The sequence below is a fragment of the Hyla sarda genome, chromosome 11, assembly GCF_029499605.1.
Source record: "Hyla sarda isolate aHylSar1 chromosome 11, aHylSar1.hap1, whole genome shotgun sequence".
NCBI classification, from domain to species: Eukaryota; Metazoa; Chordata; class Amphibia; order Anura; family Hylidae; genus Hyla; species Hyla sarda.
The window spans coordinates 15,717,326-15,859,743 of NC_079199.1; the positions used below are offsets into that span (position 1 = coordinate 15,717,326).

The 142,418-nt window shown below is 44.1% G+C and overlaps 6 protein-coding genes across 9 annotated transcripts in view; all 6 read left to right on the forward strand.

Moving 5' to 3' along the window:
- The first annotated feature begins 16,667 nt into the window (after positions 1-16,667).
- Positions 16,668-18,608, forward strand: LOC130295749 (B2 bradykinin receptor-like). Its single transcript, XM_056546813.1, has 3 exons — positions 16,668-16,816; positions 17,564-17,968; positions 18,474-18,608. The coding sequence occupies exons 2-3, from the start codon at positions 17,591-17,593 to the stop codon at positions 18,606-18,608; spliced, it is 513 nt and encodes a 170-aa protein (XP_056402788.1). The 5' UTR covers positions 16,668-16,816; positions 17,564-17,590.
- A 17,427-nt stretch (positions 18,609-36,035) lies between these two features.
- On the forward strand, positions 36,036-42,065 carry LOC130295750 (B2 bradykinin receptor-like). Its single transcript, XM_056546814.1, has 2 exons — positions 36,036-36,097; positions 41,022-42,065. The coding sequence occupies exon 2, from the start codon at positions 41,046-41,048 to the stop codon at positions 42,063-42,065; it is 1,020 nt and encodes a 339-aa protein (XP_056402789.1). The 5' UTR covers positions 36,036-36,097; positions 41,022-41,045.
- A 4,453-nt stretch (positions 42,066-46,518) lies between these two features.
- Positions 46,519-51,026, forward strand: LOC130295751 (B2 bradykinin receptor-like). The gene is made up of 2 exons (XM_056546816.1): positions 46,519-46,576; positions 49,999-51,026. The coding sequence occupies exon 2, from the start codon at positions 50,022-50,024 to the stop codon at positions 51,024-51,026; it is 1,005 nt and encodes a 334-aa protein (XP_056402791.1). The 5' UTR covers positions 46,519-46,576; positions 49,999-50,021.
- Positions 51,027-54,323: 3,297 nt separating this feature from the next.
- LOC130295295 (B2 bradykinin receptor-like) lies at positions 54,324-75,192 on the forward strand. Of its 3 annotated transcripts, XM_056545921.1 has the most exons (3): positions 54,324-54,591; positions 61,399-61,485; positions 72,520-75,192. In XM_056545921.1, exon 3 carries the CDS (start codon positions 72,544-72,546, stop codon positions 73,633-73,635), a length of 1,092 nt encoding a protein of 363 aa, XP_056401896.1. In that variant the 5' UTR covers positions 54,324-54,591; positions 61,399-61,485; positions 72,520-72,543; the 3' UTR covers positions 73,636-75,192. The 3 variants fall into 3 exon arrangements, with proteins under 3 accessions (XP_056401896.1, XP_056401897.1, XP_056401898.1); XM_056545922.1 differs by lacking the exon at positions 61,399-61,485; XM_056545923.1 differs by lacking the exons at positions 54,324-54,591; positions 61,399-61,485 and adding an exon at positions 64,706-64,813.
- A 14,882-nt stretch (positions 75,193-90,074) lies between these two features.
- On the forward strand, positions 90,075-98,276 carry LOC130295579 (B2 bradykinin receptor-like). Of its 2 annotated transcripts, none has more exons than XM_056546427.1 (2): positions 90,075-90,200; positions 97,171-98,276. In XM_056546427.1, the coding sequence occupies exon 2, from the start codon at positions 97,195-97,197 to the stop codon at positions 98,212-98,214; it is 1,020 nt and encodes a 339-aa protein (XP_056402402.1). In that variant the 5' UTR covers positions 90,075-90,200; positions 97,171-97,194; the 3' UTR covers positions 98,215-98,276. The 2 variants fall into 2 exon arrangements, with proteins under 2 accessions (XP_056402402.1, XP_056402401.1); XM_056546426.1 differs by lacking the exon at positions 90,075-90,200 and adding an exon at positions 95,400-95,794.
- Positions 98,277-134,259: 35,983 nt separating this feature from the next.
- The window catches only part of LOC130295752 (B2 bradykinin receptor-like), an 8,788-nt gene continuing 629 nt past the window's right edge, over positions 134,260-142,418 (forward strand). The window contains exons 1-2 of the mRNA XM_056546817.1: positions 134,260-134,461; positions 141,989-142,418. The exon at positions 141,989-142,418 is cut by the window's right edge and continues 629 nt beyond it. Of these exons, the coding sequence (XP_056402792.1) occupies positions 142,001-142,418 (418 nt within the window). The 5' untranslated portion in view covers positions 134,260-134,461; positions 141,989-142,000. The remainder of the gene's footprint in view (positions 134,462-141,988) is intronic.

Here is a 142,418-nt window from a genome sequence, read left to right on the forward strand (position 1 = left end):
TGGGGAGCTTTGAGGCAACAGCCACCCGAACAGTGTTCATGGTAGCAATAGGTGACCCCACTCCGGGACACCACAGTTGTAATGATGGTGTTGTTGTCAGTCTGTCACTATAGGAGGTCCTCCGAAACTCAGGTGACAGGCGGACAACATTATTGCTGTTATAAAGAACCTGTCACAGGCAGCATAAAAGTGGTGCAAGTATTACCAGTCTGGGACACTATGAATTACTCTGCTTGGGCGATTCTGAGTAATCATAGTTTAAAGCTAGTAGCTAGTCCTCGGGGGTGGGTCCTGGGGGCTGCTACCTTCCAGGTCAGCTTGAATGACGAGTCTCTCCCTAGCAGTGTATAGTACAGTGGTCCCTCAAGTTACAATATTAATTGGTTCCAGGACAACCATTGTATGTTGAAACCATTGTATGTTGAGACCAGAACTCTATGGAAATCTGGTAATTGGTTCTAAAGGCACCAAAATGTTATCCAAAAATAGGAAAAAGTGAGAATAAAAGAAAAATAAGTAGATAACTAATATAGATAAAGCAAATTCTTAAATATAAAAGTAAGAAAGATCTGCTGGGAGCTGTAAATCACTGTCTATGTCAGTGTTTTCCAAGCAGGGAGCCTCCAGCTGTTGCAAAACTACAACTCCCAGCATGCCCGGACAGCCTTTGGCTGTCCGGGCATGCTGGGAGTTGTAGTTTTGCAACAGCTGGGGGCACCCTGCTTGCGAAACACTGGTCTATATAGAGGACAGGAGCTTCTTCAGGGTTCTGTACAGAATACACAATGTCCTAAAAAAGTAACATGGAGCCGCCCTCACTTGGTGTCCAAAGGAGCAGCTAACCCTGGTACAGGTAAAGAGTACAGAACATGTAATACCTCCTTGTACTGTAGGGGGCGCTACCAGACACCAGTCAGTGCATACACTTCAGTAATACAGGTAAAGAGTACAGAACATGTAATACCTCCTTGTACTGTAGGGGGTGCTACCAGACAACAGTCAGTGCATACACTTCAGTAATACAGGTAAAGAGTACAGAACATGTAATACCTCCCGGTACTGTAGGGGGCGCTACCAGGCACCAGTCAGTGCATGCACTTCAGTAATACAGGTAAAGAGTACAGAACATGTTGTACCTCCCTGTACTGTAGGGGGCGCTACCAGACACCAGTCAGTACATACACTTCAGTAATACAGGTAAAGAGTACAGAACATTTAATACCTCCCTGTACTGTAGGGGGCGCTACCAGACATCTGTCAGTGCATACACTTCTGTAATACAGGTAAAGAGTACAGAACATGTAATACCTCCTTGTACTGTAGGGGGCGCTACCAGACACCAGTCAGTGCATACACTTCAGTAATACAGGTAAAGAGTACAGAACATTTAATACCTCCCTGTACTGTAGGGGGCGCTACCAGACACCTGTCAGTGCATACACTTCTGTAATACAGGTAAAGAGTACAGAACATGTAATACCTCCCTGTACTGTAGGGGGCGCTACGAGGCACCAGTCAGTGCATGCACTTCAGTAATACAGGTAAAGAGTAGTACAGAACATGTAATACCTTCCTGTACTGTAGGGGGCGCTACCAGACACCAGTCAGTGCATACACTTCAGTAATACAGGTAAAGAGTACAGAACATTTTGTACCTCCCTGTACTGTAGGGGGCGCTACCAGACACCAGTCAGTACATACACTTCAGTAATACAGGTAAAGAGTACAGAACATGTTGTACCTCCCTGTACCGTAGGGGGTGCTACCAGACGTCAGTGCATACGCTTCAGTAATACAGCTGCCTTACCAGTAAATTGCCGATTCTGATTGGTCGGTTCTTCCGGCCATTGACAGGTATCACAGATCTGGACTGTCTGTGCATTGTATGTTGAGTCTGGTTTCAACTTACAATGGTCCAGAAAATATCATTGTATGTTAAAACTATTGTATGTTGAGGCCATTGTAAGTTGAGGGATCACTGTATATATGTGTATAGGGAGAGATGCATCACTCAACTCCGCCGGGTAGCGGGCGCCAGGAGCCACCCTAAGGACTAGTTACCCAGATCCCATTGGCATTTTGAAACTTTCATTACTCAGAATCGCCCGAGAGTATCAGAGTAATTCCTTGTGTCCTGGTCTGGCGATGTCTACATCAGTTTTATGCTGTTCGTGGTTTGATCACAGAAGAATTATGAAACCACCAGGAAAACGAGTATAGACACTATATTCTAACCTACAAATAGAAAAAAGAACAGACATGGTCGCACATCTATAACACTTCTCAGCAAAATGTATTGAAGGGTACCTCTCATCAAATAAACTTTTGATATATTTTAGATTAATGAATGTTGAATAACTTTCCAATAGCATGTTAATGAAAAATATGCTTCTTTCTATTGTATTTTTCCCGATTAGTCCTGTCAGCAAGCATTTCTGACTCATGCTGGAGTCCTAAACACTCAGAGCTGCCAGCCTGCTTTGTTCACAGCCAAACAGGCTGTGAACAAAGCAGGCTGGCAGCCCTGAGTGTTCTCCTTTGTGAACAAAGCAGACTGGCAGCTCGTAGTGTTTAGGACTCCAGCATGAGTCTGAAATGCTTGCTGCCAGGACTGGTAGGGAGACCCCTAGTGGTCATTTCTTCAAAGTGGAAAATTAAATAGAAAGAAGCATATTTTTTATAACATGCAATTGTGAAGTTATTCTGCATACATTAATCTATAATATATCAAAAGTTTTTTTGATGAGAGGTACCCTTTAAACCTACAGGTGGTTAAAATACTTGATGAAGTGCAAGCCCACTAGCCAGGCCACGGCCACCTGCAAGTAGCGGGTTCCTAACATCCCTAGCGTAAAATGGTGCTGAATTAGTGTACGACACTAACTTTACAGCCCCTGTAGAATAGTCAAACGAAAAAAAAAATCCCATAATACCCCTTTAAAGGGGTAATCCACTGGCCAGAGTTTGGAACTAAATGTTCCGAATGCTGTTTTCGTGCTGCGGGGTCGGTCACGCCCCAAAATAAACGATTGCATCAAATGTTTAATTTGTTGTTTACTGCTTAGTGTGTTCGGTCTGTAATTCGTGCTATGTAGGGAACACACACGTGTCAGAAGTCAAAATACCATTTTGTTCAGAACTCAAATTTAGAATATTTTTCTTTTCACTAGAAACATATTTTTGTATTACCCAGGGGAAGAGTCAGAGAGGCACCGCTCCGCAACAGAGAAGTCTACTGGATTGTTACTCTGGGAACTACCATGGGGTTAAATTTTAGAAATGACCTTTTGTATAGATAGATATGAGATAGATAGATATGAGAGAGATAGATAGATAGATAGATAGATAGATAGATAGATAAATAGATAGATAGATAGATATGAGATAGATAGATATGAGATAGATAGATAGATAGATAGATAGATAGATATGAGATAGATAGATAGATAAATAGATAGATAGATATGAGATAGATAGATAAATAGATAGATAGATATGAGATAGATAGATAGATAAATAAATAGATAGATAGATAGATATGAGATAGATAGATAGATAGATATGAGATAGATAGATAAATAGATAGATAGATAGATAGATAGATATGAGATAGATAGATAAATAGATAGATAGATATGAGATAGATATGAGATAGATAGATAGATATGAGATAGATAGATAGATATGAGATAGATAGATAAATAGATAGATAGATATGAGATAGATAGATAGATAGATATGAGATAGATAGATATAAGATAAATAGATAGATATGATACATATATAAGATAGATAGATTCCGTGATTTTGTTGCTCTGTCGTGCCTGCCTCCTTAACCAGTTTTTCCCAACCACAGTGCCTCCAGCTGTTGCAAAACTTCAATTCCCAGCATGCTGGGAGTTATATTTTTCCCTCAGCTGAAGGCACTGTGGTTGGGAACACCACCATTTCTAATGCACTCGCAACGCTGAGAAATTATCATTACAATTTTGTGTCTAGACATGTGACCAGACACATGGGGTTCTTCATAAGTTTGCAGTTTAGTGTTTGTTTCTTTCTGCACAGTTAAAGGGGTACTCTGGTGGAAAACAATTTTTTTCAAATCAACTAGTGCTAGAACGTTATACAGATTTGTAAATTACTTCTATTAAAAAATCGTAATCCTTCCAGTACTTATCAGCTGCTGTATTTTCCAGAGGAAGTTGTGTAGTTCTTTTCAGTCTGACCACAGTGCTCTCTGCTGTCAGGAACTGTCCAGAGCAGGAGCAAATCCCCATAGCAGACCTCTCCTGCTCCAGACAGTTCCTGACATGGACAGAGGTGTCAGCAGAGAGCACTGTAGTCAGACTGGAAATAACTACACAACTTCCTCTGGAGCATACATCAGCTGATAAGTACTGGAAGGATTAATTATTTACATAGAAGTAATTTACAAATCTGCATAACTTTCTAGCACCAGTTGATTTGAAAAAAAAATTTTCAATGTGCTCCAGGACCTTCCACCTCCTTGATCGGTCTGCCTAGGCAGATAAAAAGAGGACACGCTCTCTATCATACCATCGGCACCCCTATGACATGATAATGGGGTGCTGATTGGTTGCTTTGGCCTAAAAATGATGGCTAGATCTGGCATATGAATACCCCCATTAGGAGGTGCTGCTAGATGTAGGACCTAATAGGATCCCTGTCAGCTTTACATTATGAGGTACAATAGTCTGCAGCATAGAACTATTGCAGTATATAATACCATTGATAAGTGATAACATCTTCACTTACGCTAGAAGGACAAAAAAAAATAATGAAGACAAAAAAAAAAGTTAAAAAAAGAAGTTTTAAAAAGTAAAAAAAAAAAAAAAAAGGAAATAAACCCAACCCTCCTCCTGTAAGGACCTGAGCTATTAAATGATCACACAACGAAATAAAAAACAAAAAATTAAAAAGATATTTAATATTTAAAGCTTCAAATCCTACAGTAAGTACACCATTAAACTACAAATCCCATCATTACTTGTTTGTAAGTGTGAGGTCATTTTTCTCTCTCCCATACATCCACTACCCCACCCATACCTGTGCTCCCTTCAATGCAATAGACCAGTGTTTTCTGACCAGGGTGCCTCCACCTGTTGCAAAAACATAATTATTTTCCTCCCACCCTGCAGTCGCTCCACCCATTAAAGTAAAGATAGGCTCCCTCTAATCACCTGAGTAGTGAAGTAATGTCTCGGGCTGCACTTCAACCTGGGAAACCTGAGACAACACTCATTTTTTATGCTGTTGAAAATAAACCTTGGGGCAAAAATCACAGTAGACCATCATGAAACACAGGTACAGACACTATATTACGAATTTCACTAACTTTACAGCCCCTGTAGCATAGGCAAATAAAAAAAAACACCGTAATACCCCTTTAAGGTTTGGTCCATTTAGCTTACACCAGCATCTCAATTGTTAACCTTTCGGACTACATGACAGCTCCATATAAAAGCCTCCTCCTGCCCAGATCTCATCTTCACAATCACTCAGAACACAGAGGAATCGGTCAGCGACTAATCTCTGGAGCCGACTCTGCACATCTCACTATATCCAAGGTAAAAGAGCAAAATATTGGACTAATTCACAGCAGTAAAGATGGAAAGAAAACTCTAAGACATAGAGCCGCGCGCTGTTTATAGCCGTAGATAAGTTATCTAGATGCAGCAGAGCTGAAGATATTTGTCCTTTTAGGGAGCCCCGATGTTGCTGGCATAATCAGATGCAGTCCTATGTAAAACCAGGTTTTGGTCTTATTATGTGATGTACTGTATGACTTACTCTGCACTGCTACATCTGTTTGTGTTCTTTGTAGTTGGGGGGGGGGGTAAAAAAAATCTTAAATCTTGAAGCATGTTTTTATTTATTTTTTATTTTTTTTCAAATTGGATGTTAGTTTCCCACTGTGTGTATTGATCCTATTTCTCTCTCAATAATATTGATTTTATTTTAAACAATTACCAAAAAAATAAGAAACAACAAAACAGCATATAAAAATGAAGCCATATATAGAACAATATGTATAATATATACAGTACAGCGAGGATGAGCCATACATAGAACAATATGTATAATATATACAGTACAGCGAGGAAGAGCCATACATAGAACAATATGTATAATATATATATATATATATATATCTATATATATATATATATATATATATGGTACAATAAAACAAGCCATATATAGAACAATATGTATAATATATACAGTACAGCGAGGAAGAGCCATACATAGAACAATATGTATAATATATATATATATATATATATATATATATATATATATATCTATATATATATATGGTACAATAAAACAAGCCATTTATAGTACAATATTATCAGCGGTCTTCAAACTGTGGCCCTCCAGATGTTGCAAAACTACAACTCCCAGCTGTTCTGAGCAGGAGAGGTTTGCTATGGGGGTTTGCTCCCACTCTGGACAGTTTCTAAAATAAACAGAGGTGTCAGCAGAGAGCACTGTGGTCAGGCAGAAAGGAAATTCAAAAAGAAAAGCGTTAATTTTTAACGTAAATTTGTTTTCCCTTAGTCCTAAGAGCAGCACAAGTGGGGTGTTCTGCCCCTGTGAAGCTGGCAGGACGGTGGAATTTTTAATTCCGCCCAAGCAATTTAAATTAATTAGCCCCCCCATAAAAGGCCTCCTCCCCTAGGCCATCTCGCTTAATAACAAGTAACAAAAAAGTTTAGGGCGGGAAATTTGTGTGCTGCTGTTAGGACTAAGGGAAAACAAATTTACGTTAAAAATTAACGCTTCCCTTACGTCCTAACCAGCAGCACAAGTGGGGACTTAGCGAGTAACAACACAAATAGGGAGGGACTACGGCAGAGTGGCACTTAGGATTGACTGCCCAAAGGCCAACTCTTCCGATCGTTTGGCATTAACCCTGTAATGACTCAAAAAAGTATTGTGGGTGCTCCAAGAAGCAGCAGCACAAATCTGTTCCAGAGGAACAGACCTTTTCTCAGCAAAGGAAGTAGAGACTGCCCTAGTGGAATGGGCAGTGACAAAGGCAGGAGGAGTTAGCTCCTGGACTATGAAGGTCTCTCGGATTGCCTCCTTAATCCACCTACTCAGGGTAGGTTTAGAGGCTTTCAAGCCCTTGTTCTTTCCAGAAAAAGAGACAAGGAGGTGTTCCGACTTCCTGAATTCTCCAGTTCTTGAGATATAGACTCTGAGAGCTCTAGAGATGTCCAGAGTGTGGTCAACCGCTTCTTCAGGAGAGGATGGATTAGGCAGTAGAACTGGAAGAGAAATGACCTGGTTGGTATTGGAGAAAGTCGGAACCTTAGGAAGGAAGGTAGGTAAAAACCTCAACAGGACTCTGTCCTGTAGAAAAACAGTGTAAGGCTCGAAAGCCGAAAGGGCCTGAAGCTCACCCACTCTCTTGGCTGAGGTTATGGCCAATAAAAAAGTGACTTTAAGGGATAAATACCTAAAGTCTACTTCTTCCAGAGGTTCAAAGGGGGGAGCGCATAACCCCCTGAGAACAGTGGTTAAATCCCAACTGGGAATAGGTCTGAGAACTGTAGGTTTAAGTCTTTCAGCCCCTTTGAGGAATCTTCTAACCAGGGATTCTTGTGATAGAGACCTGCCTAGGAAGGCAGAGAGTGCTGCGACCTGAACCTTTAAGGTGGATGGGCTAAGACCCTTGTCAAGGCCATCCTGGAGAAAACGCAGTATTGCAGAAAGAGGAGGATCTGAGGTAACTACCTCTTTCGTTGCACACCATTGAAGGAAAATCTTCTTTATCCTGGAGTAAACCTTGTTTGTAGACTCTGCTCTCGAGTGTGCAATAGTTCTCAAGACCTCCGCAGGAAGCCCACTCCTTAGTAGGGTCCTGTCAACCTCCAGGCTGTCAGATTGAGTCTCCTCAGATCTAGGCAGGAGCCTGTGTTGTGAGACACAAGGTTCTGCACGTGGGGAAGCCTCCAATAACACCCCTGACTCATCCTCATGAGTTGGGTGAACCAGGACCTCTTCGGCCAGAATGGGATGATGGCAATTACTGAGGTCTGGTCTTGCCTGACTTTCATCAATACCCTGGGTATCATGGAAAGTGGAGGGAATATGTAGGCCAGCCTGAACCTCCATGCGATGGACAGAGCGTCTATCGCCACCGGATTGTCCTCCTTGTAAAGGGAACAAAACTTGCTCACTTTGGCATTCAGCCGGGTTGCCATGAGGTCTATTTCTGGTGTACCCCACTTCAGGGTTATCCTCCTGAAGATCTTCTCGTTGAGAGACCATTCTCCCTGGACTGCAAGCCCGCGACTTAGACGATCTGCCACTACGTTGAGATCCCCCTTGATGTGGACTGCAACAAGGTGGGATAGGTTGAGCTCTGCCCATGATAGAATAAGTCCGGTCTCCCTGAGGAGCACTTGGGACTTTGTGCCACCCTGTCTGTTGATATAAGCCACTACAGTGGTGTTGTCTGACCGGACTCTTATTGCTTTCCCTAAGATATGGGGAGCAAAGTGGAGGAGCGCAAGACGAACTGCTCTCAGTTCTCTCATGTTGGATGAGAGTAACCTTTCCTGAGGGGTCCAGGTACCCTGAACCGGATGGTCGTCCAGATGGGCTCCCCACCCTAGAAGGGAGGCGTCTGTGGTCAGAGTGATCCACAGAGGTTGAATCAAGGACTTCCCATCTGTCAGGTTCGTCCACCACCTGAGAGAGGCACGGACTTCGGACGACAGGGTGCACTTTTTGTCCAACCCACTGGGGTTGCGATTCCAGGCAGTCAAGACCTGATCTTGGAGAGGTCGGAGGTGCCACAGGGCCCAGGGGACTGCTTCTGCAGACGCTGACATGTGGCCCAACATCTTCATTAGAGTTCTGATGGGCACTCTGCGTGGTACCGACAAAAACTCTGCGGCTCTTATGACGCGCTCTCTCCTTTCTGGGGTGAGAGACAGCGTCATCCGAGAGGAGTCTAGGACAAACCCCAGAAACCTTCTTGAGGTAGATGGGATGATCTCGGATTTTTCCCAATTTATGAGCCACCCTAGGTGTTGAAGAAAATCCAGGGTCAGTTGAAGATGAGCTTGAAGAATGTCTAGAGTCGCGGCTTTTAAAAGCCAGTCGTCTAGATAAGGAACAATCTCTAGGCCTTTTAGTCTTAGAGCAGAGACAACTGGAGCCACCACCTTTGTGAAGGTGTGGGGAGCGGAGGTAATGCCGAACGGTAGAACAGCAAATTGGAAATGCCTTACCATACCTTTTATGGTGACGGCGATTCTTAAGAACTTCCTGTGGGCAGGAAATATAGGGACATGAAGGTATGCATCCTTCAAGTCTATAGTGACCATGAGATCTTGTGGGTTCAGGATACTGACCACCGAGCGAATGGTTTCCATTCTGAACCGCCTTTTCCTTATAAATCGGTTTAGGTAGCGCAGGTCTATTATCATGCGCCAGTCGCCATTTGGTTTGGGAACCAAAAATATCGGGGAGTAGACGCCAGATCCTCTTTGATCTGGGGGGACTTCTTCCAAAGCTTGCTTTCCCAAGTATTGGAGAACTGAGGTTTCTATGACAGCCTGTTTTGGCTGAGGAAGTAACTTTGTTAAGACAAACTTCCTTGGGGGAGGGGAGGTAAATTCTATCCTGTACCCCGACTGAATAACCTTCAGAACCCAGGGATCCTGGATTTCTTGCATCCAGGTTGTAAGGAATAAACTTAAACGTCCTCCTACTGGAGGAGGATGGGCAGATAGATTCTCTGCAACAAACACTTGAGGGGAAGGGAGAGGGAAAACGTTGGTGGATGTCAGTGGAGAGTCATAGCTCGGCCTTCCGGTCTTTACCGCGGCCGCGACCTCCACCACGTTTTTGAAAGGACTGACGTCTCTGGGATCTAGGAGGGCCCTGGGACTTCCCCCCTCTTGCTCTACCTTTACCCCGAAAGGCCTGAACAGGAAGGCACCTGCCTTTTTTGTCAGCATAACCTTCCATTATGCGATCCAGCTCAGAACCAAATAGCCAAGTAGGCTCGAAAGGCATCCCACACAAGTTAAACTTGGAGGTGTTGTCCGCTACCCAAGGGCGTAACCACAAGGGACGTCTGCTAGCAGAAGCGAGTGCCATGGACTTGGCAGCTAGCTTAAGGTGTTGCTGGGAGGCCTCGCAGAGGAAGTCTATACCAAGGAGGAGTGTCTTGAAGCTGTCCAAGATGTCTTCCCTAGGGACATTGTTGTCAATCTCAGTCTGTATGCGCTCCACACGCTCCTTCACGAAGTCAGACACTTCTCCCGAGGCAATAGCCACAGAGGCAGACGCTGATGCTGCTGAATATGTGCGTCTGAGAAGGGAATCCACCTTCCTATCAAGCGGGTCCTGGAGGTTGCTTCCATCATCCGCGGGAACCAAGACTCTCTTGGACAGTTTATTTACTGCCATATCAACCTTAGGAGGTGGCATCCAGGAATCAGATTCCGCGTCCGAGAGAGGGTACATCAATTTGAAGGTACGAGTGACAAGCGCAGGTTTATCTGGGTGCTTCCACTCAGCCTTCATCATCTTTTTGCGTGCATCATTCACCTTGAAAACCCAAGGTTCTCTAGAGGTGGATGCAGAGGCTTCCCCTTGGTCAACATCCTGGTCCCTTGACCGGATGGACCTAAGTAATCTCTGCGTCTTTTCCGCAGGGAAAAGAGGCGGACACATCTTCACCTCAACAGGCTGTTCAGACTGTACAGATGACCTCTGGTCCAATACATCGATCGACATAACGGATTCTTCCGCCACAGAAGGAGGAGTGGATTCAGTTCTAGCTCTTTTTGGGAACAAGAGCACTCTTAATTTCAGATATGGAATTTCCCATAAACTCCTTCATCCAGATGAACATGTCCTGGACAGTAGGTTCAGCTGGATTAGGGGGTGGACGGCAACCGGGACACCTGTTATATTCGTAAGCGTCCGGAAGCGGAGTGCCGCAATTGGCGCAAGCTAGATGGCGTTTTTTGGCGCTAGCCTTACGACCACCAGAGTGTGGGTCACTAGAGGAAGGAGTAGACATGACTCTGGAAAGAAAGAAAATAAGTTAGGGATAATAAACAAAATTATTATCGCCCTAACGCCAAATAGAGAGGGAGAGATACCTATAATGCAGATAGGAGCTCTAACCACTAATGCTAGGCTTGTAAATAGGACTAGCTATGATGGCAGCAGAGACTGAATGAAGGTCTCAGCTGTCTTTATATGGGAAAGGGCCCGGAAGCCCCGCCCCCTTCAGAGAAGACCAGCCTGCAATAGGCTGAAACACCCGGAAGGGAATTTTAATAAAAATTATCCACTGAGCCCTTCCCTAACTAGGAAAGGGCTCACGCCTGACTTTTCACCTAAGTATAAAACTTAAAAGGCAGCGCAAAGCGCTGAAGAAAGTGAGGCCGGGACCGGAAGTCGTCAGATGACGTACTTCCGGTCCACGGCTCGCACAGTGTAATGGAGGCGAGAGTGCGCCGAGACACGTGGGACGCCAGGCGGGTAAGAAAAAAACCCGCAGCGGCATCCCTAATGCTATGAGGGATCACCGGATCCTTGTAGCAATAAAATAGTCAAAACAAATAGTTTTAAGATAAACCAGGCCGGAGGCCCAGATAATATAAAGAGAAAAAAACAGGGGGCAGTTGAAAAAAGGTACTGCGCCCCAAAAATATCTCCCCAATACAGGGGAGACATCCAGGCAGGCTCCAAAGGAGCCTGCACCGTCCTGCTGTCCTTGCACAGGACAGAAAAAAAGCGAGATGGCCTAGGGGAGGAGGCCTTTTATGGGGGGGCTAATTAATTTAAATTGCTTGGGCGGAATTAAAAATTCCACCGTCCTGCCAGCTTCACAGGGGCAGAACACCCCACTTGTGCTGCTGGTTAGGACGTAAGGGAAGAACTTGTTCTGGAGAATACAGCAGATGATAGGTACTGGAAGGATTAAGATTTTTAAATAGAAGTAATTTACAAATCTGTTTAACTTTCTGGCACCAATTGATTTAAAGAAAAATGTTCTCCAGCGGAGTACCCCTTTAAACGTAAGGCGGCACTATAGTAAATCCCCCTTTCTCTCGCCTCTTAACCGTTGCTGGTTTTCTTCCTAGTTTTACATCCCCTCTGCATTGAGCTTTGCTGTTATTACAGATTATGCAGAATGCAGAATTTCATATGTAGCAGAGCTGAGTATGTGACTATGCATACCTGAGAGGGACACTCCCACTCCCCCTAGCCCCGCCCATAGTCACGCACCTAACCCCTCACTCAGCCACGCCTGCACATGCAGAATGAGAATACCTCTTTAACAGCAATAATATTGTCAGTCTGTCACCAGGGCTGGTGCAAGGATTTTTGCTAGCCTAGGCAAAAGCTGATTTTGCCTCCCCTTGACTCCGCCCATTGGCATGCCCTTTGACATGCCCCCCCCCTTACTACTGGGGTGACACACTGTAACAAACCTCCTCCTCATGTAATCACCTACTACTGTGGTGACACACGACGGTGGTTCTGGCTGGGCAGGCTCTTCAGATGCTGGCTGGTTACTAACTTTCTTGCAGCAAGCAGGTGCCCTCATTAAGGAGGCGCTCTAGGCAGCTACCTATTTTGTCTAGAGGCAGAACCGTCCCTGTCTGTCACCTAAGTTAAGAAGGACCTCCTACAGTGACAGAATGACAACAACGGCTTGCATTACCATGATTGACCATATAAGTGATTACAGTGCAGTTACACATGGTGACTCACAGGTGATCAGAGTCGTTCACTTTTTGTTTTACTTCTCCTGATAGCCCCCTGAAAGTCTGCTACAACTCATATCTGCAAGAAAAAAAAATTGTAGGCTCATTTTAGGCTCTTTTCCAAGAACTACAGTACCCCACACTGTACTAATGCCCCCCTTGGTGTCCCACCCAGTAGAGTGGCTAGATAAGAGTTATGAGGACCACCGCCTCTCTCCTTTAGATAAGTTGCAAAAGTAGGTAGCGAGGTCCCTTCTCATAGTTTCCTAGTTTCCTGTCACCTGTAGGTAGAGCCCCTAGAGAGAATAACCCCTTGTAGGCAGAAGCCTCTTAATAGTTTCCCCTATATATATATATAGTTCCCCTTTATAGGTAGTTTCCCATCTGTATATCGTTGCCCTTTTGAAGATAGTTGACCAGCTGTTTACAGTTGTCCCCCTCTTCTGTAGGTACCTGCCCCCTCAAGATGAATTATAAGAAAGCACACAAAAAAACATACTTACCTGGTTGCAGGGCCCACATAGTCCTGGTTGCAGGGCCCGCATAGTCCACAGCATGACCGTCTCTTTTCTCATTCCTCTACTCACGCTCTGGGGCATGATAACGTCACTCATGGGGTAGAGCTCTGTCAAAGCTTGGCGCTGAAAAAGCGAGACAGCAGCAGCCAAAAGCGGGACAGCATGGGGGTCCCAAAAGTGTCTCACCTAAATTGGAACAGTTGGGGGGGGGGGGGGGCAAGCTATTTGCACAACTCGCCCCTATATCTCTAAAAGTTGCTTTACATAGGACTTAAAGGGGTACTCCATCCCTAAGACATCTTATCCCCTATCCAAAGGATAGGGGATAAGATGTCTGACCACCAGGGTCCTGCCGCTGGGGACCCCCGCAATCTTGCATTTGGTACCCACCTCTTTGAGCTGCACGCCACACTGCCAGCTCACAAACTGCCGGGTGCCGACCACGGTGCCGGAGTATCATGACGTCACGACTTCGCCCCCGTGTGACGTCACTGCCCCCCCGCCCCCGCTATGCAAGTCTATGGGAGGGGGCGTGCCGAATGCAAGATTGCGGGCATCCCCAATGGCGGGCCCCCCTGCAGTCAGACATCTTATCCCCTATCCTTTAGATAGGGGATAAGATGTCTTAGGGCCGGAGTACCCCATTAATGTATACCTTGTGTACATGTATAAGTGACCTGGAGGGAGAACATATCGGCAACGTGCAGAGAAGAGGAATATGTATGTGGCGTCCCGGTACAGGACCTTGTCCTGTCCCTTGTCTAAAGTCCCCTCAGCTAGAGTCCCTCCATTCATATAGGGCTCTCCTGCAGGACTCACCCTTGGTCGCCTCATGTAAAGTGTGTTTATATTTATTTAATGTATAGAAAATATATGTACAGGACCTTAGTGGTCACATGATGTACAGAATGTTCAAGGACCTTAGAGGTCATCTGTTGTAACCAGAGTTCACTGGGTTCATAACTTACAGGTTTGCTGACCAATGAGCTTTGTCCAGACCTTTATTATATAAAGGGCTGTAGTCTGTAAATTCTCTCTCTTATTTCCTGGCTACAAAGCAAGCAACGCTCTTGTTCCTGCACTACAGAAGCACAGGCATCTCATCAGCATCAATTCACCTAGGCCCAAAGCCTAAGAACCTGAAGCCACTAAACGTGAAATACTCAAAGCTCCATCTATCAAATCCTGTGTGACTACTACCAGCTCAAATATTATAATTAGTAGCACAGTGGCCTGCATAAAAGCTCATTGCTTCCAAGTCCCAGCAAAACCTGTGAGGAACCTGTATCCCGGTTCACTCTTGCAAAGACTGTTATGTTAAAGACTGTTTCATAAATTCCGCAAGTAAAGTTTCTTCAGTTTATTCCTGAAATCTGTTGTGGACATTCGGTTTTTTCTCCCTGCTGTTTGAGGCATGGTTGGCGGTAGGAACATTACTATTGAGGAAACCTCACCCTGGCGTCACGACATTCAAGGGTTAATACCACCAGACCCTACACTACCACTGCAACACCCCAGTTACCGTTACTCCCCCGGCACCACATGTATAATTGTAAAGGGGTGTATAACACAGGCCGTTGCAGGCGAGCCGATTGGTGCACCAAGGGAGTGAGAGATGCCCCCAGATAATTTACATATTAGAACTTTTGTACAGAACAGCACAATGTATTTGAAATAGATAGGAAGCAGTGAAATCAGTATTTGCTCCATTCACTGCATTGTGCCTGGGCCTGGTTACTGCAACTGACTAGAATGGGAGCTAAGCTACATTTATACTTTATTGACAATGTACGAAAACAGTAAAATTCTTAGAAGTCGCTCAAAAACCAACTAAACATTCCGTTCCTAATCATAGTCATAATCATATACCATAAATAGGAACAGAATGTTAAAGACATCTTTGACCTTTCCTAAGGGACTACTATGAAAATAACTGTTTTTGTACATTGTGAAGTTTCTGGACTACATCCAAGTGGACGGCGTTATTTACATATGAGAAAAAGAAAGAAAAGCGCTCCATTGCGTAACACACCAGAGGAAGGATAAGAATGATCAGAGACCAAGTGCCGCTTACCCTGTTTGGTTGTGTCCCGTCATGCACAACAATTATTTGCGCATAAGGCTGAATCAACAACGATCCCGTCTGCAGCCTCCGAACAACAGATTATCAGAACAGGATTCAATGGACACACAGCAAGATTAAAATGGCGCTGACCGGACCAAACGACACAACCGGAATGGTGAACAGAAAGTTATCTATCAGGATGCAACACGTTTCGCTGCACATGCGCAGCTTCCTCAGGGATAACAATACAAGTTACGATCAAGGTTTATATAGCAGAAGATTTAACCACTTCATAGCCAATACAGATATTTAAAACATAAAATATAGATAGATAACATTAATCTATCTCCATCCATTTCATACAGTAGACTTAATAAATTGCATACAAAGATAGAATGTTTATATATTTAAAATATACCCAAGACAAAAAGTAATGTGCCAAAACACCCACTAGGTAATGCAAAATCCTATATTAAACTAAATAGAAAAATATAAATAAAAATATAAATGAAAACAAAAACAATAATGGACGAAATAAAAAATAAAAATATAAATTAATGAAAAAAGATGAAACATGAAAAATGAATAATAGAAAATGAAAAAACAAAATGGAAAAGGGGAGACAAAGTAGCCAATTTAAAAATCCAAAAGGATTCACGATTGATAAGATGTTGGTAGCGATTTGGAGTATTTTCAGGGATCGTTTCCAATATTATTAAATGTAAGGAATCAATATTATTAGAATGTACAGTGGTAAAATGTCTAGAAATACTATGCAATGGATTACTGTTTTTAATCAGTCTAATCGCATCATATCAGCCTCCTTAGATGGTCCGGTGTCTCTGTAGAGATGCAGGGTTGGAGGATGGTGGTTGGCAGTATACGGGCACTGGGCACTCTGGTCAAGCTTTGGAGATCTGGTTCCCAATCCAGTTAAAAAGAAATGAAGTGCAGTTGTGTGCCAAAAATGGAAACTCACAATTCTATATGGAGGAGGTCTCCAACCTGTGTCTCTGCCTTTTTAAATATCTCTCACCAGCTGTATGGTGCTGTCCGGTGCTGGTGCATTGCCTGACATTTTATGACCATGTTCTCTGTATGGATTGTGACCATCTCCTAATCAAAACCTGTGCAGAGGAAAAGTTGCTCAGTTGCCCATAGCAACCAATCAGATCGCTTCTTTCATTTTCCATAGGCCTCTATAAAAATGAAAGAAGCGATCTGATTGGTTGCTATGGGCAAATGGTTGACTTTTCCTCTGCACAGGTTTTGATAAATCTCCTCCATGATCGCCATTATACGGCAGTCACTCTTTTCCACAATTCCAAATCTAATGTTCATGGTCATTTTTGGACAATTACAATAGAACGCTGCTGCTGTTTGTACCTCCCCATATATCACTCTTGTCTGCATCATGATGGGAGTTGGGTTTCTTCCTGCCCTTATATCAGTAACTAGTAAGTATGTCCCTTGTCTGTGATATTAAAAAGTACCTGTCACCAAATAAACTGTTCTAAACTACCTCAGGTTGTTCCCTAACTACTCCTTACACCCCTCCCACCCTTAAAAAAAAAAATCAGAGATTTAAAAAGCGGTGTATCTAACTTTCATTCTTGTTCACATAGTGCAGTTTCCCAGCAGGAGAAAGTGGGTGTTTCCCAGCTGGCATGACATCACTGACATCACAAGACTGCTGGGGGACCACTTCTGCCCTCACATGGTTGCAGTGCTGTGATGAAGAGAAGATATCAAGCTCTGTGCATGTTTAAGTCTGTGTTGCTATCAGTAAGGCTCTCATTCAGGTTTCAGTCTGTGCAGCATTCTGTGACAATCTGTGGAGCTTTAACTTTCTGTGCAGCTGACATCAGACAAGCACTTCCTGAGTTTGGACTCTTGCCAGGCTGGGAGGAGACCAAACTCACTGTATTAATTGTGGCAGGGAACAGAACACAGCCACCTAGTGGCCATTTTTTCTGCTACATTTTAAACATGTTTATGTTAAACATTTTAAAAGCAAGTGATTAGGAAAGTGCCTGCTAATTAACCAAGGAACACTATATTAAAAGTTTTATTTGGTGACAGGTACTCTTTAAGTGAATCTGTTATTATTTTTTGTAATGTTGCTGTTTGTTATTTCTTATTTTGTACTGATGACAATATTGACTAAAATGAGAACAATCCATTTTTTTCTGTTTTTTCAACAGGAGTCCAAACATATCTAACACAAGGTGATGGCCATGGAACAAAATGGCACAATGACAGTGTTGGCTAATGCCAAGGAAAATCCAAACTATGAATGTATTGACTGGAAAAAAGCTGAGTGGGCCTTTACCTACCTGCCCCCGTACATGTGGTTCATCTTCGTCTTAGGGGTTATAGAAAATTTGTTTGTCATCTCCGTCTTTGTCCTTCATAAGAGTCGCTGTACAGTGACTGAGATCTACCTGGGGAATATGGCGGCTGCCGATCTGATTCTTGTTAGCAGACATCCATTTCGGGCCATTTATATCTCCAACAAACACCAATGGCCATTTGGAGGCTTTATGTGCGCAGCTGTCAGCTTCTTGTTTTGGCTCACCTTTTACAGCAGCATCTACTTCCTTATGATGGTCAGTATAGAGAGATATCTGGCTCTGGTGAAGGCCATGTCCATTGGTCGCTTTAGAAATCCTTGGTGGGCAAAAGTGAACTGTGGGATCATCTGGATGTTTGCAGCTGTGTTAAGTGCGCCAAACATGGTGTTCCGAAAGGTGGTGTTTATGAAACAATTAAATACCACATACTGTGATGTAATTGCACCTCCAAGGTTGTTTATTGTCTCAAATATCTTCATAAATGTCCTCGGCTTCATAGTGCCTCTGCTTGTCACCTCCTTCTGCACATTTCACATGATTTGCTTTTTGAGGAACAACTCAATGCAACAGTTTAAGAAAGTCAACAAGGAGAGAAAAGCCACTCGGCTGGTCTTGTCTGTATTCTTGGTCTTCATAATGTGTTGGCTCCCCTTAAATATAACCACCTTCATTCACACATTACAATTCTTAAATGTCTTAATTCCATGTACGGTGTCTGTGATCGTCGATAACATTGTTTTTGTAATCTCTCTTTCTCTAGCCTACAGTAACAGTTGTATCAATCCGATCATATACAGTATGGTTGGGAATCAATTTAGACAAAAAGCCAGAGAGGTCTACAGGAGGCTTCTATGTAAAGAACCTGACAGAAGGACCTGACAGAAGGATGTCATAATTCCCAAGAGAAGATTTGGTCAATGAAACCATACAAGAACAAATCAATTGCTTGATTTCATGACTACACTTTTTGCTATTCACTCTTCCATTTCTAGTCACAGGACTCCACCAATAAAAAGGTCAGGCCGCCATCTCCCCCAGGCTCTATGTGAACAATAGACAGGTGCTGTACCATTCTGAAGAATTGGAGACACAACCGGGCATTCTTTCTGACCTTTTTATATCGTAGTTTTAGGTTCAGTGGCAAAATTTCAGGATTATTTAAAATAGTAATATAGTAAAATTAAAAAAAATATGGTTAACCTAAAAACTTGATTCAAACAATAGGTCAATTTCTGATGACACATTCCCTTTACCTCTTACTGCTCTCAATGAAGTATATAATAACTCTCAATGTGCCACCTGAAGTATATAGTAACTCCCACTGTGCCACCTGAAGTATATAGTAACTCTCACTGTGTCCTCTGAAGTATATAGTAACTCCCACTGTGTCCTCTGATGTATATAGTAACTCCCACTGTGTCCCCTGAAGTATATAGTAACTCCCACTGTGTCCCCTGAAGTATATAGTAACTCTCACTGTGTCCTCTGAAGTATATAGTAACTCTCACTGTGTCCTCTGAAGTATATAGTAACTCCCACTGTGTCCCCTGATGTATATAGTAACTCCCACTGTGTCCCCTGAAGTATATAGTAACTCCCACTGTGTCCCCTGAAGTACATAGTAACTCCCACTGTGTCCCCTGAAGTATATAGTAACTCCCACTGTGTCCTCTGAAGTATATAGTAACTCTCACTGTGTCCCCTGAAGTATATAGTAACTCACACTGTGTCCCCTGAAGTATATAGTAACTCTCACTGTGTCCCCTGAAGTATATAGTAACTCACACTGTGTCCCCTGAAGTATATAGTAACTCTCACTGTGTCCCCTGAAGTATATAGTAACTCTCACTGTGTCCACTGAAGTATATAGTAACTCACACTGTGTCCCCTGAAGTATATAGTAACTCCCACTGTCTCCTGAAGTATATAGTAACTCTCACTGTGTCTCCTGAAGTATATAGTAACTCCCACTGTGTCCCCTGAAGTATATAGTAACTCCCACTGTGTCCTCTGAAGTACATAGTAACTCCCACTGTCTCCTGAAGTATATAGTAACTTCCACTGTCTCCTGAAGTATATAGTAACTTCCACTGTCCCCTGAAGTATATAGTAACTCCCACTGTGTCCCCTGAAGTATATAGTAACTCCCACTGTGTCCCCTGAAGTATATAGGAGAAAACAGCTGGTGCTGAAAAAACCTGGTGAGGTATCCACAGTACTCAGGCAAAAAATGTTGGCTTAGAGGTGCACAAGTATGCGCCTCTTAGCCGACATCGGACTTTTTGCCTGAGTACTGTGGATACCTCACCAGGTTTTTTCAGCACCAGCTGTTTTCTCCTGTATCTTCACCGCTGGCACAGCGGGACCGCCGGCCGGCATCCTTGCGACATTGAAACCTACTATATGCGATCATCAGTGTGGTGCCTGCTTGCACAACACCTACATGTGAGCAATACTCCTATTGTAGACACAATTTGTGGGAATCAATTTAGACAAAAAGCCAAAGAGGTCTACAGGAGGCTTCTATGTAAAGGACCTGACAGAAGGACGTCATAATTCCCAACAGAAGATTTGGTCAATGAAACCATACAAGAACAAATCAATTGCTTGATTTCATGACTACACTTTTTGCTATTCACTCTGCCATTTCTAGTCACAGGACTCCACCAATAAAAAGGTCAGGCCGCCATCTCCCCCAGGCTCTATGTGAACAATAGACAGGTGCTGTACCATTCAGAAGAATTGGAGACACAACCGGGCATTCTTTCTGACCTTTTTATATCGTTGTTTTAGGTTCAGTGGCAACATTTCAGGATTATTTAAAAATACACATAGTAAAATTTAAAAAAATATGGTTAACCTAAAAACTTGATTCAAACAATAGGTCAATTTCTGATGACACATTCCCTTTACCTCTTACTGCTCTCAATGAAGTATATAATAACTCTCACTGTGCCACCTGAAGTATATAGTAACTCCCACTGTGCCCCCTGAAGTATATAGTAACTCCCACTGTGTCCTCTGAAGTATATAGTAACTCTCACTGTGTCCCCTGAAGTATATAGTAACTCTCACTGTGCCACCTGAAGTATATAGTAACTCCCACTGTCCCCTGAAGTATATAGTAACTCCCACTGTGTCCCCTGAAGTATATAGTAACTCCCACTGTGTCCCCTGAAGTATATAGTAACCCCCACTGTGTCCCCTGAAGTATATAGTAACTCCCACTATGTCCCCTGAAGTATATAGTAACTCCTACTGTGTCCCCTGAAGTATATAGTAACTCCCAATGTGTCCCCTGAAGTATATAGTAACTCCCACTGTGTCCCCTGAAGTATATAATAACTCCCACTGTGTCTACTGAAGTATATAGTAACTCCCACTGTGTCCCCTGAAGTATATAGTAACTCCCACTGTGTACCCTGAAGTATATAGTAACTCCCACTGTGTCCCCTGAAGTATATAGTAACTCCCACTGTGTCCCCTGAAGTATATAGTAACTCCCACTGTGTCCCCTGAAGTATATAGTAACTCTCACTGTGTCCCCTGAAGTATATAGTAACTCCCACTGTGTCCCCTGAAGTATATAGTAACTCCCACTGTGTCCCCTGAAGTATATAGTAACTCCCACTGTGTACCCTGAAGTATATAGTAACTCCCACTGTGTCCCCTGAAGTATATAGTAACTCCCACTGTGTACCCTGAAGTATATAGTAACTCCCACTGTGTCCCCTGAAGTATATAGTAACTCCCACTGTGTCCCCTGAAGTATATAGTAATTCCCACTGTGTCCCCTGAAGTATCTGGGGGGGAAACAGCTGGTGCTGAAAAAACCTGGTGAGGTATCCACAGTACTCAGGCAAAAAATGTCGGCTTAGAGGTGCACACGTATGCGCCTCTTAGCCGACATCTGACTTTTTTGCCTGAGTACTGTGGAAACCCCGCCAGGTTTTCTTCAGCACCAGCTGTTTTCTCCTGTATCTTCACCGCTGGCACAGCGGGACCGACGGCCGGCAGCTTTGCGACACTGAAACCCTCTATATGCGATCATCAGTGTGGTGCCTGCTTGCACTACACCTACAGGTGAGCAATACTCTTATTGCGGACACACTGTCCAGCCTCACAAACTGGGATTAACTGCACTATATAGGACCATCTTAGCCTTTTTTTTCCCTTTTCCTTGTGTCCTTGAAGTATATAGTAACTCCTGCTGTGTCCCCTGATGTATAAAGTAACTCCTGCTGTGTCCCCTGATGTATAAAGTAACTGCTACTGTGTCACCTGAAGTATATAGTAACTCCTGTAATGCATTTAATAAATATAAATTATATAATCATACAGTATATATATTTGAATTGGTATAAAATATCATATTTTACATCTGCTTAGTTCTTTTGCTCAATACTAACTGACCTGACAAAAATCATAAGCCTGCCCTTCAGTGTAGCCTGGCAATCAAGATTGAACTGTTTGCAGAGAGATAAGGTGATGTCAAAACGACATTTGGATATTTGGGGAGAAGAACAAGGTTAATAATTGCTTAGCGCTTAGAAGCAAAACAAGTCAAACTTGCGCATGACAAAAATTTGTGCACATAGACTATAAATACACACATATCACTAATAATTAATCAATAATATGGGTGGTAATTTATGTTAATTCTGAAGTCTATATCAATTACTGAGAAATGCTGTAATAAAAGGAAGGACAAATTTCTGTACTGAACAACGTGTCAGTGTGTTATTCACTTACTTCGATGCATGCATCAAATAATAATTGATTTTGGATGGGAACAGATATCCACTAGGTCCTGAAGGAGAGTCCCACTTCAGTTGGCGCCCAAACAAGGACTCCGAGTACTGGTACCAGAAGGCAGTCGCGAAAGACAAGGCTTTAAGCCAAACCAACCGTATAGAGATGGGACACAGACGAGCCTGATCAACTCTAAAAGTACGGTAGGACACATTTCTTGTTGTAACCTAACCAGTACTCTGTCTCCCCCACTTGGTCTGCCTTATGACTTAGCTGACTGGCTGACTGATTAGTTAGTGACTATTTGCAACAGCACTAAGATGAAGGCACGCAGCGTCAGGTCGGCCTGTACACGCTTCGTGCCTTCTTTCTATTGCAATGCTTTGTGCTCTCCCTCTGCCATGTTTGAGGCAGAGCAGCCTTTTCTGAGGTCTTCCTCATTTGCATTGCAAAGATAGCGTGCAAATGTGTGATGACTGCTGTCTAATAGCAGATAAATGGGCGGGGTTAGACTAGTCGCTGATTATTCTGGTGACGTCATGCACCGTGCACAGTCATGCACAGTCACAGGCTGATTTATCATTTACTCTCTGTGTCTGTGCATTAAAGGGGTACTCCACCAGCCAGCGTTCGGACCATTTAGTTCTGAACACTGTGTGCGCACGCTACGAGGTTCGACCAAGCCCCTTTGTGACATGAGACCACGCCCCTCAATGCAAGTCTATGGGAGGGGGCGTGAAGGCCGCCGACACCTGTAGCGAGCGCACACAGCGTTCGGAACTAAATGTTCCGAAGGCTGGCTGGTGCAGTATCCCTTTAACATGAGTAACGTTATGGGGGGATTTATCAAAACCTGTGAAGAGGAAGAGTGATGCAGTTTCCCATAGAAACCACTCATATTGCTTATTTAATTTTTCAGAGACTTTTAGGAAAATGAAAAAAGCCATTTGATTGGTTGCTATGGGCAACTGCATCACTCTTCTACACAGATACACAGTCCCAGGTCCTGTGCTGCTCCGCTGCTCTGGCCTCTTCTAGACAGGCCTGGCAAGAGCAAATGATGCATCACAGGAGAAGTGCCAGGTGGCCAGGCAGCAACGTTCCCTTGCTCCAGGCCGCGGCTATTCATTTGTATCGGTGTCTTAAAGGGATACTCCGGCGCTTAGACATCTTATCCCCTTAGACATCCCGTCCCCTCCCATAGGCTCGCATTGAAGGGCGGTGCGTGACGTCACACGGGGGCGGAGGCGTGACGTCACTCGCTGATGGCCCCTTGGTCACCGGTAATCAGACCCGAAGCGAACATGCTCCGGGGACTGATTTTAATTGGGGTGCTGCGTGCAAGATCACGGGGGTCCCCAGCGGCGGGACCCCCGCGATCAGGCATCTTATCCCCTATCCTTTGGATAGGGGATAAGATGTCTAAGTGCCGGAGTGCTCCTTTAAAGACACCTATGAATTAGGGGAGAGTGGCGGGAGGTCCTCATGACTGTCAGACACGGTCTGGATCTGGACCGCAGTCCGCCATTTGATTATTCCTGACAGAAAGTGGTGAGATACCAAGTATTTATGTGGAGATACTTATTTAGATGGATTATTTTGGATGGATTATTTAAAAATGAAATAATTTTAAAATGTCTGATCTTTATTTTTTCCCTTTTAGTTTTTCAAATAAAGAGAAAGAAAAAGCTGACACACAGGTCCCGTCCACGTCGTCTATCGAAAGCAGGTAAGAATGCATGGGCTATGCTCAAATCCTGAAGAAGCTGCACTAGCAGTGAAACAATCGTTGCCTAAGCATTGTTAGCTACCTTCAATAAAAGAAGTTGTACGGGACGTGTACGGCAGCTTTTTCCTTCTGTTTATTGAAATTACCGTATTTTTCACCGTATAAGACGCACTTTTCCTTCCCCAAAACTGGGGGGGGGGGGGGGGAATTGGTGCATCTTATATGGTGAATACACACCTATCGGGTTGGTCCCTGCGGCCATCAACGGCCGGGACCCGCGGCTGATACAGGACATCACTGATCGCGGTCATGCCCTGTATTAACCCTTCAGACGCGGCGATCCATGCTGACCGCCGCGTCTGAAGCCAAAGTGACACTAACCCGGCTCAGTCGGGCTGTTCAGGACTGCCGCGGTGAAATCGTGGCGTCCCGAACAGCTTACAGGACACTGGTAGGGACCTTACCTTCCTCCTCGGTGTCAGCTCCGTGCCGGGATCCCCTGCATGGCGGCGCTCTCCTTCGACGTCATCACGTCATAGCCCACGCCGTCCCGTCATCCAATAGGAGCGGCGTGCGTAGCGACGTGATGACGGCGACGTGATGACGGCGATGGAGAGCGTGGATCCCGGGGAAGAAGATGTCCCGAGCGGCGGGGACACCATGGAGACGTGGCGACAGCGATGGAGCGACATCCAGGGCAGCGGTGATGGGTCCGGAGCGGCGGGGACACGTGAGTATTACCTCCTATACCAATGGTCTTCAACCTGCGGACCTCCAGATGTTGCAAAACTACAACTCCCAGTATGCCCAGACAGCCGACGGCTGTCCGGGCATGCTGGGAGTTGTAGTTTTGCAACATCTGGATAGTGTTGCTCGCGAATATTCGCAATTCGAATATTATTCGCGAATATAGCGCTATATATTCGTAATTACGAATATTCGTTTTTTTGGTTTTTTTTCACAGTACACATCACAGTGATCACCCCTCTCTGCTTCCAGCTTGTGTGGTGTAAAGAAGGCTCTAATACTACTGTGTGAGACTTGCGTGCAAAAATTCGCATGTGCGAAAATTAACATATGCATATCTTCGCATATGCGAATTATAGCGAATGCTAATTTTCCCATATGTTGATTTTCGTATACGCGGATTTTCGTGTATGCGAATTTTCACATAAGCTAATTTTCGCATATGCGAAAATAAAACGGACATATAACAAATATGCGAATATTCGCGAATATATGACGAATATTCGTCCATATATTCGCGAATTCGAATATGGCCTATGCCGCTCAACACTACATCTGGAGGTCCGCAGGTTGAAGATCACTGTTGGGTGCAGAATCTTTTTTTTCTAGATTTTGCACCTTTAAAATTGGGTGCGTCTTATATGCCGGTCCGTCCTATAGGGCGAAAAATACGGAACTAATCCTGGGCCTTTTCTTGCAAGCGCAGGAACATTCTTATGTTAGGAGTCTGAGCAGTGCCAGCTAAATGTTCTGGTAAGTTATTTTAGTTATATTGTACAGTTTTCAAAGTGGAATTACGAATGAACATTTTGAAGACACGCAAATGTCAGAAGTCAAAATACCATTTCGTAGATGTTCACAACTCAAATTAGGAATCGTTTTCTTTTGGCTTGGAACATATTTTTGCATTACCCAGGAAAGAACTGACCTTTTGTACACCATTTTTCTCACTAAATATATTTCCAAAGATGCAATTAACAAGAATTTTTCACCAGATATTATGAACAACCCAAGTAATTCATACAAGCAAAGAAACCAAAACAAATATGCTCAGAAATTAAATCATGTGTAATAATTTGAAAGATTTAGAGAAAAAGTATTGAACATGCTTCCTGATATTTATTTAATACTTTATGCAAAAAAAAACTTTGTTGGTAATGACAGCTTGAAGGCGACTCCTATATGGAAAAACTAGTCTCATGCATTGCTCTAAGGGGATTTTAGCCTATTCTTCCACACAAACATTCTTCAAATCATGAAGGTTCCATGGGCCACTTCTATGAATCATGACCTTCAGTTCTTTCCATAGACTTTCAATAAGATTTAAAGGGGTACTCCGCTGCTCAGCGTTTGGAACAAAATGTTCTGAATGCTTAGAGCCAGCGACGGGAGCTTGTGACATCATAGCCCCACCCCCTCATGACATCACGCCCCACCCCTTCAATGCAAGTCTATGGAGGGGTGTGATGGCTGTCACGCCCCCTCCCATAGACTTGCATTGAGGGGGCGGGGCTATGACATCACGAGATTTACAGATTTGTAACTTACTCCTATTAAAAAATCTTAATCCTTCCAGAACGTATCAGCTGCTGTATGCTCCAGAGGAAGTTGTGTAGTTCTTTCCAGTCTAACCACAGTGCTCTCTGCTGACACCTCTGTCCATGTCAGGAACTGTCCAGAGCAGGAGAGGTTTGCTATGGGGATTTTCTCCTACTTTGGACAGTTCCTGACATGGACAGAGATGTCAGCAGAGAGCACTGGGGTCATACAGAAAAGAATTACACAACTTTCTCTGGAGCATACAGCAGCTGATGAGTACTGGAAGGACTAATAATTTTATTTACAAAACTGTTTAACTTTCTTGCACCAGTTTGATTAAAAAATAATAATAATAATAATAATAATTTCCATCAGAGTACCCCTTTAAGCCCTTTGTTTTTTTCAACCACATACATAAATGTTTTCCAAAGAGTGTGCCTCCATCTGTTGTAAAACTATCTTTGTAATAGTTCTCTACTTTTTTTGTTTTAACTCCTGTATATATATGGGAAATCGAATCTGCATATTTTCCACCTATGGGCTCAGAAATGCATTTAACTTGCTAAACGGAGGACCCCTAAATAGTGTTGTTCGCGAATATTCGCAATTCGAATTTTATTCTCGAATATCGCACATTCGCGAATACGCGAATATTCGCGAATATAGCGCTATATATTCGCAATTACGAATATCCAGTTTTTTTTTGCTTATGCAAATTTTAGCAAATAATCATTTTCACATATGCTAATTTTCTTGTATACGAATTTTCCCCTACCTAAATTTTCGCATACGAATTTTCTTCTACTTAAATTTTCGCATGCACTAATTTTCTTATATGCGAATTTTATGGTGTTAAAATTTTCACCCATGATAAATTTTCTTATATACGAACTTTCAACATGTCTTTTTTTTTCATATGTGCGCATTGTTCCACGCTCTAAATTTCTGATATGCGAACTTTCTGTTACAAAATTTTTCTTTCATGTTAATTTTCTCATATACGAATTTTATTTGCTTATTTGTCGCATATGCGCATGTTTACATGTTCTGATTTCTGTTATCCGAATTTTCTGTTATGAAAATGTTTACTCATGATAAATTTTCTTATATGCGCATGTTCGCATGTACGAAAATTTACACATATTACACATATGCGAATGTAGCGAATATATGACGAATATTCGTCCATATATCTAGTGTTACTCGCGAAAATTAACATATGCGAAAATCTGCATGTACAAAAATTAACATAAGCTACAATTCGCATATGCGAAAATACGCACACCAGTCTCACACCGTAGTATTGGAGCCTAGTATTGGAGCCTTCTTACACCGTCATTACGAATATGCGATATTCGCAAATAAAATTCGAATTGCGAATATTCGCAAGCAACACTACTGTGTGAGAGACAGGTGTGCTAATTCCCGCATATGCGAACATTTACATATGCTAATTTGCGCACATGCGAATTTCCTTATGTAAATTTTTGTATACGTGAACTTCCACATATGCGAAAATAAAGCGGGACTATTACGAATATGCGAATATTTGCGAATATATGACGAATATCCATCCATATATTCGTGAATATTCGCGATTCGAATATTATTCGCGAACATCGCTATATTCGCGCATTTGCGAATTTCGCGAATATAGCGCTATATATTCGTTATTTTCTTTTGTTTTTTTTCTTCACAGTTTACATCAAAGTGATCACCCCTCTCTGCTTCCAGCTTGTGTGGTGTAAAGATACTGTGTGAGACTGACGTGCAAAAAATCGCGTATGCGAAAACTAGCATACGCTAATTTACGCTAATGCGATTTTTTTTATGTACGAGGTTATCGCATGCGCGAATTGTCGCATATGCGAAAATAAAACTAGAATATAACGAATATGCGAATATTCGCGAATATATGACGAATATTCGTCCATATATTCGCGAATATTCGCGAATTCGAATATGGCCTATGCCGCTCAACACTAATTACCAATGTAAATGTCCTGATCATAGAAAATTCACCTCTCAGTGTGATAAAAACACAATAAATTATGTATATTTTAAAACAATGAGACAGGAGGAGAAATTTCAGACTACATTATTTAACTGACCTTAATAAACTTTTTCATTATAAAACTTTTCACCCCCATGAAGACCTTACAGTTTTCATGTTTCCTTTTTTTCTCCTGATCAACAAAGAATAAAAGAAACAAAACAAAAAGAATTAAAAATAATAAAATCTTGGGTGTAATGAAAATGAAAAGCAAGAACAGCATATTCTATTTTATTTCCCAGAATGTTCCATACAGTTCAAATTACTTTAACTTTCTTCTGAGGGTTAATACGTTTACAGTGATATCAAATGTGTCTAGTTTTTGTTAAACATGTAGACATTTCTGCTTTTGGAATTAAGGGCTCATTTTGTTTGCAGGGTGAGCTATAGTTTTTATCGATACCATTTTGGTGTACCTGTGTCCTTTCTCAATCTCTTTTAAAGGGTACCTCTCATCCAAAAAACTTTTGATATATTATAGATTAATGTATGCAGATTAACTTTACAATTGCATGTTATTAAAAAATATGCTTCTTTCTATTTAATTTTCCACTTTGAAGAAATGACCACTAGGGGTCTCCCTACCAGTCCTGGCATTAAGCATTTCAGACTCATGCTGGAGTCCTAAACACTACGAGCTGCCTGTCTGCTTTGTTCACAAAGGAGAACACTCAGAGCTGCCAGCCTGCTTTGTTCACAGCCTGTTCGGCTGTGAACAAAGCAGGCTGGCAGCTCTGAGTGTTTAGGACTCCAGAATGAGTCAGAAATGCTTGCTGACAGGACTGATCGGGAAAAATACAATAGAAAGAAGCATATTTTTCATTAACATGCTATTGGAAAGTTATTCAACATTCATTAATCTAAAATATATCAAAAGTATATTTGATGAGAGGTACCCTTTAAATCCTTAATAACTCATGATAAAAAATAAACATCATGTTCAGATGTCTGTTCCTATTGCAGGACATCTGGGCAGTTTACACCCTAGATGCCACAGTCACCAACAACCACAGCATCTAGGTGGTTACATAAAGAGAGGGCACTCCCTCTGTCCTCCCATCAGCCCCCTGTGACATGGCATCCAGGAGCCTAACAATCACCACTAGGTCTGCCATATGTCTACATCCATTAGACACTGCTAGATGCAGCACCTTATAAAATCCATGCCAGGTTTACACTGCCAGGCATAACACACTGCACTATAACATGAAATGCAGTATATTATACCAGCCATCAGAGGATCACATCTTCAATTACCCAAGGAGAACAAAAAAGTTAAATAAAATTTAAGTTCATGTAACGTTTTTAGAATAGTATACAAATTTTAAAGCATACGTGTCAGATGCCACAAAAAACTAAAAAAATATTATATGTTACTCAGTGCCTCATCCTGATCACGTATATGCAATTTTTATGACTTTATCACCAATATTTCACACAAAAAATAGCATATTGACACTGCTCCTGTCTTTTCCATCTTGTCAAAGGAAAGGAGCATGTCCCTCTTTCCTGCACTGTTATGACTCCTCCCCCTCCCTCACTCTGCTGACTGACTGCTCTTGGGAGCCTGGCAGCCCTGCTCAGTAACCTTTTCCTCTCTGGTTTCATGCTGGGCACACGCACACACGCACAATGATTATTGGGGATTGCCTGTACTCTACCACCAAAGACAATATTGTGAGTTTATAACTTAGATCTTTCTATGTAATTAATGTGTATCATCCTTTGGCAGTCCTGTAATGCTGGGACTTGTAGTTTTGGAATAGTTGGAGGTACAGTGTTAACTCTTTTTTACAGCAGTGTTGCCTTCAGCTGTGTGCCTTTAGCTTTTGCAAAACTTCAACCCTCAGCATGACCAGACATCCTTTTGCTGGCCAGTTGCAGTTGTAATTTTGCAACAGCTGGAGGCACATGTTTGGTAAATCTGTGTTACAGTAGCATTACTACAGGTTGTATTCCTCCTCCAGACTTGTCCACCAGCCATCTCGTGTCCATGACCCTTGGACACGCTCATGTTGCTGTGGTGCTCATCAGTGTCGTTGGAGGTATGGGGACACCTAGTGTTGGGATTTTTGGAAGCAGTTTCCTTTCAGAAAAAGGTGAAATTGTTTTAAAGAAGTATATTAGAAAAACTATTGTGTTGTCAAGATGAACAACATACAAAATGTTTTTATATCTGACTGTGCCCATTTAAAGGGTTACTCCGCCCCTAGACATCTTATACCCTATCCAAAGGATAGGGGATAAGATGTCAGATCACCGGGGTCCCGCTGCTGGGGACCCCCGGGATCTCAGCTGCGGCACCGCGCTATTATTACTGCACAGAGCGAGTTTGCTCTGTGCATAATGACGGGCGATACAGGGGACAGAGCAGTGTGACATCATGGCTCCACCCCTCGTGACTTCACGGCCTGCCCCCTTAATGCAAGTCTATGGCAGGGGGCGTGACGACCGCCACGCCCCCTCCCATAGACTTGTATTGAGGGGGCGGGCCGTGACGTCACGAGGGGCAGAGCCGGGACGTATCAATGCTCCGGCCCCTGTATTGCCCGTCATTACGCGTAGAGCAAACTCGCTCTGTGCAGTAATGATAGCGGGGTGCTGCAGTGGAGATCCCGGGGGTCCCCAGCAGCGGAACCCCGGTGATCTGACATCTTATCCCCTATCCTTTGGATAGGGGATAAGATGTTTAGGGGCTGAGTACCCCTTTAAGGCCTGGATATGTGTGAGATAGAACCTGTGTATTTTCTACCTATGGGCTCAGAAATGCTTTTGACTTGATAAAGAGAGGACTCCCAAATGCTTGTCCTTCCAAAATAACGCTAGTCCAATAAGAAAAAGGTATTACAAGATTCTGATTTTCTGTCTGTCTATATATAAGACATGAACGGATCTGTGGATGACTTCTTGGGATGGGTCAGAGGAGCAATGAGGGCAACGTATTAATCCTGTAAATGTCTCGATCATAGAAAGTTCACCCATGAATAAGATAAAAACATGAGGCAGGAAGGGAAATATGCGACTACATTATATAAACCTGAAGAACTGACAAACTTCTTCAATATAAAACATTTAACCCCCTGGCGACCGGACAGAATTATGTTATATTTTTGTTAAGAAACAAAAAAAAAATAATTGTTGGGTGGAATAGAAATAAAAAGCAATAGCAGCATATTGGGTCTTGTTTTTCCAATGTTTTTCACTTTATTCTGAGGGTTAATAGGCTTACAGTGATACCAAATGTGTCCAGTTTCTGTTTAACCTTGCATTTTGCATTGCATTTAATTTCTTTTTTTTTTGCTTATTGGAGCTAATGGCTCATTTTGTTTGTGGGGCAGGCTAGAGTTTTTATCAATACCATTTTGGTGTACATTTATTTTTTTTTCTCTTTTTTTAAATGCCTAATAAGTCATGATAAAAATGTATGTCACGGGCAGATATCTGTTCCTGTTCCATGACATCCAGGCAGTTTACACCCTAGATGCCCCAGTCACCAACAACCACAGCATCTAGGGGGTTACACAAAGAGAGCGCTCTCCCTCTGTCCTCCCATCAGTCCCCTGTGACATGGCATCCAGGAGCTTAACAGTGACAACTAGGTCAGCCATATTACTACTGTACATTCATTGGACACTGTCATATACTGCACCTTAATAGATCCCTGACAGTTTTACAGTGATATGCGGCATAATAAATTGCACTATAACATGTATTGCAGTATATTATACCAGACATCAGAGGATCACATCTTCAGTTACCCTAGCGGAACAAAAAAAAGGTAAAAAATAAATTCAAGCTCAAGAAATGTTTTATAAATACTGTAGGGTTTAAAGGGGTATTCCGGTTTTATACATCTTATCCCCTATCCAAAGTATAGGGGATAAGATGTATGATCGCAGGGGTCCCGCTGCTGAATATCCCCACCATCTCGGTGCAGCCCCCGGCATTCTTTGCTGGGTACTGTCTCAGAGACGGGGACGTGACATCATGGTCACACCCTCTAGTGATGTCTCACCTCGCCGACATCACTAGGGGGTGTGGCCGTGATGGATAGTGGATGAGACACATAAAGCCGGAATACCCCTTTAAGTGAAAAAACTCAAAACTATACATAATTCATATCACTGTGTGTAATGACCCAAGCCATAAAATAATCACAGATTACTTACAGTAAACAGTAACGGTTGAATCATTGGGTTCTTTTTCAGTTTTCTGTCCAAAATGGAATAATACAGTGAGGCCATCGCATGGTGAAGGCAGCATCAACAAACGATGCTTTTGAATGTCGGGGCCATCGCATAAACAGCTATGCGGCAGCGCAGACTGCTTCAGCTGCCACCGGATAGCCGTTTACAGTGCCCCGTGTGGTCTGGTGATGATCACTCACCTGTCCCCGGAGCTCCGGACCGTCCTCTTCCGGATCCCCTGCATCGCCGTAGCCCACATACTGCACATTACAGCTTTTACACGTAACTGAATTCGCAATGTGGGTAGTGTCACAATTTATAAAGGACTTAAAGGGGTACTCCGGTGAAAAACTTTTTTTTTTTTAATCAACTGGTGCCAGAAAGTTAAACAGATTTGTAACTTACTTCTATTAAAAAAAATCATAATCCTTCCTGTACTTATTAGCTGCTGAATACTACAGCGGAAATTCTTTTCTTTTTGAAACACAGAGCTCTCTGCTGACATCACGAGCACAGTGCTCTCTGCTGACATCTCTGTCCATTTTATGAACTGTCCAGAACAGCATATGTTTGCTATGGGGATTTCCTTTTACCCTGGACAGTTCCTAAAAATGGACAGAGATGTCAGCAGAGAGCACTGTGCTCATGATATCAGCAGACAGCTCTGTGTTTCAGACGGAAAAGAATTTCCTCTGTAGTATTCAGCAGCTAATAAGTACAGGAAGGATTAAGATTTTTTAATGGAAGTAATTTACAAATCTGCTTAACTTTCTGGCACCAGTTGATTAAAAAAAAAAAAATTAAATAAATAAAGTTTTTCACCGGAGTACCCCTTTAATAGAATTTTTTTTACCTTTAACCGTAGATGAAAACTGAGCAGACCAGGGAATAAACCTACACAAATTGCATCTGCTTCTGGCATATTTGAAACACCCCTTAACATGTAACCACATATTGTCATTAATTTTGTTAGCAAATCACTAGGTGACAGCTGGTTGTATATAGACCGACCTCGTCTCGCAACCACATTGACACCATTACAGAGAATGTTGCTTAATATATCATCTTCATAAAGGACAGGTAAATGCGTCATAACAATTGATTTCAGTAAAGTTAAGGCTATATGGTGCAGAAAATGTGACACTGTTATGGATATGTACAGACCTTGCGTCATCTTCATTATCAGATAGTAGTGCCATGCTATCCCCTTTGCTCTCACTAGAACAGAACGAGAGTAACCTCTACTAATTAATCTCCTGTCAATATTATGACTAGTGTTGAGCGGCATAGGCCATATTCGAATTCGCGAATATTCGCGAATATATGGACGAATATTCGTCATATATTCGCGAATATTCGCATATTCGTTATATTCTCGTTTTATTTTCGCATACGCGAAAATTCGCGTATGCGAAAATTAACACGTGAAAATTAGCATATGCGAAATTAGCATACGCGAAACTTCGCATATGCGAAAATTAGCATATGCGAATTTTCGCGCGCCAGTCTCACACAGTTGTATTAGAACCTTCTTTACACCACACAAGCTGGAAGCAGAGAGGGGTGATCACTGTTATGTGTATTGTGAAGAAAAAAACAAAAAAAAAACGAATATTCGTAATTACGAATATATAGCGCTATATTCGCGAAATTCGCGAATTCGCGAATATGCGATATTCGCGAATAATATTCGAATTGCGAATATTCGCGAGCAACACTAATTATGACAAGCATCACGAAAAGAAGTGTCATTCCATGAGGCACGTCTAGCTCTAATATATTCCCCTACCGGGAGATTACGGGTAACCAGTCGTGCATGACAACTGGTGGCACATAAGATACTATTACCTGAAGTAGGTTTACGAAAAAGTTTAGTTTGGACACATTTTCCCACTAGCGTTGAGTGGCATAGGCCATATTCGTCATATATTCGCTACATCCGCATATGCGTAATATTCGTGCATATTTTCGCATATGCGAATAGAAAATGCGTACATAACAAATTCGCATATAAGAATATTTATATGTGAAAATACGCATTTGCGAAAAATTTCATACCAAAAATTCGCATAACAGAACATAAGAATATGCAAGAATGCGCATATACAAAAATATCGCTCCAGAAAATCGCTTGCACCAAATTTTTCTTATATGCGAATTTTCTAGTGCGTCAATTTTCGTATATGAGAATTTTACCTATTCTGATTTTTTCTGATATGCGTATTTTTCCTCTGGATTTTTCGTATGTGCGCATTTTCACATACAACTTTTCACATACAACTTTTTATACGCAATTTTCGTATATGTGAATGTTCGCGTATACGAAAATTTACATGCGAGAAAATGCGCACATAACAAATTCGCATATAAGAAAATTTACATGTTAAAATGCGCACATACGAAAAATTTCATGCCAAAAATTCGTATAGTAGGAACATAAGAATATGCAAATATGCGCATATGCGTAAATATCACACCAGAAAATCGCATGCTGTAAATTTTTTTTTCTTATATGGGAATTGCCTGGTCCGACATTTTTCGCATATGTGAATTTTTACCTATTCTGATTTTCTGATATACGTATTTTTCCTCTGGAATTTTCGCACGTGCGCATTTTCACATATAACTTTTTATACGCAATTTTCGTATATGTGAATGTTCGCATATGCGAAATTGTACACGACTATTACGCCTATGCGAATGTAGCGAATATATGACGAATATTCGTCCATATATTCGCAAAATATCGCGAATTCGAATATGGCCTATGCCGCTCAACACTACTCTAGAACAGTGGTCTTCAACCTGCGGACCTCCAGATGTTGCAAAACTACAACTCCCAGCATGCCCGGACAGCCAACGGCTGTCCGGGCATGCTGGGAGTTGTAGTTTTGCAACATCTGGAGGTCCGCAGGTTGAAGACCACTGCTCTAGAAGAACAAAAAAAGGAAAATAAAAAAGTTCATGATCAATAAACATTTTAAGGAAAATGTGAAGTTTGAGGGAAAAAAAATTCTAAAAGTTAAACATAATAGGTATCACTGTAATGATCACAGTTTACCCTGTGTGGTCTAAAACGTTCAATAAATGGTAATTACAGAATTGTTATTTTTTTCAATTTTTTTTTTATTTTATTTTTTTATGTTCATTTATTTATTCATTTATTTATTTATTTATTTTTTGCAGTTCGTTTTCAGTCCAAAATGAAATAATAATCCATTAAGGTTTGGTCCATTAGGCTCAACTCCATCATCTCTAAGACCACTTGATGTCTCTATATAAAAACCTGGGATTTATCCTCCCTGTCCAGATCTCATCTTCATAAACACAGCGGAATCGGTCAGCGACTAATCTCTGCACATCTCACTATATACAAGGTAAAGGAAAGAGATTGATATACTAAACACAGGACTAATTCACAGCAATGAATATAAAAAGTATATGAGACATAGAGCTGTATATTAGCCATAGTTTATTTATCTAAATGTAGCAGAGCTGAAGTTGTTATTTATCTTTGAGTGTGAGTGTGAGTGCGAGTGTGTGTGAGTGTGAGTGTGGGGGGGGGTCTGTGTAATTACGTAGATAATCAGGGTAAGGTAAAAAAAATGTACATGCAGTCCTATGTAAAGGCACATCTTGGTATTATTACAATATGTGCTGTACAAATTGTTACCTTAACCCTCCTAAATCTATTTGTCTTATTTGTATTTTAGGGTGAGTGTAAAAGTCTTAGATAAAAGTAAATAAATAAAAAATCTCACTTTGTGAAGCATCTGTGGTGACGGGGGAGAGGACACTGTCTTGGGGTAGTAGTAAGGTATTTAGGGTGTTGCTGTGTAGGATAGTTAAGGGTGCTGTTAGCCCTTGTCACTCGTGACGCCAGGGTGAGGGTTAAATGTTGTGTTCTTGCTAGGCCTTGTCACAACGAGCGCTCCGGTCCCCGCCTCCGGCCCGCTTCCTCGTCCCCTCTCTTTGGGATCCCGGTGCCTCCCTCTCAGACACACTGACCGGGAGCACGGGATCCCGAGGAGAAGGGACGCGGCTGACGTGGCGGCTGATCCCCGCACACGCGCCGCGTCCCAGTCTTTCTTACCCGGCGCCTCATTCCCTGCTTCCCAGCACGCGCGGCCCCGCTCTCTGGGGCGTGCGCGTGCCACCTTCAGTAAATTTAAAGGGCCAGCGCACCATTGATTGGTGCGCTGGCTAATGACCCCTGCTCCTTCCTAATAAAAGTTCCCTGTCCCTTCCTGCCCTTGCCGGATCTTTGTGCCTTGTGCCTCTGAGAAAGCGTTCCTAGTAGCCTGTATCTCCTTGCCTATTGCCGAACCCCTTGCTCCCGTCTACTCGCCTGTGAACCCTTGCCGCCTGCCCTGACCTTTGCTACGTCCGACTACGCCTTTGCCTGTTCCCTGTGTACTTCGTCATATCAGCTGCCAGAGAGGTTGAGCCGCTATTGGGGGAACGACCTGGGGACTACCTGTCGCAGCAAGTCCATCCCGCTTTGCGGCGGGCCCTGGTGAAGACCAGTAGTCCCTTAGACTCCGTTCCCTTGGTACGGCCCGTGCCATCGCCTCTCTGGTCTAGAGGATCCACTACCAGTCCTGCCGGTTCATGACAGGCCTATTGCCACCCTTCCCAAGAGCAATAGGTGGTGCAGAAATAAAGGATTGTCCACAACCGCTGTTAACTGAAAACTTGCAGGAACTTTTACTGAGGAATTTCTGAGCATGCAGTAATAATAACAGTTCAGATAACAGAGTCTCTTTACATACAGCTTGAGCAGCGATTGACAGTCGGTTGGGATCAGATAAGCCCAATTCAGCTTTTGTAGAATTGTATGGCAGAGATCCGCTGGATTTAGGGGAGTAATTAGGTCCAGTGATCTTGCGATGAGTAGCGGGGAATTGCTTAGTATATCCGTATGCTATAAGCCTAGGCCGCAAGGCTTTGGCCTACTAAATTGTCTTGTAAGCTGTGGAGGTCCTACCTCTTCCATAGTCAGCAACCGAAGAAAGATGCTGCTTGCTTGGCAGCACAGGAACAAGAGAGAGATTAATGGCTGCAGCTCCCTTATATGGGCAGGGGCTGATCCGTTTTGGTTTGGTCCAATCAGGTGTCACTCACTGTTACAAAGGATTGTGGGTGATCACCTGACTACAAGCTCCAAAGGTCCTTTAGCAAAACCATAGAGTTCTGAAGCTAATCACGTGACCCGCAGGTCCTGCTACGCTCCGAACAGGTAGATAACCAAATATATACATATTTATACTTATAATTATATAAATATTAAATAAAACTGCTATATACCTATTGACTAAGTGAGAGGTGACAAGGGGAGATCTACAAAAGAGGGACCCCGACGTCCTGGGGACTCTGGCTATGGGGACCTCTTACACAGGTATCGTATATAATACGGTACCGGGACACCACACATCTTTAACATTCGGATGTTATTTGCTGTTGTTTATTGGTTACTGATCTTATTTCTTATTAATTCTCACATTATCACGTCTCTTATCAATTGCATATTGTTTTATTAGTGAAATCTTAAAGGGGTACTCCGCCCCTAGACATCTTATCCCCTCTCCAAAGGATAGGGGATAAGATGTCAGATCGTCGGGGTCCCACCACTGGAGACCCCCACAATATAGCAAGCAGCACCCACCTGTAACTGCTTCCAGAAGCGCTGGAGGCTCTCTGGCTAATTCCTCCCAACCACGGGGACGGAAGATCGTGACTCTGCCCCTGTGTGATGTCACGCCCCGCCCCCTCAATGGAAGTCTATGGGAGGGGGCGTGACGGATGAGGATGTCATATGAAGCAGGGCTGAGCGTGTCTTTTGGCACAATTCATCCTGATATCACATACGACTTCATGTACACGCACTGATATATCTTAAGGGAACGTTCACACATTCACAGAATTGATGTGCAGGATTTTCTGCTGCAGATTTCAATATAAACTAAATGACTGATCACAGCTTCTAATCGGCAGTTACAAATCCTATGCATCAAATCTGTGCGGGATCCTGTACATGTGAACGTACCCTAAAGGGGTATTCCGGGTTTATACATCTTGTCCCCTATCCAGAGGATAGGGGATAAGATGTATGATCGCAGGGGTCCTGCCGCTGGGGACCCCCACGATCTCTGTGCAGCCCCCGGCATTCTGTGCCAGCTGCTTCCGAGAAGGGGAAGTGACGTCACACCACGCCCCCTCCATTCATGCCTATGGGAGGGGGTGTGACTGTGGATCTCCGCCCAGGATCCCCAGGTCCGTTGATGAGGGGACAGCCTCACCGGCGACGCTCCTCTTAAAGATGCTGGCGTACTTTCCGCCAGGGTTGCTGGCCATTCTCCATCATCCTTGGGCAGTGGGACTCTGCAGACCATCTGCCACCTCTTGAAACATATGCGCTGCAGCCGCGGTGGCTCTCCGGGCCTCCAGCGCCTTTTTGGGACTCTCCGACCTCGTGCTTGCCTGCTCCGCCATGTTGCTCACCTCATGGACTTTCGGCAAACTGAAGAGGTCCAGCGGCGCTGTGTCTTTTGTACAGGACTTCTGCCGGCCGGAAGTGCGTCAGCGGTGCAGCGATGACTTCCGCTCCCCCAGCAACAATGGGTGGATCTTTACAGTTCCACTTTGGATTTGATTCAGCAACATAGTTTCCATGCCCAGGGGCGGGACGTTGACCAGAGTGGGACATTTTCGCTGACTTCTCTGGCACATCTTTAACCCTTTCAGGTACTGGCAATACTTTGTTACATAGCATAACTTCGGACCCGATTTTACACATGGTCGGCACAGTTCTTGGACAATTCACAATGACAGATAACAGTCTTTTCTTCACCTCCCCCTCTATTTCACAAGCGCCTTGGAATAAACACTTTTCACTGACAATGTCTCGTACACTTTCCGTCTCAACTTTTGTTCGCATCTGCGTGCGAATTTTGGGCAACACTGGGCACAGTTCACACTGAGGGGGTATTTTTTGTATAAGGCGCACACCCGTTTCCTGTTCGTAGGATGCCAAAAGTTGTGATGAGGGCAGATGGAATTACCCTAGGGGCAGATGGCATTAACCCCTTGTATTCGTGATGCCAGGGCGTGGTTTATCCTAAACACAACCCGAAGCTATACCACTAAATCCTGGGCTAGGTAAGGGGGCAATAATGACTCCGACACCAAGTTACGGAAAAATGGCAGCTTTACTGAAACAGACAGATGTAACAGTCTATACAGCTTGGCTGGGACCATGGAGGGGACCAGTGACTTCAGAGACCACAGGGCTTGCTGGGACTTATGGTGGACTTATCTGCAGAATGTCCGCATGGATTATTTCTGTGCGGACATTTGGTTGTGTGAACAAAGCCTTCCATTCAACACTGGGTTGTTGCCCTCTACAGACAGTCTGACTAAGCCAGCAGCAGCTCAGATAAAAGATGCTGCTGTTGGAGCCTGTGGTAGAATTAGAGAGGGAGGGACTGTCTGCGGCTGCCATTGCCAGGCAGGCCTTTTTGAAAATCAGCTGGCCTGGGCACTGCTGCATTCACTGGTGGCACAAAGACAAGCACGTTTATCACAAAGATGAGCCACAGCCGAGGTCCCCCCTCCTCCCTGCTCTGCTCATTCTTTTCAGTGAGGAATCTTCCTTCTCTAAACCTGTGGGATCTGTCATTTGGCCCACAGCAGGCAATGATTGGCCGTAGTCCCCAGAGCCACATTCAGCTCCTGTGACCAAGGCATTCATTAAATTAAAATTAAACACCCCAATTTTCACTTGCCAGTTATCATAATTATTCAATGCGTAATGATAATTAATCAGTTTTAGGCTGGGTTCACATACCGCGAGATTACACTAAAAATAGTATAGGGGATAAGATGTTAGATCGTGAGGGTCCCACAGATCTCCGCTGCGGCCCCCCTGTCACACGATGGACGGAGCAAACTTCACTCCGTGCCGGATGACTGGTGATGCCAACCGACATGCCTCCTCCATTCATATCTATGGGAGGAGGCCCCCAGCAGTGGGACCCCCACAATCTAACACCTTGTCCTCTATTCTTTGGATAGGGAATTAGATGTTTAGCAGCCAGGTACCCCTTTAACTCCTCAAGGACGCAGGGCGCCCTGCACCACTCCTCTGCTATGATATGGGGTCTAATGTCGAACATTCTGTGGTTCTAAGTCAATTCTTTTCAGGGATTATTTGTAATGTTGCTGTTGGACATTTCTTGTTTTGTACTGATAACAATAATGGTTGAAATCACAAAAATCTATTTATTTCTGTGTTTCCAACAGGAGTCCAAGCAAATTTAACACAAGATGATCACAGGACCCAATGGAACGATGACAACGTTGGCTAATATCACAGGAACTCCAAAAAACGAATGTATAGAGTGGGACAATGCTGAGTGGGTCTTTACCTACCGGCCCCCCTACATGTGGTTCATCTTCGTCTTGGGCTTCATAGAAAACTTGTTTGTCATCTCCGTCTTTGTCCTTCATAAGAGTCGCTGCACAGTGACTGAGATCTACCTGGGGAATATGGCGGCTACCGATCTGATTCTTGTTAGCAGCCTACCATTTTGGGCTATATATATCTTTAACAAGTACTACAGGCCATTCGGAGGCTTCATGTGTCCACTTCTTAGTTACTTGTTTCAGCTCAACCTTTACAGCAGCATCTACTTCCTTATGATGGTCAGTATAGAGAGATATCTGGCTCTGGTGAAGGCCATGTCCATTGGTCGCTTGAGAAATCCTTGCTGGGCAAAAGTGATCTGTGGGATCATCTGGATATTTGCAGCGGTGTTTAGTGCGCCCAATGGCGTGTTCCGAAAGGTGAAGTTTATTAAAAGATTAAACATTTCTGTCTGTATTTCAGTTGCACCTACAACATGGATTATTTTCCCAAATATCCTCACAAATATTCTCGGCTTCCTATTGCCTCTGGTTGTCACCTCCTTCTGTACATTTCGTATCGTTTGGTTTTTGAAGAACAACTCAATGCGACAGTTCAAGAAAGTCAACAAGGAGAGAAAAGCCGCTCGGCTGGTCTTATCTGTATTCTTGCTCTTCATAGTGTGTTGGCTCCCCTACAATATTACTATTTTATGTTTTTCCATATTAGAAAGATTCAATGTCCATCCTACATGTATGGTAAGATACATCAATCGTGTTGTTTACCAAATCTCCTATTGTCTTGCTCTCAGTAACAGTTGTATCAATCCGGTCATATACAGTATGGTTGGGAATCAATTTAGGCAAAAAGCCAGAGAGGTCTACAGTAGGCTTCTATGTAAAGGACCTGACAGAACAACGTCATCAATCCTAACAGATTAATCTGCCATCTAGATTTCTTTGTCCATAAGACCATACAAGAACAAATCCATTGTTTGATTCTGCGATCTCACCTATTGTTCTTGCCTGTACCATTCCAAGTCACAGGCCTCCACCTATAGAAAGGCCAGGTCACCATCTCCGGCTCTATCCTCGAGCACCGGTCCAGACTCAATGTGTGAACACAATATCATAATTCTACACACAGTAAAACAACAAAAATGTGCAAAGACAAACAATGTATTAAAAGCCTTCACCAACATATATTCGCAAAAAAATTATATTCGTCATTACGCATACATATCACTATATTCAAAAAATCTGTGAAATCGCAAAGTGCCAATATTGGCGGTAAAAATTTGGATTTTGAACATTCGCGCTCAACACTACTATTTATCAATCTGCTTGTAGCCAGCACTTTGCCCACAACAACCAATCACAGCTCAGCTTTCATAACCTAAAGAGCTCTGGTAAAATGAAAGTTGAGCTGTGATTGGTTGTTATGGGAAAAGTGTTGGTCCCAGGCAGATGAATAAATCGGGACCACTGGGTCCATTAAAAACTATTTATAATTGTCTAGTATTATGGTGATTACTATTGAGACCCCTTAAATGTTTTAGCAATCAGTCAGAGGGGCAGGAACTGTTTTATAATAGGGGCTACATTCACAGCATTGACTATAAGGGGGGGGGGATATTTAATATCCGGGGGCCGGGGGCATGTGTTCAGCACTCATAGAGTAGGATATTGTGAACTGTATATACTGTACAAACATAACAGCTGCCCTCCTCCCTCCACTCCCCTTATTACAATGCTGCTATTCCCCGTATGCCATCATATCACAGTGAGAATACTGCTGGGCACAGTGGTGCAGCCTCTCACCTAGTCAGTGCTGCCCGCTCGCTGCCTCCTTACCGCATTGTTCAGTCCTGTGCAGTGTCGGAGCTGCCATCCTTTCCTTCCTTAGTAATGGCAGCTGTGGGTCCCGGCTCTGATTTTTTTCTTCCCTTTCCCTCCCGCATGCAAAGCAGCATCCTGAGCAGAGAGCACTGACTACAAGATGGCTGCCTGTATGTGTGGGAGCGCAGCGGAGGAGCAGAGACAGGACCCACCACTGCCGATACTGAGGAGGGAAAGGACGGCAGCTCCAACACCGGACCGCACCCACACCCACCCACTGTGTCCCCTGAAGTATATAGTAACTCCCACTGTGTCCCCTAAAGTATATAGTAACTCCCACTGTGTCCCCTGAAGTATATAGTAACTCCCACTGTGTCCCCTGAAGTATATAGTGACTCCCACTGTGTCCTCTGAAGTATATAGTAACTCCCACTGTGTCCCCTGAAGTATATAGTAACTCCCACTGTGTCCCCTGAAGTATATAGTAACTCCCACTGTGTCTCCTGAAGTATATAGTAACTCTCACTGTGTCTCCTGAAGGATATAGTAACTCCCACTGTATCCCCTGAAGTATATAGTAACTCCCACTGTGTCCCCTGAAGTATATAGTAACTCCCACTGTGTCTCCTGAAGTATATAGTAACTCCCACTGTGTCTCCTGAAGTATATAGTAACTCCCACTGTGTCCCCTGATGTATAAAGTAACTCCCACTGTGTCCCCTGAAGTATATAGTAACTCCCACTGTGTCCCCTGAAGTATATAGTAACTCCCACTGTGTCTCCTGAAGTATATAGTAACTCCCACTGTGTCCCCTGATGTATAAAGTGACTCCCACTGTGTCCCCTGAAGTATATAGTAACTCTCACTGTGTCCTCTGAAGTATATAGTAACTCCCACTGTGTCTCCTGAAGTATATAGTAACTCCCACTGTGTCCCCTGAAGTATATAGTAACCTCCACTGTGCTCCTGAAGTATATAGTAACTCCCACTGTGTCCCCTGAAGTATATCGTAACTCCCACTGTGTCCCCTGAAGTATATAGTAACTCCCACTGTGTCCCCTGAAGTATATAGTAACTCCCACTGTGTCTCCTGAAGTATATAGTAACTCCCACTGTGTCCCCTGAAGTATATAGTATCTCCCATTGTGTCCCCTGAAGTATATAGTAACTCCCACTGTGTCCCCTGAAGTATATAGTAACTCCCACTGTGTCCCCTGAAGTATATAGTAACTCCCACTGTGTCCCCTGAAGTATATAGTAACTCCCACTGTGTCCCCTGAAGTATATAGTAACTCCCACTGTGTCCCCTGAAGTATATAGTAACTCCCACTGTGTCCCCTGAAGTATATAGTAACTCACACTGTGAAGGTGTGAGAAATTGGCCCAAAGATCATGGAAATGGGATTGTGAGGGAAACAAAAAACAGGATCTTCTATTTTGGGTGGTAGGATACAACTCTATACAGGGGCCCATTTTAGTAATGTTTCTTTGGCTCCTCCTCTCTTCTTTGTACACCTCTAGTGGAGGAGCCATCACACAGACCATGGTGTTGTTATCCTCTGATCTATATTGAACATGTATTCAAAGCCGGTGTTTGAACCCTATACATTCTGCAAGGATTATTAAAGGGACTCTAATCTATTTTTGTGTCCTGTGTTTTATTTGCTGTATTTACACAATGAACATTCTGCATAAAGAAAATGCTAAGCTTTACTTATCTTCTGACGCGTCTATTGGCATCCTTTCAAAATTGTGGATAAATAAGATTGTTTCAAGCATGTGATGCCCCCTTTAAACTCACCTGGGGCAAGTAACAGGTGTAGGCAATATAAAAATCACACCTGAAAGCAGATAAAAATGAGAGAAGTTCACTTACTCTTTGCATTGTGTGTCTGTGTGTGCCACACTAAGCATGGCCAACAGAAAGAGAAGAAGAGAACTGTCTGAGGATTTGAGAACAAAAATTGTGGAAAAATATCAACAATCTCAAGGATAAAAGTCCATCTCCAGAGATCTAGATTTGCCTTTGTCCACAGTGCTCAACATTATCAAGAAGTTTGCAACCCATGACACTGTAGCTAATCTCCCTGGGCGTGGACAGAAGAGAAAAATTTATGAAAGGTGTAAATGCAGGATAGTCCGGATGGTGGAGAAGCAGCCCCAAACAAGTTCCAAAGATATTCAAGCTGTCGTGCAGGCTCAGGGAGCATCAGTGTCAGAGCGAACGATCCGTCGACATTTAAATGAAAGGAAACGCTATAGAGGAGACCCAGGAGGACCCCACTATGGAGGAGACCCAGGAGGACCCCACTGCTGACACAGAGACATAAAAAAGCAAGACTACATTTTGCCAAAATAAACTTGAGTAACCAAAATCCTTCTGGGAAAACATCTTGTGGACAGATGAGACCAAGATAGATCTTTTTGGTAAAGCACATCATTCTACTGTTTACCGAAAACAGAATGAGGCCTACAAAGAAAAGAACACAGTACCTACAGTGAAATATGGTGGAGGTCAATGATGTCTTGGGTTGTTTTGCTGCCTCTGGCACTGGGGGCCTTGAATGTGTACAAGACATCATGAAATCTGAGGATTACCAATGGATTTTGGGTCGCACTGTACAGCCCAGTGTCAGAAAGCTGGGTTTGCATCCGAAATCTTGGGTCTTCCAGGAGGACAATGACCCAAAATATACGTCAAAAAGCCCCAGAAATGGATGGCAACAAAGCGCTGGAGAGTTCTGAAGTGGCAGCAATGAGTCCAGATCTAAATCCCATTGATCACCTGTGGAGAGATTTTATAATTACTGTTGGGAAAAGGCGCCTTCCAATAAGAGACCTGGAGCAGTTTGTAAAGGAAGATTTGTCCAACATACCGGCTGAGAGGTGTAAGAAGCTTATTGATGGTTATAGGAAGCGACTGATTTCAATTATTTTTTCCAAAGGGTGTGCAACCAAATATTAAGTTAAGGGTGACAATAAATTTGTCCAGACCATTTTTGGAGTTTGGTGACATTATGTCCAATTAGCTTTTTTTCCTCCCTTTTTTGTTTTAGTTCCAATACACACAAAGGGAATAAACATGTGTATAGCAAAACGTGTTACTGCAATCCTTTTCTGTGAGAAATACTACACTTTCTTCAAAAATTTCAGGGGTGCCAACATTTATGGCCATGACTTTATATTGCAGTATATTATACCAGTGATCAGAGGATCACATCTTCAATTACCCTAGGAGGAACGTTTTTATAATAATACAATGTTTAAGGGAAAAAGCAAAAAAAAACAAAATAATTGGTATCACCATGTGTAATGACCTGAGACATAAAATGGTCACAGTTTACCCTGCGGGACCTTAAACTTACAGTAAACGGTAAGAACAGAATTGTTGTTTGTTTTTTCAGTGTCAATAAAATGAAATTATTATCCATTAAGGTTGGGTCCATTTACCTCACACCAGAATCTTATTTGTTTACCTCTAAGACCACTTGGGACAGCTCGATATAAAAGCCTCAGAGTGATCCTCCCGTCCCAGATCTCATCTTCACAAACGTAGAGGAAGCGGTCAGCAACTAATCCTGGAGCCGACGCTGCACATCTTAGTATATCCAAGGTAAAAGAGAGAGATATTTACAAAGATAATAAGGATGAGGCAGAAAATGTAATAGCACTGAACCCATATGTTTTGTTTGTATTTTAGGGTGAGTGCACATGTATTACACCTTTATAATTTGGATGTTTATTTGCTGTTGTGTGTTGGTTACTGATCTTATTTCTTATTTATTCTATCATTATCATGCCTTTTAACCATTGCCGATTCTTCTCTTAGTGCAATCTTTTACAGATGATGCAGAGCGCAGTATGACATATGAAGCAGAGCTTAGGCTGCATTCACAACACGTTTTGTACATACGGGTGCCGGATCCGGTGGGGGAAGGGCAAACCGGGCGCTCCCGTACCCCGGCCGGATCAGCCCGTGACTCCATTTACTTTAATGACCCGATCCGTGTGCGGTTTCCTGACCGGACCTAAAACCGTAGTTTACTACGGTTTTAGGTCTGGTCCAAAACCACATACGGGTCAAAACTGAGCCGACCGGAGTCACCGTTTGACTCCGGTCGGGTCATTAAAGTAAATGGAGTCACGAGCTTATCCGGCCGGGGTACGGGAGCGCCCGGTTTGCCCCTCCCCCAGCCGGTTCCGGCACCCGTATGTACAAAACGTGGTGTGAATGCACCCAAAGGCTAAGTTTCCACTTGTTCACTGTTCTGCAATGGGATATATATCTGTTAAGATAAATCAGTACGTGAACATGAAGTCTTATGGTGATATCGAGATGAGTTGTCCCAAAAGACACACTTAGGCTAAGTTTCCACTTGGTTTTTTTCTGCCAGTTTTTGGAAAACTGCTACTGCAGTTTTTGTGCCAAAGCCAGAAGTGTATTCAAAATGAATAGGACATATAAAGGAAGAACTTACACTTCTCCTCCCTTATGGATCCACTTCTGACTTTGGCTCAAAAACTGCAGTGGCAGATCTCCAAAAACTGCCAGAAAAAAAACCAAGTGGAAACTTAGCCTAAGTGTATCTTTTGGGACAACTCATCTCGATATCACCATAAGACTTCATGTTCACGTACTGATTTATATTCGCGAATATAGCGCTATATATTCGTAATTACGAATATTCGTTTTTTTTTGTTTTTTTTTTTCACAGTACACATCACAGTGATCATCCCTCTCTGCTTCCAGCTTGTGTGGTGTAAAGAAGGCTCTAATACTATTGTGTGAGACTGATGTGCGTTTTTTCGCATACGCGAATATTTGCATATGCTAATTTTCACATATGAGAACTTTTCGTATATGCTAATGTTCGCATATGCGAACCTTTGCATACGCGAAAATAAAATGGGAATATTACGAATATGCGAATATTCGCGAATATATGACGAATATTCGTCCATATATCCGCGAATATTCGCGAATTCGAATATGGCCTATGCCGCTCAACACTACGTATGTTGAGGGATCCGTGCAATGTAAAGTATAGGACAGTGGTCTACAACCTGTGGACCTCCAGATGTTGCAAAACTACAACACCCAGCATGCCCGGACAGCCAACGGCTGTCCGGGCATGCTGGGAGTTGTAGTTTTGCAACATCTGGAGGTCCGCAGGTTGAAGACCACTGGTATTGGAGGTTATACTCATGTGTCCCCGCCGCTCCGGACCGTCACCGCTCGTCACCGCTGCCCTGGATGTCGCCCTCCATCGCTGTCGCCGCGTCCCCAAGGTGTCCCCGACGCTCCGGCAAGGCCTCTGCTTCCCCGGCATCCTCGCTCTTCGTCGCCGCCATCACGTCGCTACGCACGCCGCTCCTATTGGATGACGGGACGGCGTGCACAGCGACGTGATGACGACGATGGAGAGCGCTGACCACACGGGGCACTGTAAACGGCTATCCGGTGGCAGCTAAAGCAGTCTGCGCTGCAGGATTGCCGTTTTTGCGATGGCCCTGACATACAAAAGCATCGTATGTTGATGCTGCCTCTGAGAGGCCATCGTATGTTGAAATGATCATATGTCGGGGCCATCGGAGGTCGGGGGGGGGGGGGTCACTGTAGATGTATAAATTCTTCTCCACCCAGAAGGTAGTTATCACAGTACAAGCAGCAGTAGGTCGGCGGTGAAGACGTCTTATATATGTTGCTGTTTTCATAGTGACTTGTGGCATAATGTTATGTTAGAGAAAAGTTCTACAACTTTCTTATATAGTGTTTTACATTTATATTGTGTTTCAGTTTGTCCCTTTTTTTTTAACCCCTTAAAGAGTACCTATCATGATCTTGGTAAATGTTATAATCCTCCCAGGTCACTGCCCCATCAATATAAACCACCCCCTGCCTTTATTTTTTTTATTTTTTATTTTTCTACCTTGATATTACTCTGTATATTCTGCTCAGTCAGATTTACAGACTGGGAAGGGACGTTCCTCAGCAGACGTGACATCATCTGAAGCCATACAGGGGAGAACTTCCTCCCTCACTCTGATACACACAGGCCAGAGCAGTTCAGTGTGAGATGAGCTATGGATGGAAAAGGCTGTATACAAGCTCTTCAGCATTCCAGGCTGCATTTCCTGATTTTGGACTTCAGGAGTCCAAAGTCTGTGCAAGAGATGGGAGGAAATTGCTCTAAAGTAGAGAGACACCTAGTGGAAGCTTTTGAAAACACAAATAAAACATAGAAAACTTAATTTTAAAGAAAGTACATTAGAAAGATTTTTTTATTTACCATAAGGAGTGCAATAGCATAAATTAGTTTTAATGATAGTGCCTATTTACATGCACTGTAAATATGCAACGCTGCAGAAAGTAACTTAATGCACATTTACAATGCAGCTACAAAGCAAGCTGTAATACCACACCCAAAGTGGAGACAAGGAGGGAGATGTCTTTGAAAGAAAAAAGGCCTGTTTTTTTTTATTCCTGGAATACCCCTTTAACTTGTGATGCTGAGTAGTCCTCCACATACACCTGAAAAAGAAGATAAATGTTAGCACTTTGTGGATGACATATTAAAACAACACGCTTAGAACATGCTGTGTTCCATTTTTAATATGTCGTCAACGAAGTACAATTTTTTTTTTCTTTTTCAGATAGGTGTCTCTGCATTTTATTTCTTTTTCTTTATACCTTCTGAGGGACCCTATTTTTACCATACATATGGAGACACATGCAGAGGTTACTTTGTACTTAGGTATTTCTTCTTTGGATTTTATATGCATTTTTTCTCTTTAAACTCTACTGCCTGTACTGTACTCTACTTGTAGTCCTGCCTCTAAGGAGCATCATGTGTCCCCCATGAAGCAGAGCTACAGAAGAAACATATAGACAAAAATGAGGAGGGTAAGAGGATGTCTCCACACGATATACAGCCATCAATATAGATGGCTGTTCACTGTATGGCCCCCAAGAATTTACTGATCACAATATTGGCTGCATTTACAAAAATCTATTTATTTCTGGTTTTCCAACAGGATCCAAGCAAATCTAAGACAAGATGATGAGCACAGAGCCCAATGGAACGATGACAATGTTGGTTAATATCACAGAAACTCCAAACAATGGATGTAGAGTATGGAAAATATATGAGTGGTTCTTTACCCACTATTCTTCCTACATTTGGGTCATCTTCGTCTTGGGCTTCATAGAAAATTTGTTTGTCATCTCCATCTTTGTCCTTCACAAAAGTCGCTGCACAGTGACTGAGATCTACCTGGGGAATATGGCGGCTGCTGATCTGATTCTTGTTAGCAGCCTACCACTTTGGGCTATATCTATGTCCAACAAGAACTACTGGCAATTCGGAGACTTGATGTGTGGAGTTGTCCCCTCCTTGTATAGTCTCAACCTTTACAGCAGCATCTACTTCCTTATGATGGTCAGTATAGAGAGATATCTGGCTCTGGTGAAGGCCATGTCCATTGGCAGCTTGAGAAGACCTTGGTGGGCAAAAGTGATCTGTGGAATCATCTGGATATTTGCAGCTGTGTTGAGTGTGCCCTATGGACTGTTCCAAAAGGTGGTGCACATAAAAGAAGTAAACACTACTGCCTGTTTTTTTGTTGCACCTACTACATGGTATATTGTCTTAAATGTCATCACAAATATTCTCGGCTTCTTATTGCCTCTGGTTGTCACCTCCTTCTGTACATTCCAAATTATTAGTTTTTTGAAGAACAACTCAATGCAACAGTTCAAGAAAGTCAACAAGGAGAGAAAAGCCACTCGTCTGGTCTTGTCTGTATTCTTGGTCTTCATAATATGTTGGCTCCCCTACAATATTACTATTTTTATTCTAATATTACTAGAAATCAATGTCTCTCTTCCATGTATGGTGACAGTTTTCATTCATTTTGTTCATGTAATCTTGCTTTTCCTCACTCTCAGTAACAGTTGTATCAATCCGGTCATATACAGTATGGTTGGGAATCAATTTAGGCAAAAAGCCAAAGAGGTCTACAGGAGGTTTTTACATAAAGGTCCTGACGGTAGGACGTCGTAATTCCCAAGAGATGAAAAGTTTTACTCAACACAGATTTCTTTGTCTATGAGACCATACAAGAACAAATCCATTGTTTGAATCTACAACTGCACCTTCTGTTCCTGCATGTACCATTTCCACTCACAAGTCTCCACCAACAAAAAGGTCAGGCCGCCATCTCACCCAGCTCTCTACACGAGCAAAAGTCTAGTCTGAGTGTTTGAACACAATAACATAATCCTACACAGTAAAATAAGCAGATTGTTCAAAGACAAATATTGTATTAAAGGAGATGTGCAGCAGTATATAACTTATCCTCTATCTGCAGGATAGGGGATAAGTGTTTGATCACAGGGTGTCTGAGTCTGACTGCTGGGACCCCCTGCGATCTCCCACACAGGGACCCGGCACTGCCATGGCTATGCGCGGCTCTAGTGCTTGTGTCATCGACCTCACTGAAGTCCACAGACACGCCCCCTCCATTCAGCTCTATGGAAGAGGCAGGGATGCACGAATGCTGCATTTCTCCGCCTCTCCCACAGCAATACATGGAGGGGCCATGTCAGCGGCGGCCTCATGCAAAGGGGCCCCGTACAGGGGATTGAGGGTCAAAGCACCCAACAGGATCTTCTGTTCTGGGTGGTAGCATCCAGCATTATACAGGGGCCCATTTTAGTGATGTTTCTTTGGCTCCGCCTCTCTTCTTTGTTCACCACTTGTAGAGGAGCCATCACATAGACCATGGTGTTGTTCTCCTCTGATCTATTTTGAATACGTTTTGTAAGGTCTTTGTACCATATTTGGCCCTGAAAGCATTATTAAAGGTCTGATCTATTTTTGTGTTCTGTTTTGTATTTGCTGTATTTACATACTGAACATTCTGTACCCAAAAATTTTTTTTACATTTGAGTTATTTTCTGGTACTTAACTTTGAAGAGTCTATGTCACCAGATGTACTAAGATATAGGTGGTGGACATTAAAGGCACCTATGACAAGATTCCCTGCTATGTACTATGGCAGCTTATAGGTTCTTACAAGGCCTCTGAACTGTAAATTTGATTGGTACAATGATGCCTATTATTCTTATGATAGCCATGTTTGTCAGATCATCGCTCTTGCCCACTGGCTTTCTGCTCTTGCACATTAGGCCTTTCTCTCTTATATAGGACTGGACAACAATGTCATATTCAGCTCACGGACAGGTGTGGCGCCATTTCAGTGAGAAAGCAGCCATGATTTTCTGATCCTGGATCATATATTTAAAGGGGTATCCTGGAATTATTTTTATTTTATTTTTTTACTTGACTGTGCTACAGGGGGTGTAAAGTTAGTGCAGTTCATAATATAATGTATGTACCTGTGTGTGATGGTGGTCTCGCAGATGTTCATTTCTAGCAGCATAAAAAATGAGTGTTGTCTTGAGTCTTTCCCAGGTTGCAGTGTTGCCTGAAACATTACATCACTGGTAAGGTGTTGAAAGGGAGCGTGTCCGTGCTTCAATGGGTGGAACTGCTGGGTAGAAGTGAGTTCATTCTCCACAGGGCTGAAGGGAATTAAAGTTTAAAGCACAGCATGCATGGATGGGAGCCTAGCTGTGCTGCAATTGGTGGGATGGCTGATGTATGGGAGGGAGATAAGTCACCTCCAAGCTAGAAATAAGGGATCCTGAGTATTGCAGTTGGAGGGAGGACACAGAAACAGGAAAGATCCAGATCACACAAACAAGCCAGTAGGGTGATGGGGGACCTAGGACATGGCCATTTACCACTGACACAAGCACAGATTCTTGGTAAGCATGTCCATTACTGGCTAACAGGTAATTTAAAAAGTCCCCTTATGATGGATTCCCCCTTTAAAGGGGATATACGCCTAATAAAACTGATCTCCTATGCACAGGATAGGGAATAGGTGTCTTATCGCAGGGGAACAAACCGCTGGGACTCTCTGCAATCTCCAGAAAGGGGCCAATCTCTTAGCTCTGATCACTCCGGTCCTCACCTTCCGTGACATCCTAGTCTGGGCAGTGATGGGAAACTCTGCCAAACACTGTCTGCTCTGTTGTCCCTCCTCAGCCTGTTATTGGCTGAGCAGGCCCTCATTGCCTAAAGCAGTTTGACCTCAGAAGGTGGAGGCTAGAGTGATTAAAGGTAAGAAACAGGCTCCGTTCTGGAGATTGCGGGGTCCAAGTGGTCAGACCCTTCCCGCGATCAGACACTTATCCCCTATCATGTGAATAGGGTGCAAATTTTAATAGCTGGAGGTCCAATTTAAACTGAGCTACCTCAACAAGAATCCTTATATGACCCCCACACATATAATCAAGTATACTTAAGTTTTTCCTCAGCATTAAACCCCATTCAAAAATTTTGGATTTAATACTGATTACAGGAGAGTTCTGGTCTGAAATGTGCCTCATATCTTCTTCCCAGCCATGTGACTTTTACCAACAGGAGTTCAAGAAATTCTAACACAACATGAGGAGCATCAAACCAAACAGAACAATGACAATGTTGTCTAATATAACAGAAATTCGAAGAAAAATGGATGTACAGTCTGCAAAGTAGATACGTTTATCTTTACCTATCACCCCCCCCCTACATGTAGTTCAGCTTCATCTTGGGCTTCATAAAAAAAAAATTGTTTTTATCAGTGGCGTACCTACACTTTGGTGAACCCAGCCCCCACCACTGCCTGCCCGTCGAGCACAATAGAGGGGATTTAAAGGAATACAGGCCTTGAGCTCTGTAAGGGGCCCCTGAAACTCCTGATGGCAGCCCTGAAAGGAACTAACTAAGTACTGTGAGACATACTTACCTAACCTACTGAACTACCCGCATACTTTGGGGGGTTTACCTTCTCAATGAGGGACCTACTATCCTGCTCACTTTTACTGTGCAGGCACCAAGGAGGAGGGGGGGGGGGCTTTATTACAGTTTGGGGGAGCCATAGATGGGGGGATTGTGTAGAGCAGGGGAGGGCACTGTATAAAGGTGGAGTCTAAAACGCTTGTCCTGCAGATGCAGAAGAGAAGAGTTTTGGCTGTGTCTTTGCAGGGGTGTTGGGGGGAGGGGGGGTGCTTTTGGAGATGTTGCCAGGGGGTACTGATACCGCACCTCGCCAGCACCTGAATTATATAGTAACTCCTGCTGTGTCCCCTTGTGAAATAGGAAAACTCTCATTGTCTGAACACTGTTTAAATTAAGTTAAATGTCTGGACTGACATTCTGCTGTTTGGCCACAAGATGCCGCTGTTTCCTAACACAGCTAACAGACTGCATGTTTTCCATATTTATGAGAGTGGAGAGTGACCAGTAAAAAGGTGGGAGCAGCCATCTTAGAGAGAGCTGAGACTGAGGAACTATGAGAGGATCCTACTGTATCCAGGGGTGGGAGCATACTTCAGTGACCAGAACTAAGTGAAGCTGCTTGTGTCCGAGACCCTGATCCTGTCCAGAGGAACGAGGATTGCTTCCAGGAACATGGATGAGAGCTAAGGAGCAAAACAACATAGACTGTGGGACCGCACGTTTGTTGGAGACGCATTTGTTCTGTTCAGAGTCATCAGCGGATGCAGGGCAGACCCGGGTCATTAAGATCGTGCACGCACCTCATTACTTTGTTGGTGCCTAGAGACTAGACCAGGCCTGTAGATAGTCAGGGTCTCTGTTTGTGTCAGGCCACAAGTGTTGCTACTGTTCATTTCAAGGACTCCATAATTTAAAGGGACATTTCACAATTGGAGAGCTGATAAACTCCCCACAAATTCAAGCCAGGCTGGTGTTTTGTTCAGGAGGAATAATAAGGCATGTGCTACAACTCCGGTTAGGGGAGGGGGAATAAGATAGAGGATTGTAAGCTGTTGTGCTGCATCGCAGGCTAGCCCAAACCACACACCTATACAGTTATTCTTGTGTTTTTAGGGTAATAACAGGTAAGGTGTGGCAGACTAGTTTTGCCCGCCGGTAGACAAATTAACCCTGCTTTCTCATTCATTGGGTGCCGCACTGTGCAGCACAAGGGTCTCAGCCTTAGGCTGGGTGTATGTAAGTTTATTGTATGTTCCCAGAATTCATTTTTGGGTTCATAATCACGTTTAAGTAAAATTCGGTCATGACAAAAGCTGATGTGAAGTTGTTTTCCTTGTTTGTGACTTCGCTGTATCCTGAGGAGCCCGGCCCACGGTTTACACCCTGAAGTATACAGTAACTCCCACTGTGTCCCCTGAAGTATACAGTAACTCCCACTGTGTCTCCTGAAGTATATAGTAACTCCCACTGTGTCCCCTGAAGTATATAGTAACTCCCACTGTGTCTCCTGAAGTATATAGTAACTCCCACTGTACCCTGAAGTATATAGTAACTCCCACTGTGTCCTCTGAAGTATATAGTAACTCCCACTGTGTCCCCTGAAGTATATAGTAACTCCCACTGTGTCCCCTGAAGTATATAGTAACTCCCACTGTACCCTGAAGTATATAGTAACTCCCACTGTGTCCTCTGAAGTATATAGTAACTCCCACTGTGTCCCCTGAAGTATATAGTAACCCCCACTGTGTCCCCTGAAGTATATAGTAACTCTCACTGTGTCCTCTGAAGTATATGGTAACTCCCACTGTGTCCCCTGAAGTATATAGTAACTCTCACTGTGTCCTCTGAAGTATACAGTAACTCCCACTGTGTCCCCTGAAGTATACAGTAACTCTCACTGTGTCCCCTGAAGTATATAGTAACTCCCACTGTGTCCCCTGAAGTATATAGTAACTCCCACTGTGTCCCCTGAAATATATAGTAACTCCCACTGTGTCTCCTGAAGTATATAGTAACCCCCACTGTGTCCGCTGAAGTATACAGTAACTCCCACTGTGTCCCCTGAAGTATATAGTAACTCCCACTGTGTCCCCTGAAGTATATAGTAACTCCCACTGTGTCCCCTGAAGTATATAGTAACTCCCACTGTGTCCCCTGAAGTATATAGTAACTCTCACTGTGTCCCCTGAAGTATATAGTAACTCCCACTGTGTCCCCTGAAGTATACAGTAACTCCCACTGTGTCCCCTGAAGTATACAGTAACTCTCACTGTGTCCCCCTGAAGTATATAGTAACTCCCACTGTGTCCCCTGAAGTATATAGTAACTCCCACTGTGTCCCCTGAAATATATAGTAACTCCCACTGTGTCTCCTGAAGTATATAGTAACCCCCACTGTGTCCGCTGAAGTATACAGTAACTCCCACTGTGTCCCCTGAAGTATATAGTAACTCCCACTGTGTCCCCTGAAGTATATAGTAACTCCCACTGTGTCCCCTGAAGTATATAGTAACTCCCACTGTGTCCCCTGAAGTATATAGTAACTCTCACTGTGTCCCCTGAAGTATATAGTAACTCCCACTGTGTCCCCTGAAGTATACAGTAACTCCCACTGTGTCCCCTGAAGTATACAGTAACTCTCACTGTGTCCCCCTGAAGTATATAGTAACTCCCACTGTGTCCCCTGAAGTATATAGTAACTCCCACTGTTCCCCCTGAAGTACACAGTAACTCCTGCTAAGCCACTGCTCAACAACGTCCACAGGATTTATTTGTTGAATATCTTTCTTAGCACCCCGGGTGCTGTAGCAGTCTTTTCAAGAGAAGGAGCCCAATATTTAGCATATCTGAATTATTCTTGAACAATTTGTATAATATTTATCTCTATTAGAATTATAAAGGTAAAGAGGAAAGCAGCACTCCGGGTGTAGATATGTACGGGTGCCTCCCGTTGTTGATCTGGGTCAGAGATCCAAACTAGTGTTGCTCGCGAATATTCGCAATTCGAATTTTATTCGCGAATATCGCATATTCGCGAATTCGCGAATATAGCGCTATATATTCGTAATTACGAATATTCGTTTTTTTTTTTTTTTTTTTTTTTTTTTTTTTTCACAGTACACATCACAGTGATCACCCCTCTCTGCTTCCAGCTTGTGTGGTGTAAAGAAGGCTCTAATACTACTGTGTGATACTGGTGTGCGAATTTTCGCATATATTAATTTTCGCACAACGCGAATATTCACATATGCGAAAATACAACGAGAATATTACGAATATGCGAATATTCGCGAATATGACGAATATTCGTCCATATATTCACGAATATCCGCGAATTCGAATATGGCCCATGCCGCTCAACACTAATCCAAACTTGATAAAGAAAAGTAGAAACAGCAGCACTCCAGGTTTGTGAAGAAAGTGGTGTCTTTATTCACTCCAAATGAGCGACGTTTCGTCCGGCTCACCCAGTCATTATCAAGCCCTTATCGGCTTGATAATGACTGGGTGAGCCGGCCGGAACATCGCTCATTTGGAGTGAATAAACACACCACTTTCTTCACAAACCTGGAGTGCTGCTGTTTCTACTTTTCAACTCCCTCCACTTCCACCCATCCCATCCCCTAAAAATAGAGAAGACTTGGTTCCATTGAAAGGCTCGAACAGAGAGGTAAAAACTGGTTTTCCTGAGGGCACACACCGCTACAGTAAGTTAAAACCACGGACATCAAGAGTAAAATAATAAAACAGCTTTAACGACATATGGACGGCGCGTTTCGAGAGCGTAGCTCTCTTTATCAAGTCATGTAACAGTATACAGGGAACTATGCTTTATATATGCTTGATAAAATTTGAATAAAACAGGGAGTTGCCTGTAGTGTTGCTCGCGAATATTCGCAATTCGAATATTATTCGCGAATATCGCATATTCGCGAATTCGCGAATTTCGCGAATATAGCGCTATATATTCGTAATTACGAATATTCGTTTTTTGTTTTTTTTTTCTTCACAGTACACATCACAGTGATCATCCCTCTCTGCTTCCAGCTTGTGTGGTGTAAAGAAGGCTGTAATACTACTGTGTGAGACTGGCGTGCGAAAATTCGCATATGCGAAAATATGCATATGCTAATTTTCGTATATGCGAATTTCCACATATGCTAATTTCCGCATGCACGTATTTTCGCATACGCGAAAATAAAACGAGAATATAACGAATATGCGAATATTCGCGAATATATGACGACTATTCGTCCATATATTCGCGAATATTCGCGAATTCGAATATGGCCTATGCCGCTCAACACTAGTTGCCTGATGCAAGATCCTGTTCACATTGATTGAGGAGCAGGTGATCAGATAGAGTTCTGGGGACATTTCTTAAAATTATATATATGAGAATTGTCACTGGAAATAACAATTGTGCAACATATTAAAATCTAGAGCATAGATATCATTTATATTTGACATAAAACACTTTTTATTTTTAAAAACTACTAAGAGATATGACTATGAAGGAGATTTATCAAGCTGCATAGTAGATTTTTTTTGCGTAAAAAAGTTGCACGTACTTGCACATGTGCGACTTTTCTATACATGCTGAGACTTTTAGATTTTTGCTTATTCCAAAGCACGTTTCTGAAATCCGCTCACGTAGTAATAATAATTTTTTTTTACTTTGTAGTGGTCTTGTATTTATCAAATGTGATAGGCGCTATTTATGAAGAAAAAAAAGTCACATCTCCATTTAAAAGCTGCATATGTATTCCAGGTCCAACCTGGCTTACAGAAAGTGCATACGTCCGCAGAAAAGGACATTAACACTTTAATAACTCTTCTTGTTCTGCATCATGAAACAAAGTTACTACATTAATGCCTCATACATTATAGAAAAAATAATTATATAACTAATAACTAATTTCATTTTAAGGTTGAAAACACACACTGCACACCTTGTTAATTTACGTACATGCTGGCGTGCCCACTAAATTTTAAAATGAATGTTGTGTTAAAATAAAATAAGGCACAAAATTATTGTGTAAGAATTTTTACAAAACACATAAATAACCCATATGTGGCACTAAAGTTTTTCCTTAAAAAAAAGCAGAAACATCCACAGTAATACAGCTTCATGCACATTTCATTTTGGGGTGGGTAATGTACCGAGCCGTTTTTTTGTTTTTGTTTCTTCACTATTGTTCATGTGCCTGTTGGTGCTGCACTGTCTTCCCTCCTGACGTAAACTCCGGCCTCAGCACAGCGACGCAAGACTCCGCCCACCTACATCACAAAATGCAGGCACAAAATTAAACAAAAAAGCCTCTAGAGTACGGATATTCATGGTGCGGCATAGTTTGTCTTTAATATTTTTTAATTTCTGAGGAGGATGGATGGATTGTTGGGGGATAGTTGCAGCTACTTAGTGCCAGGCCGGCTAGTCAGGGTGTCACCCGATGCAGTAGTTACCCCCCCCCCCCCCCCAATTGAAGCTGATGAATGCGAATTTGTTACGAATTTCTGGAAATATTTGATTCGCAAAGAATGCGAATATCGCCACGATTCTGTCGCGCGAATCACTTCAATAAACTCCATTTTACAGCGTTCCAGGCTCCAGTGCATCTAAAATGGCAGATCCACATGTCAGCACATGGGGCAAGGGATGCTGGGAAGGCAGAAAGGGAGGTAGGCAGTATGACCCTGAATCACCCCTGTGATGTCACAGCCCTATATAATCGGCAGCCATATTGCAGCCAGCCACTTGATTCATTACACTGCAGAGAGATAGGACGGACGCCCTGTGTGTGTGTGTGTGTGTTACAGCAGCGTTTGACATCCTCCTAGTCACATCAGCGTTCTCATGGGAGGAGAGCATTGTTTTTTTCACTGAAAAGTATTTCTACTGCAGCCATTAACCTCCCAGTCACTTTCTTCGGCACAGGAATCCTTAGCAGAGGAGGCAGGAATCATTTTTCAGGGTCTTTGTTCCACAAAAAAATCATCTGCTGGTTATACTAGTCTGTGGACTGTATAATAAAAAGCAGTCCATTCCTAATAGTCCGTGAGAGAGTGCAATTTTGTGTTCAGTACACAGCTTTTTTTTTGGCTGCAGCACTGTTGTGTACTGCTGGTGTTTTACAAAAATATATTTTTTAAGTGTACTGTAGTGCATTTTTCTGCCTCATAAGTGCATACCACATACCTACATCTAAGTAGTGTACTATTTTGTACCTGTTAATCTGTCAAGGGCCAGGGCCCCATCGTAGTCCCCTAAATCTGTATTTCTATTTGAAACATAAAACAATGAACTTGTGAATAACAGTAAATGTCTTGATCATTGAAAATTCACTTCTGAGTGGGATAAAATAGGATGAATTTTTTATATTTGAAAATAATGAGACAGGAAGAGAAATTTCAGACTACATTATATATAATATGAGTACTGACCGCAATAATCATATGTGTAATGGATTGTGGCAGAGTTGCCTGAGGCTTTCTATCTCCTGCTATCCTAGACTTCCAGACTAGACCTGTGCAGCGGGGCACTTGTAGATGTGTGGTCACAGGCTTTTAACTTCTCCATAGGACTCCTTCAGGTTACCACAGACTTCTCCTCACTCCCCTCCACACTGCAACGTTAACAAACTCCGCCCCCACTACACTAGTTAAGGCTTAAAGGAGTACTCTAGTGCAGAGTATTCCTGCTCCATCCTGCCCGGGCTGCAAAATAAATGAAAATGGACCATCACTCACCTCCCTGGGTTCCCGTGGAGCGCCACTACAGCTGATCGGTCCTCCGGTCCATCCTCTTCATACTTCCGTGTGAACGAAGCGTCACATGGCGCTCAGCCTATCGCCGGCCGCCGCGATGTTCTGCCTCGGCCAGCGATAGGCTGAGCGCCATGTATGAAGAGGATGGACCGGAGGACAGAGCAGCTGTAGTGGTGCTCCGCGGGAACCCAGGGAGGTGAGTGATGGTTCATTTTCATTTATTTTGCAGCCTGGGCAGGACGGAGCAGGAATACTCTGCACTAGAGTACTCCTTTAAGCTAGGGGGCATGTTTGACATTTATTAAAGGCAACAATAACAAACACATTATAAATCAATATACTATCAGCTAGAATGCAATACAAGGCAGCACCTTGAGCAGTGGGGCCCAGCACAGACACCTGAGGCAGCATTTACCCGACAGGGTCACTTCCTCTACTGGGATACCACACTATGAGGTTGTTCCAGGTTCTAGCATAGAGAGTGAGAATGAAAAAATAATTTTGTGGCCGTCTCACAGACGGGTTTCCAAGAGGTGTGTGTGTCAGTGGTGACTTGTTGAGACCAATGTCTGCCTCCTTGGTGTTTGTGTGATAGGCTGCCACTGGGGCAGTGGTGTGTGAGAGAAAAGTCTAATGGAGCAGAAGAGACATTGGTAACCAGAGTGAGAGAACCTGCAGCTGCCGGTGAGACCTGTAAGACTTGTGAGACTGCTATTTGGGTCGTGAAAAGGAGTAAATTGTGTAAATCCCATCAGTGAAAACAGGGCAGTGGTATGAGTGTAACATATCAGAAATTCTGTGTCCCATTATTTTACAGGGATTCTACTGCATCACGCACATGGCAGAATTTTCTGTGTGCATCCAACATGGAGCCCGACCACGCCTGCCACATCAGCTAACACAGGTAAGCGCAAGGCCTACACAAGAACCTGTACAGTCAGAGGTGTAGCTTGTAGCTTCTGGGCCCCAATGCAAAATCTGCAAGAGGGCCCCATATGCCAATTATATTACTCGTCTCTAATGGGGCAGATGTGCTTTGGGCCCCCTTAGGCACCAGGGCCCCAGTGTGACTTTTACCTCTGCTACCTCTATACCTATGCCCCTGTCTACAGTGCTTCTTTAAAGGGGTACTCCACTGCCCCCGTGTTCGGAACATTTTGTTCCGAACACCAGGTGCAGGCTGCGGGGGTCGTGACGTCACGACCACGCCCCTAGTGACATCACGCCAAGCCACCTCAATGCAAGTCAATGGGAGCAGCCGCTACGCCCCCTCCAATAGACTTGCATTGAGAGGGCATAGTGTAATGTCACAAGGGGTGTGGCCAGCGTTCGTAACAATATGTACCCCTTTAATGAATAAATATGATAGGAATCTGAATTGAAATATGTTAAACTATGGACGGGTCAGAGGAGAAATGAGATGAGTTTATTAATCATGTACAGTAAATGGTCCTGATCATAGAAAATTCAACAGAGGGAAAAAAAAAACATGAATTTTTTAGATGTGAAAATAATGAGACAGGAAGAGAAATTTCAGACTACATTATGTCCACCAAAAGAACTGACCTAAGGAACCTTTTTAATTAGAGTGGTTTTTGTTCTTCTCTCCTCACTTCCTAAGAGACATAAGGGTATATTTGCAGTGGTGGGGAGCCTGGAGAGAATGCCCTTTGAGAGGCTCATGGTCATGGTCAGGTGGGCTTGAGGGGCCATGGAGGTGAAGCTGCATTTCGTGTCTGGTCCAGTAGCTTAAAGGGGTATTCCGGCCGTATACATCTTAGGGGATAAGATGTATGATCGCAGGGGTCCCACCTCTGTGCCAGGTGCTACCTCCAAGACCTGACCCCCTTGTGATGTCACACCACGCCCCCTTCATTCATGTATACGAATGGAGGGGGCGCGGCATGACATCACAAGGGGGCGTGCCTGTGATGTCCCGTCTCGGAGGCAGCACCTGGCACAGAATGCCGGGGCCTGCACTGAGATCGCAGGGGTCCCAGAGGTGGGACCCCTGCGATCATACATCTTATCCCCTATCCTTTGGATAAGAGGTTAAGATATATAAGGCCAGAATACCCCTTTAAGAGGACACTTGTTGTGATCTTGATTTTTTCTTGCGGCATTCCCTAGTGCTGGTGTCAAGCATGATGGAAGCTGAGGTGCCCTTATGGTACAGTGCGGGTTTAGATACCAGACACAGCACTGAGAATAAGTAGAGGCAATATCTCCTCACGTGTCCAAACATAACAAAGGCAATTCACAGTCTTTACTAATGTGACAACAAAGGATTCCAACATTTTACATTAAAGGGGTACTCCACTGCCCCAGCGTTCGGAACATTTTGTTACGAATGCTTGGAGTAGGCGGCGGGGGTCGTAACTTCACGACCACGCCCCTCGTGATGTCACGCCATGCCCCCTCAATGCAAGTATCTCTGAGATAACTTTTAGCAATTGAGAAGGAGCTTACCCTCGAAACGCGTCTTGCAGTATCTTGTAAAAGTTTAATGTGTTAAATAAAAATACACTTACTTTTTACTCTGACTCGACTCCTAATGTGAATCTGTGGTAACTGCCTTGGGGGGTAGTGTAGTTGGGGTGTTGCTTCGGTATATGAGGGGTTAATTTAACCCCTGTCACTCGTGACGCCAGGGTGAGGGTTAAAGGAGTAGTCCGGCGCGCACTTATTTCATTTTATCCCATCCGGACTGCAAAATAAAAGAAAACACACTTTCTCTTACCTGCCAATGAGCCCCCAGAGCTCCGGTCCCCTTCCGGTACAGGTGTTCATTCCCCGGGCTGTATTCTTCTTACTTCCTGTTAGCCCGGCACATCACACGGAGCTTCAGCCTATCACTGGCCGAGGCGGGACATCGCTGCTAACAGGAAGTAAGAAGAATACAGCCCGGGGACCGACCACCTGTACCGGAGTGTACCGGAGCTCCGGGGGCTCGTTGGCAGGTAAGAGAAAGTGTGTTTTCTTTTATTTTGCAGCCCAGACGGGATAAAAGGAAAAAAGGAAGCGCCAAAGTACTCCTTTGATACGCTGAGGTAAATCTTCGGCCTATCGCCACCCTTCCCAGAAACGATAGGTGCGTGCTTAAATGAATGAAGGTCCACAATAGTGATGTCGTGAACATAACATTTTCTGTTAGTGAACGGCGAACGCGAGCTTCCGCAAATGTTCGCGAACCGGGCGAGCCGCCATTGACTTCAATGGGCAGGCAAATTTTTTTGGCCCACAATAATGATTTAAAAGTTGTTTCAAGGGGACTGATACCTGGACTGTGGCGTGCCAGAGGGGGATCCATGGCAAAACTCCCATGGAAAATTACATAGTTGATGCAGAGTCTGGTTTTAATCCATAAAGGGCATAAATCACCTATTATTCCTAAATTTTTTGGAATAACGTGCTTTAGCCCCCTTCAGGCAGCACATAGAGACCCCCTTTAGGCATCACATAGTTAGATCCCCCCTTTAGGCAGCACATAGATTCCCTCATGTTAGGCAGCACATAGTTAGAGCCCCCCTTTAGGCAGCACATAGAGCCCCCCTTTAGGCAGCACATAGATTCCCCCATATTAGGCAGAACATAGTTAGAGCCTCCCTTTAGGCAGCACATAGAGCCCCCTTTAGGCAGCACATATTTAGATCCCCCCTTTAGGTAGCACATAGATTCCCCCATATTAGGCAGCACATAGCTAGAGCCCCCCACAGCCAAAAAAGGTATTTTTTTATTTTATTTGAACAACTATCACACCAAATGTGATTTGCACTAGTGTGACAATGAGCAAAAAAAGGTTGCCAGCGGAGTTCCCCTTTTAAGCAGAGAGATCACATCTTCAATAAAAAATTAAAAACAAAGGGAAACCCCCCCAAAATCTTTATATGTTTAATAGGTATAACTGTATATATTAGCACCCGAGCTATAAAGTTATCAATGAACGAAAGAAATAAAATACAAAATTAAGATAATGTCAGAATTGCTCATTGTTAGTCAACTCACCACCAACAAAAATGGAATAATAATAATATTAACCCATTAAAGTTTCTTCTATTCAGCTCATAATATCATCTTATTTATTAACCTTTATGACCACATGACCACTTTATATAAAACCCTTAGTGGGATCCTCCCTGCCCAGATCTCATCCTCACAAACATTCAGAACACAGAGGAATCGGTCAGCGACTAATCTCTGGAGCCGACTCTGCACATCTCACTATATCCAAGGTAAGAAAGAGAAAATTACAAGAACTACAGGACTGATTAACAGCAGCAATGATAGAGAGGAACCTAAACTAAGACGTAGAGGTGTGAGTTTCATAGCCGTAGCTTTCTTATTTAGACGTAGCAGAGCTGAAGTTCTTATTTACCCTTTGGGATAGCCAGGATTATCAGGATAAGGGAGAAGGTAAACATGCAGTCCTATGTAATACCATGTTTTGGCAGTATTATGTGCTGTACCAAATGGTTTACTCAGCACTGCTACATCTGTATGCATTCGGTAGTGGGTAAAAAAAAATTCTTACATTTTAGAACATTTTCTTGATAAACTGGTCAGTTGTGTGTGTAGGTTCTTTTTCAATAATTTGCATTTTTTTTATTTTTATTTTTTTTATTTTATTAATTACAATGATGAGATATGGAAATGAGATATATATATATATATATATATATTATAATATTGATGTTGTAGTGTAGTTGAAAAGTAATATTTTAAGGGATATATGTGTTTTTTTTTATTTATAAATACCGTATATACTCGAGTATAAGCCGAGTTTTTCAGCCCAATTTTTCATGCTGAAAACGCCCCCCTCGGCTTATACTCGAGTGAACTCTCCGCTTGGCAATCCCTTCATCAGTGGTCTTCAACCTGCGGACCTCCAGATGTTGCAAAACTACAACTCCCAGCATGCCCGGACAGCCTTCGTCATCATCCAGAACCCCCCCCCCCCCCCCCACACCTACCCTTTTGTTTTGTACTCACCTCCCCTTTGCGAGAAGTTAGGGTGAGCTGGTCCGGGCCATCTATGCTGGATTAGTCGTTGCGGGCCGTCCATTTTCACCGGGGAGGACTTCTTCTCCGCGCTTCGGGCCTGACCCCGGACTAGTGACGTTGCCTTGACGATGACGCACAGGGACGTTCATGCGCAACGTCCCTGTGCGTCGTCGTCAAGGTAACATCACTAGTCCTGGGCCGGGCCCGAAGCACGGAGAAGTCCCCCCCGGTGAAAATGGACAGCCCGCAACGACTAATCCTCCCCACCGGACGGTCCCTGCAGCATAGATGGCCAGGACCAGCTCACCCTAACTTCCCGCCGAGGGGAGGTGAGTACAAAACAAAAGGGGGGGGGGAGGCTGGATGATGACGAAGGCCGCAGTGGTCTTCAACCTGCGGAGCTCCAGAGGTTTCAAAACTACAACACCCAACATCGGTGGCAGTGAAGAAGCCGGGATCGGTGGCAGTAAAGAAGCCGGCAGCGGAGGGAGTGGTGGAGGCAGCAGTGAAGATCAGTGGTTAATCAGTGGTTAATTATCTTCACTGCTGCCAAACTAGTTTTGCAACATCTGGAGGGCCAGAATTTGGAGACTACAGTTGTTGCAAAACTACAACTCCAAACATGCCCAGAATGCCCAGGCATGCTGGGAGTTGTAGTTCTGTAACATCTGGCCCTTCAGATGTTGAAGAACTACAGCTCCCAGCATGCATGGACAGTCTCAGCATGCTGGGAGTTGTAGTTTTGCAACATCTGGAAGAGCACAGTTTGGAGACCACTATACATTGGTGCCCAAACTGTAGCGCTACAGATGTTGCAAAACTACAACTCCAAGCATGCCCAGACTGCCCAGGTATGCTGGGAGTTGTAGTTCGGCAACATCTGGCCCTTCAGATGTTCCCAAACTACAACTCCCAGCATGCCTGGACCATCTGAGCATGCTTGGACTTGTAGTTTTGCAACATCTGGAGGGCTACTGCTTGGACACCACTACACAATGGTCTCCAAACTGTTCTCCTCCAGTTGTTACATAACTACAACTCCCAACATGCCTTTCGGCTGTCTTGGCATGCTGGGAGCTGTAGTTTTGCAACAACTGGAGGCACAATGGTTGGGAAATATTGTCTGTTTCCTAACTCAGTGTTTCCCAACCCGTGTGCCTCCAGCTGTTGCAAAACTATAACTCCCAGCATACACTGACAGGCCATGCATGCTGGGAGTTGTAGTTTTTCAACAGCTGGAGGCACACAGGTTGGAAAACACTGAGTTAAGTAACAAACTCTCAGTGTTTTGCAACCAGTGTGCCTCCAGTTGTTGCATAACTACAACCCTCAGCATGCACGGGCAGCCAAAGGGCATGTTGGAAGTTTTAGTTTTGCAACAGCTGGAGGTTTGCCCCCACCCCCTTGTGAATGTATAGGCTACATCAATACAGGTGGGTTTACAGTGAGTTTCTCGCTGCAAGTTTGAGATGCAGCAAATTTTCTGCTACAGCTCAAACTCCCAGCAGAAAACTCGCTGTGAACCCCCGTCCATGTGAATGTACCCTAAAAACACTACACAAAATAAAAAGTAGAGCACTACATATACATCATATACCCCTACACAGTTAGCCCCGCCCCCCAATAAAAATGAGGAACGTCTGGTACGCCACGGTTTCTAAAACAGAGCCTCCAGCTGTGGCAAAACAACAACTCCCAGTGTTGCTGGACAGCCATTCACTGTCCAGGCATGCCAGGAGTTATGCAACAGCTCCTCTTGTTTCCCAAACAGGGTGCCGGTTTGGGAACCACTGCCGTAGGGTAATTTTGATATCAGAGGCAAGTGTAATTCTTGCATCCGGGTCCGCCCCTATGCAAATCCCTAACTTAGGCCTCAAATGCGCATGGCGCTCACTCACATCGGAGCCCTGTCGTATTTCAAGGCAACAGTTTAGGGCCACATATGGGGAGAAATTGGGTTTATGTCAGAACTGCTGTAACGATCAGCCACCCCTGTGCAAATCACCTCAAATGTACATGGTGCTCTCACTCTTGAGCCCTGCTGTGCGCCCGCAGAGCCTTTTACATCCACATATGGGGTATTTCCGTACTCAGAAGGAATTGCGTTACAAATTTTGGGGGGCTTTTTCTCCTTTTACCCCTTATGAAAAGGTAAAGTTGGGGTCTACACCAGCATTTTATTGTAAAAATGTTTTCTTTTTTACACTAACATGCTGATGTTGCCCCATACTTTTCATTTTCACAAGAAGTAAAAGGGAAAAAAGACCCCCCAAAATTTGTAACGCAATTCCTTCTGAGTACGGAAATACCCCATATGTGGATGCAAAAGGCTCTGCGGGCGCACAGCAGGGCTCAAGAGTGAGAGCACCATGTACATTTGAGGTGATTTGCAAAGGGGTGGCTGATCGTTACAGCAGTTCTGACATAAACCCCCAAAAAAAAAAAAAACACATGTGACCCATTTTTGGAAACTATAGCCCTCATGGAACATAACAAAGGGTATAGTGAGCCTTAACACCCCACAGGTGTTTGAAGAATTTTCATTAAAGTTGGATGCGAAAATGAAATTTTTTTTTTCACTAAAATGCTGGTGTTATCCCAAATTTTTCATTTTTACAAGGGGTAATAGGAAAAAAAAAAGCCCCCCAAATTTGTAACCCCATTTCTTCTGAGTATGGAAGATTTTTTGAACAGTGGTCCATGAAAATGAAAAATTTTATTTTTCCTTTGCACAGCCCACTGTTCAAAAGATCTGTCAAATGCCAGTGGGGTGTAAATGCTCAATGCGCCCCTTATTAAATTCTGTGAGGGGTGTAGTTTCCAAAATGGGGTCACATGTGGGGGGGGTCCACTGTTCTGTCACCACGGGGGACTTTGTAAACGCACATGGCCCCCAACTTCCACTCCAAACAAATTCTTTCTCCAAAAACTCAATGGTGCTTCTTCTCTTCTGCGCATTGTAGTGTGCCAGCAGAGCACTTTACATCCACATATGGGGTATTTCCATACTCAGAAGAATCAGGGTTAAAAATTTTGGGAGGCTTTTTCTTCTTTTACCCCTTGTGAAAATAAAAAAATTGGGGTAACACCAGCATTTTTGTGAAAAAAAATTAATTTTTTCATTTTCACGTCCAACTTTAGCAGAAATTTGTCAAACACCTGTGTGGTATAAATACTCACTGTACCCCTTGTTATGTTCCTTGAGGGGTGTTGTTTCCCAAATAGTGTGCCATGTGGGGCTTTTTTTGCTGTTCGAGCACTATAGGGGCTTCCTAAATTTGACATGGCCCCCAAAAAACATTTCAGCAAAATTTGCTTTCAAAAAGCCAAATGTGACTCCTTCTCTTCTGAGCATTGTAGTTCACCCGCAGTGCACTTGACATCCACACATGGGGTATTTCCATACTCAGTGTGGGGGGCAAATATGGGGTGGGGGGCATTTTCTCCTATAACCCCTTGTAAAAATGTAAAATGTGAGGAAAAAAAGAGCATTTTAGTGAAAAAAAAATGTACACATCCAACTTTAATGAAAAGTCATCAAACACCTGTGTGGTGTTAAGGCTCACTGTACCCCTTACATTCTTTGAGGGGTGTAGCTTCCAAAATATGTGTTTATTTTTTTTATTTTTTATTTTTTATTTTTTGCTGTTCTGGCACCAAAGGGGCTTCCTAAATGTGACATGCCCCCCAAAAACCATTTCAGAAAAACTCACTCTCACCCACAGAACACTTAACATCCACATATTAGGTATTTCCTTACTCAAGAGAAATTGGGTTACAAATTTTAGGGTGATTTCTCTTCTTTTACCCCTTGTAAAAATTCAAAAACTGGGTCTACAAGAACATGCGAGTGTAAAATATGAAGATTTAGAATTCTCTCTTTCACATTGCTGCTATTCCTGGGAGTCAGGAGTTTGTCTGGCGCAGAGAGGAACCATCAGACAGCCAAGTAAAATCAATGGATTAATTAGATGTAACGCGTTTCGCTGCGCATGCGCAGCGAAACGCGTTGCATCTAATAAATCCATTGATTTTACTTGGCTGTCTGATGGTTCCTCTCTGCGCCAGACAAACTCCTGACTCCCTGGTCATTCGCCTTTGATTCCATACCTATCCAGGAGGGCTGCAGTGGACCTACCTTCATATCTCTTCTGCTTCTAACCTTGTTGTGTGTGGGCGCACAACCAACTTTGGTAAGCGGCTTGGGAATTATCTTCCCCTACCCCCACCTGCAAGATCTACTGATCCCGCACATGAGGCGCCTTCCTTCCTTTCTCTAGATTGCTGCTATTCCTGTGAAACACCTAAAGGGTTAACACACTTTCTGAATGTCATTTTGGATACTTTGAGGGGTGTAGTTTTTATAATGGGGTCATTTATGGGGTATTTCTAATAAGAAGGCCCTTCAAAGCCACTTCAAAACTGAACTGGTGCCTGAAAAATTCAGATTTTGAATTATTTTTTTTTTTATTGGAAAATTGCTGTTGCACTTTGAAGCCCTCTGATGTCTTCCAAAAGTAAAAACATGTCAACTTTATGATGCAAACATAAAGTAGACATATTGTATATGTGAATCAAAATATAATTTGTTTGGGATGTCCGTTTTCCTTATAAGCAAAGAGTTTCAAAGTAAAAAAAAATGCAACATTTTCAAATTTTTCATCAAATTTGGGATTTTTTTCATTAAGAAATGATGCAAGTATTAACGAAAATTTACCACTAACAAAGTAGAATATGCCACAAAAAAACTATCTTGGAATCAGAATGAAAGTAAAAGCATCCCAGAGTCATTAATGCTTAAAGTAACAGTGGTCAGATGTTCAAAAAATGCTCGGGTCCTTAAGGTGAAAATGGGCTGAGTCCTTAAGGGGATAGGGACTGTCCTTGTGGTTGTCGGTCCATCGTTTAGGGTGGATAGGCAATAGGAAGGTACAGCAGTTGTAGGGACCGTTAGGGCTCTTGCTAAGCACTATTTTGGACTGGTGTCCTTGATCTCATACATTAGATAACCTCTGTCACTCTCCCTCGAGATCCTTCTCCCCTCTTGCTCTCTATCCTACCAGGCTCCGTCTTCTTCTGGACTAAAACCTTACTTAGGTTTCTATTACTGGCAGCAAGAATAGTTATCCCCCACCTGTGGCGCTCCCCACATGCACCCACACTTTCGGACTAGCTTAAGGAAGTGACCCACACAGGATGGAGGAACTCATTGCAGACTCTAGAAATCTCTCTGTCAAACACTATGCTGTCTTTAGCCTATTGATGGAATTTCTCTTGTCGCAGATTTAAGATCCTTACATCTATCTGCCTAGGATCCATCCTCTCCATGTTGACTGCGCCTCCCCCTTCTCTCACTTTCTCCCTTCTTCCAGCGCTGTCCTTCCACGTGAGAGGTTCCTGCCATGATTTACGGCTGCTGTCCCCTCTTGTCTATCCTTACCTCTTCATCCCCCCTTCTTCCCCCTACTGCCTCCCTCTCCTGTTTTGTTTGTCATCTTTCTTCCTCGTGACTTTTTAACTAGTATTTGTCTTTTCTGTCACTTTCACCTTTCTCAGGGACTGTTACTACAGTTTTACATTTTTACTTATGGTTAGGTCAGAGTTAAATCTTTGCAGCTTGATATTTTATTTTGACCCTAATCATTGTAACACCCATGATCCTTTGTTTGATTATTCCTGCATGTGCATTGCAACTGCTGAAGGCACACTGGTTGGAAAACACTAATTTAGGTTCTGTTACCAAACTTAGTGTTTTCCCACCAGTGTGCCTCAAGCTGTTGCAAAACTACAACTCACAGCATGTACTGATAGCCGAAGGCCATGCTGGGATTTCCAAACTGTGGCCCTGCAGATGTTGCAAACCTACAAATCCCAGCATGCCCATACAGCAAACAACTGTCTAGCCATGCTGGAAATTGTAATTTTGCAAGATCTGGAGGGCCACAGTTTAGAGATAACTGCACAGTGGTCCTCAAACTGTGGTCCTCTACATGTTTGAGTCCCAGTCACCTGATCACGGCTGCATTGCTCCACCACATCCTGGATCACTGCGCTGCTGTCACCCGGATCGCCGCCTGGATGCCGATGTCACCCGGTACCGCTCCTATCACAGGTGCCCCGCTCTGTCCCGGTCCCGGAAATGAACTTTAACCCCCCACCCCCTCCTGCCATTGGTCGGTCAGTCATGACCGACCAATGGCAGGGGATAGGAGAAGGGGGCACCCCTGCCACCTCACTCCTATCCTTCAGGATGATCGAGGTTGTCTCTTACAGCTCTCTTACAGCTTATTTTCCAGGCGATCGGGTTACCAGAGACCAGATCAGCTCGGAAAAACCGTGATTCGCCGGTCAGAATTGACCGACCAATCACCGCAATTGCTGACAAGGGGGGGTCTCAGGACCCCTCTGGGTGATGTTACGGGATGCTTGCTGAATGATTTCAGCAGGCATCCCGTTTCGATCACAGCCCGCCGAGTGGCAGTGATCCGAAATAAAGGTACACCCTCCGTCCTTAAGTACGGGGATGCCAGGGGCGTACCTGTACGCCCTCCGTCCCTAACAGGTTAAAAATATCTCTTAAAAAATTAAGCTAGCTATCTGATTGGTTGCGATGGGCACAGGTTTTGACAAATCTCCCCCATGATCCCCACAGTCGCTCTTTTCCACAATTCCTTCCATCTCACATCTAATGTCCATGGACATTTTTGGACAATTACAATAGACCGCTGCTGTACAATCTCCCCCCCCCCCCCCCCCCATATATCATTGTGTCTTGTCTGCATCGTGATGGGAATTGGGTTTTCAACCTGCCCTTGTACCAGTAAATTTGATATTATTTTCAGGGATTATTTGTAATGTTGCTATTGGATATTTTCTTTTTTGTACTGATGACAATAATGGCTGAAATTACAAAAATCTATTTCTGGTTTTCCAACAGGAGTCCAAGCAAATCTAAGATAAGATGATGAGCACAGAACCCAACGGAACGATGACAACGTTGGCTGATATCACAGAAACTCCAAAAAACGAATGTCTCTATTCTATACTAACATGGAAAATAGATGAGTGGGTCACTACCTACCAGCCCCCCTACATGTGGTTCATCTTCGTCTTGGGCTTTATAGAAAACTTGTTTGTCATCTCCGTTTTTGTCCTTCATAAGAGTCGCTGCACAGTGACTGAGATCTACCTGGGGAATATGGCGGCGGCCGATCTGATATTCCTGAGCGGACTACCATTTATGGCTATATATATCTCCAACAAGTACCACTGGTCATTTGGGGGCTTTATGTGTGCAGCTGTCACCTACGTGTTTCGGCTTGACCTTTACAGCAGCATCTACTTCCTTATGATGGTCAGTATAGACAGATATCTGGCTCTGGTGAAGGCCACATCCTTTAGTCGCCTGAGAAGACCTTGGTGGGCAAAGGTGAACTGTGGGATCATCTGGATGTTTGCAACTGTGTTAAGCCTGCCCTATGGGGTGTTCCGCAAGGTGGTGTTCAAGGAAGAATTAAACACTACTGCCTGTTTTTTAGAAGCACCAAAAACATGGTTTATTGTCCTAAATATCATCACCAATATTCTCGGCTTCTTAGTGCCTCTGGTTGTCACCGCCTTCTGTACATTTAAAATTATTTGCTTTTTGAAGAACAACTCGATGCAACAGTTTAAGAAAGCCAAGAAGGAGAGAAAAGCCACTCGGCTGGTCTTGTTTGTATTCTTGCTCTTCATAGTGTGTTGGCTCCCCTTCAATATCTACACATTTCTTGACTTATTACCAAGATTCAATGTCCATTTTCCATGTATGGTGTCATCCATTTATCGTATGGTTTACCATATCTCTCTTTTCCTTGCCCTCGCTAACAGTTGTATCAATCCAATCATGTACAGTATGATTGGGAATCGCTTTAGGCAAAAAACCAGAGAGGTCTACAGGAGGCTGCTATGTAAAGGACCTGACAGAGGGATGTCATCATTCCGAACAGAAGAATCGGTCAAATCAACACAGATATCTTTGTCCATAAGATCATACAACAAATCCATTGCTTGAATCTTGGATTGACCTATTGTTCTTGCCTGTGACATTCCCAGTGTCAGGCCACCTTCTCACCCCGGCTCTCTCCATAAGCACCAGTCTAGACTGGTAACAGTAACATTATCCCCCACACAGTAAAACAGAAAGAATATGCAAAGACATACATTGTTTTAAAACCCTTCACCAACTTGGAGCAGCACCCGAGCTACTTTAGGCTTCTCATAAACTTATGGACTGAATAATACTAAGACTGTTGAGACCCATTTACCTAATAACCATTATTAGTTAACCCCTCCCCTTACTCACTAACTAAATAACAGGCATAACAACCATATAACTTTTTGTGTGGGTGAAAGTCGGCCACAGCTTTTTTATTTATAAATAACCATAAATAACCATAAATAACGTATACAACAAGGCACCGATGGCTTCTAGTCATTCTGGGAGGTACTGTCACACCCGCCGGTGTACAGGTCTTCCCAGGTCTTCCTCTTCTTTTTTTCCGCCAGCTGTGACTTACAAACATAAAAACAGAGAGGGAGGGAGGGACAAATCTCTGGGTCTAAGGGACAGAGTGAGGTAAAAGGAGTAGGAGCCCAGATATAAATAAGAGGGAGGGTATAAGAAGCCTGGGAACTAAAGCAACCCCTTGATAGGACAACTGCTCCCAGGGAGATACCAACCGGTCACCAGGCAGAATCATAGGTGGGGAGGGGGCTAGCCCATACAGCAGGGGGGATTATTAACGCTAATGGCTTGTCCCATCATTTTATTGGTTAGCAGCAATAGCCCGAGAGCTGTGCTCCTCCCCACTAGCTCCAAATACCACCGCACACTCAGTCCATAAAAAAAAAAAAAATTCATGATAGTATAGTATTATAGTAATAACTACCAGTAGGGAACACATTACACTGCCCGTCCTGTCCGGCAAATGTCCAGCAGATGTTACTGCATGTGTCCATTCCAGCCCACATCTCTGGGGAGGATAATGCTTTGTAAAATTGCATTGACTCCGGTTTGATTCATGTTCTTTATGCCTTTGTATCATTAATTTATGTTCATTATGCCTATATACCAATAATGTGTTATTATTAGGACTGCAGTAAGAAGGACCTGCAGAGAAGTCATGTGATCAGCTGTGGCCAATAGGGATCTTCTGCCTGAATTTAGTGACCTTTCTAGGCATGAAGCAGTTCAGTGTAGAGGAGTGTGTGAGGAGAGAAGTAGTGTGGAGATGTCAGTTAGTGGAGTGCTATACAGAGTGAGGAGAGGAGTCGTGGAGTCAAGTCAAAGTTCTGCAAGTGAACAACAACACTACCTACAGAAGTTCCACCGTCCAGGAAAAGTGCAAGTCCTAAGTTGCGGGAAGAATAAGTAAAATTGCAGACAGTGGCCCATTCAAGTCAGGAATCAGAGTAGAAAGCCTCAGGCAGCTCCTGTCTAAAAAGTCTAAAGTCCAAGCCTGGTGGTAAGCTAATTCCATTGATGTCAGTCAGTGTCAGTTGTCTCAAGTCTAAAATGTAACATCTAAAGTCTAAAGTCTCCAGTAATTAAAGGGGCACTCTGGCCCTAGACATCTTATCCCCTATCCAAGGGATAGGGAATAAGATGTCTAGGGCTGGAGTACCCCTTTAAGTCCAGTCAAGTTAAGTCACATAAAAGTGGAGTAAACTACAAGTCCCAGCGTGCCCAGCCATTTCACTACTGACTACCTCTGCAGCTCTCTGTCCTACCCTGCTGTGAAAAGACTGTATTGCTATGGTTATAACATCTGCCTGCAATTTTCCTCAGTAAACTCCTCATTGGTTTTCCCTAATCTTGTATCTGGTGTCTTTATTGCCCAGCGACTGGCACAGGAGAACTGCTTTACCTTGGAGCATGGTGGTTAACACTACTCTATAGTCACTTGTGATTGTCTGTCTGTTCGCTGCATTCCAACACTAACAATAAAACATGCCACATTAGCCCATCACATATTATGACCCCTTAGGTATTAAAGAGGACCTGTGCCACCCCCCTCCCCAATATTAGTGAGTTTCATCATTTGAAAGCTTAGGGGTCTATGACCACATAAGTTTTTTCAGTATGTCGATTGGGCCCCATGTTCCTATAGTAACTTCCACTGTGACCCCTGAAGTATATGGTAACTTTCACTATACCTTCTTAAGTATTTAGTAACTCCTGCTGTATCCCTGAAGTATATAATAACTCGCACTGTGTCCCCTGAAGTATATATGTGGTGGCCCAGTATGGGAGGTATTACCCCGTTCTCCTGCTGTCCTGTCAGGTAGCCTCCTTCAGTGTGCCCAAGGCAGGGGGCACTTGTTTCCCCATTGTAAATATGTTTTACCATGTGAAGTTTATAAAATGTAATGTTGCTTTAAGAGTTATATCATGTGATGGTTACCCAGGAGGTACCAGTCACCAGCTAATCTCAAGAGTGACCTATGGTCAGTAACTTAAAAGTCCCAGCAAGCCCGAAAGGTCTCCGAGTCACTGGTCACCTCCTTGGGCCCTGGCTGAACTGTATAGACTTTAACAACTGTCTACCCTCAGTAAAGCTATTGCTCCCGTGCCTCGCCCAGGATCCAGCGGTATACCTTTGGGTGGTTTTAGGCTAAACCACGCCCTGGCATCATGAATACAAGGGGTTAATGCCATCTGCCCCTAGGGTAACAACATCTGCCCTCATCAAACCACCTACCACAACTTTTGGCATCACGAACAGAATACAGGTGTGCGCCTTATGCCACAAGTCCTCTCCCCTAGTCTGAACTGTTTCCAATATTGTCTGCAAAAACTGCATGCCGAGGAGCTGGCAGATTGTCTACAGTACATCTCCATCAGGGCCGTAGAGGCCTGCTACCACGTCCCGTGATTGGCGATGAGCCTGGACTGATCCGATACATGAGGAGGGAGCACCTTCTTCTCCTCCCAGGGAAGTCCCATTCCCCAGTCCCCACGGCCGAGTCCGAGAGGGCCAGAAGAGAGGCTCAGGGGGCCAAGATCATAGAGGGACTGAGGGCACCGAGAATGGAGAGATATGGGCCGAAGCTGCTGCCATAGGAGGTGCGACAGGCGCACCAACAGGACACCAGAGCATTAGAGGCCCTGTACATCAGAAAATTGGAACATCCCCAAGACGGAGAGCCACCCCTGGAACGCCGCCGCGCTATGGTGGTAAAATTCGAACAAAATGCGGGGGTTTAGCACCCTTATGGACTGTCATCATGGAGGAACCATCCTGGTCAATCGTCAGGCAGTGCAGAGAGACTATCTTACCCTTCCAAGGAAACAAACAAGAAAAAAGCTGGCAGCTATAAAAAGATGCACACCAACATCAAATTATTTTGTAAGCAATATATCTTTATTGATCAATACAATATACAAAAAAGGAGCGTGCAAAATGTTAAAATCATAAAAAAATGTATCCGGCGGAGGAGTATAGTCCTGCAACGCCCACCCCGTACTGAAGGGGGCAAATATAACCCCACAAAAAGTAACAGGCGTTCTATCTTCCCCGTCCATGCATTCTCTAGAGAGAAGTGGAGTATACTCCTGTACAGAGCTTGAGAGGAGAGTGGGCGGCTGTGATGACCCGTCCGAAGAATCCAACTCAGATTCTGTTTGCCTACTTCCCATCGGACGATGGGACGCTGATTCCTTTGGCTTGCTGCCGCCTAAAGTCAGAGGTACCGTCCAGGAGGAGGAGGTCTCCATGCCCGAAGTGCCTGTCATGGCACCAAAGTATCTACCACAGTCATCTGTGAATGTGCCCAGGCCTACACCTGTGGTCGAGGAGGTTTGGCCTAACCAGCGGGCACCAACTGAAGTGCCTCAGCCTACTCCCGCAGGCACCAACCGTTGTTCCCCCAGTGGCGCAAGCCGTTGCAGTGCAAATGATGGTCACCATCAGCCCCAACATTACAGAGTCCACCTTGTCCCGGGTGAACTGGAACACCCGAGTGAGTCCATTAGAGGGGGCACAGTCCCATGGACCCCATCACATGTCCCAGCCTCAGAACCAGTCCAACCAGCGAGGCTGGGATGGCAAGTTTCCAAGTTAGGGAAGTCTACCTGTGATAATTCTGATAAATATCATTAACTTTCTTTGTGAAATACTTTTGTTCTCCACAGGTTATATTTTGGTAGCCTGTTGATAGGATGTTGAATAAGAGATATCTATCGAATGAAGAGAACCTTTGTTTCAGTGTGTGGATTATAAATTCCAGATGTGTTATTAGGCCGATGAATGGAGATGGAATGGAGTTGTTTTTTCCAAATGGTGGGGGCAAAAGTGAAGATGATGATGAGGAGTTCTTAGTGCTATGGAATGCAGAGGGCATGGTAGGTCTTTAGGAAAGCTGAGAGAGAGCATGGTTAAAGCTGTTTATGTGAAGTTTGTGTTGTAAATGGATCCTTTTTAGATTGGTGAAGAACAAAAGAAAATCCATGTGTATTAATTAAACCTATTTGATGATATTTTATTAATTTCCTAATACATTTTGCTTTCACAGTTGCGCAGGATGGATGCCAAAAATTAAGTGTATCAGGAAATGCGATTAATTGTTTTATTATATTATAGGAGTAAGGAGAGAAGAAGTTTGGCCAAGAAAAATAAAATAAAAAATATTAACCCCTTAAGGACCAAGGACGTACCTGTACGTCCTTGGTCCTGCTCTCCTGATATAACGCGGGGTTACACAGTAACCCTGCGTCATATCACGGCTGGCCCGTCGCACAATGATTTTTTTTCCGCTTCACCGTAGATTTTTGGGCAAAATTACTGACGTCATTACAAAGTAGAATTGGTGGCGCAAAAAATAAGCCATCATATGGATTTTTAGGTGCAAAATTGAAAGAGTTATGATTTTTTAAAGGCAAGGAGCAAAAAACGAAAATGCAAAAACTGAAAAAACCCCGGTCCTTAAGGGGTTAAAAAAGTGATCACTATTTAATTGAAAAGTATTACCTAAGGATTTAAAATCAGCTAATGGTTTATTGGATCATAAGCAATGCGCATTGAAGGTGATTTTTTCCAATTTTTGAATGAGCTCTGTATATTTTTGATTCTTTAACATTTTTTGTGAGAATGTGTGTTTTATGTTGAGTATTTGTACATGTCGGTATTAGAAGAGCATCGGTCCAAGAGTTCCGAGGAAAGAATGAAGTGCTTCAAATGGCGCTCACCTCCGTCACAGAAGTAGTGTGTTTGAATTAGATAAAATAAAATAAAAACCGCTTTGACACGGATTTAATATAAAAGGTAAAAAGAAGGTTTATTCCTTCAGCATGCAATACAGCGACGCGTTTCGAGGCGCGGGGACCCCCTCTTCCTCAGGCTTTCTATATTAAACCTTTAGTTTAACCTTTAACCTTTGGTTTAATATACTCCAATGTGTGGCAATAGCCTTTGTATCTAGCTATATGGAATAACCCTTTAATATCGATTCACAATTATCAGGTTTTTCCATTTATTTATTTATTTATTTACTTATTTTCCGTACCAACACCAGAGCATCTTATATGCTCAAATTGCCATAACAGTAATGTCCTGATTTGCAACAGCGGTACCCAGTTCTACTGTTGCATAGTTGATTATTAACTGTGTTTTTAATCCTGGTCATGTATCAGTATGATTTATATACTGACAATTATGTAACAAAACACTTACAACTAAGACCGGAGCTGTTTATATGTATGTTTAATTTGCAACAGAATAAGAATTACATACATATATATCTTTTCATCCATGCATAGTAATGTACTTAAGAGGTGATCATGCATGTATGTATATGTGTATGTATGTGTGTAAGCACATATATATGTATATATATAGTTTTGTTTTTTTAGATAAAATTAACACATCTATAACAATTTTTGGGAATCACCCTGCCCATTGGCACTACATTTGTCTGTTCCGTTGTAACAATTTTATCCTACCTTGTAAAAATGAGCCATACTTTATGTCCCAAACTCATTATCTCCGTCACCCATGTTCTGTGTTACACACTCTCCTCCTGCCTACCACGGATTGTTGGTCTCAGTCACACCGGGGTTTCACTTCCAGATGAGGCGCTGGCGGTGGCTGTCTCCCATCCAGTGTGCAGCCAAGGAGGTAGATGTATGAGTGGAGTGGTGACCAGCGGCCCTAACCCTTGATCTAGTACTGCAGACCTCAGATGGGAGAGCCCATACCTGTGTCCGGCATCTGCAAAATTAGTATAAGCATAACCACACATGATACTCAATATGTGCGCAACTGCATAAGTGGCAGACTATTTGCGGTTTTTGTATTTATTGCATTTTATGTAACCCTCAAAGGAATGCTCACCTGTAATGAAAATGCACTTCTTATGCATATTAGACAATGTTATGTGATGTAACTTACACATGTGAGATCTTCTTGAATTGATTTTCGTTGGCAAATGAGGTATAAATAAAGGATATCCTCGCTGCCCAATCAGAAAACCTGACGAAGAGGGGGTCCCCGCCCCTCGAAACGCGTCGCTGTATTGCATGCTGAAGGAATAAACCTTCTTTTTACCTTTTATATTAAATCCGTGTCAAAGCGGTTTTTATTTTAATTCATCTAATTCAAACACACTACTTCTGTGACAGAGGTGAGCGCCATTTAAAGCACTTCATTTGGACCGATGCTCTTTTACTAAAGTGACCATCCTTCGCATGTTGGAGCGGGTTTAGTGCTGGCTGCACTCCTCCACTCTGTGTCCCTCGGAATAGTGGGAAACAAGTGCATATTGGTGTTTTGCCCAAGGTACAACACAAAAAGGTGAGCAAACCTATCTTACCATTCTCTGGAACTTTTGCTCCTTTGGAGCCGATACTTATTGGTTTCTTTTTGTACATCTGTGAATCCACCAGTTAATTTAATTTTACTACGCTTAGATGCGCATTGTGTCTTCTCTGCTTTTTCTATATACCTGTGTTACATGTCGGTATTGTTACATGTTACTTGTGTATTGATGTCCTCATGTAAAGTGACACAGGAATACAGTCAGTTACTAGACATTCAAGGGTTAAATATGACTGAGTTAAGCTGAGGGAAAACAAAAACCCAGACTCAAAGGGGCGGTGACCAGTGACGTAGAGGAGTGGGAGGAAAAAGGTGGGGCTTATAGGGAGATTGACAGCCTTCTTCTCCTGAAACACAGTCACATTAGACTTGAAGGAAATATATATCTACTGTTCGAAATTGAGTATGTTTATAGTGCCTTCATACACAATGTGATATACCCATACATTCTATATTGCATTTATTTAAATTATACCAATTTTGAGTGGATAACTTTATAATGATAATTTAGTTTAATATGAAGATGCTGAAAAAGAAAACTGTTCTTTGGTAGCTTTGCTACTTTCAGATTATGATTGATTGTCTTGAATTTAGGAGGTTAAGAATTCAAGAGCCATGATAAGATTCCATGGTTTATGCTGAGTTGTAAATGTACTCCAAGTGATGCAAAATATGCAAAGACAGGATATATGGTGACCACACGCAGAATGAAGTTCTACTTCAATAAACCACTCGATCTGAGCAGTTGGTTCAGAAAGAAGAGTTGAATATATTCACTGAGATGTGTAAGATATCTGAAGGTGAGACATAATAAGTATGGGTACACTTTTATTACCGCCCACAAGTATGGGCCTATTGGAGTAAAGTTTTCCTTGAATCCTTGGGCAAGCCAATCAAATGTAGAATCTGTAGGCTGTAATTCAAGTGTTCAAAGTCCTAGAGCTGCCAGAGAAGGTGGCCATCATAAAGATCAGACCCACATGAAGGAAACAACCCCAGAAGCCAAGGGGACTGGATGGTGTAGAAGGCTGCCAAGGTTGCAGTGCTCCTGTCCTCCCACAATTATGGTACAAAGTGTGCAGGTGGATGGGGAAGTGTGGATCTGCTTGATTAGGTCTCTTGCAGGAACCATCAATGCATGCTGAGAGAGACCAATGGAAGAAGAAAGAGGTGGTACAGGGCAAAGACGACATCTGGAGAGTTGGTAAGAAACTGTATGCGCCAACAGCCTTGTACCCCATGGTAACATATATGGTCCTATACACTAAGCAGAAGGGAGCAATGTGTGTAGTAATGTCCGTACATTGGGTGGCCTTAGATTGAACAATGCAGAAAGAAGGTTTGTACAGACTTCATTATTTGCATCTGTTATGACCTATATAAAACAATAAAGGTACCTGACCAACACACTCCATAATCATCTTGCCTGTTTCAGAGACTATGAGTAGACTTCATCCAACTGCCTAAGGTGGACCAATATAAGTATGTCCTTGTCTAACTGTACTGATTCCCTAACCATAGATACAGTAAAGAAAACAACTAAGAACCTTGTATAATGTGTGTGGTTATATGAAATTCCTTAGATTCCCAGTGGGATGAGTAAATGTTATCTACCATAAGGTATGGGATACTTGGGGATATGAAGCTCAGAATCTGATTAGAAGGGAATAGGACTGGAGATTGCACATTATCCAAGGCTCTTATGCCCATACACATTTTTACTACTGAACCTACAGAGGAACACAAACCACACTCCAGAAGTAAACGTGCAGCCCCTGCTGGGATCCTTGACCCCCATGTGTATATTGATGCTATAGGAGTCCCAAAGGGGGTCCCAGATTAATTTAAAGCTAGAGAGCAAGTAAAAGCTGAATTTGAGTCTATAATACCCCAGATTTCCATAAACAAGAATGTAGACTGGATTAATTATATCTATTATAACCAGCAGAAATTCATAAATTTCTTAGTGGATGCTCTTAAAGATCAGACCAAACAACTAAGTACCACATCCAATATGATATTTCAAAATGGTACAGTATTAGATATGGTGTTAGCTGAAAAAGGGAAGGGGGTATGTAAAAAGTTTGGAGAGACCTGTTGCACATATTTCCCAGCCAATACAGGACCAAATGGTAAAGTAACCATAGCCATAAAAGAGAAAAATTCTGGAATCTCAGACCCTTGGGATCAATACTTGGATGTGAGGGTGGAAAAAGACTTTGGTCCAAATAGTAATAACCATATTTATAATCCTGAAAATCTTTGCCTTTGTTGTGTGTTGTGTGTTGCCTTGCTTAAAGAAGATGTGTGAGAAGGCCATTGAGAATGCCATGCCAGTGAGGACGAATTTGGACTTCGAGACTACTGATGAAGCCTATACCCCATTAGAGAGCTTAGGGATAGCATCTGACTCCATATGTGTAAAGTCCAAGGCTAAGGAGGTCCATGGACAAGCCATGGGTCATCTAAAGTACAGTGAAGCATTTGAGAATTGGGGCAGATAAGTTAGGATGACGGAAATAAGGGAAAGGTAAAAAAGTCATTTTAAGGAGGGGACTGTAATGGATGTATACATTGTGTGTATATATGTATATATATATATATATATATATATATATATATATATGTGTGTGTGCATTATAAAAAGACTATTTGACAAAGCCTATCCCCCACATTACTCTGCTCCATGCTTTCCTCCCTCCCACCATGTAAGAGGCGTTCCTGTCCTGGCCAACGCCTAGAAGCCTCCCAAAAAATCTAACGAAGAAAGCATATTTTACATGGTATGCCAAATCTATACTCACCTCCCTAGTGAGGGCAGGAACTTATGCTAATTGCAATGGTATATAACCTGGACGACTGCCTAATAAAGCTTGAAGTGTGTTAACACTAGCAATGTGTGTCTGAGTGTGATTTACTTTTGTGCATGCACTCATAATCAGTTCGGAAGGGGGCTAGATATTTACTAGGTCACTGATAAAATCCATATCAGATTTACATACTGAACATCCTACACCAAGAAAATTCTAAATTCAGGGTATTTTCTGCACTTCACTTTTAAGGGTAGGTGTCACCAGGAGTCTGTAATGACCCTGTACTAAGATATAGGTGGGAATAAAAAAATAAGACCACCCAAAAGGAAAACCCAACTTAAACCCGGGAAGGAGCACTAATGGACTGGGAGACAAAACGGAGCGGGGGGAACCCCTGGCATAGTGGCGACCCCTGCAATCAGACATCTTTTCCCCTATCCTTTGGATGGGGGCTAGGGGCGGAGTACCCCTTTAAAGAACGGGCCAATTTTCCTTTTTACGTTTTTTTGTTTTTTCCTCCTCTCCTTTTAACCCCTTAATGACGCAGGACGTATATTTACGTCCTGCGCCGGCTCCCGCGATATGAAGCGGGATCGCGCCGCGATCCCGCATCATATCGCGTCGGTCCCGGCGCTAATCAACGGCCGGGACCCGCGGCTAATACCACACATCGCCGATCGCGGCGATGTGCGGTATTAACCCTTTAGAAGCGCCGCTTCTAAAGTGAAAGTGAAAGTGACCCGGCTGCTCAGTCGGGCTGTTCGGGACCGCCGCGGTGAAATCGCGGCGTCCCGAACAGCTGATCGGACACCGGGAGGGCTCTTACCTGCCTCCCCGGTGTCCGATCGACGAATGACTGCTCCGTGCCTGAGATCCAGGCAGGAGCAGTCAAGCACCGATAATGCTGATCACAGGCGTGTTAATGCACGCCAGTGATCAGCATTAGAGATCAGTGTGTGCAGTGTTATAGGTCCCTATGGGACCTATAACACTGCAAAAAAAATGTAAAAAAAAAGTGTTAATAAAGGTCATTTAACCCCTTCCCTAATAAAAGTTTGAATCACCCCCCTTTTCCCATAAAAAAAATAAAACAGTGTAAAAAAAATAAAAAATAAACATATGTGGTATCGCCGCGTGCGTAAATGTCCGAACTATAAAAATATATCATTAATTAAGCCGTACGGTCAATGGCGTACACGCAAAAAAATTCCAAAGTCCAAAAAAGCGTATTTTGGTCACTTTTTATATCATTAAAAAATGAATAAAAAGTGATCAAAAAGTCCGATCAAAACAAAAATCATACCGATAAAAACTTCAGATCACGGCGCAAAAAATGAGTCCTCATACCACCCCATACATAGAAAAATAAAAAAGTTATAGGGGTCAGAAGATGACATTTTTAAACGTATAAATTTTCCTGCATGTAGTTATGATTTTTTCTAGAAGTGCGACAAAATCAAACCTATATAAGTAGGGTATCATTTTAACCGTATGGACCTACAGAATAATGATAAGGTGTAATTTTTACCGAAATATGCACTGCGTAGAAACGAAAGCCCCCAAAAGTTACAAAATGGCGTTTTTTTTTCGATTTTGTCGCACAATGATTTTTTTTTCTGTTTCGCCGTGCATTTTTGGGTAAAATGACTAATGTCACTGCAAAGTAGAATTGGCGACGCAAAAAATAAGCCATAATATGGATTTTTAGGTGGAAAATTGAAAGGGTTATGATTTTTAAAAGGTAAGGAGGAAAAAACGAAAGTGCAAAAACGGAAAAACCCTGAGTCCTTAAGGGGTTAAAAACCCTAACGCTATTATTTTTTCACCTACAGACCCATATAAGGGCTTGTTGTTTGCAAAACCAATTGTACTTTGTAATGACGTCTTTCATTTTACCATTTGTGGGTTTTAATTTCCTTAAAAAATTCCATGGTATTTACTAAGGTTTGCCTACATTTTGCCCTTTTCCCTATATTTTGCTTTTTTTTACACATGCTCTGATCTGTGGGGTTTTCCTCCGCTCAAATCCACCACATTTTCTGTGGAAACCTTAGTAAATTTGTTGGGTTTTTGCGAAAATGTCAGGGACACGCCCCCTTTTCTGCAACCACACCCACGTTCCTTGACGGTCTTGTGTCTTTTTCGGGTTTGCACAGTAAAATGGAGAGTTTGTTGGGGTTTTTTCAATTCTGACGCAAATTCTGGCACACAACCCGACAAAACATGCAATGCAACTGTTTCCGGACTCCGAATGTTTTGTAGTTTATTATTTTGACAACACTGCTTAAAGCACTTAGCAGGGAGAGTCTGTCATCGTGGTTGTCGATCCATCCCTTAGGGCGGATAGGCAATAGGTAGGGATAATGGCTGTGGGTTAGTTAGGGCTTCATTGTTCCCTTCCTATAAATGACAACAGGAACATGTTTTTGGAGATCACTGCCCTCTAAGTGTGGACTGAAGACAGTCTTTGATGAAAACCTACTAAACACTATACGAATCCATGATCAACATGAACAGACCCAGATTCTAGCAACTGGTACGGAGCCTTCTGACAGAAGCCAGGGTTTGGTTACTTGCTTTACAGGGCTTAACTTGAACAGGATACTGACTAGGCCTTAAACCCTTTTCTTACATGACCTAGCAGGGAGCAGACAGGTTGGGGGGGATTTATCAAAATTTCTGCAGAGGAGCAGTAGAGCAGTTTCCCATAGCAATGAGTTAAATGTATTAATGATGTAAATGAGCCTGAAAATTAACTTCTGAGAGGAATAAAAAACCAATGAATTTTATATTTGAAAATAATGAGTCAGGAAGAGAAATTCCATACTATACATTATATCCACTATAAGTACTGACCGCAATAAACATCTTTTTCATAATATATTTCATCTTACACATATTTTATCCCCTTGAGGACCGGCTGGTTTTTATGTTTTCATTCTTTAGACCTCACTTTCTTATGTCCACAACATTTTTATTTTTTTATTATTTCAACCAGTAGAACCAGTTGTACATTTTAAGGGCACCCTGGATCACATAATGTAATAAGGAACAAAAAAATTGTGCGGTGGAATAGAAATAAAATGCAATTGTGGCACGGAGTTTGGGTTTTGTTTTTAAAGAGTTTGTTATGCAGTTAAAATGTCATGTTAACTTTATTGTGAAGGTTAATAGGGTTACAGTGATGCCAAATATATATATACAGCTTTTGTTAAAATTTTTATTATATCATCACATTCTGATACCCCTAACTTTTTTTTATTTTTCTGAGTTGTGTAAGGGCTCCTTTTGATTGCAGGGCGAACTATACTGTTACGCCGAGCGCTCCGGGTCCCTGCTCCTCCCCGGAGCGCTCGCGGCGTTCTCCTCTCTGCAGCTCCCCGGTCAGACCCGCTGACCGGGAGCGCTGCACTGACATTCACGATGGGGATGCGATTCGCATAGCGGGACGCGCCCGCTCGCGAATCACATCCCAAGCCACTTACCCATCCCGGTCCCCGGCTGTCATATTCTGGCGCGCGTGGCTCCGCTCTCTAGGGCACGCGCGCGCCAGCTCTCTAAGATTTAAAGGGCCAGTGCACCAGTGATTAGTGCCTGGCCCAATCAGTCTAATTAGCTTCCACCTGCTCCCTGTCCATATAACCTCACTTCCCCTGCACTTCCTTGCCGGATCTTGTTGCCTTGTGCCAGAGAAAGCGTTTAGTGTTGTCCAAAGCCTGTGTTTCCAGACCTTCTGCTATTGCTATTGACTACGAACCTTGCCGCTTGCCCCGACCTTCTGCTACGTCTGACCTTGCCTCTGCCTAGTCCTTCTGTCCCACGCCTTCTCAGCAGTCAGCGAGGTTGAGCCGTTGCAGGTGGATACGACCTGGTTGCTACCGCCTCAGCAAGACCATCCCGCTTTGCGGCGGGCTCTGGTGAAAACCAGTAGCAACCTAGAACCGGTCCACCGACACGGTCCACACCAATCCCTCGCTGACACAGAGGATCCACATCCAGCTAGCCGAATCATAACATATACTTTTTATTTGTACCATTTTAGTGAACATGTAACTTTTTGGTCACTTTCTAAGCCCTTGACAACCCTGGATGAAAATCTACTTTATGTGCGGATGTCTGTTCCTGCTCCATGATGTACATTTTTGACACAGAGTTTTCACGGGTGCACAATCAATGCTCCATAGTAACCAGCAACCACAGAATGTAGGCGGTTAGACATGGACAGGACGTCCATCTGTCATCCAGTCAGCACTACTGTGACATGATTGTGAGATGCTGATTGGATGCTATGGCAGCCAGGGGCCTAACAAGGACTGCTAAGCCTGCCATATAAAGCCATCCATTAGAAACTTCAAGAGCAAGAAGTCTGGAACCCTACTACTCCCTTGTGGTGTCCAAGCACCAAAGGCTGTCCTGTGGGCTGTGGATCGCCTTGGGAATGCCTGTTGCACATGTGTTGGACTCACTAATTTATTGCTTACTGTGATATTGTGATTCACTGTATTATGGTATTATATGTGTACTGAACCCTTAAGAAAGGAGATGCAGAGTAACCAGGTGACCCTGGCATCACTTTTTGACAGGTATATCTTGCACCCCCCCTGTCACCACAAAAACTGGGAGTCACGATCAGGATAATTGCTAACCGTGAGCTGCTGACGCCACACCCTCATTCCTATGTTCAACAGAAAGTAAATAGAAGAGTTACGGGCTGCTGCTTTGTTAGGAATATGGACAATTTACTAGAAATGGCCCTCATGGCCATTTCTATTTAATACCTCTTCGAAAGCAAATCCATGTGGGTTAGGGTGGCTGGGAGGTAAAAAAAAAAAAGGGGGGGGCGTGGTTGAGGTAAGGAGGAGACACAAGGTGGTGAAGGAATTGTAAGAACACAAGATAATTGGGCCTCTGTATGGGTAGCTGCACATGAAACCTCCCGTGGAGCCCCCGTAAGGGAAAGAGGGCAATTGCATAGGGGAGGCAAAAAATTGCTGGAGCCCTCAGAGAGAAGGTGACAGGGCAAAAGACAAACATTGGCATGGACTCTTGGGTTGAGCAAGTTCAATAAAGTATGTGACAATGTGGTGTCCCAGCACCAAAGGCTGTCCTGCAGGTTGTGGATCTCCTCTGGCGTGTCTGCTGCTGTTGTGTTGGGTCCACTGTGAAAATGTTTACTATGTTCACTATGTTCATGCACTTTATTATATTCACTGTATTTTATGTTATTTATGTACTGTACATTTAAGAAAGAGATGCAGTAGTGACCCTGTCTGCTCAAAGGGAACCCCCAAACTCTCCTGTATATAGTGTGGGAGGGGAGGAGTTGCCCCAGTCTAGGAGTAAGGAGAGTTCTGTGCTGAGATCCAGTCTGAGCTACAGTGAGGAAAGGAGGGGGAAGACGTGTGTGGTGTATCCAGAAGGAAGCCTGAGGAAAACTCCAAATCAAATCAGCCCCGCCATTCTGCAAGAGTTCCCCATACAGTGGTAGTGAAGCCCTGGTGGGGTTTATAATTGGGCCTTGTCAGAACCCTAGTCAGTGTGGGATATCTTCAAGTCTTAAATCCCAAGTCTATATAATTCAAGTGGGTGAAAAGCACCACAAGTCCCAACAAGGCAACAGGGATCCCAAGGGTTACACTGCATCCCTTCTACTCGGCTCTGTACTGTGTGTTGTGCCATCTATATCTGCTCAGTAAAAGACAGTTATCCATAACCTGACATTGGTGTGTTTCTTACCCTCCGTGCCTGGCCGGGGAGAAGCTGTCTCCCCCTCGGACAGTTTATAGGCTAACGGTGCCCTGGCGTCATTTAGAGAAAGGCATTCAAAGAAACTAAAAAATGGACCTTACGAGGCGCTCAGGCAACCGAAGTGGAAGATATCATGACCAAAGTGATATAATTGAAAATTCTTGTTTATTGGTTAAATAAAGCAAGGTAAAACAAAGCAAAAATAAAACAATAATGCGTTTCGGGGTATGGCAACCCCTTCTTCAGATTGGAAAGGTGAATACAGTATACTGGAAATGTGGGCTTTATATATGGTTGTCAATAAAATCTAAGATTGTGGAAAGGTAAAAGGTTAGAGTTGCATGGCACATATAACGTAAATGTTTGCTCAGCTCTTTCTTCTAGATGATTCTCCATCTTGAACAGGATTTTAAAGATGATTGCCCTCTCAGCATGGACTGGGGATAGTCGTGGGTACAACCTCTCCACACTGTGCCATGATCTGCCTCAGGTTAGACCCTACCAAATGGTACTAGATTCTCTGGCAAAGCCTGCGCTTGGTTACCTGCTTCAAGTAGCTATAAAGAAGTATTTCCATCTCAACTAACATTATGTGGGGCTGGGCCCCTGATGGCGGTACTGCCCTGATGGCGGCCCTGTGCCAGAGGTTGCACCAAATAGGATCCCCATTAGTTTCACACAAACCCTGTAGTACAGAAGTATTGAAGTGTATTATACCAGGGATCAGATGATCACATGTTCAATTACCCTAGGAGAACAAAAAATTATAAATAAATAAAGTGTAAAATAAAATTCTACCCTACAAAAAAAATTTAAGGGAAAAAAACCAACGGCAATACATAATTGGTATTACTGTATCTGTAACAACCTAAGCTATAAAATGATCATGTGCGATGAATGACAAAAAACATTTTTTAAATCTTATTATAAGAAGAAAGGACGAGGTAATGGCAGAACTGCAGTTTTTTTTTTCTTCAGTTAACTCACCTCCTAAAAGAGGAATAAAAATGTATTGAGGTTTGGTCCATTAAGCTCACATTATTATCTTTATGTTAACCTCTAGGACCACATGACAGCTCCATATAAAATCCTCGGTGGGATCCTCACTGCCCAGATCTCATCTTCACAATCACTCAGAACACAGAGGAATCGGTCAGCGACTAATCTCTGGAGCCGACTCTGCACATCTCACTATATCTAAGGTAAAGACTAAATTTACAGGAAATACAAGACTGATTCACAGCAACAAAGGTAGAATGGAAACCTTAACATGTTTCATAACCATAGTTTACTAATTTAGATGTAGCAGAGCTGAAGTTGTTATTAATCTTTTTTTTTTTTTTTTTTGGGGGGGGCTACATTGTTGCTAGGATTATTAGGATGATTTAGCTCTGTGAAATCTATATGTGTTTTTATTTAGTATTTTGAGGTGGGGGCAAAAGTCTATGTTGAAATCACCTGAAGGCTAGGTTTTCACACAGTTATTTCTCTAATGTTTTTGGAAAACTTCCTTTGGCTCAAAAACTGCAATCCCAGTTTTCCAAAGAAAATGCCATAAAAACCCTGGTTGGAAACCTAACCTAGAGAGGACCTGTGTTTGTCTCTTTGTAAAAAGTAAGCTATCACCATCTATAGACAGACATCTCTCCTTTAGGAGATAAAGCCCACTTGACGGTCTAGCTATTCCACCAGATGGGCAGGGACGGCATTATACATTGTGTGCCGTGTGTGTTGTACTAATGCCCCAAAAGTGCTTTTATTCCATTGTCAGCTAGTCACAGGACCCCCGTAATGTGCCAGCATAGCCTATTATGCATATACCAGTATAATCCATCCACAGTGGCCCTGAACCACCAACAACCACACACACCAGTATTAGCCATCCACTGTGCCCTCATACCCTGATCAGCCGGCCACACTACCCCCAAACACTTATTAACCAGCCACACTACCCCCCCAAACAATTATTAACCAGCCACAGTACCCCCCAAAACGTTATTCATTAGCAACTTTGCTGCCCTATATGAGTATCAGCTAGTCACACTGCCCCATATGAATATCCACCTGACACACTGCTTCTTATTCCCTGTATACTATTATCCACTAGCTACAGTGCTGCCCCATACTGGTATTTCTTATGCATTTTTCTGCCCAATAATAAGATCATCCATCTACTGTGCCCCCTACCAGTATCACTTAGCTGGGGTGCCCCCATACCAGTACCACTTACAGTGCCCCTGTCTAGTGTATACAGAAGTGTCTCTCAATATGGTTCCAGGGAACTTGACAGTAACAAGAGCTGATGTTCCTGGTTCTGAGAATATTAGAAACAGAAGAAACACAGGGTCACCCTTTGGACTATGAAGTAGTCTAGGTGTATGGCCATGTTCCCATGGCGCTATTTGGCGCGCATTTTGGTACTTAATACATGTATATTACTTACACAGTTACATAGTACAGTTGAAAAAAGACAGATGTCAATCAAGTTAAAACCAAGGAGGGAAAGAGATGGATGAAGGAGAGGAGATGTGCTTCTATATTTCTATATACACATTATGTTATTTTGTTCTATGAATGTATCTAAGCCTGTTTTTTGTGAGCAGTTACTGAGGTAGACTGTTCCATAGATGGTAAAAAGGTTTGTCGCCCCTGAAAGATGTAACTAGAAGACGCTGAGCCCCACAGCTACATTTATAGCACTGGTCTACTCCTGAAGGACTTTATGGGCCCCTCATGCTGCTGGCACCCTCTGTATCTCCTACAGTTACATCCCAACCCTTGTCTTTTGAGGGGGTTTTACCCAGGACAGTATTTTTGCCAATTGCTATGTATGGTCCATTTATGTTCTGTGGGATATTATCTCCATATATCCAGGCAAATTACGGCAAAAACAGCAGTCAGAAACAGTGACACGGTAGTAAAGTTTAAACAGGGCTTCTCCTATTTTTATTTTAAGTATCCTGTTTGTTCAATAGGGCGGAGCTTATTTTAACATTTTGTAAACCTCCTACGCTCTATTTTGGTTCAGATATATAAAGAAAAAAAAATGAAGGCCAAATATTTACTCCATTGGTGAATATTTACTGGTAGCTTAATATCACAAGTTTTACAGGTTCCAAATAGTGAGGATCAGCATATGGCCATCACAAGCCTGAACCACAATGTATCCAGGCATCCTTTGGATAGGGGATAAGATGTCTAAGCACCTGAGTACCCCTTTAACTGGCTTGGTCTACTGAGGTTGGAAAGATGGTACAATCCGTTAGAGCTCAGATTAGCGTAAAGGAGTGAATTTAGGAAAGCTTATCGGCTTGCTGAGACTTATAGTTGATTGTGCTGTATATGTCTGATTCATCCCACACTATACTACTTGGACTTGACTAACTTGCTGGACTTGACTTGTATAATATCAATAAGAGGCTTACTGCAAGACTTTGACTTCCACCTGGGTAGTGTGGTTAACTGGTAATAGATGCGTGGTTGCTGGACTAGGCCTCAGGCCTGTCCAGAATTAAAGTTGCCCAGTTGCCTATAGCAACCAATCAGATTGGTTCTTTCATTTTGCAGAGGCCTTGTTATGTGGTGAGCCACTGCAGTGAATGGCGGGACCACGGGTGTTGCGGTGTGAGTGGTGGATATGATGCTATTAACCCCGGGGGTTGGATGGTATTAACCCCTATGTGTTCGTGACGCCAGTGTGGTTTTCGGGTTCCGAAACACCACACGCCCAGATTCTCCGCTATCCCACGGGCTAATGGTGAATAAAGAGTCCACAACCAGTTATGGTCAAACAGAGGCTTTACTGAGTAGAAGACAGGTGTAATTATCTTCACAGGTAAGGCCAGAATTCCCAGAGAGATGGCCAGTACCCAGAGGACCTCGCAGCTTGCTGGACCAATACTTGTAAGAAACGTGACTTGTAATTAGACTTGACAATGTGCAGGACTTGACCAACTTCAGTGACAGCAGACATAGACTTGTAGACTCATTGGAAACTGTAACTTTTGGGGTACTCCAGATGCTGATCACTTGACTCTAAGGCCTCTGGTGCTTGCTGCCAAAGTAAAGACTTGTTCGCAGATCAGATTGTAGGGTCTAAAAGAGCAGATGGAATCTGAGAGAATGGCAAATGGCCACCCCTTTATATACTGGGGGGCTGGACTAAAGCCCATTGGTCAAGCTGTGGGTCATAGGTTAAAGCTGGTGCTCTCTGGGAGTACAAGTTACAACAAATCATGTGACTGCATAACATAGCATGTGACAGGCTTACTCACAGGTCCTTGAGACCTCCACAGGTCCTTTATACTATCTAGACATGGGGATCCTGTCTAAGCATTAAAGGAGCATACACCACATTTATTAAACCAACAGGAGAACAAGGGGGAAACCCTGCAGGGGAGCCCCCAGGTCACTGAGGGACTCAACCTGAGAGGGCCTAAAGGTAGTACAGGACATTGTACCCGTACTGGGACATCACAAACCCCCTTGCGTAACATAAGTCGTCCATGACGTAAGGTTCTGTCAGGCTTGAGGAACGAAGTGGCCATGGAGCCATATGCAGTCCTGAGGCATTTTATGCACAAACATCCATTTCAGGCTGGTCCATACATGCTCTGTTTTGAGTTGAACAGGATTGGTGGTTATATATAACTTGTATATATATATACTGTTGTAAGGACCTTTACTATGTACTTTATAACTGGATTGTGCATTTTATAATTGACTATACACAACTGACACCTTTGACTATGCATATAATACACTATGCATTTACTGACTTGCATAAGTGTTTACTGTACATGACTAGAAATTATTTTCTAGACATTATATAACTTACTCGACTTAGAACTGTAGACTTATAGTTGCGGATTGGGTTGCCGGAGGCTCTCTGCCCAATGCCTTGGCTACTGGGGTCCCTTGGCATATAACACATCTCCCCAGAACTCTATTATTAGTTTGTGCTAGACATTTCTATGCTAGACATTTGATACAGATAACACTTTGACATTAATGTTACCTTTACTGACTACGTGCTTTAGGTGAGTTTCAGGAATATTTACTGGCCAGGAAAGTATCCTGTGCACGAACAGAATAATATATGACATTAGATACACTTGACATGTTACTTTGAGTAGACTGAGTAATGTGAGTGTTACAGCTCTACTTTATGTGACTACTTTATGTATACTTGACTTGTGCATACTGAACTATGTGTACATAAACTGTTTGTGTACACAACTGTGTTTAGTATACTTACACATATTATTAACATTTGTTTGTACTAGATGTTGGTGATGGGGGTAATATGTGCTCCTCCCGAACGTTTCAGGATAAACGCCTGTAAGGAGACAACCAAACATCATACATGACTGTACACAATGACTTTTGGTGTACAATAACTTTATACATTTTTACTTATCATTTACATTAACAACACATTGTAGGACCATAAAATTAGGACCACGACAACTCAGTGTACCTCCCTGACCATTTTTACTGAACCAAAATATATTACTTTAGAGTTCATGTACTGCTCAGTAGTTCATGTACATAAGGAGTTCATTTGTTTCGTTCAGATCAATTAGGATCTCCTACCAAAAGGATTCTCTCGGCTAATGCCGGGCACATTACTTAAAGGGGTACTCCGGTAAAAACCTTTTTTCTTTTAAATCAACTGGTGGCAGAAAGTTAAACATATTTGTAAATTACTTCTATTAAAAAATTAGCTGCTGAATACTACAGAGGAAATTCTTTTCTTTTTGGAATGCTCTCTGATGACATCACGAACACAGTTCTCTCTGCTGACTTTATTATAATAATAATACTTAATTTATTGTTGTCCTTTGTGGGATTTGAACCCAACTCCCCAGCACTGCAAGGCAGCAGTGCTAAACACTGAGCCACCATGCTGCCCTTAGCATAGATCTGCTATGCATGGTTGCTAAATTGGACAGAGATGTCAGCAGAGAGCACTGTGCTCGTGATGTCATCAGTGTTCCAAAAAGAAAGGAATTACCTCTGTAGCATTCAGCGGCTAATAAGTACTGGAAGGATCAAGATTTTTTAAAAGAAGTAATTTACAAATATGTTTAACTTTCTGCCACCAGTTGATTTAAAAGAAAAAAGGTTTTCACCGGAGTACCCCTTTAATAGAATCTCCTACAGCAAGGAGTCTCTCGGCCAAAGCCGGGCACATGACTTACAAGATTGGTTAGGTTACAAGTGGAAGAACTTTTCTTGACAAAGTCTTGTCAGGCACATATCTTAAACTGTTGCTGGAAACCTGAAACAACAAAAGTGCTAGCGCACAACAGACAGTTAGTCTCACGACCAAGTTTGGTATTTTACTGTACACAACTTAGGTAGACTTCTTTCTTTCTGGCAATATTCCAGGTGGGGTCCTAGGCTGTGAGATGTACCTAGGGTTGCAAGACTGGGCCCCTTGCATGGGGTCAATATGGGTGTCCCAGGACACATGGGACAGACTGGGATTGGGGATGGTGGGACCAACTGTAATCACCACCTGAACTGCAGCGGCTTGGGCCACAGAGGGATTTCTTGTTGGTGCCTGCTCTTCAGGCCAAACCTCCGCCACTGCAGGAGTAGGCCAAGGCACTTTCGTGGGTTAGGCCGAACCTCCCTTACAGCTGGAGTAGGCCTTGTACATGAGTTGGTGCCCAGTGATCAGGCCAAACCTCCTTGCTCATAGGAATAGGCCTGGGCACATCTGTACAGGAACCTTGACTGGAATGACTTTGATACTTGGGATTCATCGCTGGAGGATCACTTTGGACAGGTAGGGTGGGGCCAACAAATCATGTAACTGCATAACATAACATGTAACAGGCTTACTCACAGGTCCTTGAGACCTCCACAGGTCCTTCACACTATCTAGACATAGGGATCCTGTCTAAGCATTATAGGAACATACACCACATTTATTAAACCAACAGTAGAACAAGGGGAGACCCTGCAGGGGAGCTCCCAGGTCACTGAGGGACTCAACTTGACAGGGCCTAAAGGTAGTACAGGACCGTGTTCATTTTTGCAGCATACAAAATGAGTGTTGTCTCAGGCTTTTCCGAGGTAGCAGTGTGGCCCGAGGTGTTGAAAGGAAGTGTGTCTGTGCTTTAATGGGTGGAGCGACCGCTGGGTTGAAGGGAGATCATTCTCCATGCAGCTGAAGGAAATTGTAGTTTCAACCACAGCGCGCATAGAAAGGAGCCTAGCTGAGCTGTAATGGGTGGGTGGTTGATGTTTGGGAGGGAGATAAGTCATCTCCCACTTACAAACAAGTGATCCCGAGGATTGTAGTTGGAGAGAGGGCACAGAAACAGAAAATAGCCAGTTCACACAAACAAGCCAGCAGTGGAATGGGGGACACAGGACAAACCATTGACCACCAACACAAGCACGGATCCTTGGTAAGCATGTCCATTTCTGGCTGGCAGGTAATTAGTAAAGTCACCTTATGATAACCCCTTTAAAGGGGTACTCCGGCCCTAAAACATCTTATCCCCTATCCAAATTATAGGGGATAAGATGCCTGATCGCAGGGGTCCCACCGCTGTGGACCCCTGCAATCTTTCATGCAGCACCCCATTATCATCAGCCTCCGGTGATGTTTTGTCACGATACTCCTGCCCCGTGATCATGATTCATCAGACGTGGAGCGATGTTCGCTGCGGAGGCTGATGATAGCGGGGTGCTGCATGAAAGATTGCGGGGGTCCACAGCAGCTGGACACCCACGATCAGGCATCTTATCCCCTATCCTTAGGGCTGGAGTACCCCTTTAACTTACTGAAAAGTGCAAGCTGGAAGCCATGATAGGCAACACGTAGTTGCAGGATGTCCTGAACATATAGTTGAGTTGTTCCTCGAATCACTACTAGGGGTGATTGATTGTCGTTTGCAATGATTTCCCAGATCATCACACCAGCAGTATTTTATTGTTTACACCTCTACAACATCCCCACTATAGCATTATGTCCTGTCTGTTCATGTGTGAACTCATTTATAGCCTGCTCTTGTACCAGTAACTAGTAAGTATTACCCTTTTTCTGTGATTTTAAGTTAATTTTTATCCTATATTTAGTTCTAATGTTGCTGAGCATTCCTTGTTTTGTTCTGATGACAATGTTGGCTAAATCTACTTATGTGTTTCCAACAGGAGTCCAAGCATATTGAATGCAAGATGATGAGCACACAACCCAATGGAACGATGACAACGTTGGCTAATACCAAATTAACTCCATGTATAGAGTGGGAATTCTTGCAGAGGCTCTTTGCCTTCCGGCCCCCGTATATGTGGGTCATCTTCGTCTTGGGCTTCATAGAAAACTTGTTTGTCATCTCCGTCTTTGTCCTTCATAAGAGTCGCTGCACAGTGACTGAGATCTACCTGGGGAACATGGCGGCTGCTGATCTGATATTTGTTAGTAGTCTACCATTCCGGGCTTTAGATATCTCCAACAATTTGTACTGGCCATTCGGAGGCTTCATGTGCTCAACTGTCTACTCCTTGTTTCAGTTCAACCTTTACAGCAGCATCTACCTCCTTATGATGGTCAGTATTGGGAGATATCTGGCTTTGGTGAAGCCCATGTCCACAGGTCGTTTAAGAAGGCCTTGGTGGGCAAAGCTGATCTGTGGGATCATCTGGATGTTTGCAGCTGCATTAAGCGTGCCCAATGCGCTGTTCCGAAAGGTGGTGTTCATCAAAAATTTTAATATCACTAGATGTGTAATAGACAGATCATCAAATAACTGGTTTATTGCAGCAAATATAATCATAAATGTTCTCGGCTTCTTACTGCCTCTGGTTGTAATCGCCTTTTGTACGTCTCAAATGATTCATGTTTTAAGGAACATTACAAAGAAACAGTTCAAGAATGTCAACAAGCAGAGAAAAGCCACTTGGCTGGTCTTGTCTGTATTCTTGGTCTTCATAGTGTGTTGGCTCCCCTACAATATTACCCTCTTTATTAACACATTAGTTCGAGCCAATGTCTTTCTTCCATGTATGGTGAAAAATGTCAATCGTACTGTTAACAGTATCTCTGTTTACCTTGTCCTCACTAACAGCTGTATCAATCCGATCATATACAGTATGCTTGGGAATCACTTTAGGCAAAAAGCCAGAGAGGTCTTCAGGAGGCTTCTATGTAAGGGATCTGACAGACAGAGGTCATCAATTCCAACAGATGAATCATGAATCTTTCTCCATGGGATCATACAAGAACTCAATTCTGAGTATCTACGTTGGCACCTTTTGGACCCCCCTGCACCAATCCCAGCCACAGGGCATCACCAATAAAAAGGCCAGGCCTCTATCTCACCCAAGCTGTCTATCTGAGCGCCATGATAAACAGTCCTGCCTAAAAATTTGAACACAATAACAAAATATAACCCCCAAAGGTCCCTACACTGTAAAACAGCAAAAATTGTATTAAAACATTTCACCAACATAAAATAACAGTAGGCCTCTTCAACCTGGACTTCTCACAAACACATGAACCAAATGAAATAATATTATTGGGCAACACTCCTACCTACTAGCTCCAAATACTGCCGCACACTGTGTGACTCTTATACTGCAATGTTTATATATATATATATATATATATATATATATATTCTATATTAATGCCTAATGCCTACTGTTCCCACATAACCACTGTATCCCCATTTATGATTATCTTTCACTGTGCCCCCCCCCCAAGTATATAGTAACTCCCACTGCCCACTGTGTCCCCTGAAGTATATAGTAACTCCCACTGTGTCCCCCGAAGTATATAGTAACGCCCACTGTGTCCCCTGAAGTATATAGTAACTCCCACTGTGTCCCCTGAAGTATATAGTAACTCCCACTGCCCACTGTGTCCCCTGAAGTATATAGTAACTCCCACTGTGTCCCCCGAAGTATATAGTAACGCCCACTGTGTTCCCTGAAGTATATAGTAACTCCCACTGTGTCCCCTGAAGTATATAGTAACTCCCACTGTGTCCCCTGAAGTATATAGTAACTCCCACTGTGTCCCCTGAAGTATATAGTAACTCCCACTGTGTCCCCTGAAGTATATAGTAACCTCCACTGTGTCCCCTGAAGTATATAGTGACTCCCACTGTGTCCTCTGAAGTATATAGTAACTCCCACTGTGTCCCCCGAAGTATATAGTAACGCCCACTGTGTCCCCTGAAGTATATAGTAACTCCCACTGTGTCCCCTGAAGTATATAGTAATGCCCACTGTGTCCCCTGAAGTATATAGTAACTCCCACTGTGTCCCCTGAAGTATATAGTAACGCCCACTGTGTCCCCTGAAGTATATAGTAACTCCCACTGTGTCCCCTGAAGTATATAGTAACTCCCACTTTGTCTCCTGAAGTATATAGTAACTCTCACTGTGTCCCCTGAAGTATATAGTAACTCCCACTGTGTCCCCTGAAGTATATAGTAACTCCCACTGTGTCCCCTGAACTATATAGTAACTCCCACTGTGTCTCCTGAAGTATATAGTAACTCCTGCTGTGTCCTCTGAAGTATATAGTAACGCCCACTGTGTCCCCTGAAGTATATAGTAACTCCCACTGTGTCCCCTGAAGTATATAGTAACTCCCACTGTGTCCCCTGAAGTATATAGTAACCTCCACTGTGTCCCCTGAAGTATATAGTGACTCCCACTGTGTCCTCTGAAGTATATAGTAACTCCCACTGTGTCCCCCGAAGTATATAGTAACTCCCACTGTGTCCTCTGAAGTATATAGTAACTCCCACTGTGTCCCCTGAAGTATATAGTAACTCCCACTGTGTCCCCTGAAGTATAAAGTAACGCCCACTGTGTCCCCTGAAGTATATAGTAACTCCCACTGTGTCCCCTGAAGTATATAGTAACTCCCACTGTCTCCCCTGAAGTATATAGTAACTTCCACTTTGTCTCCTGAAGTATATAGTAACTCTCACTGTGTCCCCTGAAGTATATAGTAACTCCCACTGTGTCCCCTGAAGTATATAGTAACTCCCACTGTGTCCCCTGAACTATATAGTAACTCCCACTGTGTCCTCTGAAGTATATAGTAACTCCCACTGTGTCTCCTGAAGTATATAGTAACTGCCCCTGTGTCCTCTGAAGTATATAGTAACGCCCACTGTGTCCCCTGAAGTATATAGTAACTCCCACTGTGTCCTCTGAAGTATATAGTAACGCCCACTGTGTCCTCTGAAGTATATAGTAACTCCCACTGTGTCCCCTGAAGTATATAGTAACTCCCACTGTGTCCTCTGAAGTATATAGTAATTCCCACTGTGTCCTCTGAAGTATATAGTAATTCCCACTGTGTCCTCTGAAGTATATAGTAACTCCCACTGTGTCCCCTGAAGTATATAGTAACTCCCACTGTGTCCCCTGAAGTAAATAGTAACTCCCACTGTGTCCCCTGAAGTATATAGTAACTCCTACTGTGTCCCCTGAAGTATATAGTAACTCCTGCTGTGTCCCCCTGAAGTATATAGTAACTCCCACTGTGTCTCCTGAAGTATATAGTAACTCCCACTGTGTCTCCTGAAGTATATAGTAACTCCCACTGTGTCCCCTGAAGTATATAGTAACTCCCACTGTGTCCCCTAAGGATATAGTAACTCTCACTGTGTCCCCTGAATTATATAGTAACTCTCACTGTGTCCCCTGAAGTATATAGTAACTCTCACTGTGTCCCCTGAAGTATATAGTAACTCCCACTGTGTCTCCCTGAAGTATATAGTAACTCCCACTGTGTCTCCTGAAGTATATAGTAACTCCCACTGTGTCCCCTGTAGTATATAGTAACTCCCACTGTGTCCCCAGAAGTATATAGTAACTCCTACTGTGTCCCCTGAAGTATATAGTAACTCCCACTGTGTCTCCTGAAGTATATAGTAACTCCCACTGTGTCTCCTGAAGTATATAGTAACTCCCACTGTGTCTCCTGAAGTATATAGTAACTCCCACTGTGTCCCCTGAAGTATATAGTAACTCCCACTGTGTCCCCTGAAGTATATAGTAACTCTCACTGTGTCCCCTGAAGTATATAGTAACTCCCACTGTGTCCTCTGAAGTGTATAGTAACTCCCACTGTGTCCCCTGAAGTATATAGTAACTCCCACTGTGTCCTCTGAAGTATATAGTAACGCCCACTGTGTCCTCTGAAGTATATAGTAACTCCCACTGTGTCCCCTGAAGTATATAGTAACTCCCACTGTGTCCTCTGAAGTATATAGTAATTCCCACTGTGTCCTCTGAAGTATATAGTAATTCCCACTGTGTCCTCTGAAGTATATAGTAACTCCCACTGTGTCCCCTGAAGTATATAGTAACTCCCACTGTGTCCCCTGAAGTAAATAGTAACTCCCACTGTGTCCCCTGAAGTATATAGTAACTCCTACTGTGTCCCCTGAAGTATATAGTAACTCCTGCTGTGTCCCCCTGAAGTATATAGTAACTCCCACTGTGTCTCCTGAAGTATATAGTAACTCCCACTGTGTCTCCTGAAGTATATAGTAACTCCCACTGTGTCCCCTGAAGGATATAGTAACTCTCACTGTGTCCCCTGAAGTATATAGTAACTCCCACTGTGTCCCCTGAAGTATATAGTAACTCCCACTGTGTCCCCTAAGGATATAGTAACTCTCACTGTGTCCCCTGAAGTATATAGTAACTCTCACTGTGTCCCCTGAAGTATATAGTAACTCCCACTGTGTCTCCCTGAAGTATATAGTAACTCCCACTGTGTCTCCTGAAGTATATAGTAACTCCCACTGTGTCCCCTGTAGTATATAGTAACTCCCACTGTGTCCCCAGAAGTATATAGTAACTCCTACTGTGTCCCCTGAAGTATATAGTAACTCCTGCTGTGTCCCCCTGAAGTATATAGTAACTCCCACTGTGTCTCCTGAAGTATATAGTAACTCCCACTGTGTCCCCTGAAGGATATAGTAACTCTCACTGTGTCCCCTGAAGTATAAAGTAACTCCCACTGTGTCCCCTGAAGTATATAGTAACTCCCACTGTGTCCCCTGAAGTATATAGTAACTCCCACTGTGTCCCCTGAAGTATATAGTAACTCTCACTGTGTCCCCTGAAGGATATAGTAACTCCTGCTGTGTCCCCTGAAGTATATAGTAACCCCCACTGTGTCTCCTGAAGTATATAGTAACTCTCACTGTGTTCCCTGAAGTATATAGTAACTCCCACTGTGTCCTCTGAAGTATATAGTAACTCACACTGTGTCCCCTGAAGTATATAGTAACTCCCACTGTGTCCCCTGAAGTATATAGTAACTCCCACTGTGTCCCCTGAAGTATATAGTAACTCCCACTGTGTCCCCTGAAGTATATAGTAACTCCCACTGTGACTGTTGAGACACAATTAGCTCCTAGCAGGCTATAACTACCCCTCCCCCTTACTACAATAAATACTTAAATAATAACTGACACAACAACAATTTAACTTTTCCGTGGGTGGGGATCGGCCACAGCTTTATTTATAAAATTACTTATATAAATAACAATTTAACTGTAACAAAGACACCGATTGGCTTCTTACCAACCCGAGAGGTGCTGCCACACCGTCCTGTGTGGAGGTCTACCCCGGGTTGACCCCGCTTTCACCGTCTTCTTACCGCCAAGCTGTGACTTACAATAAACAAAGATACAAAAAGGGAGGAAGGGAGGGCAAAACTCCGGGTCCTGGGCAGATTGAGGGGGGAAGGGAGGCACCACAGCTATAAATACCCAGGGGAGGGCCTCTGAAAGCCCGGGAAACTATTAAACCCCTGATTGGTGCACTCCTTCCCCCCCCCCCACCCATGGGACATACCACTATAGTTACCAACAAGTCTTACAGGCGGGGGAGGGGGCTAAAAACCTTGCCTGTACATTTCTTAACCCCTTAACTGCTCACCAGTCAGGGGGCAAGCTAGTTATGCACAGCTTGCCCCTCCAGTCCCCTGAAGTATATAGTAACTCTCACTGTGTCCCCTGAAGTATATAGTAACTCCCACTGTGTCTCCTGAAGTATATAGTAACTCCCACTGTGTCCTCTGAAGTATATAGTAACTCCCACTGTGTCCTCTGAAGTATATAGTAACTCTCACTGTGTCCCCTGAAGTATATAGTAACTCCTGCTGTGTCATCTGAAGTATATAGTAACCCCCAATGTGTCCCCTGAAGTATATAGTAACTCCCATTGTGTCCCCAGAAGTATATAGTAACTCCTACTGTGTCCCATGAAGTATATAGTAACTCCTGCTGTGTCCCCCTGAAGTATATAGTAACTCCCACTGTGTCTCCTGAAGTATATAGTAACTCCCACTGTGTCCTCTGAAGTATATAGTAACTCTCACTGTGTCCTCTGAAGGATATAGTAACTCCTGCTGTGTCCCCCGAAGTATATAGTAAAGCCCACTGTGTCCCCTGAAGTATATAGTAACTCCCACTGTGTCCCCTGAAGGATATAGTAACTCCCACTGTGTCCCCTGAAGGATATAGTAACTCTCACTGTGTCCCCTGAAGGATATAGTAACTCCTGCTGTGTCCCCTGAAGTATATAGTAACTCCCACTGTGTCCCCTGAAGTATATAGTAACTCTCACTGTGTCCCCTGAAGTATATAGTAACTCCCACTGTGTCCTCTGAAGTGTATAGTAACTCCCACTGTGTCCCCTGAAGTATATAGTAACTCCCACTGTGTCCCCTGAAGTATATAGTAACTCCCACTGTGTCCCCTGAAGTATATAGTAACTCCTGCTGTGTCCCCTGAAGAATATAGTAACTTTCACTGTTCGCCCCTAAAACTCGCTGATAGACATAAAATAATGCACCCAGAGAGAAATGTTGAAATGCTGCGATACTCCACATGTGAAGTTATATCTAAGGCACTTTTGTACTTGATCACAGATTGGGTCTGATTAGATACAGTGTCTTGCCACAAGAAGAAATGAAAATGCAGGCTTGAGGCCTCCAGGTGTCCTGGATACTGGATCTGAGGTGGCTGTGCTTGGATGTGCCTCAGCAAAGGTCTGGTGTAAGAGAGAGATTGTAATGGCTGCCCCTCTTATAAAGGGGGGCAGAGCAAGACACCCATTGGTCAAGCTGCAGGTCACCTGGTTAGCTGGTGCTCTCTGGGTAACATAACATATCATTTGAACATAACAGGTGATACCTTCAAAGGTCCTTAAAGGGGTACTCTGGTGGAAAACTTTCTTTTTTTAATCAACTGGTGCCAGAAAGTCAAACAGATTTGTAAATTACTTCTATTAAAAAAATCTTAACCCTTCCAGTACTTATTAGCTGCTGAATACTAGAGAGGAAATTCTTTTCTTTTTTTGAAGACAGAGCTCTCTGCTGACATCACGAGCACAGTGCTCTCTGCTGACATCATGACCACAGTGCTCTCTGCTGACATCTCTGTCCATTGTAAGAACTGTCCAGAGTAGGAAAAAATCTCCATAGCAAACATCTGCTACTCTGGACAGTTCCTAAAATGGACAGAGATGTCGGCAGAGAGCACTGTGGTCATGACGTCAGCAGAGAGCACTGTGTTCCAAAAAGAAAAGAATCTCCTCTGTAGTATTCAGCAGTGATAAGTACTGGAAGGCTTAACATTTTTTAGTAGAAGTAATTTTCAAATCTGTTTAACTTTCTGGCACCAGTTGATAAAAAAAAAAAAAAGGTTTTCCACCGGCGTACCCCTTTAACCCCTTCCTGACCTATGACATACCTGTACGTCATGAGTGGGAAGGTGTGCCCGACCCATGACATACAGGTACGTCATGAACATTTTTGCAGCTACTCGCGGCATCCCGCAGCGCCCGGTAAGATGGTGGCTATCACTGATAGCCAGCCATCTTACCATGCGACCACGGGGGGTTTCATCCCCCCCCCCCAGCGATCGCTGCTATCAGCTGGTCAAATCTGACTAGCTGATAGCAGTGTTTCACTGTGAGAATACTTAGCAGCGCGGTGTGTGAGTCGGGATCACGGGGATCGGGACACACACCGCTCTGCTAAGTGTCCCTTACCCGTCCCCCGGCATCACTTACCCGGCCATGCGGTGTCCCGAGCGTTCCCGCTGCGAGCGGCGTCCTCCAGGCGGTCCCGGGGGTGGTGCGTCCCCGGCGGTGAGTTTGCAGCAGCAGGGCGGCATCTTCATTGGCAGCAGTGAGATCGCCGTATAGCGATCTCACTGCTGCCTCTGGGAGTTTCAAAACTGCAACTCCCAGCATGCCCAGACAGCCTTTGGCTTTCTGGGCATGCTGGGAGTTGTAGTTTTGCAACATCTGGAGGTCCACAGTTTGGAGACCACTGTATAATGGTCTCCAATCTGTGCTCTTCCAGATGTTGCAAAACTACAAATCTCAGCATGCTCAGTCTGTCCAGGCATGCTGGGAGTTGTAGTTCTGTAACATCTGGAAGAGCACAGATTGGAGACCATTATACAGTGGTCTCCAAACTGTGGACCTCCAGATGTTGCAAAACTACAACTCCCAGAATGCCTGGACTGCCCAAGCATGCTGGAAGTTGTAGTTCGGCAACATCTGATCCTTCAGATATTGCCGAACTACAACTTCCAGCATGCCTGGGCAGTCTGGGCATGCTGGGAGTTGTAGTTTTGCAACAACTGGAGGCACACTAGTTGGGAAACATTGTCCTTTTCCTACCTCAGTGCCTCCAGCTGTTGCAATTGTTGCAAAACTATAACTCCCAGCATGCACTGACAGACCATGCATGCTGGGAGCTGTAGTTTTGCAACAGCTGGAGGCACACTGGTTTGGAAACACTAAGTTTGGTTGTAAAACACTTGAAAGTTTATTACTTAACTCAGTGTTTCCAAACCAGTGTGCCTCCAGCCTTTGCAAAACTACAACTCCCAGCATGCACGGACAGCCAAAGGGCATTCTCGGAGTTTGCAACAGCTGGATGTTTGCCCCCTCCCCCCAATGTGAATGTACAGGGTACACTCACATGGGCGGAGGTTTACAGTGAGTGCTGCAAGTTTGAGATGGCGCAAATTTTGCGCTGCAGCTCAAAATTCCAGCGGCAAACTTGCAGTGAACCTCTGCCCATGTGACTGTACCCTAAAAACACTACACTAACATTAACCTAAAACAAAAAGTAAAAAACACTACATATACACATACCCCTACACAGCCCCCCTCCCCCAAAAAAATGAAAAACGTCTGGTACGCTACTGTTTCCAAAACGGAGCCTCCAGCTGTTGCTAAATAACAACTCCCAGTATTGCCGGACAGCCATTGACTGTCCAGGCATGCTGGGAGTTTTGCAACAGCTGGAGGCACCCTGTTTGGGAATCATTGGCATAGAATACCCCTATGTCCACCCCTATGCAAATCCCTAATTCAGGCCTCAAATGCGCATGGCGCTCTCTCACTTTGGAGCCCTGTCGTATTTCAGGGCAACAGTTTTGGGACACATATGGGGTATCGCCGTACTCGGGAGAAATTGCCTTACAAATTTTGGGGGGCTTTTTCTTCTTTAACCCCTTATGAAAAGGTGAAGTTGGGGTCTACACCAGCATGTTAGTGTAAAAATATAAATTTTTTACACTGACATGCTGGTGTTGCCCTATACTTTTCATTTTCACAAGAGGTAAAAGGGAAAAAAGACCCTCTAAATTTGTAATGCAATTTCTCCCGAGTACGGAGATACCCCATATGTGGGCGCAAAGTGCTCTGGGGGCGCACAATAAGGCCCAGAAGGGAGAGTGCGCCATGTACATTTGAGGTGATTTGCACAGGGGTGGCTGATTGTTACAGCAGTTCTGACAAACCCAAAACAATAAATATCCATATGTGACCCCATTTTGGAAACTACACCCCCCAGGGAATGTAATAAGGGGTGCAGTGAGAATTTACACCCCACTGGTGTATGACAGATTTTTGGAACAGTGGTCCGTGAAAATGAAAAATAAAATTTTTCATTTGCACAGTCCACTGTTTCAAATATCTGTCAAACGCCAGTGGGGTGTAAATGCTCACTGCACCCCTTATTAAATTCCATGAGGGGTGTAGTTTCCAAAATGGGGTCACATGTGGGGGGTCCACTGTTCTGGCACCATAGGGGCTTCCTAAATGGGACATGCCCCCCAAAAACCATTTCAGAAAAACTCACTCTCCAAAATCCCATTGTCGCTCCATCCCTTCTGAGCCCTCTACTGCGCCCACCGAACAATTTACATACGCATATGAGGTATTTCCTTACTCGAGAGAAATTGGGTTACAAATTTTAGGGTGATTTCTCTCCTTTTACCCCTTGTAAAAATTCAAAAATTGGGTCTACAAGAAAATGCGAGTGTAAAAAATGAAGATTTAGAATTTTCTCCTTCATTTTGCTGCTATTCCTGTGAAACACCTAAAGGGTTAAAACACTTACTGAATGTCACTTTGAATACTTTGGGGGGTGCAGTTTTTATAATGGGGTCATTTATGGGGTATTTCTAATATGAAGACCCTTAAAATCCACTTCCAACCTGAACTAGGCCCTGAAAAAGTACGATTTAGAAAATCTTGAGAAAAATTGGAAAATTGCTGCGGAACTTTGAAGCCCCCTGATGTCTTCCAAAAGTAAAAACGTGTAAAAATTTTTATGCAAACATAAAGTAGACATATTGTATATGTGAATCAATATGTAATTTATTTGGAATATCCATTTTCCTTTCAAGCAGAGACTTTCAAAGTTAAAAAAATGCTAAATTTTCTAAATTTTCATGAAATTTTTAGATTTTTTACCAAGAAAGGATGCAAATATCACCAATAACATAAAGTAGAATATGTCACGAAAAAACAATCTCGGAATCAGAATGATAAGTAAAAGCATTCCAGAGTTATTAATGTTTAAAGTGACAGTGGTCAGATTTTCAAAAAATGCCCAGGTCATGAAGGTGAAAATGGGCTGGGTCATGAAGGGGTTAAAGGTGCATAACATTATGCACTATATTTACAACACTATACATAACATTAGACTTACTACTATGGGGGAGACGCTGCAGGAGAGCCCCTAGGACAATGAGGGACTCAATCTGAAAGTAGTGATGTCGCGAACATAAAATTTTAGGCATCACATAGTTAGAGCCCCCCCTTTAGGCAGCCCATAGAGCCCCCCTTTAGGCAGCACATAGATTCCCCCATATTAGGCAGCACATAGTTAGAGCCTCCCTTTAGGCAGCACATAGAGCCCCCTTTAGGCAGCACATATTTAGATACCCCCTTTAGGCAACACATAGATTCCCCCATATTAGGCAGCACATAGTTAGAGCCCCCCTTTAGGCAGCACTGGTTTTATTTCACAGCCAAAAAAGGTATTTTTTTATTTTTTTATTTGAACAACTGTCACACCAAATGTGATTTGCACTAGTGTGACAATGAGCAAAAAAGGTTGCCAGCGGAGTTCCCCTTTTAAGCAGAGGTCCCCAACCTGGGTGCCTCCAGCAGTTGCAAGACACACGGACTGAACTTATAGCCCTTTTAATACTATAGTTAGTTGCTTGAAGGAAATTAAGTTTTACACCGGAGTACTCCTTTTAACCAGCGGTTCCCTCCCAACCAGGGTGCCTCCAGCTGTTGCAAGACACGTGGACTGAACTTATAGCCCTTTTAATACTGTAGTTAGTTGCTTGAAGGAACTTAAGTTTTACACTGGAGTACCCCTTTAAACCAGTGGTTCCCTCCCAACCAGGGTGCCTCCAGCTGTTGCAAGACACACGGACTGATATTTGAGCCCTAAAAAGGGCTTTTTTGGGTGCTGTCCTTAAAGCAGATGTTAGACTAGTGCTTTAGGAGTAAAGTGACCCTGAATACACCAACTAGCAGCAACCTAGCTATCCCTTCCCCTATACAGCAGGAGCAGCTTCTCTGTCCCTCCACTTTCTAAGCCTGCGGCATGCAGGTAAGGTAAAATGAAGGTAAAATGGCGTCCGTGCAGGAGGTAGGAGGGTCTGGAAGGGAGGGACTGCTGCTGATTGGCTGTAATGTGTCTGCTGACTCTGACTCACAGGGTCAAAGTTTACCGCAATGTTAAAGTATAGGGGGCGAATCGAACTTCACATATGTTCGCCCGGCGATGCGAACGCGAACATGCTAAGTTCGCCGGGAACTGTTCGCCGGCGAACAATTCGCGACATCTCTACCTGACAGGGCCTAAGTATTGTACAGGATTGTATCCCATACTGGGACATCACATCTCTAATATTGTAATCACATATACCATCATTACATTCACACACAGAAAGTTTAATTTGATTCCAATAACTTCTTCTTGGTGCGTTATATTTTGTTTTGCCTTAATTCTGAAATGTTGTAGGGGGCATCCATCTATGTTATGTCCATCATAAGTGCTATTGGTTACTGATTGCTTACTAAACTTTTTAGAGCCACAGAGCTGGTTTTACATGATTTTGGTGGAATAATAAAACATATAAATGACAACCTATAAAGTGTAATCTTCATTTTATCCTGTGGAGTGGTGATAAGCATTATTCTTGGCAAAGCACAGGATAGCTCCACTGTTCTACCCACATTGGCTGAGTCTTGCACCGATCCTTTTACTTTGTGATGTCCCAGGTTGATGTGAATTGGTGTATACTGCACCGCATACACAGATGTAGTCCACGCCAAGTGTTTCTTTAAAAAAAAACTTTCTCTGTGGAGGCACAATCCAGGTGCTACATACTGTACTCAGGCTCCAACATAGCAAAGCTTGAAACCAACTTCACCATCTGCAAGGCCAATAGCCCGGTTACTAACCGAGCCAAACCCCCTCCCCCAAATCCATCAGCACCTCCATTTTCCCTATAGATGTCATAATCGCATTGATTATGGAATATAAAGGGTCAAAGGTGAACATCAGCATGATCGCCGATTTCTGCCATTAGGAATGAGTTCCATGAGTCCCAGGCTCCCAGAACACACCCAATATGAAGCGAGCACAGCTCCTTAGGGGTTAACACTGTCTTTGCCTCTCAGGGTCCAGGTTGTACAATGTCACAACAACAAACTGGGGGCTAAGAACTGGTATAACGTCTTTGGGTAAATTCACACGAGCTTATTTCCTGTGGAATTTGCTTCCATTGACTTTGATAGGTCTGTGAAGAATTCGCAAATCTGCCACTATAACAGATTTTCCTCTGATCCACTGAAGTCAATGGTAGCAAAATCTGCAAAAAATACGCCCGTGTGAATGACCTGATGAGGAAGAAATTATAAACGGGGATCAGGAAAAAAGCTAATATATTAAACAAATTCTTCTCCACTATATTCACCATGGAAAATGAAATGCCTGGTGAAATACAGCAAGATAAGGTAAACTCCCCAGTGCAGGTCACCTGTCTAACTCAGGAAGAAGCACAGGTCACCTGTCTAACTCAGGAAGAAGTACAGTGCCGCCTACAAAAAATCTAAATAGACAAATCACCAGGTCCAGATGGCATTCACCCCCGTGTTCTAAAGGAATTCAGTAATGTAATAGATAGACCCCTATTTCGACTCTATAGTAACAGGGACTGTTCCCCAGGACTGGCGCATGGCAAATGTGGTGCCAATATTTTAAAAGGGGTAATAAAGGTGACCCTGGGAATTATAGGCTTGTTAGTTTAGCCTCCGTTGTATGTAAATTGTTTGAGGTATTTCTAAGGGATACTTTTTTGGAGTATCTTCATAAAAATAAATGTATGACCCCATATCAGCATGGCTTTATGAAGGATCGGTCCTGTCAAACTAACCTGATCAGCTTTTATGAGGAGATGAGCTTCAGATTGGACCAGGAAAAATCGCTGGATGTCGTCTATATGGGTTTTTCCAAAGCATTTGATACAGTGCCACATAAAAGGTTGGTACATAAAATGAGAAGGATGGGGCTGGGGGTGAAATGTGTTTAAGTGGGTAAGTAACTGGCTCAGTGATAGGAAACAGAGGGTGGTTATTAATGGTACTTATTCTGATTGGGTGACTGTTACTAGTGGGGACCACAGGGGTCCATCTTGGGTCCTGATCTATTTAATATATTCATTAATGACCTTGGCAAAAGCATGATGACTTTTAACTCCCAAGTTTTAGTGCCCCGGGCCCCGGAGTGTGGGTACAAAGGACCAAATCTTACAAGGAGTCACAAGTCACATGGCAGCACAAGGACAGAGCCTGGAGGTTGCATCAGTATGAGGAGACCATATAGTGGCTGAATGACTGCCTGGAGTTTGTGGCAGCATAGGGAGACCATATAGTGTCTGAATGGCACAACCTGGAGGTGGCTGAAGCATGAGAATTCCATGTAGTGGCTGAATAGCACAGCCTGGAGGTGGCATCAGGAGTCCTGAAAGTGACCCTAATGCAAGGAATTTCTGAAACTGGGGACCAGCACCTTAATTATGTTAAGCAGTATCCATGACAGCACAATGAGAGAGCCTTGAGGTGGTAGCATCAGCATGAGGAGACCATAGAGTAGCATAATTAGAGAGCCTGGAGGTGGTAGCATCAGCATGAGGAGACCATATAGTGGCACAATGACAGAGCCTGGAGGTGGTAGCATCAGCATGAGGAGACCATAGAGCAGCACAATGAGAGAGCCTGGAGGTGGCAGCATGAGGAGACCATAGAGCAGCACAATTAGAGAGCCTGGAGGTGGCAGCATCAGCATGAGGAGACCATATGGTGGCACAATGACAGAGCCTGAATGTGGTAGCATTAGCATGAGGAGACCATAGACTAGCACAATGACAGAGCCTGGAGGTGGTAGCATAGCATGAGGAGACCATAGAGCAGAACAATGACAGAGCCTGGAGGTGGCAGCAGCAGCATGAGGGCCATGCCAACTGAGGGTTGAGCCTGAGGAACCCACCGACTGTAAACTGGGGTGTTGGATGTCACTTGGGATGAAGTGGATCACCGAGTGAACCTCACTTGGGATGAAGTGGATGACCTAGTGAACCGATCAATTACGGCTGCTGGGTAGCTGGTCGTGACACAACTGCTAGCTGACACCAGGAGCTCAGACCTCTCGCTGCGACTCCGGCTGCCACACAACCCTACTCTGCTGCGACCTTTGCCTGCGCCTGATGAATTTAGGCCTCTGCCACTCCTCTGTGCACGTCCTGGCACTACTCTGCCTGACATACTTATTGCATATATGAGGGGAGTACAATATGCTTCACTACGCTTAAAACAGTATTTGTCTAGAACAGCATCAGATGTGTAATATTAGATGTAGGTATATGGTATGCACTTATGAGGGCAGAAAAATGCGCTACAGTACACTTAAAAAAAGTATCTGAGTACACCACCAGCCGGTGATTACATTTGCCTGGACTTTAACAGTATCTAGGCCCTTGACAGATTAACAGGTTTAAAATAGTACATTACTTAGGTGTAGGTATGTGGTATGCACTTATGAGGTCAGAAAAATGTGCTACAGTACACTTAAAAAGTATCTGAGTACACCACCAGCCGGTGATTACTTTTGCCTGGACTTTCACAGTATCTAGGCCCTTGACAGATTAACAGGTTTAAAATAGTACACTACATAGATGTAGGTATGTGGTATGCACTTATGAGGGCAGCAAAATGCGCTACATTACGCCTAAAAACTCAGTATTTTTGTAAAACCCCAGCCGGTGATTACTTTTGTCTGTACTTTCACAGTATGTAGGCCCTTGACAGATTAACAGGTACAAAATAGTACACTACTTAGATGTATTTATGCGGTATGCACTTATGAGGGCAGAAAAATGCACTACAGCACCCTTAAAAAAAAACATATTTTTGTAAAACACCAGCAGTACACAACAGTGCTGCAGCAAAAAAAAAAAAAAAAAAAGCTGTGTACTAGACACAAAATTGCACTCTGTTAAAGACTATTAGGAATGGACTGCTGTGTATTATACCGTCTACAGACTAGTATAACCAGCAGATATTTTTTTGTGGAACAAAGACACTGAATTGCGCTGAAAAATTATTCCTGCCTCCTCTGCTAAGGTTTATGAAGTTGAGGCAGCTTGTTGAAATGTATGAGGCAACACACAGCTATCTGCCCCTCTCTGTAATACTATGCCGAAGAAGGTGACTGGGAAGTTAATGGCTGCAGCTGCAGTAAAAATCCTTTTCAGTGAAAAAAACAATGCTCTCTGTCCACCAGAACGCTGATATGACTAGGAGGATGTTAAATGCTGCTGGACTGCGCTTTTCTCTGCTGTAACACACACAGACTCTGTGTCCTATGATCCTTCTGCAGTGTATTGTAATGAAGTGAGGAGCCGGAATTATTGCTGCCGATTATATAGCGCTGTGACATCACAGGGGTGACTGGCTGCTGATAGCCTGCATGTGATTCAGGGTCATCCCGCATACTTCCCTTCCTGTCTTGCCTTCCCTCCTTCCCAGCGTTCCTTGCCCCATGTACTGACATGTGGATCTGCCATTTTGGATGCCCTGGAGCCTGCAACGCAGTAAATGGAGTTTAATGAAGTGTTTTGCGCAATAGAATCGCAGCGATATTCGCATTCATTGCAAATAAAATGTTTACTGAAATTTGTAACGAATTTGGGTTCATCAGCTTCGATTCGCTCATCTCTAGATGTGAGATTGTATGAGGAGAATCAGTGGGTGAACATTGGTGTCCTGAACAAATAGCGGGGTGAAATTAGCATCTTGGTGGGTGATAATGTTATAAGGAAAAGGAATACTTGGTGTAAAAATATAGAAAGGATAGGCCTAGCCAGTGGGATGAATAAATGTTAACTACCGTAAGGTATGGGATACTTGGGGATATGAAGCTCAGAAGCCAATGAGAAGGGAAGTGGACTGGAGAATGCACATTATCCAAGGCTCTTATGCCCATACACATGTTCACTACCGAACCTACAGAGGAACCCAAACCCCACTCCAGAAGTAAATGTGCAGCCCCTGCTGGGAGCCTTGACCCCCATGTGTATATTGATGCTATAGGAGTCCCAAGAGGGTCCCAGATTAATTTAAAGTTAGAGATCAAGTAAAATCTGGCTTTGAGTCTATAATACCCCAGATTTTCATAAACAAGAATATAGACTGGATTAATTATATCTATTATAACCAACAGAGATTCATACATTTCTTAGTGGATGCTCTTAAAGGTCAGGCCGAACGATTAAGTGCCACATCCACTATGACATTCCAAAATCTTAGGCCATTAAATATGGGGAGACCTGCTGCACATATATATACCAGCCAATACAGGACCAAATGGTAAAGTAACCATAGCCATAAAGAAACTAGGAGACCTATTGGTAGAACTTAAAATAAAATAAAAGAATTATGGAATCTCAGACCCTTGGGATCAATACTTTGATTGGATGGTAGGGTGCAAAAAGACTTTTGCCAAAATAGGAATAACCATACTTACAATCCTGATAATCTTTGCTTTTGTTGTGTGTTGCCTTGCTTAACCCCTTAAGGACACATGACGTACTGGAACGTCATGTGTCCACTCCCGATCTATAACGCGGGGCCACGGCGTGGCCCTGCGTCATAGCGGTTCGGGCCCGGCCTCTAACAACGGCCGGGACCCGTGGCTAATAGCGCGCGGCATTGATCGCTGTGCCGCGCGCTATTAACCCTTTAGACGCGGCGTTCAAAGTTGAACGCCGCGTCTAAAGTGAAACCGAAAGCATGCCGGCTAGCTCAGTGGGCTGTTCGGGATAGCCGCGGTGAAATCGCGGCATCCCGAACAGCTGACAGGACAGCGGGAGGGCCCCTACCTGCCTCCTCGCTGTCCGATCGCCGAATGACTGCTCAGTGCCTGAGATCCAGGCATGAGCAGTCATGCGGCAGAATCATCGATCACTGGTTTCTTATGAGAAACCAGTGATCAATGTAAAAGATCAGTGTGTGCAGTGTTATAGGTCCCTATGGGACCTATAACACTGCAAAAAAAAAGTGCAAAAAAAAAGTGAATAAACATCATTTAACCCCTTCCCTATTAAAAGTTTGAATCACCCCCCTTTTCCCATAAAAGAAAAAACACAGTGTAAATAAAAATAAAAATAAACATAAATGGTATCGCCGCGTGCGGAAATGTCCGAATTATAAAAATATATCGTTAATTAAACCGCACGGTCAATGGCGTGCGCGCAAAAAAATTCCAAAGTCCAAAATAGTGCATTTTTGGTCACTTTCTATATCATGAAAAAATGAATAAAAAGCGATCAATAAGTCCTATCAATGCAAAAATGATACCGTTAAAAACTTCAGATCACGGCGCAAAAAATGAGCCCTCATACCGCCCCATACACGGAAAAATAAAAAAGTTATAGGGGTCAGAAGATGACAATTTTAAACGTATAAATTTTTCTGCATGAAGTTATGATTTTTTCCAGAAGTGCGACAAATTCAAACCTGTATAAGTAGGGTATCATTTTAATCGTATGGACCTACAGAATACATATGAGGTGTCATTTTTACCGAAAAATGTACTACGTAGAAACGGAAGCCCCCAAAAGTTACAAAATGGCGTTTTTTTTTTCAATTTTGTCTCACAATGATATTTTTTTCCCGTTTCACCGTAGATTTTTGGGCACAATGACTGACGTCATTACAAAGTAGAATTGGTGGTGCAAAAAATAAGCCATCATATGGATTTTTAGGTGCAAAATTGAAAGAGTTATGATTTTTTAAAGGCAAGGAGCAAAAAACGAAAATGCAAAAACGGAAAAACCCCCGGTCCTTAAGGGGTTAAAGAAGATGTGTGAGAAGGCTGCCGAGAATGCCATGCCAGTGAGGATTAATTTGGACTTCGAGACTACTGATGAAGCCTATTCCCCATTACAGAGCTTAGGGACAGCATCTGACTCCATATGTGTAAAGTCCAAGGCTAAGGAGGTCCATGGACAAGCCATGGGTCATCTAAAGTACAGTGAAGCATTTGAGAATTGGGGCAGATGAGTTAGGATGATGTAAATTAGGGAAAGGTAAAAAAGTCATTTTAAGGAGGAATTTTAATGGATTTATATATGTGTGTGTGTATATATATATATATATATATATATATATATATATATATGCATTATAAAAAGACTATTTCACAAAGCCCATCCCCCATGTTACTCTGCTCCATGCTTTTCCCCCTCCCACCGTGTAAGAAGAATTCCTGTCCTGGCCAACGCCTAGAAGCCTCCCAAAAAATCCAACAGAGAAAGAATATCTTATATGGTATGCCAAATCTATATTCACCTCCCTAGTGAGGGCAGGAACTTATGCTAATTGCAATACTATATAACTTGGACAACTGCATAATACAGCTAGAAGTGTGTTAACACTGACAATGTGTGTCTGTGTGTGATTTACTTTTGTGCATGCACTCATAATCAGTTCAGAAGGGGGCTAGATATTTACTAGGTCACTGATAAAATCCATATCATATTTACATACTGAACATCCTACAGCAAGAAAATTCTAAATTCAGGTTATTTTCTGCACTTCCATTTTAAGGGTAGGTGTCACCAGGAGTCTGTAATGACCCTGTACTACGATATAGGTGGTAATAAAAAAAAAAAAGAACACCCAAAAGGAAAACCCAACTTAAACCCGGGGAGGAGCACTAATGGACTGGGAGCAAACGGAGCGAGGGGAACCCCTGGCGTAGTGGTGCCTTAAAGGGGATTTTAGTGGCCCTTCTGGATGGAGTAGAGGAAAATTTGGGTTAGAGGAGGAAAGGGAAAATAATGGGGGTATAAGGGTTAATTTGCCACTGCTCCTTTAAGGGACAACAGCAGGTGTCCTGAAAGTGGGGTGAAAGGGAGGTCATCTGGAGGGGAGGGGGGGGGAGTGTATAAAGGGAAGTGCTCTGGGGTTGTACTCACCAGTTGGCGTCTGGAAGCAGAAGGTAACGCCCGCCCACCCCTTTTTTCTGGTAGGTTGGGTTGTGCTCGGTAGTGAGGCGTATGAAAGGGTCCTGGGGGAGGTAGTGGTTTGAGATTGTTCAATTGGGCCTCCTGGTGGTGGTACTGGGCCTCAGGAATTCGAGGGATTGTGCAGAAGGTTACCTGGGTGCCCCTGGGCCAGGTGGTCGCGACAAGGGGTAAGACCATGGTGCACATGTCTGGTTGGGGGAGGGGAGTGCCCTATAGGGCCCCTTCAGGGCAATGGGGTTAAGTTCAGTGAACTTTGGTTATGTTTAAATGTATAAGATATTTAACTGTTATTTATTGGTTGTTAAATAAACGGGCCACACGGCCCATTCTTTCCACAACATGTGTAAGTGTCATTTTTGGGAAAGGGGGGTTATATTCGGTTGGGAGTGGGTTTAGAGCAGGAAGGGATGTATTTAAAATCGCATCCAGTCATGAGAAATACACTACAGAGGAACTATTAATGTTCTCAAAACCAAATCCACTATGAACAGGTTAGTATAAAACATAGCTTTTATTACTATCATTATTAACTCCTTAAGGACAAAGACCATTTTGACCTTAAAAAGGTACCATTCCAAAGGTGCCGGGGATCACATTCCGCAGAGCCCCAACTCTAAGGGGAATGATCGCCCCGAGCAGATTAAAGCGACATACCTCCAAACAAGACCAGGATTCAGATGCCAAGAAAGGAGCATACGGATGTAATACACCAAGATGCATGTGCTGCCAGACCATCCGACATGGAGAAACATCATTCCCGAGCACCAACACAGGGAAAGTATTCCCAATAAAGAAACACCTCACATGTCAATCCAAGTAGATCGTATACCTGATTGAATGCGAATGCAACAAACAGTATGTGGGAGAACAATACAACCATTACATACAAGACCGAACCAACACCGGGCCAATATCAAAAAGAGTTACCAACTTCACGGCCACTCACGCCACTGCAGCAGGTATCACCCCAAAAAACAACAACCCTATATCAATCACTCCGATTGACCAGGTACCAGAACATCTAACAAACAGATTTGAAGCCCTGGTAAAAAAGATGTTCTGGATCTACAACCTAGGATCATTACAACCACGAGGCCTGAATGAGATGACGGAACTTATCCACTAAAAAGCATCCCACTGGTAAATTCAGGGCCTCCCCTGACTCCCCCATACCCCGAGGAAACGATCGCCCCCCCCCCCCCCCCCCCGGTGCGCGCACAGGACCTTAGCGCTGCCCAAATTGTGCACTACCTCTATACCAGCCGTACACTCCGGAATAAAACCCCTGTCACCCCTCAAGTACGGCACGGTATCTTCATGAGTGCCTGCGGCCACTTGCCTGTCATCTGGTGCACACGGCATCCCGGCAATGTTCCGCATGCGACTATCTGCAACATCACTGTAATAAGACTCTTATTTCCACAATGTCAGATGTCTTGCAATTGTTTTACACAGCATGCATTGTTTGTTTGTCTGTTTGCTTACACTGGCTAATACACGTGTCAGCTATGATGTCATCTGACCTGCCCACAGGTCTGTATGTATATAAGACATGCATGGCTCATGTATCCCCACCTGACCTGAGGAAGAGGGGAGCACGTCCCCTCGAAATGCGTTGTCTAGCCATTTCTCTGTTCAAATAAAACGCTATTTTACCATTATCTGAAGCTCAGCATCTCTAATTTACCACAACGTCCCAGCAATTGCCAGAAAGTGTCGTTTTTCTCCAGCCTCACAAAGTGTGTGGATACCTACTCCACCCCTAGACATCTTATCCCCTAACTTATCCCCTACCCTAAAGGATAGGGGATAAGATGTCTAATTGCGGGGGATCCCAGCAGCACCCCAGTCATCTGGTGCATGTAGTGAACTTTGCTCCGTGTCTGATGACTAGCGATGTGGCGCCAGATGATTGTGACATCACTGGCACGCCCCCTCCCATAGACTTGTATTGAGGGGCGTGGAGTGACGTCACAAGCCTCTGGCACTGCAGCTGGCATTCTAAACGAATGTCGGGTGCTGCAGGGAGATCACGGGGGGGGGTCCCAGCTATGGGACCCCTGCAATCAGACATGCTATCCCCTATCCTTTGGATGGGGGCTGGGGGCGGAGTACCTCTTTAAGTACCGGGCTAATTTTCATTTTTATGTTTTTGTTTTTTTCTCCTCTCCTTTTAAAATCCCTAACTCTTTTATTTTTTTATCTACAGACCCATATAAGGGCTTGTTGTTTGCAAAACCAATTGTACAGGGTGAGTGATTTATATGGATACACCTTAATAAAATGGGAATGGTTGGTGATATTAACTTCCTGTTTGTGGCACATTAGTATATGTGATGGGGGAAACTTTTCAAGATGGGTGGTAATCATGGTGGCCATTTTGAAGTCGGCCATTTTGAATCCAACTTTTGTTTTTTCAATAGGAAGAGGGTCATGTGACACATCAAACTTATTGGGAATTTCACAAGAAAAACGATGATGTGCTTGGTTTTAACGTAACTTTATTCTTTCATGAGTTATTTACAAGTTCCTCTTTGTTTACAGCCATTGACATGTCGCCGAGGTTAACACGTGAGGAGCGGATAGAAATTGTGTTGATGTCTGGTGAACGCAGTAACCGGGTCATTGCAGCAGATTTCAATGCAGGACACCCTACGAGACCACCCATTTCCCATGCTACAGTTAGCAAACTGCTTGCTAAGTTTCGTGAAACTGGTTCAGTGTTGGATTTGCCAAAATGTGGACGCATGAAATCTGTCACTAATGAAGAAACATCAATGGCTGTCCTAGCTTCATTCAGCAAGAGCCCACAGCGTAGCACTCGCCACACTGCCCCAGCACTTAGCAGGGAGAGTTTGTCATCGTGGTTGTCGATCCGTCACTTAGGGTGGATAGGCAATAGGTAGGGATAGTGGCTGTGGGTGAGTTAGGGCTTCACTCTTCTCTGCCCATATGTGACAGCAGGAACATGTTTTTGAAGATCACTGCCCTCTCATAGTGGACTGGAGACAGTCTTTGATGGAAACCTACTAAACACTATACGATGCCATGATCAACATCAACAGTCCCAGATTCTAGCAACTGGTACAGAGCCTTCTGACAGAAGCCAGGGCTTGGTTACTTGCTTTACAGGGGTTAACTTGAACAGAATACTGACTAGGCCTTAAACCCTTTTCTTACGTGACCTAGCAGGGAGCAGACAGGTTGGGGGAGATTTATCAAAAGATTTATCAAAGGAGCAGTAGAGCAGTTTCCCATAGCAATGAGTTAAATTTATTAATCATGTAAATGAGCCTGAAAATTTACTTCTGAGAGGAATAAAAACACAATGAATTTTTTATTTGAAAATAATGAGACAGGAAGAGAAATTCCATACTATACATTATATCCACTATAAGTACTGACCGCAATAAACATCTTTTTCATAATATATTTCATCTTACACATATTTTATCCCCTTGAGGACCGGCTGTTTTTTATGTTTTCATTCTTCACACTTCACTTTCTTATGTCCACAACATTTAAAAAAAAATTTTTTTCAAGCAGTAGAACCGACTGAGGGCTGATTTAAATTTTTTTATTTTTTTTTGGAACAGTTGTACGTTTTAAGGGCACCCTGGATCACATAATGTAATAAGGAACAAAAAAAATTGTGCGGTGGAATAGAAATTAAATGCAATTGTGGCACGGTGTTTGGGTTTTGTTTTTAAAGAGTTTGTTATGCAGTTAAAATGTCATGATAACTTTATTGTGAGAGTTAATCGGGTTACAGTGATGCCAAATATATATATATATATATATATATATATATATATATATATATACAGCTTTTGTTAACATTTTTATTATATCATCATATTCTGATACCCCTAACTTTTATTTTATTTTTCTGAGTTGTGTAAGGGCTCCTTTTGATTGCAGGGCGAACTATACTTTTTATTGGTACCATTTTAGTGTACATGTAACTTTTTGGTCACTTTCTAAGCCCTTGACAACCCTGGATGAAAATCTACTTTATGTGCGGATGTCTGTTCTTGCTCCATGATAAATAAAGCCATCCATTACAAACTTCCAGAGCAAGAAGTCTGGAACCCTACTACTCCCTTGTGGTGTCCCAGCACCAAAGGCTGTCCTGTGGGCTGTGGATCGCCTTGGGAATGCCTGTTGCACATGTGTTGGACTCACAACTTTATTGTTTACTGTGATATTGTGATTCACTGTATTATGGTATTATATGTGTACTGAACCCTTAAGAAAGGAGATGCAGAGTAACCAAGGGACCCTGGTGTCACGTTTTGACAGGTATATCTTGCACCCCCCGTGTCACCACAAAAACTGGGAGTCACGATCAGGATAATTGCTAACCGTGAGCCGCTGACGCCACACCCTCATTCCTATGTTCAACAGAAAGTAAATAGAAGAGTTACGGGCTGCTGCTTTGTTAGGAATATGGCCAATTTACTAGAAATGTCCCTCATGGCCATTTCTATTTAATACCTCTTCGAAAGCAAATCCATGTGGGTTAGGGTGGCTGGGAGGTGAAAAAAAGGGGGGGGCGTGGTTGAGGTAAGGAGGAGACACAAGGTGGTGAAGGAATTGTGAGAACACAAGATAATCGGGCCTCTGTATGGGTAGCTGCACATGAAACCTCCCGTGGAGCCCCCGTAAGGGAAATAGAGCAATGGCACAGGGGAGGCAAAAAATAGCTGGAGCTCTCAGGGAGAAGATGAAAGGGCAAAAGACAAACATTGGCATGGACTCTTTGGTTGAGCAAGTACAATAGAGTATGTGACAATGTGGTGTCCCAGCACCAAAGGCTGTCCTGCGGGTTGTGGATCTCCTCTGGCGTGTCTGCTGCTGTTGTGTTGGGCCCACTGTGAAAGTGTTTACTATGTTCACAATGTTCATGCACTTTATTTTATTCACTGTATCTTATGTTATTTATGTACTGTACTTTTAAGGAAGAGATGCAGTAGTGACCAGGTGACCCTGTCTGCTCAAAGGGAACCCCCAAATTCTCCTATATATAGTGTAGGAGGGGAGGAGTTGCCCCAGTCTAAGAGTAACCACTCCTGGAAGAAGGACGCAAGTCCGAAACGGACATAGGGGTGGACGTCTCTCTGTTGCACTTTCTGCTTGCACATGTAGGTATTTTGCTGCTGTGATCCTGCGCTTGTAGTGTACTTTAGCACTTTATGTATATACAATGATGGACTGAATCTGGATACAGCACTGTATTTTTGTATTTTTGTTAGGCTGCTATATAGATATATATTACCTTGAGGTGCTATGCTGGCATTTCTAGCAGCTTCTATATGAGAGATGTTCCTTATTTGTCAGACGCCAATCCTGTTTTTATTGTAATTTTAATTAATAAACATTATTTGCATTCACGCTGTTGTCTGCCACAGTTTCTTTGCTATATAGGTTTGTGTATTCGTGTTTCCTGTATTGGCAGCATAGATATGTCCATACACACATAGCCTTAGGAGTACCTTAGGGACGTAATAAAAAGTTCCCCCCCCCCCCCCCTATACTAGGCTTTTTACTGTGTTCTGTTGGTGTACCAGTCTAAAAGTAAGGAGAGTTCTGTGCAGAGATCCAGTCTGAGCTACAGAGTGTAAAGGAGGGGGAAGATGTGTGTGGTGAATCAAGAGAGAAGCTTGAGGAAAACTCCCAGCTATTCTGCAAGAGTTCCCCATACAGTGGTAGTCAAGCCCTGGCGGTGTTTATAATTGGGCCTTGTCAGACCCTAGTCAGCATGGGATATCTTCAAGTCTTTAATCTCAAGTCTATATAATTCAAGTGGGTTAAAAGTACCACAAGTCCCAGCAAGGCAACAGGGATCCCAAGGGTTACACTGCATCCCTTCTTCTCTTCTCTGTACTGTGTGTTGTGTCATCTACACCTGCTCAGTAAAAGACAGTTATCCATAACCCGACGTCGGTGTGTTTCTTAACTTCCATGCCTGGCCCAGGAGAGGCTGTCTCCACCTCGGACCGTGTACAGGCTAATGGTGCCCTGGCGTCACAAAGTGATAAGAATTCCTTGCACCCCCATGTTACCACAACAGGACTCCATTAAGAGCAAGGGACAGGGTGGTATCATAATGGCAGGTAAGAAACAAGACCATAGCCACACTAGTCGGTGGTGGCCCCTGAACAAAAAATCTGTTGCAGACTAGTGTAAATGCTGTCTCGGGTTATTACACAGTGTAGTGTAAACACTGCCCCTAGTCCGTTCATAGTCAAAAGTAAATACTGCCCCCAGTCAGAACACAGTCTAGTGTAAACGGTGCCCCCCAGTCAGTACAAAATGTAGTGTAAATACTCGTCCCAGTCAATGCACAGTCAAGTGTAAGAGGCTCTGTTTCGGGAAGGGGGGCACAATGTGCTAGCCAGACAGCTATAACTCTAGCTGGAAGCCCACAAGGAGTTAAATGTTTGCTCAGCTCTTTCTTCTAGGCGATTCCAAGAGGTATTTCCATCTCAACTGACATAGTTAAACTTCAGGTCACTTCAAGATAAATATTTTTGCAAAAAACATTTATTTAGCAATTTGGCCTCCTTCTCCTGATATATTTTTGTGCCTTTCCTTCCCTAGTTGACAGCTCGTTGTCTTCGTTACAGACCAGCACTCTAGAAGCATTAGTCGTGCTGGTCAAGTGGTGGTCGCGGTGATCGGGCTGGTCAAGGGGTGGTGGGCCGAAAGGAGCAGTAATATCAGAAGGGGCAAAATTATTAAATGAACATATTTGTTAACATTTTAACTTGATATGCCCTACAAGTACAACTATAAACGTTGAGATGGGAATACCCCTGTAACGAACCGGTTAGGTGACAGGTGGTGGATCCACTGGACCAGAGGGGCGATGACGTGGGCCGTACCAGTGGAATGGAGTCTAAGGCACTAATGGTCTTCACCAGGGCCCGCCGCAAAGCAGGATGGTCTTGCTGCGGCAGGTAGCCCCCAGGTCGTTCCACCCGGTAGCGACTCAACCCCAATGGTAGCTGAGGCAGACGCGGTACAGGAGGAGCAGGCAGAAGCGTAGTCGAATGTAGCAAAGGTCAGGGCAGGCGGCACAGATTCACAGGCGATTGTCAGGTAACAAGTCAGGGCAGGCAGCACGGGTTCACAAGTGGTAGTCACGGGCAACGGGTCGGCAACAGGCAAGGGCAACATAGGAACAATAGGAACGCTTTCACTAGGCACAAGGCACAAAGATCCGGCAAGGGAAGGAAGGGGCAGGAAACATTTATAGAACACTTTTGGGCCAGGCACCAATCAATGGTGCGCTGGCCCTTTAAATTTCATGAAGCCGGCGCGCGCACACCCCAGAGAGCGGGGATGCACGCGCCGGGGAACAGAGAGGACACACGGAGCCGCAGGAGGTAAGGGGCGGCATCAGGATGCGGCTCGTGTACGGGGACCTCCCGCCACGCTAACCGCATCCCCGTCAGGGATAACTCTGCGCTCCCGGTCAGTGTGTCTGACCGGGGCGCGCAGGGACGCTGCGGCCCGGGACAGAGGCAGTGAGCGCTCCGGTCCAGGATCGGGGACCGGAGGGCTGACTGTAACAACCCCTATAACTAGAAACTGGATTTTGATTAGGCCTAAACCTCCTTCTCCTCATGTCTGCACATTACTCTGGCTAAGGCCAGACTGAACTGTTTCCAGCCCTCTGGGGAGAAAAAGACTGGACTTGGCAGACTCCTCCCTCAGACTTTCTAGAAGTTTCTGAATAGAAACTAAGTCCCCCAGTGTTGGCAGTAAAGAGTGAAAATATTAACTCTTGCACATTATTACAAAGAATGGGCCCAGCTATGGAGTGTAGAAGAGTAGTGCATTGCCCCTAGCATCCAATCAGATCCCTTCTTTCATTTTTCACAGGTCTCTTTAAAAATGAAAGACACTATCTGATTGGTTGCTATAAGTAACTGCACCACTTTTCCTCTTTACAGGTTTTGTTCTTTTCATCAAGGTGAAACCTAAAGTGAGGTGAAAGCATCTGAAGAAAGAGCAAAAGCTGGGTGGTGAATAGCTGTGGGGCCGGGCCACTGATGGCAGTGCTGCCCTGATGGCGGCCCTGTGCCAGAAGTAGCACCAAATAGGATCCCCATTAGTTTTACACAAACCCTGTAGTACAGAAGTATTGGAGTGTTGTTAAACACTGTGTTCCAGCATGCGAGTCCCAGCCTGTCACTCACCTTCGCCCTCTGCCTCCGTCTCTCAGCTCTGGTGCGCGTGCCCCTGCCTCCTAGGGCACGCACGCTGGGGCTCTGAAATTTAAAGGGCCAGCACGCTCATAATCATGTGCTTCACCTGTGTTACGCCGAGCGCTCCGGGTTCCCGCTCCTCCCCGGAGCGCTCGTTACACTCTCGCTCCCGCAGCGCCCCGGTCAGATCCACTGACCGGGTGCGCTGCGATACCGCCTCCAGCCGGGATGCGATTCGCGATGCGGGTGGCGCCCGCTCGCGATGCGCACCCCGGCTCCCGTACCTGACTCGCTCTCCGTCGGTACTGTCCCGGCGCGCGCGGCCCCGCTCCCTAGGGCGCGCGCGCGCCGGGTCTCTGCGATTTAAAGGGCCACTGCGCCGCTGATTGGCGCAGTGGTTCTAATCAGTGTGTTCACCTGTGCACTCCCTATGTATACCTCACTTCCCCTGCACTCCCTCGCCGAATCTTGTTGCCATTGTGCCAGTGAAAGCGTTCCCTTTTGTTTTCCTAGCCTGTGTTCCAGACCTCCTGCCGTTGCCCCTGACTACGATCCTTGCTGCCTGCCCCGACCTTCTGCTACGTCCGACCTTGCTTCTGTCTACTCCCTTGTACTGCGCCTATCTTCAGCAGTCAGAGAGGTTGAGCCGTTGCTAGTGGATACGACCTGGTCACTACCGCCGCAGCAAGACCATCCCGCTTTGCGGCGGGCTCTGGTGAATACCAGTAGTGACTTAGAACCGGTCCACTAGCACGGTCCACGCCAATCCCTCTCTGGCACAGAGGATCCACCTCCTGCCAGCCGGCATCGTGACAACCTGTTCCTCAGTTATAAGTTTCTGCACCTCCCACATACCTCTGCCGGATCTTTGTTTGCCCCAGTGCCTTAGAAAAAGTGTTATTCTGTGTTTCCTTGCTATGTACCAGACCTTGCATTCCGTGACCTGATCGTGTTCCTTGCCGCCTGCCTATTGACCTACTGCTACATTCCTGACTTCGATCCTGTGCCGCCTGCCATGACCTCCTGCTATCCTGACTATGTCCTGTCTCATTCCTTCTGTGTCTCGCTTCACCTCAGCCGCCTGTGTGGTCGAGTCGCTCCAGGGGTAGCGACCTGGGTGTCGGCTGCCGCAGCAAGACCATCCAGCTTTGTGGCGGGCTCTGGTGAAAACCAGCGGCACCTTAGACTCAGCTCCCTGGCACGGCCCGCGTCATCAGCCACACAGGTCCAGCGGATCTACTACCTCCCGAGTTCCAGTTGACTGCGGTGAGTCTAACAAGTGTATTATACCAGGGATCAGATGATGTTCATGTACCCTAGGAGAACAAAAAATTATAAATAAGTAAAGTATAAACAAAATTTTACCCTACAAGAAAATATCTAAAGGAAAAAAAACAAAAAACAACGGCAATACATAATTGGTATTACTGTAACAACCTAAGCTATAAAATGATCATGCGTGATGAACGACAAAAAAAAAAAATATATATATATATATATATATATATGTATATTATTATAAGAAGAAAGGACGAGGTAATAGCAGAATTGCAGTTTGTTTTTTTCTTCAGTTAACTTACCTCCCAAAGGAGCGAAAAAAAATGTATTGAGGTTTGGTCCATTAAGCTCACATTATTATCTTTATGTTAACCTCTGGGACCACATGACAGCTCCATATAAAGTCCTCGGTGTGATCCTCACTGCCCAGATCTCATCTTCACAAACACTCAGAACACAGAGGAATCGGTCAGCGACTAATCTCTGGAGCCGACTCTGCACATCTCACTATATCTAAGGTAAAGACTAAATTTACAGGAAATACAAGACTGATTCACAGCAAAAAAGGTAGAATGGAAACCTTAACAAGTTTCATAACCATAGTTTACTAATTTAGATGTAGCAGAGCTGAAGTGGTTACTAATCTTTTTTTTTTTTTTTTTGGGGGGGGCGGGGGGCTACATTGTTGCTAGGATTATTAGGAGGATTTAGCTCTGTGAAATCTATATGTGTTTTTATTTAGTATTTTGAGGTGGGAGCAAAAGTCTATGTTGAAATCACCTGAAGGCTAGGTTTTCACACAGGTTTTTCTCTAATGTTTTTGGAAAACTGCCTTTGGTTCAAAAACTGCAATCCCAGTTTTCCAAAGAAAATGCCAGAAAAAACCTGGTTGGAAACCTAACCTAGAGAGGACCTGTGTTTGTCTCTTTGTAAAAAGTGAGCTATCACCATCTATAGACAGACATCTCCCCTTTAGCAGATAAAACCCACTTGACGGTCTAGCTATTCCACCAGATGGGCAGGGACGGCATTATATAGTGTGTGTGGGTTTTGTACTAATGCCCCAAAAGTGCTTTTATTCCATTGTCAGCTAGTCACAGGACCCCCGTAACGTGCCAGCATAGCCTATTATGCATATATCAGTATAATCCATCCACAGTGGCCCTGAACCATGAACAACCACCCACACGCTACACCCCTCACACAAGTATTAGCCATCCACTGTGCCCTCATACCCTGATCAGCCAGCCACATATAGTTACATAGTTACATAGTTAGTACGGTCGAAAAAAGACATACGTCCATCAAGTTCAACCAGGGAATTGAAGGGTAGGGGTGTGGCACGATATTGGGGTAGGGATGGGATTTTATAATTCTTCATAAGCATTAATGTTATTTTGTTCCAGGAATGTATCTAATCCTGTTTTAAAGCTGCTAATTTTTCCTGCTGTGACCAGTTCCTGAGGTAGACTGTTCTCATGGTAAAGAGGGCGTGTCACCCCTTGAGGCTAAACTTTTTCTTCTCCAGACGGAGGGAGTGCCCCCTCGTCCTTTGGGGGGGTTTAACCTGGAACAGTTTTTCTCCATATTTTTTGTATGGGCTATTAATATACTTATATACGTTTATCATATCCCCCCTTAAACTTCTCTTCTCAAGACTAAACAATTCTAACTCCTTTAATCGCTCCTCATAGCTAAGATGTTCCATGCCCCATATTAGTTTAGTCGCTCGTCTCTGCACCCTTTCCAACTCCGCAGTGTCCCTTTTATGGACAGGTGACCAAAACTGAACAGCATATTCCAGGTGAGGCCGTAACAATGCTCTATAAAGGGGGAGTATTATGTCCCTGTCCCTTTAGTCCATGCCTCTTTTGATACATGACAATATCCTGCCGGCTTTGGAAGCAGCAGCCTGACATTGCATGCTATTCTGTAGTCTGTGATCTACAAGTACACCCAGATCCTTCTCTACCAGTGACTCTGCCAGTTTAATCCCCCCTAAGACATACGACGCATGCAGGTTATTAGTACCCAGATGCATAACTTTACATTTATCCACATTGAACCTCATTTGCCAAGTGGATGCCCAGACACTTAGTCTATCCAAGTCATCTTGTAACTTATGCACATCCTCTATAGACTGTACCGTGCTACAAAGCTTGGTGTCATCTGCAAAGATAGAAACAGAGCTGTTAATACCATCCTCTATATCATTGATAAATAAATTAAACAACAGCGGTCCCAGTACAGAACCTTGGGGTACACCACTAATAACCGGGGACCAATCAGAGTATGAATCATTGACCACCACTCTCTGGGTACGATCCATGAGCCAGTGTTCAATCCAGTTACAAACTAAAGTTTCCAAGCCCAAAGACCTTAACTTACCTGTCAGACATCTATGAGGGACAGTATCAAACGCTTTAGCAAAATCCAGAAACACTATATCCACAGCCCCCTCTATATACACAGCCCCCCCCCCCCCTCTATATCCACAGCCATTCCTCTGTCAAGGCTTCTACTCACCTCTTCATAAAAGCAAATTAGATTGGTTTGACAACTTCTATCCTTAGTAAACCCATGCTGGCTATCACTTATAATACAATTATCCCCTATGTATTCCTGTATGTAATCCCTTATAAGTCCTTCCAACAATTTACCCACAATGCACGTTAAACTTACCGGTCTATAGTTTCCTGGCGAAGACCTAGAGCCCTTCTTGAAGATTGGTACCACATTCGCCTTGCGCCAGTCCCTTGGCACAATACCAGACACCAGAGAATCTCTAAATATCATGAACAGGGGTACAGATATTACTGAACTTACCTCTCTAAGAACTCTTGGGTGTAGTCCATCCGGCCCTGGAGATTTGCTTACATTTACTTTACTTAACTTACCTTGTACCATCTCTACATTAAGCCAGTTCAGTACATTACATGATGTGTTACCAGCACTGACCTGTACATGATGTGTTACCAGCACTGACCTGGCCAATGTCAGCTCCTTTTTCCATAGTGTATACAGAACTAAAGAACCCATTCAGTAGCTCCGCTTTCTCTTGATCGCCCGTGACAACCTCCCCATTATCATTATTAAGGGGTCCTACATGCTCTGTCCTTGCTTTTTTTGCATTTATGTATCTAAAAAAATATTTAGGATTAGTTTTGCTTTCTTTGGCCACCTGTCTCTCATTTAGAATTTTGCTGTTTTTATTACATTTTTACAGATTTTATTAAGCTCTTTGTACTGTTTAAATGTTATAGCTGACCCATCAGATTTGTATTTTTTGAAGGCTATTTTTTTGTTGTTTATTGCCCTTTTAACATCATTTGTCAGCCATGTAGGATTTAGTTTTAATCGTTTATATTTGTTCCCCTTTGGTATATATTTAGCTGTATAGTTATTTAGAGTTGATTTAAAGATGTCCAATTTACCTTCTGTATCCGTATTTGAGAACCCCTCCCCCCAGTCTATGTCCTGTAGTGCAGCTCTCAGCCCAGGGAAGTTTGCCTTTTTAAAGTTATATGTTTTTGCCTTCCCCGTCTGTCTTTGTTTTCTACATTTTAAGTCAAAAGTAACTATATTGTGGTCGCTATTACCAAGGTTTTCCCACACAGTTACATTGATCAGTTAAATGATCAGATCCAACAAGGCATCACTTCTTGTTGGGTCCTCCACAAACTGGCCCATAAAATTATCCTGCAATAAATTTTGGAATTGTCGCCCCTTTCCAGTTTTAGCCAACCCCGGACCCCAATCTATATCTGGATAGTTAAAATCTCCCATTATTACCACTGTACCTGCCCGGGCGGCCCTCTATATTTGTTTATACAGCCTACCTTCTATCTCTTCAGTGATATTAGGGGGTCTGTAGATTACACCAAGTATTATTTTTTCAGTATTTCCCTCCTTTTGTAATTCTACCCACAGTGATTCCACATCCTCAGAATCATCACACACTATGGCATCGTTCACACTGACTTTCATACCACTTCTTACATACAGACAGACTCCACCACCTTTTCTGTTCATTCTATCCTTGCGAAACAATGTAAACCCCTGCAGATTAACAGCCCAGTCATGCGAGGAGTCCAGCCATGTCTCAGTGACCCCAACTATATCACCAGCTATGTCTCAGTGACCCCAACTATATCAATATGTTCCTCCTGTATCAAGGCCTCAAGCTCCCCAATTTTATTTGCTAGGCTTCTGGCATTTGTGAACATACACTTTACATTTCCATCCTTTATGTTATTGGGGTTAATGGGATTCAAAGGTGTAAGTTTTATTTTTCTATGAAGCCTATTCCTATTAACTATTCTAACCCCTCCCTCCGCACCACCCCCAGGTACATTTATAATTCCCACCTCTCTATCTACACTATCTTCCCCCTCTTTGCTGTAGGTTCCCTCCCCCCAAGTCCCTAGTTTAAACACTCCTCCACCCTTCTAGCCATCTTCTCTCCAAGCACAGCTGCACCCTCCCCATTGAGGTGCAGCCCGTCCCTACGGTAGAGCCGGTCAGCCCAGTTCTCCATGAACCCAAACCCTTCCTTCCTACACCAGCTTCTGAGCCACCTCCCTGATCTCCCGCTGCCTCTCTGGTGTGGCTCGTGGTACTGGTAGTATTTCAGAAAATACTACCTTGGAGGTCCTTGCCTTAAGCTTGCGGCCTAAGTCCCTGAAATCATTTTTAAGGACACTCCACCTACCTCTTACTTTGTCATTGGTGCCAATATGTACCATGACTGCTGGGTCCTCTCCAGCCCCGCCCAGCAACCTGTCGACACGATCCGCGATGTGCCGAACTCGTGCGCCAGGAAGACAACACACTGTTCGGCGATCCCGGTCTTTGTGACAGATCGCCCTGTCTGTTCCCCTAATAATTGAGTCCCCCACCACTAGTACCTGTCTGGCCTGCCCTGTACTCCTCCCTCCCTCCTTACTGGAGCAGACACCCCCCTGGCGGTCAGAGGCAGTATCCTGCTGCAGTTCTACTAGCTCTGTAATGGCATCCCCCTCATCTGCCAAGCGGGCAAACTTGTTGGGGTGTGCAAGTTCAGGACTAGCCTCCCTGACACTTTTTCCCCTACCCCGCTTTCTAACTGTAACCCAGCTAACTGCCTGACTGTCCTGCAACTCCGTCCCACTGTCCTCCCCCACCTCTACTCCCGAGAGTGCCTGCTCAGTGAGCAAGAGACTCCTCTCCATGTTGTTAATGCTTCTCATTGTTGCCAGTCGCCCCTCTAGATGCAGGATCTGGGCTTCCAGACGGACAACTAGCACACATCTCGCACAACAATATGCACCCTCAAACTGTTGTTCAAGGATTGCATACATTGAACAGGATGTACATTGGACTGCATTTTCCAACATGGAGGCCATCTACTCCCCAAACAATTATTAACCAGCCAAAGTGCCCACCAAAACATTATTCATTAGCCACTTTGCTGTCCTATATGAGTATCAGCTAGTTACACTGCCCCATATGAATATCCACCTGACACACTGCTTCTTATTCCCTCCATACTATTATCCACTAGCTAGAGTGCTGCCCCATACTGGTATTTCTTATGTATTTTTCTGCCCAATAATAAGATCATCCATCTACTGTGCCCCCTACCAGTATCACTCAGCTGGGGTGCCCCCATACCAGTACCACTTACAGTGCCCCTCTCTAGTGTATACAGAAGTGTGGTGTCCCAGTACAGGACATGTCCTCTCCCCTTTTGTCTGGAGTCCCCTGAGCCAGACTCCCTCCATGAAAATTGGCTCTCCTGAAGGGCTAACCCCTAATCACCTCTTAATATTCTAATATTTAATATGTATATTTATAGATTTAATTCATATAGAATACCTATTTATAGGACCTTAGAGGTCATGTGCCTTTGATTTATGTTATGCTATGGTTTAAGGACCTTTGGGTCATGTGATATACCCAGAGTTCCAGAGGTCAGAACTGACGGGTTCTGCTGACCAATGAGCTTTGTCCCACCCCCTTAATATATAAGAGGCTTCTGCCACAAAATTCTCTCTCTTGGTCCCTGCACTTCAAAGCAAGCACATCAATCTATAGCTCTTCATCAATTCAAGCTAGGCCTGAAGCCTTATCTCCCACAGCCACTAAACCGTGAGTTATCCAGCTCAAAACTACTAAAATCCTGTGTGACTACTGCAACTCAATTATATTCAAACCAGTAGCACAGTGGCTAGCAAATCAAAGCTCATTGTACTTAGAAGTCCCAGCAAACCTGTGAGGAACCTGAACTACAGTCCTCTATGCAAAGACTGTTACCTGCAGTTGCATAAAATATGCAGTAAAGTTTATTCCGGTTTTCATCAAATATCTGCTGTGGACATTCAATTATTTCCCCCTAATGTTTCTGGGACGGTTGGCGGTAGGACAATTACTCTAACGTGGGTTCACATCATGTTTTTGCCATACTGTTTTCAATCCGTTCTTCTAAAGAAAACCGTATGGCAAAAAAACGGATGGAACAGTATTGGACAAAGTAAACCGTATGTGTTTTTAAACTGTATACTGTTTTTAAAAGTGCATAAAGTTCCATCCGTTTAAATTTTTTTTTTAAACCCATACGTTTTTGAAAATTTTGTCCATTTTTAATGGGAGGGGTGTTAGGTGGGGATTATAGGATGCAAATGCACATGTGCAAAGTAAAAACCGTATACGGTTTCCCGTATGGAACCGTATACATGTGCATTTCCAGTTGACGTCCATGTTAAAAAAAAACGTATGTGGTTGACCACGTTTTTGTCTCCGGTTTGAAAACCGTACTGCAACCGCATACGTTTTTTTTAACATGGATGTCAATGGCAAACGTACATGTATACAGTTCCATATGGGAAACCGTATACGGTTTTTACTTTACACATGCGCATTTGCATCCTAAGGTCCCCACCCAACACCCCTCCCATTAAAAATGGACAAAATTTTCAAAAACGTATGGGTTTTTAAAAAAAATTAAACGGATGGAACTGTATGCACTTTTAAAAACAGTATACAGTTTAAAAACGCATACGGTTTACTTTTTCCCATACTGTTCCATCCGTTTTTTTGCCATACGGTTTTCTTTAGAAAAACGAATTGAAAACAGTATGACAAAAACGTGATGTGAACCAGTGACTATGGTTTTGGGTACGAGAAAAAAACTGACAAAACTGTACGGGGTGCAAAACGGAAACAACCTGATGCATCTTTTGGCATACGGTTTTCAATGGAGAGTCAATGAGGTTTTCAATACGGTTCCATACGATTTTCACATAGAAAACTTACACTGGAACTGTATTGCAAAAACGTGGTGTGAATGCAGCCTTACAGTACATAATTAGACTGTCATATACCGATATATGAAAGCAAAATGTGTCTTCTGGCGCGTTGTAAGTTATCTTAGGGTGCTTTCACACCACGTTTTGTACTTACGGTTCCCTAATATGGCTGGGAGGAGGGGGGGCGGTGCTTAATCGCGGAGCCCGCACTCAGCCATATTCGGGAACCGTATTTAATGCATGTCTATGAGCCGACCGGAGTGAACCGCAGCCTCCGGTCGGCTGCGTTTTCGGCCGTACGCGGTTTCCCGACCGTAGGCAAAAACGGGTTTGAGTTTTATATATATAGATATATATATGGTTACCCTGTCTGTATTTGTGGTAACCACGAGTGAAACCCGTGACCGCCACTACGCTGGGGTTAGCTACTTGGTTCTTGGGGGGGTTATGAACCAAGGGTCAGATGGTATTAACCCTTAATGTCACGTGACGCCACTGTAGTCTTGGTATCTCCCGGGGTACTACAGGTCCGGGGAACTCCATCTCCCCACAGGCTAGCAAGGAAAGAATTGACTCCACACTAGGTTGCAGTTTAACGGAGGCTTTACTAACTTGAAGATAGGTGGTACAATCTCCACAGCGCTCAACCAAAGTCTCCCAAAGGTTTAACAGACAGTCTCTAGAGGACCACACAGCTTGCAGTGCCTGGACTTGATATTGCATATATGCTTGGCTATTACGGCCGGACTAGGAGTTTTAGGTCTGCCCTATATTAGGCTTGAGATTAAAGTCACTTACTGAAGTGTCGGTAGATTTGTGGCTTTTTGCCGGAAGATAATGAATTGTCCTTTAGGAATTCTCTGGTCAAGGCTGAAGTAAAGGCTGGATATTAGTTGGGGTTACTTCATGCTTTTCTTATCTTCCTCTCATCTTTTCTCTCACTCCTCTGCGGATTCTCTCTGCTACTCCGGAGCTTCACCTCCTCTGAACTTGCTCGGACCTCCACTCTGTACTCTGAACTCCACACAACTCCTCTCCTCTACTACTCTCCTCCACACAGGAAATGCCACCCCTTATAAGGGAAGGCTAAACTAAAGCCCATTGGCCAGGCAGCTGTGGATCATAGAGTTGTCTGTATCCCCTTTAGGAGTTACAATAAAGTTACATACAAGTAATAACATAATATAACACCTTACACAAAAGTTTAGTCTAGCCCTCAGTCCTCCACTCTCACATACCCTGACTAAGCATGAGGTTGCTAGGTAACATACTTAAAGCTACAGACACCTAATAACGGATTTCTCAGTTATAACAGTGCAAATACATATTAGAAATGGTTGAGTCCCTGCAGGGGAGCCCCCAGGACACTGGAGGTCTCAATCTGACAGGGCCTACAATACCTTGACACAATATACCTGTACTGGGACACTGTTACGCCGAGCGCTCCGGGTTCCCGCTCCTCCCCGGAGCGCTCGCTTCACCTCCTCCGCTGCAGCGCTCCGGTCACGTCCTCTGACCCGGGGCGCTGCGATCCTGCTGCTAGCCGGGATGCGATTCGCGATGCGGGTAGCGCCCGCTCGCGATGCGCACCCCGGCTCTCCTACCTGACTCGCTCCCCGTCTGTTCTGTCCCGGCGCGCGCGGCCCCGCTCCCTAGGGCGCGCGCGCGCCGGGTCTCTGCGATTTAAAGGGCCACTGCGCCGCTGATTGGCGCAGTGGTTCCAATTAGAGTTATCACCTGTGCACTCCCTATATTACCTCACTTCCCTTGCACTCCCTTGCCGGATCTTGTTGCCTTAGTGCCAGTGAAAGCGTTCCTTGTGTGTCCCTTGCCAGTGTTTCCAGACCTTCTGCCTTTGCCCTTGACTACGATCCTTGCTGCCTGCCCCGACCTTCTGCTACGTCCGACCTTGCTTCTGCCTACTCCCTTGTACCGCGCCTATCTTCAGCAGCCAGAGAGGTGAGCCGTTGCTAGTGGATACGACCTGGTCACTACCGCCGCAGCAAGACCATCCCGCTTTGCGGCGGGCTCTGGTGAAAACCAGTAGTGGCTTAGAACCGGTCCACTAGCACGGTCCACGCCAATCCCTCTCTGGCACAGAGGGTCCACTACCTGCCAGCCGGCATCGTGACAGTAGATCCGGCCATGGATCCCGCTGAAGTTCCTCTGCCAGTTGTCGCTGACCTCACCACGGTGGTCGCCCAGCAGTCACAACAGATTGCGCAACAAGGCCAACAGCTGTCTCAACTGACCGTTTTGCTACAACAGTTGCTACCACAGCTTCAGCAGTCATCTCCTCCGCCAGCTCCTGCACCTCCTCCGCAGCGAGTGGCCGCTCCTGGGATACGCTTATCCTTGCCGGATAAGTTTGATGGGGACTCTAAGTTTTGCCGTGGCTTCCTTTCCCAATGTTCCCTGCATCTGGAGATGATGTCGGACCTGTTTCCCACTGAAAGGTCTAAGGTGGCTTTCGTAGTCAGTCTTCTGTCCGGAAAAGCCCTGTCATGGGCCACACCGCTCTGGGACCGCAATGACCCCGTCACTGCCTCTGTACACTCCTTCTTCTCGGAAATCCGAAGTGTCTTTGAGGAACCTGCCCGAGCCTCTTCTGCTGAGACTGCCCTGTTGAACCTGGTCCAGGGTAATTCTTCCGTTGGCGAGTATGCCGTACAATTCCGTACACTTGCTTCAGAATTGTCCTGGAATAATGAGGCCCTCTGCGCGACCTTCAAAAAAGGCCTATCCAGCAACATTAAAGATGTTCTGGCCGCACGAGAAATTCCTGCTAATCTACATGAACTTATTCACCTAGCCACTCGCATTGACATGCGTTTTTCTGAAAGGCGTCAGGAACTCCGCCAAGATATGGACTCTGTTCGCACGAGGCGTTTCGTCTCCTCGGCTCCTCTCTCCTCTGGTCCCCTGCAATCTGTTCCTGTGCCTCCCGCCGTGGAGGCTATGCAGGTCGACCGGTCACGCCTGACACCTCAAGAGAGGACACGACGCCGTATGGAGAACCTCTGCCTGTACTGTGCTAGTACCGAACACTTCCTGAGGGATTGTCCTATCCGTCCTCCCCGCCTGGAAAGACGTACGCTGACTCCGCACAAAGATGAGACAGTCCTTGATGTCTACTCTGCTTCTCCACGTCTTACTGTGCCTGTGCGGATGTCTGCTTCTGCCTTCTCCTTCTCTACAGTGGCCTTCTTGGACTCTGGTTCTGCAGGAAATTTTATTTTGGCCTCTCTCGTCAACAGGTTCAACATCCCAGTGACCAGTCTCGTCAGACCCCTCTACATCAATTGTGTAAATAATGAAAGATTGGACTGTACCATACGTTTCCGCACGGAGCCCCTTCTTATGAGCATCGGATCTCATCATGAGAGGATTGAACTTTTGGTCCTCCCCAATTGCACCTCGGAGATTCTCCTTGGACTTCCCTGGCTTCAACTTCATTCCCCAACCCTGGATTGGTCCACTGGGGAGATCAAGAGTTGGGGGTCCTCTTGTTCCAAGAACTGTCTAAAACCGGTTCCCAGTAACCCTTGCCGTAACTCTGTGGTTCCTCCAGTAACCGGTCTCCCTAAGGCCTATATGGACTTCGCGGATGTTTTCTGCAAAAAACAAGCTGAGACTCTACCTCCTCACAGGCCTTATGATTGCCCTATCGACCTCCTCCCGGGTACTACTCCACCCCGGGGCAGAATTTATCCTCTCTCTGCCCCAGAGACTCTTGCCATGTCCGAATACGTCCAGGAGAATCTAAAAAGGGGCTTTATCCGTAAATCCTCCTCTCCTGCCGGAGCCGGATTTTTCTTTGTCTCCAAAAAAGATGGCTCCCTACGTCCTTGCATTGACTACCGCGGTCTTAATAAAATCACGGTTAAGAACCGCTACCCCTTACCCCTCATCTCTGAACTCTTTGATCGCCTCCAAGGTGCCCACATCTTCACTAAATTGGACTTAAGAGGCGCCTATAACCTCATCCGCATCAGAGAGGGGGACGAGTGGAAAACGGCATTTAACACCAGAGATGGACACTTTGAGTATCTGGTCATGCCCTTTGGACTGTGCAATGCCCCTGCCGTCTTCCAAGACTTTGTCAATGAAATTTTTCGTGATTTATTATACTCCTGTGTTGTGGTATATCTGGACGATATCCTAATTTTTTCTGCCAATCTAGAGGAACACCGCCGGCATGTCCGTATGGTTCTTCAGAGACTTCGTGACAACCAACTCTATGCCAAAATTGAGAAATGTCTGTTTGAATGCCAATCTCTTCCTTTTCTAGGATATTTGGTCTCTGGCCAGGGACTACAGATGGATCCAGACAAACTCTCTGCCGTCTTAAATTGGCCACGCCCCTCCGGACTCCGTGCTATCCAACGCTTTTTGGGGTTCGCCAATTATTACAGGCAATTTATTCCACATTTTTCTACCATTGTGGCTCCTATCGTGGCTTTAACCAAGAAAAATGCTGATCCCAAGTCCTGGCCTCCTCAAGCAGAAGACTCCTTTAAACAACTCAAGTCTGCCTTTTCTTCGGCTCCCGTGCTCTCCAGACCTGACCCTTCCAAACCCTTCCTATTGGAGGTTGATGCCTCCTCAGTAGGAGCTGGAGCTGTTCTTCTACAAAAAAATCCTTCCGGGCATGCTGTCACTTGTGGTTTTTTCTCTAGGACCTTCTCTCCAGCGGAGAGGAACTACTCCATCGGGGATCGAGAGCTTCTAGCCATTAAATTAGCACTTGAGGAATGGAGGCATCTGCTGGAGGGATCAAGATTTCCTGTTATTATCTACACCGACCACAAGAACCTCTCCTACCTCCAGTCTGCCCAACGGCTGAATCCTCGCCAGGCCCGGTGGTCTCTGTTCTTTGCCCGATTTAATTTTGAGATTCACTTTCGTCCTGCCGATAAGAACATTAGAGCCGATGCTCTCTCTCGTTCCTCGGATGCCTCAGAAGTTGATCTCCCTCCGCAACACATCATTCCACCTGACTGCCTGATCTCCACTTCTCCTGCCTCCATCAGACAGACCCCTCCAGGAAAGACCTTTGTTTCTCCACGCCAACGCCTCGGAATCCTCAAATGGGGTCACTCCTCCCATCTCGCAGGTCATGCGGGCATCAAGAAATCTGTGCAACTCATCTCCCGCTTCTATTGGTGGCCGACTCTGGAGACGGATGTTGGGGACTTTGTGCGAGCCTGCACTATCTGTGCCCGGGATAAGACTCCTCGCCAGAAGCCCGCTGGTTTTCTTCATCCTCTGCCTGTCCCCGAACAGCCTTGGTCTCTGATTGGTATGGATTTTATTACTGATTTACCCCCTTCCCGTGGCAACACTGTTATTTGGGTGGTCGTTGATCGATTCTCCAAAATGGCACATTTCATTCCTCTTCCTGGTCTTCCTTCTGCGCCTCAGTTGGCTAAACAATTTTTTGTACACATTTTTCGTCTTCACGGGTTGCCTACGCAGATTGTCTCGGATAGAGGGGTCCAATTCGTGTCTAAATTCTGGAGAGCTCTCTGTAAACAACTCAAGATTAAATTAAATTTTTCCTCTGCATATCATCCCCAGTCCAATGGACAAGTAGAAAGAATTAACCAGATCCTGGGTGATTATTTGCGACATTTTGTTTCCTCCCGCCAGGATGACTGGGCAGATCTCCTTCCATGGGCCGAATTCTCGTATAACTTCAGGGTCTCTGAATCTTCCTCCAAATCCCCATTTTTCGTGGTGTACGGCCGTCACCCTCTTCCCCCCCTCCCTACCCCCTTGCCCTCTGGTCTGCCCGCTGTGGATGAAATTTCTCGTGACCTTTCCATCATATGGAGAGAGACCCAAAATTCTCTCTTACAGGCTTCTTCACGCATGAAGAGGTTCGCGGATAAGAAAAGAAGAGCTCCCCCCGTTTTTTCCCCTGGAGACAAGGTATGGCTCTCCGCTAAATATGTCCGCTTCCGTGTCCCTAGCTACAAGTTGGGACCACGCTATCTTGGTCCTTTCAAAATTCTGTGTCAAATTAATCCTGTCTCTTATAAACTTCTTCTTCCTCCTTCTCTTCGTATCCCTAATGCCTTTCACGTCTCTCTTCTCAAACCACTCATCCTCAACCGTTTTTCTCCCAAATCTGTTCCTCCCACTCCTGTTTCCGGCTCCTCGGACGTCTTCTCGGTCAAGGAGATTTTGGCTGCCAAAAAGGTCAGAGGAAAAAATTTTTTTTTAGTAGACTGGGAGGGTTGTGGTCCTGAAGAGAGATCCTGGGAACCTGAGGACAACATCCTTGACAAAAGTCTGCTCCTCAGGTTCTCAGGCTCCAAGAAGAGGGGGAGACCCAAGGGGGGGGGTACTGTTACGCCGAGCGCTCCGGGTTCCCGCTCCTCCCCGGAGCGCTCGCTTCACCTCCTCCGCTGCAGCGCTCCGGTCACGTCCTCTGACCCGGGGCGCTGCGATCCTGCTGCTAGCCGGGATGCGATTCGCGATGCGGGTAGCGCCCGCTCGCGATGCGCACCCCGGCTCTCCTACCTGACTCGCTCCCCGTCTGTTCTGTCCCGGCGCGCGCGGCCCCGCTCCCTAGGGCGCGCGCGCGCCGGGTCTCTGCGATTTAAAGGGCCACTGCGCCGCTGATTGGCGCAGTGGTTCCAATTAGAGTTATCACCTGTGCACTCCCTATATTACCTCACTTCCCTTGCACTCCCTTGCCGGATCTTGTTGCCTTAGTGCCAGTGAAAGCGTTCCTTGTGTGTCCCTTGCCAGTGTTTCCAGACCTTCTGCCTTTGCCCTTGACTACGATCCTTGCTGCCTGCCCCGACCTTCTGCTACGTCCGACCTTGCTTCTGCCTACTCCCTTGTACCGCGCCTATCTTCAGCAGCCAGAGAGGTGAGCCGTTGCTAGTGGATACGACCTGGTCACTACCGCCGCAGCAAGACCATCCCGCTTTGCGGCGGGCTCTGGTGAAAACCAGTAGTGGCTTAGAACCGGTCCACTAGCACGGTCCACGCCAATCCCTCTCTGGCACAGAGGGTCCACTACCTGCCAGCCGGCATCGTGACAGACACCACATATAGATTGTAGGGCAAATTGATTTAAAATAGAACTTAGCAACTTATATGTGGACATGATCTATTATCACAGAATTTTCCACAAACCTTTCCGCCTCACATCTAACGTCTATGGCCATTGTGGACAGTATTGATAAGCATTCCCACAGAATTGACTTGCTTTTGTTGCAACCTCTTCCATATAGTATTGTAACTGCTCTGCATTATGCTGGGAACTGGTTTTAATCTGCCTTTTTATCAGTAGATAGTAAGTATGGCCCCTTTGTTGTAATTTTAAAGGAAAACTGTCAGCCTGTTCACCCACACTAAACCCAACGAGGGGTCAGTTACTAAACTATTTGAATTAGTTCCTGAGATATGTCCCCAGAAGATCCTCTGTTGAATTCAGTGAATCGTGTGCAGGGGGCGGGGCTTCATAGGGGGCAGGGCTTCATGACTCCACTTCACTAGGATGTGGAGTCACAGGGAATGAATATATAAATTGATCTGGCAAAGCCCCGCCCTCTGCTCGCAATTCACTGAATCCTCTCGCTGGACTCCTGCTTGCCCACACTATAACCCAGTGTATTGGTGAACAGGCTGACAGTTTTCCTTTAAAGGGGTACTCCGCACCCCTAGACATCTTATCCCCTATCCAAAGGATAAGGGATAAGATGTCAGATCGCCGGGGTCCCGCTGCTGGGGACCCCACGGGATCTCGGCTGCTGCAACCACCTGTACGGCTTCCACCTCACACTGGCAACGCTGGAGGCTTCAGATCCCGACCACAATGGCAAACGAGCGTGACGTCACGATTCCGTCCCGTGTGACATCACGCCCCGCCCCCTCAATGCAAGTCTATGGGAGGGGGCATGACGGACCTCCCATAGACTTGCACTGAGGGGGCGGGGCGTGACGTCACACAGGGCGCTCGTCCGCCATTGTGGTCGGGATCCGAAGCCTCCAGCATTGCCGGTGTGAGGTGGAAGCCATACAGGTGGGTGCAGCAGCCGAGATCCCGGGGGTCCCCAGCAGCAGGACCCCGGCGATCTGACATCTTATCCCCTATCCTTTGGATAGGGGATAAGATGTCTAGGGGTGCGGAGTACCCCTTTAAGTAACTTTGATCCTTTTTTCAGGAATTTATGTTTATTGTAATGTTGCTGTTCGGCATCACTTGTTTGTACTGGTGACAATATTGGTTAAAATGATAAAGATCTATTTGTTTCTGGTTTTCCAACAGAAGTCCAAGCATATGGAACACCAGATGATGAGCACAGAACCCAACGAAACACTGACTACATTGGCTAATACCACTTTAGCTCCCAAAACCGGATGTATAGACCAGAGAAATTTTGAATGGATATTTACCTACCAGCCCCCATACATGTGGTTCATCTTTGTTTTGGGCTTCATAGAAAACTTGTTTGTCATCTCCGTCTTTGTCCTCCATAAGAGTCGCTGCACAGTGACTGAGATCTACCTGGGGAATATGGCGGCTGCCGATCTGATTTTTGTTAGCAGCCTACCATTCAGGGCTATATATATGTCAAGCAAGTACTACTGGCCATTTGGAGGCTTCATGTGTGTAGCCATCTTCTCTTTGTTTCTTCTCAACCTTTACAGCAGCATTTACCTCCTTATGATGGTCAGTATAGAGAGATATCTGGCTC

Excerpts from the sequence above, each read along its gene's own strand:
- LOC130295750 (XM_056546814.1), top strand. The coding sequence starts at position 41,046 with ATGATCACAGGACCCAATGGAACGATGACAACGTTGGCTAATATCACA.
- LOC130295579 (XM_056546427.1), top strand. The coding sequence starts at position 97,195 with ATGATGAGCACACAACCCAATGGAACGATGACAACGTTGGCTAATACC.
- LOC130295749 (XM_056546813.1), top strand. The coding sequence starts at position 17,591 with ATGGCCATGGAACAAAATGGCACAATGACAGTGTTGGCTAATGCCAAG. Across the intron at positions 17,969-18,473 it reads GCATCTACTTCCTTATGATG|CCTACAGTAACAGTTGTATC; the intron begins GTCAGTATAGAG and ends CTCTTTCTCTAG.
- LOC130295295 (XM_056545921.1), top strand. The coding sequence starts at position 72,544 with ATGATGAGCACAGAACCCAACGGAACGATGACAACGTTGGCTGATATC.
- LOC130295751 (XM_056546816.1), top strand. The coding sequence starts at position 50,022 with ATGATGAGCACAGAGCCCAATGGAACGATGACAATGTTGGTTAATATC.